Here is a 141,612-nt window from a genome sequence, read left to right on the forward strand (position 1 = left end):
ATGGGTAACAGCCTTGAAGCCTTATATATACACAAGTTGTGTGGGCAAATGTAAGAATCTCTAGTACAGCATTTTAAAAGTGAAAAATGGATTCACCTATAGGAAGATTCCAACACCTGTGGCCATTTGGTTGTTGGTTCCCCCGTTGTAGTGTCAGTGCAGAAGGTATCACCACAAACCTGTTTGCAAGGACTGCAGAAAGAATCCTTTTTCCATTTATTCACACAGCCACTGCTGGCCATGACAGTAAAATCCTATCCTGTCCTCCAGTTAGTCGGCATCTGGCCACTTACATATAACGATAACTGGTTTCTAGTCTACATTTTACTTCTATACAGGTATACCTACAAATAAATTTTGTTGTGATCATGTCAGATTGTATGAAGTGAACAACAGCAACTACAATTAAACAAAACTGCAAAATAAGCCAGAAAAAGGTTTGATTTTATTAGGAATGGTACATTTAAATACATGTAAGACTTTGGGATTAATTTACATATTTTTTCCAAAAATGCTTCCCTTCTTTGACAATACAGAAGTTAAAAAAAAAAAATCTAATTCCAAATTGTAAGAACAACAGTACTTGCAGTGGAAATTTCTATTAATCAAAACAACTGTGCATTCCGGAGATTTTGACTACACTTTTCCTGGGATTTTTTTTGCTGCTCTCGTTACTAAAATAACCTTCCTTTCCATCAAGACTATTGCTAGTCATACACATGTTATTCAGTATCACACTTTTGGGTATGAAAGCTATGTCACTTTTATAAACATCAAAAAACATGGACATGCATATTGACATTTCTGTGCAGTTTTATGAAGTCACCTGTCAAATAAGGCCTATACATACAATACCACATACTAGTGAATTACTGTAAAATTATTATAATGGATTCCCGATAATCCTGACATCTGGATGGTATGTCTCATTTTAACAGAAAATTCCAGCTTTCATTACTGCTTAACATTGTATTAATTCACTATCCAAGTGAGCAATATTCAACTAACCAATGTGTATTCCTGAAAGACTTTTGCAAATTAAGCATATTGTCAAGGTCATGTAAAGCTGGAACTTAAAACAGCCTGTTAAGCCAAGCAACGGGGAAAAAGGGGAACTCTAAACTAATTTCATCTGGTCCATTCATTCTCGCACAGAAAAGTAGCCACAGAACCTTAAAGGAATTAAATCTATACTTCCTGTTCTCGGACTTAATACCAAGGACAAAAGCTAACATAGTATTTTGGAAGTCAAAGGCCTTGGAGGTGGAGGGGAAAGTAGGGGCAAGAGAGGGAGAAAGCAGCGTATTGTCTCATCCCATTACCTCAGCATTATGTGTACATAATATATCTATGATAGAAATGTTTACTAATAGCAGGGAAAAAATAAAAAAGACTTCCCACTCCAGACTTCACTGAAAGAAGAAAGCTGACAGCCAGCCCCTCCTCACAGAGATGGCCTATTTGATGACAGGCACTTTGGCAATGTAAGAGGAGGTCACCCTTTCATCATGTTAACTCTTCCCCTCCCAGTTCTCATATATAACTTGTCTCAAGTCTTCAAGAAACTTGAATCAAATTAATTAACATCTCTCGGAGCAGGTTAACTACGGCTATGAGCAGAGCTCGACCTAGAACGAGATTTTCTTTTAGAAGAAGAAGGAGAGGGGGAAGAAGCTATCAAGCTGGAGCGGTGGCTTTTGTGGGAGTAACTCTTTTTAGGAGTACGACTGCGAGAACGAGAGCGGGATCGAGAGCGAGATCGGGATCGAGAGCGAGACCTGGACCTGGACCGGGACCTTGACCTGGACCGGGACCGGCTGTCCGATCTGGAAGATCCTGTAGACCTGGACCTGCTGCGAGATCTTGAGTAACTCCTTGATCGGGATCTGCTCCTAGAGAAACATAATTGAAAGCTGTAGTCTCACCTCTTACTGAATTTAAAACAATCACGTAAAATTCTCAACTACTCTCTATGCATAGCACATCCAGCTGAACACCTCAAAGTGCTACACACAGCATTCAGTTGTTCCACAGTGCTGCTAGATTTCTGCTATGCTCCATCATGACAGCATCTTCTTAGGTCGACACCATCAGGAACTGCTGGCCTTGACATTCTCTGCCAGTGTGGCTAAATATGAACTAATAAAAGATGCCGATTTTTAGGCACAGGAGTTAAGAAGAACTCTTTGCCTGCATACTCCTGCCTTGAAATATCATTTAATTTATCATGAAAAACACAGAATTAAAACTTTATACCTGCAGTTTTTATTCTCTCTAGAAATGCCATGCAAATTAGTAAGAGTTTCTTTCAATGGGCTAAGAAAGTCTCTAAAGGTGTGGATCACCAGCACATTTTACGCCTTAGAGTTTTAACACCTTCACTAGTAATGAATCCCTTTTTTCATGGGAAGAAATGGATTTAAGAGAGAAAATGAAAAGGTGCAGCCAACATCAGTTTTTTTAAATGACTGAAGAGCAGAACTGCTTAGGAATAATGCAAGCAAGCTAACTGATTTTCCTTCATTCTCATGAACAAGTTGGCTTTCACATCTATGTGAGAAACATTTCACAGGACTGTGAAACAGCTGTCCTTTAAATTAAACATTTTTAATACCAAAATTTGTGTTTTAAAAAAGTTCTTTCTTTACAATACCACACTTTGTCTTTTAAAAAAATCTTTAATCTCATCCGAAAGTGTTCTATTTACCCTGTTTCAGCAAGTTAGTTCTTATCTTAATCTGTTTACATTGCTAAAAAGTGGTTCTGTGCAGTGATATTTAGCTTGGGGCCAAAACCTAGATAATCAAACTTTGGCATCAGTACTACCCAAATCCATGCCCCTCAGCAGAATTTTATCATGTCAGGTGACATACCTATGCCTTCTGTGGTCTTCAGTCAGTTTAATTCTGCGTCCATTCAGCTCAGTGCCATCCAGTTTTTCCAGTGCACTCTTCATGTCACTGTAAGATGCAAACTCCACAACCCTGTATACCATAATGAAATTAAGGAAAAGTTTCAGAGAAACAAAAAAAAAAAGTAAGGAAATCAAGTCTGGCCCTTTTTAATCCATTGATTTACAGCTTTCTGTTTTATCTTCTGAAAGCTAGTTTTTAACATGGTTAATAGGAAAATATGACACCAACAGTCCTGGCCATCGATACCTCTCACATCTTCTTAAACAATACCAGAACTGCCATCTGCAAGGAGATGGAGAAAATGCAGGAAACTACACAAACGTGCATCAGCTGAGGTAATATCTTTCAGTCCTCTACTAAGCTGCATTCCAAAGCTGTCCATGAAACAAAGTAAGTTTGCAGACTCTTCTGCCATATTTAAGAATTTTAACAATGAATAAAAAAATCCAGTCTTCGTGGTTTTTTTAATTAGAGCTCAAAAAAAAAGGTCTAAGTTGCATTGGTTTGCAGTAGCCTAGAGTGGTTTGCCAGCACAGACACTCTATTCACACTTCTTTCTCTCCTGCTTTGTTGTGCAGGACCTTTGTAGTCTGCAGAACTGAGAAGGGAGAGTGGGCAGGTAGGAGTTCCCCATGGAAGTTGGTTGTGTTCACTTCCCATGACTTTGACTGCTGAACCAGTGTAAAGCAGCCACAGAGAGGAGGTGTTTTAGCCTCAGGACTCCGATCATAAATGATTAGATAAAAATAACAGAGCATGACTTAACATTTGAAAGGAATTCTCCTTTCCTCTTCTGCTTTCACATATTGTTTTCATGATAAGAGAATAGAGACTGAGTTCAATACTGAACTACTTAATGACAGTTTGTGTTTTGGATTGTTTTGGTTCTTGAACTGGAGAAATTTCAGCATCTAAGCCACACCATATGTTTATAGCTCATTTCTTCTGTATTACAAGAAAAATCATGCTCTTAATAGTTTCAGCTATCATATCACAAAAAACCACAAAATGAACTTACCCTTCATTCCTGTTGTTTCTGTGTGCATCCACATAGGTGACCTCCCCTGCCTTTCTCATGACATCTTTCAAGTCCTACAGCAAAAGTTAACATTTTAATTTGAACAGGACACAAAACAGTCAGGTGGCAGAATACTCCCTAAAACTTTCTCTGCTAAAACTGCTTAATGCTTTTTAATTTCTATATATAAAAATACACATATCATTTAGAAAAAAGTTTCTGAAACAGCTTATGTAATAGCAGCTGCACATAGAAAGGATTCATCATTTTACAGCTACAGCGAATAAAACACTGCTTTCAAGATAATACTACATCCCAAAACCAGCTGTTATAAAAACATAATGCCATACTTAAAATACCAACATGTCCCCTGAAATCAGAACAATAGGAGATGAGAAGTGCAGTAGTATTAAATGCAGATTTTCATAACTAACGCCCCAGTTAAATGAAATGCCAATAAATGTAAACAAATTCAATGTTTATGCTCACCTCCCCCAGCTTCAAAGCAAAATTAAAAGCAAAAAGGTGTAATTACAATGTAATTTAAAATTTTGCAAAGGAATTTTTTTTTTAAGTTTCATCTGAGTATCTGGCACGCTACAGTGTCACATCGATAGACATCCCTGTCATAAACTTAACAGAGGCTAAACGTGGGCAAGTAAAATTACTTGCTTAGCAATAGGAGAAAGGACAAACAAATAATGTAAGAGGTCACTAAAAAGCTAAACATTTGTCTAAGTTAAGGCAGCACTTTTACCCAACAGTATCTGGTATTTTATAATCCCAGACTACTTACCGCAGCACACCACAAGTGGCAGGTGATATAAGAAGGTACCTTAAGCAAAGAGTTGCTTGTCCAATACCTAGCTGGCCAAGAGGAACTCTCTTACATGAGAAAGGCAGTGATGGCTCATAGCAATATGCTTCACGGAGGTACCAGAGGCCCTGAAAGCACTGGACATAGTCTCCAGTCTCCAGAGGTGGCTAAAGAACCCGAGGATGATCTGTGCTAGCCAATCGAGATCAAACCCAGGCAAACCAAGATCTAGACTGCCAAAAAACAGGAGTGTCATAGGAACCAAAAGGAAAATTCAGAACAGGCCAAACCCTAGATTTTCAGCCACTAGAAAACCCCCAATCTTTGGTTCTTTTTCCTCCACACAAGAAAAATGAAGGTTAACCAAATCAAGGTTGTTAGAAGAGGTTCAAAATGTACTTGGTTAGAAATACATTTAAGGAACAGAAGACTACAAGACAAAAAGCCAAGAAAAAACTTTAGAACATTTGCCACAGAATATAAAAAAGTTTAGTTCTATCTAGTATTTTAATTCAATAGTTTCATGTTAAAAACTAGCATATGCAAAGTAGTAGATATTTTCCTTAGTTTCACAGGTTCTAATACAAAGAAACCCTAATAGCGAATGAAAACTGGTCTCTATTAGTACCATTAAAAATACTTCAAATTACCTCAATTTAGAGATAATGGACAAAATTTTGGGTCTGCTCAAGTCAATGAGAATTTAACCAGATAAGGACTGGTAAATCAAAAGAAGTTATAAATTTTTAATCTACATGATTTTTTTTCCCAAATCAGTAACTTTAGGCTCCCACCATCTTGCCAGGCTATATGCTGAATCCTAAGAAACATTAACATGAAATATCATTTGTCATCGCAATGTCAACATGATTAAGATGCCAACATTATTGCTTAAAAGAGAGGAAATGTCATGTGCTATAAAAGCTCAACATTCTGTTACTAGGGGAATGTTTTAAAGTTACCTGGTATTACCTAACCAGTGGAACAATCAAATTTTATCTTAATTTTACTGTTCTGGGTCACCTCAAACAGCACAAGAAATCCTGTTGTTCTTAGCAGCAAAGAGAAATAAGGTGTAGGACAACCATAAATAGGAAAAACACATATGAAACAAAACATCTTGATGTAACACAGACCTATTTTTCTCAGCTGCTTGAAAATTTGATACTGAAAAACTTATGAGGGTGGTTGGAAAGCTCTGAGCATGAAGAAATACATGTTTGCTAAAAAAAAAGGAGAGTTCTAACAGTTTGTCTACTACTTAGAAATGGGATTATCTATTAACAATATAGTCAACAATCTGAGGAAACTGATCCAAATACACATTTTTCTGGGTTTTTCTATGTTTAAATATCTCAACACAGTAACTTCTAAGGGAGATGGATGTTCTCAAAGTATGGGGATCTGCACACACCAAAGATTAAATTCTGTGCGTAAATTTAAAAGCAAGGTTCCATAATGAGTGTTTTTCCTAGCAGGGATTAGAAGGGAAGAATAATGGCACTAGTGTTAATCGATTAGCTATTTTAACGTGTTGTAAGTAGCACAGTTAGAAGTTAAAATACTGTGTCAGTACCAAAGCAGTACAGCTTCAAAATGCAGCTTGTATATGGCTGTTACCTTCAAATGATGTCTATCTAGGCAGGTATCGAAAAGTCCCTTATGCTAATTTATCATGTATTTAAGAGACATTGAAACATTTAATTAGAATACTAAAAGATTCATCTGTATGAAATCTGAACTGGGTGGGCTTCAGATTAAAGTGTAAGTACACATAAAGCCATTATAAATATTCACAAGTAAAAGAAGGCTACAAAAATGTTAATTTTTTTCAAGTTATGCATTGAACACTAAACAGCACTATAGGATTTATTTTCCCTAACATTCTACTATGGCTTACTTCTCTGGCCCTACTGTCGTTTCCAAGTGACAATCTCTCCATATATGTAGCTCTGTAGCATACCCAGAAGATATTTAGATTAAATCCAGTTCATCATCGCATCAACTCAGCTGGTTTTCTCTAGTTATTCAATAATTAACACAACTGTACTGTTACAAACCCTTTGAACCTGTCATGCAGAAGATAAACAAACTGAGTTCAACCGTTTATCTGCATGGATTGCACCCAACTCTTATGAAACACTCCAGCAAAGCTCCAGGCAAGCCAAGAAGCCTCCTCGTGGGGAAGTAGCTCCAAGACCGAGGCTTTGAACATTCAACATGTTCTACTGCATCTTTCAGGACACTGATTAAAGTCTCTTGATTCGAAGAATACAAAGGTTAATGAACAAGACTAAACTCCACTATTTCACTCACCTTTTGGAAATAGCATCTGTTGCTATGTCCTTAAAAAGCAAACCTTCTGTACATTGTATACTACACAGAACACGACTAAAAAAATCGATTACATGGCTATTCTGTTAAAAGCCAGCTAAATATTAGCAAGACACTAGCAAGAGGTGAAAAAACAACAACAAAAAAAAAGGGGGTAAGAAAGCTTCAAATGACACGTACTCCAAGTTTGGGATTAAAAAAAAAAAATCTACAATAAGCATACTCGACACAGTAGTGCTCTTAAAATTCCCTATATTAATGATGCATTACCAGAATTCTCTATCATTAACTGGGTCACAAAAATATTTTGCAGAACATAAGAAAAGACTATAAATTTCCATCAAAACAAAGGCATGTACTTCCAGGTGTAACAATACAAAAAGATGACATAGTTTGAATGAATGCAACGTTTCAATATTTAAGAAACAATCTAGAGTCTTCCAAAGTTTTATCAGTTGCCAAACAGAAGTGAGAATCCATTCTCAACTACAAAGTCTAGTTACAAAACTATTTGCATAGATTGAAACAGAAGAATTTTCTGTTTGAATTCGAAGTGCTTGAATGCTAATTTTTAGCAATCCCTGAAGCTTTTTTCGTATTTTTTGTTCCCATTCAATATTTATGATGGCTTTATTAAGAAACTAGGCTGAAAGCAATCTACTTATAGAGTAGTAAAATAAGGTGTAAAAAAGAGAAGATAAGATGCTAACTCACCTGCCAGCTGATACGGGAGGAAAGGTTTTCAACAATGATCCTGTGTTCAGTACGAACAGGAGGCCCATACCGGCTGGAAGAATTCAAAGGGAAAAAAAATAATAAAATTCTCCAGCCTAAGGAATAAAAAAACTTTTAAAATCTGACATTTTCTACAGTTTGCTGAAAGATTTAAGTGATTTCCTTGTTGCTGGACTGCAGACTTCATTTTTCTGAGTCAAGAGTATACTTACAACTCCCCTAGAAGAGTGTCCTGGTTTTTTTCAGAACACCCAGGTCTTCCCAGTATTTAAAGAAGAGGACCCAGAGTCACAAAACAGGTAAGGATGAGTCTCAATTTTCCATTATTGCAAACCAAGTCTCTTCCTGCCTAGCACTGGCAGTCTGACATCATGAACACAACTACAACATCAGATGCCCATGACCTTCAATCAAGCAAACTTGCTACTTTGAAAGTCCACTTTTAGCCTGGACCTCAGACCAATTACCACATGAAGGTTACTGCCAGTAAAGTTAAAAAAATCTAATTAGCACGCTTGCATATGCAAATTAGATGTTCCAGACATTGGTTGGTAACTGGCAGCAATTCTGACTTTGTAACAAATGTGAAAGTTTCTGTCCCTTGTACCTTTGTCTTTCTTCCAAACCCTACTCTGCATAGGCCACAGCTATGAATGTTTCTACAGAGTAAATTCTTCCACATCTACTTCCTTCATACAGGTAGATATGAAGTACAAAGAGGTAACGTGTAGCTGTCTGGCAGAACTTTCACTGCAAGTTGGCCAAGGTTCACCACCGGCTCTAATCACTGAAAGGGAACAACTCCACAAACACTGTGTGTCCTCTAGAGGTATTCTAGAGATGAGCTGTGTCCTGGTTTTCACATTCCATCAATGGAGAGACTCTCCTGCTTGGTCAGCAAACTCAGTCAACTGGTATTTACTAACACGTGCAGAAATGTTTATCTTGTGCCCTAGCAGTGCTCCTTTTCTAGGCTGTGCTGAAATAAGCATTTTGATAACCATACAGCTGGAAATATGAAAACTTGGTTAGACAGTAAATACCTTGAATTACTGCTCTACAATAATTCTACTTATTATGTAAGCTCAGGTTGGTGACAAAAGCCGCAACAGAGGAGCTCTGCATTTTTCCTGACTTAGTGTTAAAATCAGCCAATCCAACTGGATCAATACTCCTTAACATCATTTACATGACAGTAGGAAGCAAGACCAGTGTGGTGCCTACAGTATGGCAAAGGTACATTTCACAATGGGTTTGTCAGCCTCTCCAAGACAGTTAAACTGCTTTAAAATCCTTCACTCTCCTCAGCTTGAGAAGGCAAATAACAATAATGAACCTGCAAGGTTTGAGAACATACAACTCCTTTTGTGAAGCTACATAAGGAAACAGCTGGATCTCCCTAAATCACGAAAAGAAAACTCCAGTTCTTTCCTTACTGGAAGAGGAAAAGGACAGGGACCCCAGACCACCTACCTAGATCCACTCTGCGACTGGTAATAACTGAACCGTTGTGAGAATCTCCCCCTTCCTCTTCGGGCTCGAGCATGTTCAATTGTGACCCTTGTGACAGAAACAAAACAAGCACATAAAAAACCAACAAACTTTAAGTGTTTGATATTGACTTAAATCTTTCACAACTGGAAGCAAATGTACAAAAACAAGAATTACCTTGCCCTTGGAAACAATGATTTATAACACAACCACTGGCATTTCTTAAAGAGTCAGACCAGTGTTTTTTCTCGTTCGCCTCCCTCCGATTTTCATGAAATTTGTCATGAGTCTGTAGTTCAGACTGAAGCACTTGAATTTGCTTAACCAGAGCCCAGGAGTAATCACAGAGAGTAAAAGAGTTCTAAACTAACTAACAACAATGTAATGACCTAAAATACAGCTTCCATATTCACAATAAAAATTACTGCAACATACAATTACTATAGTACAAATTGCTGCAACTGGAGGGCAACAATCCAAATGATAGCAGACTATCATCAGCTTATTTTCTGGTCAATAGACATGTAAATACTATACAAGTATTTATATAACATGCCTACTAATATTCCTAATTACAAGATCCTGAGCTACCTTTGAAAGAGCTAAGTGCAAATAGAGAAAACAGTCAGCCCTGCTCCAAACCATTCCTCCTCCAGTCTCAAACTAATCTTTGTCGTAAACAAGACTGGATCACAATGAATGCATTTAAAGTTATGGAAGGTATATCCCACCACAGAACCACAGCAAATGGGTGCCAGAGCACAAGAGAATGCACTGCATTTTGATGCAAAGCACTTTTTCTATTCTTAAGGGAAATTATGGTATCACACTTACCTTTCATCACACAGCTCTTTACCATTTAGTTCATAAATTGCATCATCAGCATCCCTGTGGTCTTCAAATTCCTAAAAAGAAAATAGGAATTAAAAAGTATTTTTCCTCACAGTATATGCAAATACTAATAAAAATACTTTCTCTCTAAATTTTACATTTCTACAGTATCACCAAGAACTCTGAATAAGGAAGCTAATTCCTAGTACATTTATGACAGAAAAGCCGAAACGTTTCTATTCATGGAAATTTCTCCTCCCTCCATCCCACAAACTCCTTTTGTCTCCCCAGTTGTTTCAGTATAACTGCAGTATCTATATAAAATAAAATAAAATAAAATAAAATAAAATAAAATAAAATAAAATAAAATAAAATAAAATACCTGGTTTGCTACAGAAATATCTAAAATACTTTTGGGGAAAGGAGGGGAAAATTATTTAAAGGCATACAATTTAAAACACAGCTCCACATACTGGAAAATGGAATATAACAACATGAGCTGATCAAATGCAGGAGAGCTGTGCACTTCCAAAACTCTCTTAAGATTGAATTCTTACTGAACTGGCAAAGAAAGAGTAAACCAGAAAAAAAAAAAAACCACCTAATTTTTTTCTGAGTGAATTCAGTTCACTAGCTGGGCAAGAAGGTGCCCATGTAAGAAGAGAGCGAAACATAAGCCCTTCTTCAGCACCAGCCACCTGTGGGTCCAGATCAGCTGTAACAAGCATAATTCCATTTACTGTTGCAATGGAATCTGTCACTTTGCTTTTGGCAGAAATGCCGCTTTAGTCAGCCCAAGCAGCCTCGGCCCACTATCCAGCCCACTGGTTCTTGGCAAAGCTGCTTGTACAGCTCTGTAGGAAACTAGGTCAAGAAACCTACCCAGATGAAAAACAGCACCCTCTGTGCAGGAGGTGGGGTGAAAAAGTGTTATTTTTCAACCAGATCAGCTTCCCAGGTAGGTTCATTATATGTGGCTGGACAACTGGAGCAATACCACGAGAGGCAAGGGGACCAAGGGAAGAAATAAAGCAGAGAGAACAAGCCGCTGGGTAGGGACTGCTGGCAGCAACAGTGAAGATGGAGAGAAAAAATTGTGGAACTGCAGCTTGCAAGGAATTAACAACAGAGAAGAAGCTTCTCAAGTTGAAGAAAGTATTTGCATAATTATAAACTGCTTTTCAGAAGCAATACTGGCTTAAACAATCTTCCCTCTTCTGCACTGAATTTTGTTTCACTACCAAGTGAAACACCACAGGTCCTTGCATGAGGATGCAAGGATTATCTTAAAACACTAAATTTAGGTCCAGCATTTAAAAGTATCAGTAGTTGAGAACTACAGTTCCATCAAGTCAGGTACTTAACAAAATGAACATCTGCATGTCTATCTAGCTCTATGGTCTGAAGTTTGAAAACACTATGCCCTGAAATCTAGAAAATTTAAGTAAATATAATTACTTTCAAAGATTAAGCAATGATTTTAATCAAGCACAAAAAAACATGCTTTTAACACTGTAACTATGTTCACTTGGTTTTGTAATGTTTTACAAATACAGGTCTTAAATAACAGAAAAGAGATGAACTGACAGCACATGGCCAGTGAAGCGCCATGAAGGATAATGCCATTCCCTGTGTTCATAAATGACACAGATGACAAGGATCAAGCACAGCCTCATCAATTTTGTGTCTGACACCAAAGTGGGAGGAGAAATAGCTAAACCAGATGAAAAACCATCCCACATAAAGACCTTGACAAGCTGAAAGATTAAGCAAACAAGAATCACAAGTCTTAACGAAAGATAAAACATGAAGTGCTCGCTGTGGCACAAGACAATCCTAAGCAGCAGAACGTGCTGGGGGCCGAGTGGCTGGAGCGTAGCTCTGCTGAAAAGGACACAGAAATCCTCGTGGAGAGCCAGACAAGCATGAGTCAGCAGTGTGGCCTTGCTGCAAGGAAAGCAAAGCACATCCTGGGCTGCATCAGTAGGAGCACAATCAGCAGGCCAAGGGGTGCTATTATTCCACCCGATTTGGTGTTTGTTAGGCCACACCTGGAACACTGTGCCCAGTTTTGGTCCCTCCAACTCATAAAAGACATTGAAAAATCAGACTGAGACTAGCAGAGGGCCACCAAAACTCATCAGAAGATTGGATAACAAAAATGTTGAGGGAGCTGTGCTTGTTCAGCAGGAAGAAAAGGCAACTCCAAGGGAATCCAGAGTCTTCCAAAACCTAGAACACAGTTACACGAACAATGGAAGTGATTTCTGATATAGGTGCACTATAATGGGATGACAAGTATGGGAGAGAAAGTTGTTCAGCTGCAAAGAAAAAAAAATATCCTGAAAACAATTAAAAATTTTAGATGAATTTATGAGACAATTATTCAAGCTTATTAGTGACCTTTGAAAAGAAAATGGTTCCACCTAGGAACTAGAGAGGAGGAAGGATTGACTGACTGACTTACAAGAGCTGAACAGAAGTTGTTCCTCAATGAGTCAACAGCCCTGCCCAGGAAGAGAAGAGGAACACTCAAGGAAAGGGGACTGAGAAATAGCAGCAACTGGAAAGAGCATTCTAAATAAACTCAGGCTCGTGTCTACATCAGCCATTTACCTCCAGACTTTTAAGAGACAGGTATTTACCAACTGGCAGTCAACAAGAAGCAGCTCAGAATGCAGGAGAACCAGGAACCACCATGTTTAGGAGTTAAAGAGCAATATTCACATGAAACTAAAGTAGCCAAAGCCTGTCCTTTTGTTCTTTTCCAATAACTTCACTCAAGGGATTATCTTGGCAGAAAGAGTGGCATGTAAACCCACCATTGTGCAAGGGCAGTATCAGCCTTTCAAGTGTGAACAAAGCTAATTCTCAATTCTCATGAGATAAGAGTGAAAACACAGGCTGATCCTGAGTCAATCTGTGACACTGTAAAGCTGCAAAATTTGGACATTTAGGAGCAGGTAGATAGGAAACTGAGATACAATGAACTGTCTATTTCATCTTAATAGTCATATTAGACATATGTGCCCTATAAATATGTACTGATGATGAATTCATTGAACTTTAGCTGCACAAGATTTCAAAGCTGTGCTGCCTGAATACAGCAGCCAGCACCTATTACACCTGTTGTCTTAGCCAACTACTCTGCTTTTTTGTCAGGCCATTAAGAAATATGACCAAGCAGACTGCAAGGGGTGAGAGAGGAGCTCAAGTGGTTCTGTATAAATGTTACTTCCCAGTCAAGACTGCAAAATTTTGTACTGCCATAACAGGATACTTCTACAGTCTTCAGAAATGAGGGACAAATTTTAAATCCACAGAAGACTATGATCAAGCAATGTATTTAATGTAGCTAGAATATTATCAAGACTTTGAGCAAAACCTGGCCAAAACCGTAATCCAGAATTAAGAAAATCATTCTGAAACGTGTATCGATATTTTCCATTTCCCACTGCGACTACTATTATCTCAAACATCTTCCTTTCCTTGACATCATCCTAGCAAGGTTAGCACCTGCAGGCAAGAGCAAGGCAAACAAGGGTGTCCCTTACCACAAAGCCAAATCCATTTTTGAGATGGATTTCCCGTATGCGACCGTATCCCTTGAAGAACTTCTCCACGTCCCGTTCGCGAGCACGGGAGCTCAAGTGTCCAACGAAGACACGGCAGCCACTCATCTTAAGGGTGATGCTAAAAAAGAAAACAGCACCATTTAGCAGATTAACAAACTTAAAATAGGCTGATTAAGATCACTTTTACATCTCAGAAATCTTAGTTAAGTCGGATTTGATTTTTCCTGTCCTCTAGGTGTACATGTTAAATTTGTATTTATCGTTTTTCTGGCTGATTCTCTACAGCCAGAAAAGTTATAAAATCCTGTCTTGCTGTCTTTTAGTAGAACCTACAAAGAACTTCCAGTTTTGTACTTTTTAATCATGAAATTTAAAATCCCAAATCTGTAACTTCAAAGACTTTACTGGATTAGCAGCTGCTGAAAAAAACAAAACAAAACAAAACAAAATTAATGCTAATCGTTAGAGTAACAACGTAAAACATTTTCAAAACTTTTGCTTTCACCTAGAAAAATCTCTTCAGTAAAATTTTATTAGCACACAAAAGATAAATAATAGTCATCAAATTATTTCGATTTCCAGTAACCATAAATATAACTTATTTTAACAACCTATATGGTTTTGAAGAAGAATTTTGCATTATGAGATTTCAACAATAGCAAAAATAACAAAGGCCATTCAAGGCATCGAAATTTTTAAAGTTAGTCACTGATCCAGGATATATAATTTGAGATATTCTATGTAAAACTCCATCTTTTATCTTAAGGTGTCACTTTTTCAGTTTATGTGGTTTAAAAAAATTTAAGATTTTGTAACTGGAAAATATTAATTATTTGGCTCACTCAATGAGCTTGCTGTCATAGAAAAAAAACCAAAGAATTTGAACCCTAAGGAATGGAAATATGACGTGATCTTGCACTACAATACTGGACTCTAAAGCAGGCAGAGTAAACAGACAATATGTCACGTTAGCTGTGAAAATAATCCCAGCCAGTTTGGATTAAGCATTTTCAATCAGTGTAATTTACCTCCTCTGTTAACTTACACCCATTAGGTTTCTATTGAATACTTTCTTACAGCCTTACGTAACTGCACGCTTTAAAACACGGCAACAACAGCCGCTTCCACAACAGCGCTCATTTTGGGAACAACACAGATTTGAAAGATTAAAAGGACTGCGTAACTGCTGTTCGATATTTTTAGTTGTAGGAAAATAAAGTGGGAGGAAGAATCACAGAAGGAACTGTGTGTGGAACTGACCACCACTGAAACTGTCAAGTACACGGCGAGAGACGTAAGAACGACCCATCCGCGCCGTATTTACTCATAATCAGGGAGCACAATGGGTGAGAGATCTGTATTGACACCTGCGAGGCGCGGAGCTTCACACGTCGCTCCGAACACAATGAAACCGACTTCGCTCCCTGAAGATTCAGTAGGCGCAGAAAAGCCCTCGGGAAGCACGGACTCGCAGCAAAAGGCCATCTGCTCCTCCCTCCTTTCGAGAAGCCAAGCGGATCCGGGCTGCGCCAGGCCCGCGGCCTGCCCAGGGCAGCCGGGCGCTCTTCACGGCCCCGCCGCCATCACGGCGCCGGCCCACGCAGCGCCGCCGGCCCCTTCGGCTCTTCCGAGCTTTGCGTTCGCCTCCAATCCGCGACGGCTCCTCCGGGCGATCCTGCCGGGATCAGCCCTCCCCCGCCCGGGGCAGCGACGGATCGCGGCCCCCGCCCTCCCCTCCTCCCCCGGCCGCGGCCCCGCCGAGCGCCCGGGCCTGCAGCGCCGCGCGGCGCCAGCGAGGCCTCCGCCCGCGGCTCCCGGCCTCGGCCCGTTCCCGCCCCGCCGAGGGATACCGCCGCCACAACCCCGCCGCTGGCTCCCCGCGCCCGCCCCGGCTCCCCCTCCCCGCGCCGCAGAGGGGCGGCCACGCACCGTTTCGGAGCGGCGAGTCCTGCGGGCCGTGAGGGAACCGCTCTGCGGCCGCGGCGACAATGGCTGCCGGCTGCTCCACCACCGACCGACCGAGCGACCGCCGCGCCACCGCCGCGCCTGCGCGACACCGCCCCGCCCCGCCCCGCGCGGCACCACGGGAAATGTAGGCGCGGGGGACAATGGCGGCGGCCTCAGAGGCCGTTTCTCCCCAAACCTCAGAGGCCCGTCCGGCCTGCCTTTGAACACCGCCAGGAATGGGGTATACACAGCTTCCCCAGGCAGCCTGCTGAACCGCCTGTGGCTTTTTGAGTAAGGCATGGCAAAACAGATGGCTGACAATTTGCTTAACGAGTGGAGGAGACAAGTCAAACATCAGAGAATTCATCTGGATGAATTGTCAGCTCTGCCCACAGAAGGGTGCGGCGGCCGGCCCCTCACCATCTTCTCTTCGGCACACAGAATTACACTGCTCTGGATAAAGCTGCAATACTGTTATTCGCTGACACCAGGGGGAAACCTTGGCGGGGAAAAGCATCTAGTGAAGATCCAGGCCTGTGTGGCAGAAGCAGTTTTTCCATGAATAAACAGCACAGCACTTTCGTGCTTTATTAGTGTCAGATATACTGACATTATGGACTGCTTACAGTGTAATTAATGACACTTTACAGTATGATGACCGAGATAAAAATTACCTGTTTTGTCAATCTAGCATAACTTGTTAAGTCTTCACTCTCCAAATGGTTAAAATATAACTACAGTTTGGTTTGCCTGTTTTCCCCCCTTGTCTGACTGCATCATGTCTGGATTTCCTGTTTTAACTTGGAGTAAATATCTAGGTTGCATTTATGATATTGTATGTTAACTTCAGGCATCCTTCAAAAGTATTGCCTTCTCTAGGAGGGAGATAACCTATACATTAAACATCCATATAATAAACGGAATCTTTTAGGCTGGAAATGATCCTTTGAGATCATCTGGTTTAATCCCACAAGCTTGCCCAGGACCACATCCAGCCAGCTTTTTAATATCTCTCCACATGGAGGCTCCACAACCTCTCTGGACAAACTGCACAACCAAGACTAGAAAAAAAAGCATTTTCTTGTGTTCAGATGAAGTGCCATGGTTTTCAGTTGTCAGTGGATGCTACTGAGAAGAGTCTGGCACCCTCCATTCTCTCCCATTCAGATATCAATACTCATTTAGCCTTCTCCAGGCTGAACAATCCCACCCCTCTTGTCCTCTCTATGAGAGGTGTTCCAGTTTCACAGTCATCTTTGTGCTTGATTTGCTTCAGTAAGTCCATGTCTCTTTTGTGGACATAACACTCCAGATGTGGCCTCACCAGTGCTGTGTAGAGGGGCAGGATCACATCTCTTGACCCTCCAGTGACACCCTGGCTGATGCAGCCCAGGATGCTGCTGACTTTTGCCAAAAGGCAGCTGATGTGAACTCTTATTTGGTAAGAAAATGGAGAAACGTGACAACAGAACACAGCTAGCTGTGGTTAAAAAAGAAAATGTGGGTAGCTGTAGGTGGTGCAAGTATGTCTTACAACTCTGAATACAATCTTTAGTTGTAAGGCTGCTTTACTTCTTTATTTGATAAAACAGACCAGGACCCTCAAAATGGCAATGCTGTGATTTTTTTTTTTGTGCAAATTCTGTGTAGGTGGCAGAGCTGGGCTATTACAGGAGCAGCAGTAGAGTCTCTGTGTGCCTGTGTGCTTGAACTGCTGTGTTAAGAAGCTCAGAAGCAGAAAAAAGCTCCTTAGGTGGCAGTCTTGGAATGGTATGGATGTAATAGGGATTGGAGTTACTGGCAGTAATGAAGATAAGTCATGCTAGAAACCCAATTAAAGTTTTTGTGGTTTTATCCTGCTTCTCTTCAGCCTCTGGGATCATGTCAGGAGGGAAGAACGTGGCTGTGCATCTGGAATGCAGCTCCGGCTGCTCCGGTAGTGCCTGAGCCAGGCTGGAGTCCTGCTTTCCCTTTCTTGGTTGTGGACACTCTGCATGGGTGGTAAAAGGTATGAAATATATCAGTAGGAGAATCTGCAGCATTGCCTCTTGTGTGTGGGTAGTGTTTCTGGAAGCTATCATCACGTGCAAAATCATCTTTAGTAATAATGCTGTGTTTTAGTTCTCTCATTATTTTGCTTGCACAAAAAGATTGGTCTCTCAGAAGCACATCTGAAAGCCCACTGGGAACTGTTACTGTCCTGACTGCACATCTACAGATGTAAACAAGCACTTACCTGGAATCAGAACACTTAAAAACCACAATCTTGTTTATTGTTGGGGTAAATTAACTGCTTTCTCACTTCCCTGAAGAAGAAATTTTATTTTCTCTGTCCCAGACAGCAGGATGCTGTGGCTCAGCACCACAGTTTAAATATTGTCCTATTGATTAAGGAGAGAAAGTCTTCATTAAAGTGATGGTCATGACGCTGATGATGTTTGAATGTGCTTAATAATAAAGATATAAATTGCTTTCTTAACTCTGCAGATTAAAGTAGTCCTTATTTTTAGGCAAATCCATACAATGAAAGCCACGGTGTCATACAAAAAAGCCACAACGGCAATTAATGATCATGGGGATGGTCTGGGAAAATGTTTTAAGTAGTTGTAGGCTGACTGCAGCACTCAGACTGGAAGGTGACAGAGCTGGGCCAGTTCACTGCTCCACCATGAACCTTCCTGAGCAGCACAGACAAGCCGCCTCTGGCTGGAGACAATAACCACTCAGTTGCCTTCCCTGCAGCACCAAACAGGGGCTAGCCATCCAGAAAAAACCCAAGCCAAGATGTAAAGCTTGGTCTTGCACAGGACGTTTGGGGACCAAAAATGGTTGCAAATGAGTGAGGTGCTGCTAGGAAGCACTGGTGAGGTGTAGGTCTGACTATCCTGCCCCTGCTCAACATAAATGCACATGTCTGTAGCTGGGAAGCCAGAGCCTTCTTCCCCCTGGGATCCAAAGGATGGTCTTGTCTCCAAGAAGAGTGCCAACTTCTGTTTGTAACAAATACTAACTAGGGCTTGTTTTTTTACTTTGGCTGCCAAAAGATATGTTCAGACCAACAGCTACATTTAGCTTATCATTTAAAATACTCATTACTCTGGAATCTCAGGTCTGCTGTATTCCTCAGAGTAAAGAATCAGTCGCCCACCCATCAGTGTCCCAACCACAGTGTGAGCCTGTGGTGGTGGAGGAGGGAGGCTGGTCTCACCCAAATTCTGCCTCTGTGGAGCAGACAGCTGAGAGACAGCAAATGTAAGGAGAGGCCTAGTGGTTGGAGTGCTGAAAGAGGCGTGCTAGGGCCTATTTTCCATCCTAAGGGTCTTTATCCTGTGGCTGTTTAATGGAAAATACCTTAAAAATACCTGTCAGGGACAGAAATGCAGCATTCTTTCTGCAGACCCGTTGCTTAAACCATGAGAATATGGGCTCATGCTTTCTCTCCTATTGCTTGAGTGCTTAATTATTTCAGAGAGAGCAAGTGAGGGCTGAGGAGATGCTCCCTGGCCCGGCCTATTAGGTTTCCTGCTGGTTAGGGTGTAGGGCACAAACAGATGTGCAGAGAAGGTTTAGGTGCATCAGGGAAAAGACCAGTGAGCAAGATATCCAGACTTGAGCACCAGATGAACAGACAATGGATTGCAATCGTAAATAAAGGCTTCATATTTCTGCCTTCTAGTGACATCTAGCCCTTTTTCCCCCTATGACACCTTTATCTGCACCCTGAGAGTAACTAACTAGATGTTTCCCACAGCAGTAGGGAGAGATCGTGCTTTTGCAGACAGTCCAGAGGTCCTCAATATTTTGCTTGAATGCTGGCTAAGCCACCAGGATGTGAACTACTGACTAATAGAAACTGGGTGTAAAGAGACTTGGTGAGAAGAGGTAAGACAGTGATGGAGGTAGGGCAGTTTCTGCCAACATATTTTCATGTATGTATGTTCCAGAAGTCAAAGCAGAGAATAAAGCTGAGACCCTATTTCCTGGCTGTTGCATGGTATTCAAAGATGGGAAGAATCTATTTTAATATCTTATTGGTGAAATCTAGTCTATAGTAGCTCTGAGCCCTCAGAATATAGAAAATATTATTTTTCTCCTTTCATTTTCAGTGTGTTTAAATCGCTGAGATTTAAATCTATCTGAAATAGCCTTAGAGCATCTGTCCCTGTATACAAGATGCAATCATCCAAGTTCATCCTTCGCAATGGCTGACTTTTCTATTGACTGCAGCACTTAGGACATTTTGTCAGTGTCTGCTGGGAAATGTTCTGATTGCGTGTTTGCATCAGGATATGCCCTAGACTTTGTTAATCTATGTTTATTATGCTAAGACTTTCCCAGCAGCTTAGTGCTAATGCAGTGGATTTTAAGGGTTTGCACAGTAGCAATTCTTTCAGTAGCCAGAGTCACCTCAAGGGTTTAATTAATTCAACAGGATTAAGTTTTTTCGTACTTGGCTACCACAGGGGTGGAAAAAGTCTGTCCTACCTCAGTATCTGTAGTGCAAGTAATATTGTACAAATAATCTTCTTGTTATGGTATGAAAATTACATTTCCATTCTGTTTTCTTAACAAAGACATTTTAGTTCAAGCTGTTCCTTTCCACAGCCATTACAGCCCCCCACCCTCTCCTTCATTTCCCTGATAAAACCAGTCAGTCTGACTCGTCTGGATGGAATCTCCATGGATATATGAATACTTCTTTGAAACCAAGTTCATTCAAGGTTGCAGACTAGTTTCCTTTCATTGTCTTCTAAGACTCTTGGCTCTGCTCCTGCACTCTCCTCCAAACCAGATGCTGGCAGCACTGAAGACGTGCAATGGTCACAAGATAGATTTGAGAGGCTTTGGGAAATGTGGTTGACATTCTGGCAGGCAAGACAAGACTCATGTTGTTTGAGCACTGAAGTGTTTTCTGCCCCTGTACTATCAATCAGGCTGAATAAGGCAGGTCATTGAGATCTCAGCAGCCAAAGATATCAACAGTTATGGAAAGGACTTTCTTGATTAATTTCTTCAAAAAGTATTATTTCAATTTCCACAGTTGAAATAGTGAGTATGGGAGACTGACAGAAGTGGTTTACCCCTGAATGGAGGAAGTGAGCTTGAAGTGGGTTGTCCACTTCTTCTGCTCCTGGCAGACAGAAGGGCAGTCGCTGAGCTGCAAACAGCTGCTTCCAGAGATGAATTTTGTCAAGGCTGATGCAAGGCCTTGGATAAAGAATGGCATTTTAGCTGCAAAACCATGAGCCTAATACCACAAGCTGTTTTCACATTTCAGCATACTAACTGTCACAGACTGTTAGGCCACACAATTGCAAGACAAATCTTGTGCTGCAAATGAGGAAGGTGAATGTCTTGCAGCAGGTCATGTAAGCTCTAGCCAGTTTGCCAGAGGCTGTGCCACCCAAGAAACATGCCAGTATGTTCTAGACACACCTATTGCCAATATTTTTAATGCTATTCAAGTACTCAGCAGCACAGGCCAGACCTTTCTGTTGCTGTTGCCATCTCAGTTTCACCAAGGCAGTGCTGGGGTGTCAACTTTCACAAAGCTGGAGTCCACACATTGCTACCAATCTATGGGGTCAGCAGGGATGAGCCACCTGCTTTCTGTCATAAAACTAGGAATACTTACACCTACCTGGCTGGTGTTTTGTGTGAAACCTGGTCACACATAGCAACACTGCCACCTCAGAAAATATTTTTTATGAAGACTTCTAGAATCTCCAAGCATGGACTTGCAGAGTGCTGTCACCAGGACCATTCAACATAATTTGGCTTCATTCTCACAGTGGCAGCTGACCTGGGTCCAAAGTGATGACCCAAGGGGCAGCTATGCTCTTTTCTACCCCTTTTCCAAAATAACATGGTTCTTTTCTCCAGACAGTGGTCATTTAACAGCCCAACAGATATTCCCATTCTCTCCCACTCCAGTTTTACTGTTTAAGTATTTATTAAAATATCATTGCATCTTCTGGGAGTGAGTACCACCTACAGAGATCAAATTTCTTTTTTAATCAAATTTTTGACAGTGTGTCTTAGGTTGCAGTATGTAACCAAAAATGTGTATTCTATTTGCCATCTGTTGAAACTGGTTGGGGAGGTGTTTTCTTTCTCTTGTATAACCCATTCCTCATAACTCCATGGGGGAAAGGGCATGTGCCTTCTGTTAATGGGCCAGATGTTAAAACCAGGTGGAGCAATGTTCCTTATTCCATGACCCATCCTCCCCCCAGAGGGATATCTTCTGTTAATGGGCCATTAAGGCTCACTACATGACTGATAAAATTACATCTTTCCATTGTGAGATGCTCCACACAGTGGGAGGAGCCAAGCATTCCCACCTGGATAAAACCTGCAGCTCAGAACTGGAGGACAGCCTGTTTTCCACCGAATTTCCCAGAGGAAGACTAGACCCATCTTGCCACCACTAGACCCTTCTACAGGATCATTTCTACTCTGACAGAATCACATCTGTTACTCCAGGAGGATTTATTTAGACTGCTTCCAACACCCTGACCAACAGGGTGTCAGGTCGTAGTCTGTCTGTCAAGGTTTCTAGGATTTTTGTTTGTTTGCTTGTTATTTTTGTACCACTACATTCATATTTTTAATAATCCTAGTAAAGAACTGTTATTCCTATTCCCGTATCTTTGCCTGAAAGCCCCTAGTTGTAAAGTTATAATGGTTTGGAAGGAGGAGGCTTACATTCTCCGTTCCAAGGGAAGCTCCAGTTTTCCCTGGCAGACACCTGTCTTTCTAAACCAAGACAAGTGCAAATGTCCTTTTTCAGGTGCAGCAAACTAAGGACAGGGCAGCTACTGTGGAAGAGGAAAGAGGGCTGCCAAAGCAAGGGCAATAGATATTCAGAGGCAAACTTCAATATAAATTATCTGTTCAGGCCTCTAGTCATCCTCTCTGCTGTTTTAGCTTTCAAACAGATAACCTATGCTTTGTACTTTAAAACATGGCAATGGAAATCAGCATACCATAACTTTGAAGGGGACAGTTCCATTTGCAACAACATAATAGAGACATAGCTGAAAATGAGTTTGCAAGTGGATTAAATGCTGCTGTGGCTCCAAGTCCTACATTACTGACAATTCATATCAACCCTTCCAGGGTTCTCAGTATCACAGGTTTCAAAACAAGAGGCCTCAGCTCAATTCCAGCCCTCATTAACAACACAATTATAGTTAAGTTACACAAAGTATCACCTTTAAAGACAAACTGTGGTGAATGCAGCCTGGCCTCATCTATGTATGAAGCTAAACGGCACTTACTTGCACACCCCCTGTAAACTCATTATCCAGTCTACAGGAGAATGCAGATCTTGGTGTATGCTGGTGTATGCATTCCCTCTCCACATACAGTAGGCAGATACTGTCATGTTGGGATAAATCACATGCTGCTCTGGTTTTTATTGTGTCCTACTGAAGGTCAGGAATAAACCAGGAAGCTGTGCTGAACCTCAGCCCACCATATACAATACCTTCCTCTGGGCTCAGCCCTGCCCTGGGGAACTAGAGGACAAAGTTACCAAGGAGCTCTGCCCATGATTCCACCATTCCCACAGTAATTACTTCAAAATAAAATCTGCCTTTGGGAGTAGAGACAGAGGTTTGCACTTATACCTATAAAATACTTACCTGAAACATGTCATAAAGCAGTAATGTTGCTCCTAACCCTGTGTTTCCTAAAAAAGCTGTGCGAGGGCAGGAAATGCACCTGTAGCATGAGATGGCTGGAAGGGATTAGATGCTTCCCTTTGCCCATTTCTGGACACATGCCTGTGTGTGTTACTTTAAGACTCAATAAAAGTCCCACAGGAGTTGTCCTTAAGGCTGGTTTCGTTTTTATGGCCAATAGAAACATGATCCCTGGAGGAATCTATGATGTCAGAAGGTGTGGTATCAAAATCAGTTAGATGTTCAATATTGAGTATGGAACAGTAGATGGATTTTTCATGGATGTTTTAAGATATGGTGATTGTTTGCACAGCTCTAGTGACTAATTCTATGCTGGTCTTTAAGGAGTAACAAGAATATTGCTTCTAAACATAGGGGTGTATTGGGGATTTAAAGTGATCATTAAGCTGTGAAAATTTCAACATTATTCTGCAAGAACGAAAAGGCTATGGGGCTGAGAATATACCCTTAAATGTAGTCTAATTTCAATTGAAACCATTAATTTTGGATTCTCCTTATCATGTTTAACTAAGTAGGATTAAACTATTCTACTATACAAATGAATAAAGTCTAGAGTTGTTATCACAAGAAGTTTTTAATATGGTTTGTGACAAGCATATCAAAGTTACCAACTCTCAAGCTTCATGTTCTGAAACATGACAACTCTCAGCAACAAAAAAAAGTTGTGCACTGATAAAACATAGGAGCCATATTGTATTTTTTAATTAAATATGAAAACATGAGCTGTGTACATTATTTTTCCCTAGAAAACACAGCAATTTCAAAAGTTTATCATAAAATATTTTCATGAAATGAGTGAACCAGCAAACACATGCACTTGTGTGCCATCCCCCCTCCCAAGATAAACGTGATAAGAGAGACATACACAAATGTAATAGTTAACAGAACAAGTGGAATTTTGTCATAGTTTGGTTCTTTTTGGAAAGGATGGAATGTAACATTGTGCTTGACTTTGTATGTCACAACAAAAAATATTTGGTGCAATATTTTAACTTTTTTTTTTTAAGTTTCAATCTGGTGGAGAAAAATACCCTTTTCTATAATAAAATATGTCTGTTCTTTTTAAAACGTAACTTTTTTGCACAAAATAATTTTGTAAACTGTTTTTTCAAGGGCAAGGTAGGCAGTCCCATGTCAATGTCCTCCCCCCCACTTAAAAATGTGATCTGTTATCTGAAGCAAAACAGGAAAACACAAAAAAAGAGCTGAGCAGAGGTTGCTTTGCAAAGAGAAAATAGGGCGTGTTGGACGGGGGAGAGGGGAGGGAGCGTGTGGTGGGACAGAAAAAAGTTAAAGGTCACTTTCGCCATAGAGCGCTGTGGAGAAGGACATGTAGTCCAGGGCACCGGGTACAGCATCACGGCCAGTGTAGGGTGCCATCCGAGCAATGCAATATTCAGCCTGGTCAGGAGGCAGCTCCCGCCGCAGCTCATCCACAGTGATGTAGTTCTGCAAGAAGGACAAATCATAAGGCAATCATTACTTTCCGGAAACTGACTTTCCTCTGAGGGACAACCACGCCCTGTCCCACCAGGGCAGCAGGCAACACTCAGGGACAGGATCCCAACAACCACACCTGTGCTGTACACCCACAGTGTACAGGGAGTACACTTGCACTTACATCCTGGGAGGACATGCACTCCTTTCCTACTGTTTGGACAAGTAAATAGTTTTTACAATGAAGATTAATTTTGCCTGAGAGATGCTGGTGCAGCTAAAGAAAGACCTGGAGGTATGTCAGGCAAGTCATTAGTGTTAAGACTGTGCCTTCCTGTTGACTAAGGAGGTCCTGCTGAAAGAAAATGAGAGGAAGCAGAAATTTAATTTGGATGTTGTCACTCACCAGCAGGAGGTGACAGCTGCTTGTGCTGCTTGGGAGTTGCCATTCCTTCTCTTCAAAGAGAGGGAAGGAGCCATCCCCACTAGCTCTTGCTAGTGCACCAACGCAGGCAGCAGACAAGCAAACACTCTGTATTGCTTCCACAGTTCCAGCAACAGTCCTTTCACTGCGGACATTTTTAATAAGCAAGCAAAACTTATGTAAATTCAGCTTCTGGTGACTCGCTGGGCTAAGCTGACCTAGCTTGGCTTCTCTCCACGCAGTAGGTAACAGTAGCTGCCTGTTTGCTAGTCATAATCACTATGTTGTCTTAAGTGAACTGACTCACGGCCATTAGCAGTCTGTCTGAACAATAGCTCAAGTTTCACACCATTCCTCTCTCTCTTGTGACTTCTTATAATTTCTTTTTCCCTTTCACCTTAATGACTGGGGTATGAGGGATTTTTCTTCATAATGAAATATTAATTCATGTTATAGTCACTAGAGCATGTTAAACACTGACAAGTATATGTAATGCACTGTACAGAGTAAACAAGTTAAGTAATACTGCATCTCAAAGTACCTATTTATTCAGTTAGCTGATCTAAATAATAGAATTTTCAGGCCTCAAAAGACAATAGAACTGGCTTAGGTCAGGTATATGTCTAAAGGACAAGTATCACATGTTTCTAGATTACGATTACAAAAAGATTCTTAGTGAAAAATGGAAACCAGTACTGGATTTAAGGGTAACTCATTCCAATCTGAGAAATGGTATCCAATATTTCATGTGAGATAACTAAAATCATTAGCAAAATTTTTTTTGAGAGATATGTTAATATTACATGTACATATTATTTGCTTGATTACATGAAAGATTAGTGGACAGTGTTATAAAAGAAAAATAAGATGACATTTTTTTATCAACTGCTTCCCCTGATGATGTAAATTCCAAAAATTAATGCTTTTAACATTACCCTGAGTTTTCCTACATTCAACCAATTTCTGTGGTTAAAAGACGTTGCTCCTGCAGATACAGCATATCCTCAATGAAAATCTATTGATTGTATAAAAACTGGTAGTGACATGTAGATCTGAGAAAGGTCATCTCAAGTTTACAGCTGTCAGTAATGAACAGTTTTCAAGACTAATCAAAAACCATCTGTTGAACTTGTTAATTTTAAAATAACAAATTGCAACCAAGCTCTTAATTAAGATGTTGAAGCAAGAGTAGGCTGCAAAGTTCTGACTGACAGCTGAGCAGGACTTTTGAGTGCCTCAGCAGGCTGCTCATTAACCCACACTTTAACCTTGCACTCCTCCAGCACTACAGAATGTTCCTGTGAAAACACCCTCCCATGGCAGAGTGCTTCCCTTGACACTTTCTCTCAGAGACAAGAGAAAAAAGCAAGGAAGCTAAGCAGATACTGGAAACCAAGGTGTTGAACCTGACCTTATCTCCAGCCAGGATCTTGAAGGAAGCCATAACCTGGTCAGCAGTATCTGTATCTGCTGTCTCCCGGGACATGAAGTCGATGAAGGCCTGGAAGGTCACTACACCCAAACGGTTCGGGTCGACGATGCTCATGATGCGGGCAAACTCTGCCTCTCCCTGGAGAGCAAGAGAGTCCTGTAAGTCTGGGTATTTGGGCAGCAGTGCTACCAAAGTGAGGAGAAACCGTTCAGCAGCACATGTCACAGGCTAGAAGACAAAGCCAAATAGAAACCACCTCTGGGAGTTTTTTAATCAGGATGTTCTTTTTTAGCTTGCTGTTGTGTACAAATGCTTCCCGCTCATTTGTCCTCCGGAATAAAACATTGCCAGCTATGCCTGAGCATAACATCCAGCTCTAGGACAATGTTCCTATTGGGGAACAATACCAGGTGACTTCAGAGGAAGACCCAAATTTCTCTATACATGTGTTAGATGTCTGTAGGAGTATTTGAAGATTTGAACTCCTCAAATCCTTTTACTTTCATTTACTTAAAAAAGAACTTATACAATTTTCTTCAGCTGACAGATCAGAAGAAATGTCTCTGTGGTATTTCATAGTATTGTACTCATCCTTAATAGTCAGGCTTTGCAAAGAAGGACTTGCATATCTGGAGTGGCCCAGGGAAACAAGTCTCTACAGCGAAGATCCTACAGAGAAGTTTTGCTACAGAAACTGAAGCAGTTTTCCTCATTTCTTTCTGCATTTAAACCAAAGGTCATCTGTTCTCATTTCTGGGACTCCTTCCTCCCCAGATAAGGAGGAGGGGAGAGCAGAGCAGAGTCTTTTCCTGGGAACAGGCTTTCCTAACACATTTAGAAGAGTATACCTTCAAGAGTAATTAAGATATCTAATCAAATGTTACTGTCTTGGCACGCTACACCCAAGAGCCTATTTATACTGGGCTGATGAATAAGATGATTAAACACTGCTTTGCCTGATATCAGGAGCAAAGACACCAAGAGTGCAGATGAATATGCTTGCACTGTGCCCTTCTCCTGCCATTGGATGAGCATCAGTCTTTAGTGAAGCTCTTCCTATTAGCTGTCATGCCTCTCACGGTGCCACATGTTACTGCTCTGAATATTCAGGTATTCTGGTGATGGAAAAGCTATGGGGAGAATGACTGGAACTTGAACTTACATATACAGGAAAGGAGATGTGAAACAAATTGTAGGAATGAGAGGAGCAACATTCTGAGTGTATTCAGAAGTGAGTTCACTTGTACTTCCAAATGAATTCAGCTGATATTCAGGGCTGGGGGAGGTTGTGTGTGCTATGCAGAGAGCAGGCACCAATATGAGGAAGCTTACTGTTTCTTCCATTAGTAGCTAAACAGTTTGATAAACATAATTTTTGTTTGAACTATACAGGAATTAGACAATTATGTCCTTTACCTTTGGCTAGAGCTGCGAGACAAGAATTTTACATGTACAACTAAGACTAGATTTAACATTGCTGATAATATTGGAAAATAAGGCTATATTTACCTTGATTCACTACACATTTTCCCTGTATTTTTGAAGGTGCCTACAGAATCACTTTGAATAGAAGTGACAGAGGGCTCTACATTACCATATTGTAACCCATGGAGATAAGGCAGGCTCGGAAATCTTCACAATCCATCATACCAGTCTTCTTCTACAGAGAATGACGCAAAGATGGAAAAAACCAAGAGAGAAAAGGGATACCAGTCCAGGGAGAAATGAACCCACAGAAGACATTATGAAGAATGAGTTTCAGGAGGGATAGGATAGAAGGAGGATTTACAGGACAATGACAAACAACAGAGGAAAGGTAGTTCGTGAAACCATGAAGAAGCAAAGGTGGTTTTTGACATGGAATAGTTTATACACAAGAAACATATTAGTGATGAAAAAAGGGCAAGAAGATATTAAACAAGACAGATTGAGAAATGGACAATGAGAGGAGTTTTAAGTGACACATAAGCAAACAGAACAGTTTGAAGACATAAGAGGAATTCTCCCAAGACAATAAATTAAGGAATTAAAAAGGAATAGACACCAAAGTGCATTTAGAGAGGAAGTATTATAGAAAAGTGATGTTTATATAGTCAAACACAAGAAAAACAGCAGATGGATTAAGACAAACAAGAAAAGAAAGGGAAAAAACCTGTTATTTTTTCACAGTTTAATATCTGGCTGTGTTCACCACTAGCTTTCAGTACCTGTGCATCGTTTCCAATATCGTAACCCAAGCTGATGAGACAGGCTTTGAATTCCTCAGGGCCAAGTGTGCCGGAGTGGTCCTGGTTATGCGGTGTGCCAGGCAGCAGGACATGCAGTGCCAGTGCGGTGACCGTGTGGGGCAGCAGGACAGGAGACACAGAGGAGATCAAAGGGATGTGAAAGGACAACAAACAGGTGCACCATGCAGTGGGTGAGGAGAGAGGAACAAGAAGAATGACATGCAGATAGAAAAACAGGGAAGAAAAATAAAAAGTGCACAACATTAGATATCACAATGACATTTCAGGATGTGCTAAAAATGCTCTTGGAACAGTTCCTTCTCAGAGAGCTCATCCCATGTTGAGAGCATTTGAATGACAAAAACAGCTGATGCTCAGATCTCAATCTCCCAAGTGAATTACTTGCATCACTGCTTGTTATCCAGTGTCAGAAGCCCTGTGTTCCACTAGTAACCCAGAGTGCAGGTAAGCAGGCAGAGGCAGTGGGAAGCGTTGCCTTAATCTCATAGACAAAAGTTCCACTAAGTAAGTAGGTGAAGGCAGGTATGTTTGGCAATACACCCAAGGAAGCTTAGCTGTCAGGGCCTCCCAGGAACAGACAAAGAAAACCAGCTGAAGCTCAGGGGAGCAGCATTATGGCTGTATTTATGAGATCTGCACAGGAGCTTTGACTGGCAAAGCTATTTCAAGTGCTCAGCTCTGCAAACAGCACGGATGTACAGTGCAGCACAACATGGCCTGGCAACTGCTCTTCCCTTTGCTCACTGCCCGCTCCCCCAGTGTTTGGATGTACCCATCAAATAATACGAGCTACTACAGGAACTAAGAATCCCCATCCATCCTGCAGGATTTTAGCTCAGAACAGCCTCAAAGCACTGAAGAGCCCCTGCCTGCTGCCACCACCTCTGGCTAGATCAAGGAAGCTACAGACAGGATGATGGGGCCAATTTCAAGTGACTTTCTTGAAGAAAACACAGTTTTTGAAGTCAATGTTAAGCTTTCATAATCAAATAGTCGAAGGTGGGAAATCCCTGTTCTGTCTGCATTAACATTTAGACTGTTGTGATGGAAGGAGAAAATGATATGAAGGTCCAAATATAAAATCTACAGGGCTTTATGGGTCCCTCACCTAAGAAAAGATCCCATGGTTTATTTTTCTTAGACAGCTAGAGAAGGGCTGAAATAGCCAGTGTTCAGCAATTTAAAAGCATTGCAAATCTCTGAGGGCAGGCTGTCTGTCCTCAGATATAGCAGAGATGATATAAAAGAGTGGAGAACAGATGGTCCCAAGAATTTTATAAATCAAAATAATAATCTGCTCTCTGGAGAGGAATGGATAAAAGTCTAATTGCCTAAAAAAGCCTTCAAACCTTTCCATACTCTTGCTTTACCAGGAAATTTTGCAGTTTCCTGTGAAGACATACTTCTCCCAGGCTAACAATCACCTGGCAGTCTTCACAGAAATGAGTGCTCCACAGGAGTGGCATTTTTAAGAATGAAACATTTTCCATGATCCCACAGTGACTGCTTGTTTTTTATTGCACCATGCAGTCCACATGGAAGCTTGTAGCTGCAAGTCAGCACTGACTTACCCTGTCAAAGTGGTTGAAAGAAGCCCGGAACTCATTCATCTGTTCCTGGCTGATTCCTTTGGCATCACGGGTCAGAATCTGGTTTTCCACTTCATTGATGGTTCTAGCAATTGTTGTTAGTAACTGCTCCCAGCCCACGCGGATATGCTGGTGAAAGAGGTCAGGACAATATTGAAATTAAGAAGTTGCTCTTCTGCTTCTGAGGCCAGTGGACCAGATGCGCTACTTATTGCAAATTAAATGATTCTGATGTGCAAAGGCAGTCCCTGGTGTTCATTTTCTCAGAAAAGGTTCTTTCTACTCTGCAGGTATTTAAAATCTGAATTTTAACTGAAAAAACCCATACTGAAAAGGCCAGTTTCTGATCTTTCTCTTTCTTAATAAAAACTTGGTCCTATTGCGAAATTCCTTTGCCTGGTCAGAGCAACATATTGGAGACCTTTAACGTAAATGAGAAGGAACCCAGTGCTTCTAGGTCTTATTTAAGCAGAAAACTCTCCTTTACCAAGAAACTGCATAAAACACAGAGCTTGGAAGACACTGGTGCTCCCCTGCCTCTGCTGCTGCTTAACGGAAAGCTAGCTAGAAAACAAAAACAAGTTTCAAAACCTGTGTTCAGCTGGACTAACGTTGAACTCAGATTGCTTCATGAAACCTCATATTATCAACAGAAAACTAATCTCTGACTTAAAAAAACCTTAACTTTTGGATTTTTTTTATTCTGCCAGGTAGAGACAGCTCAAAATCATCAGCACATGCCTCTTTAATCCCACCAAAAACGATCAAGTGGCAAGAGAAACGAGACTTTTCAATTTTTCAAGCAACATTGTGGGAATCTCATTCAGGTTGTTTCTGTTGTCTATATTTGGAAGTACATTGGAATGGGTTGGCATAAAGTACAATAAGGCACAAATGAAATTCAGTGACATGTTGTTGCATGCTTGGCAATATTATCAAGCTCTCCATTTTCCTGAGAACCACACCACATTGCCAGAGCTGTATGCCGCTGATGCTAACTGGCCATCACTAGCAGATGAGGCTAATTGCTGCCAAAACATTTACCTCCATGGTGTAGTTGGTGTGCTTGTTGTCAAAGATAAGGGCTTCCTGGATCAGCTGGTGGTCTCCTTCCAGCTGGTCGATCTTTGGTTTGTAATTCACAATGCTTTTCTCGTACTGCCGCAAGTGGTTGAGCTGGTCCTCCAGGGTCCCATGCATCTCTATTGAAATGCGGCCAATCTCCTGCATTAGGAAAGCCAAAGTAGTTAACACTTCACTGAAAGGACAAGCCCCAACATGCCTGACATTTATTGCAGCAATTTCACTCTCACACAGGATGATGATTCAAAAAAAAATAAAAATCTCATGGAGCAATTACTTCACAGGAGCTGAGATAGATAGCGTCAGCAAAAAATTTAGCACAGCCCTGAACATTTTCCAAGTGAGGTGAATCACATAATGTGTCTAATACAAGGATACAAAAGAAAAGGAAACTGCAGTCCATAAGCTAGTAATCTATCAAGGCAGATCTTTTTTCTGGTGTACACTGTCTGCCACTAAGTTAGTTCCTCATAAAACACATATTTCTGTAATTGCTGTCTTCTTTCCAGCTCCTGCCATCAGTAATAGCTTTGTATTTCTACGTTTGATCAACTGCAATGACTTTAACTCAAAGCTTACCTAAAGAGAGATGTCCCTTAAAAATGTCTCCTCTGCAGATGTTTGGTATATTAATTATATTTATTTAGTCACGTGTATCAAGACTATTGCTGGGCAAGCAATTACACAAACTGTCTCTGATCTAGGATTTTGAATTTGTTGCATATAAGCACAAATCTTAAAATACCAGTGTTCCCCATCTTAAGTAATGCTTTTTTTCTGGTACTAGAGATGGAGGAAGAGAAGTATAAGTACTTCAGTAATCAATATCAATCCTGGGATTCTTCATATTTTCTATGATGTTTCTCTTGCTTTCACTTGAAGAACAAATGGCTGTGACAATGGTCAAGAGAGATTATGAATAAGAGAATCAGTGAAGATCACAGAGGAAAACAGTGTTTCAAAATTTGCAAGGCACTACCTCCATCTTGGTCTGGATCCAGGGTCCAATGACATTGGCCTGTGCACCAAACTGTTTACGAAGCCGTTCATTTTGCTGCTGGCGAGCGTGTTCTTCCATCAGGGCTTGATCCCTTCTGGGAACCAGCTGCCGCACCTACAATGAAGAGTAACTCAGTGTGCAGTTTAGACACACAAAGGCACATGTACAGGAAATGCAGAAATTGCCACAAGGGAGGGAGGAGTGGGTGTTTGCACTGAATACAAACAGTCATATAGTTTAAGTCACAGTGGGCAAGCTCACAGAATGTGAATCCTATCTACCACAGGATACACAAACTCATGTCAGGCCATGGAAGACCAGAAGCAGCTTCCCTTCCATTCATTATTTGGGTTTTTGGTGGCTCATGTTAACTGAGTTGCAGGATTCTATTCAGATCTCACATTGGTGATTTTGTTTGTTAATAAGAACCATAAGCACAATGGGTATGGACAGTAGCTGCTCTTTTAGGAATACTGCAACGAAACAAGGAATACAGCTACTTGGTCGCAGAGACAGAATATCTGAAGGGCTGAATGATGAAAAAGAATACTTACCTGCAGGTCAACTGAAGATAAACCTTAAACCTTTCAAATTTAGCAATTTTCATTTAAAATTAGCATGTAAAAGGAGGTCTGATGTGCCTTAGGCGTTTATATCAAAGATCTCTTCCACTTTCCAAGTACATGGCAACTAAGCCAAAACCAAATGACAAAACCCCACTAAACTCAGCAGTGTGAGAGGGTAACTGCAGTGTAAATAATCCATTTCCTGGGCCCACAGTGGTTGAGCAGTAACATTGTCCCCCACTACCCTGCAAGGCTGGAAAGAACTCACGTGTTCCCATTTGCCGTTGATCTCTAGTGGGGTGATTGTAGTGTAAGGATTCGTTCCTGCCATGTTGACATGATATGTCTGGACAATCTTTGACACTTCATTGTGGATTCCCAGGATGGCTTGTCGTTCCTTGTCGGCATCTGGCAATGTGGCTTTGAACTGCTCATGAGCTGTGGTCAGTCCCTGCAGAAGAAAGGCAGCAGCAAAGGGAGTGTGAGAACATTACTTATGAAATAGCTTCTTCAACAAACATATTCCTGAAATGACTGCAAAAGCTAACACATTGCCAGGACACGATGCAGGCTACTCTAATACACTTTACAGGTTCTCTCAGTATCACTAAATGGGATGTTTTAAATAGTTAAATGATGTGAAGTCTTGTTTTCCCTCTCCTTCTGTCCCATGTTGACAGTGACAGAGATCATATACCAGAAAAAGGTGGAATAATAATGGCTCATCATTTAGGGGGAACTATTTCTGAAACACTGCTCAGTGACTGCTTGTCAGCCTCTTTGGGGAAGAAGATCTGACTACTAGAATTACTATTTTTAAAAAGTCTCACTATTTTAAATGTGCTATGTTTTCTTCTCTGGTATAGGTATGCACTATTTCTATACCCAAAGTAACTCCAGATGAGTACTAAGAGTCAGATTCAATTTGTTCAGAGTCAGTTAGAACCAGGTGAAGGTCTTACAGCCAACTGCAAACTTGCCACAGGCATCACATGCTCCTGCTGCTGAAAACCAGCTCCTTCTCCCTGACCACAACAGGCCCTTCCTGCTCCCCGTCTTGCTGCGGTGCCCGGGCCGTGCTCCAAAGACTGATGGTTGGGGCATGCTTGCTGGTATTTTGTAGCCAGCTGACAAGCCAGCTGCTTCTGGCTCATCTCCCACTGCTTCTACAGGCCTTTAAGGAACTTCATCCCAGAAACCTAGAGGATCAAGCCTAGGGAAGCGAATGCAGGGAAAGAGGCGGGAAAACACATGGAAAACAGAGGTGTGTGCAGGGATAACCAAGGGAACAGTGTGGACAGAAGAAGGAATGAAAGTAAACCACATGATTGACTACTCTCTCTCACAACACACACTGTTAACTATTTTCTGTAAATTCCTTCCTTACACGGTGACTCATTGCTTTGCAGCTGCTGTAGTGGCCATAGAGATGTAATACAAGTCTGGGGGCTGGGAAAAACACTGCAAGCAGTCGCAAGGAGACAATGGAAATGTTTAAGTGCTGTTTAGATTATTTTGCATTATGAAAGACTTAATGAACCCCTTTGTTCAGGAGGGAAGGATGGAAGAAACAAGTAGCAGCTCAGTAATCGTCACTGCTCCGCCACCACCCTGGGTGTTCCTGTAGGTTTCCCATTTGCTGCCTCACCAATGCTCACACTCCTGTCAGCCATTCTGGCAAACAGCTGACTTGGATTCTTTTCACAAGCCCAACAAGCAGGTGAAATAGAAGTCCCCACTGCAATCAAAGGAAAGAGTAATTGCTGCTAAGGTCTCCAGCTTACCTGTATATACCTCAAGGCACTTTCCTAACACCCTTTCAAAAGGGGAAAAACTGAGATACTGTCTTTGTTGTCCTAGAGAAGGCAAGACAACTTTGATTTCAAATGATAATTCAGCACCAAAGTGGACAATTCTGATTTTTCTTGTGTTCAGCACCAAAAACCAGCTAGTAGCTCAGCTGTCCTCATGGTACATCCTATCACATAGGACCAGATGACCTGGACATGACATTCCATGTGAGAACTGACCTGCAGACACTGTAAGCAGCACTAAGCTTTGCTCATGTGGGTTAATAAAAATTCCACATGACCCTAAAAAGTTCTCTCAATTTTCAGGCTTCCATTAATATGCCTCTGGAGTTACTCTGAAAAATCTGTTTTCAGTTTTTGTGTCCAGCTAGGATGATGTATGCGTGCTTTATACCTATTCAGATCCAAGTTTTTGGAGAAAATCAAGGAAAAATATGCTCATTTTTGTTTCTCTTCATAAGGCTCACTCAATAGAGCAGAAACACTAAAATATAACCTATAAATTCATACCACTCTGAATTCATACAAGTCAGGAGATCCCAAACTTCCCACTGTCCCCAGCTAACTGGTGCAAATGGCTGCTCTGTACCTGGATCTCCTCAATGGTGTGAACGATGAATGTGTCCTGCAGATCCTCCATGGCCCCTTCCATCCAGTTATTGAAAGGGGCAGCTCGTTTGGCATACTCCAGGTACAACTGATCAATTGTTTCCAGTAGTTTCTCTGTCCTCTGTGCATGCACAAAAAAAAAAAAAAAAAAAAAAAAAGAAAATCAGGAGAGATGGTTGGAGAAGAATAATCACATAGATACATGGGTTGTCAGAGCTGCTACTTCCTTTCAGACCTCCTTGGTGCTCCCGTGATGGCATGTCAGTAAAAATCTCTCTGCTGTTAAGAGATTACACACTGGACAGATATTTTCCCTCTAAGGGAAAATAAAATAAATCCAAGGTCCTTTGAAATAAAACAAAACGAGGCAGAATTTCAGGCAGAATGAGTTTACAAAACACATGAAAGAAGAAAAAATAAATTGACAGCCTGAGCAAACAAATGGCACCATAACTGGGCTAGAAGAAAAGAACCCTAAGTATACTGAAATGTAGCCCTTGTTTACAGTAGTCCAGGATGTTCTAGGAATTCACAAGTGAGCTAATATTGCTTGTGCCCACTGCAGCTTGGCCCCCATGAATGAGTCTATTCAGAATGTCCAACTTGTAACATATCTCACCTCCAAGGCTTCTCTACGTTTCTGGGTTAGAGCACCCAGATTATCCCACTGATCACAGATCTTCTGGCACCTGGCATTGACACTGGGAGAGTCGTAATAGTCCAGCTCACTATAAAGGTGGGGGAAAAAATAACAAGAAGTCAAATAATGATCCTTTACAGAAATAACAGAAACCTATTAGAAATCTTGATCAGTCTTGGAAGACAGATTCAGACAAAGTGATCATGGTCGCTGCGTCAGGATGATATCAGGATCTAGTTTAGGAGACACTATGTTATGCTGAATCAAACATCAAACAGCACAGAAGAGGACCGCACAAGGCCTCAACAAATACTGAGGCTGGCTACCTGATGGGAATAACTTGCCAAAGGGGGAAGGGAGTATAGACTTTGGCTCAAACTAGAAATAAGCAGATTATGATCAGAGCAATCTGCTCCTGTATTCTGCTTAAGAACATTAGCAGTCTAACAAACTGTGTCTTATACATTAGAATGGAAGCCAAAGATTTTATTAGGAACACTAAGAAACTGCTTAAGATTGTCCTAAGAATTGCATAGTACAGGTGGCAAGGAATAGCTAAATTACATAACCCAGTAAATTTATTTAGGACAATCCCAGAATAGCCGTGTAGTTTTCTCTCGTATATGCCTGACAAGAAGTGCTTTGCTGACATGTCTACAGGCTGACACTCAAGGAATACAGGCTGGTAAAAGTATGACTAGGGAGAGCACAGGGACACACTACAGCTTGCAGCCTTGCATTGCTTTGTGCTCATGGTTCTGCATATGGTCAAAGAGGGAGAAATCTAGAGGCAGAGGGAGACCAGCCAAACTGGAGAGTGTCAGCCTTGAAAGAAAAACCCAAAATAAACCACTGGGAATAAATCACTGAGTGATCCTGAGCCATCTGATGGGCAATTCTTTAAGCATTTATGCAGGTTAGTCTTGCCTCCTGCAACTTTCTTTCTTCATGCCATTGTACTGCCCTCCTGGGGTGTGTGGGCTCAGCTGTTGGTGGAGTCCTTCAGCAAACTAGCCAGGAAACTGATTTGGGCTAAAAATAACTTCTTTGCTAGGTTTTTAATCCAGATCAGTTGCTTGATCTATTTTGGTAGAGAGCCAGCACTGCAGATGAAAGAACTCCTTGTGAAAGCCTGACTTGTAACACACCTGCACTGGACCACTATGGCTCAGGAGGGGAACATGTCACACCTCCAAACAATCCTGCCATGGGTAGCTGCAGTGGCTTCCTCCACACCCTCTGCATGTCTCTGGAGAAGAAAAGAGCTCTGCCATGGTTTTTCAGGGCATGGCCTCTTTGCTGAAATGGAAGATGGCTTTTTTAACAATAGCAGAGCCTGCTGTTCTCACACTTTCAAAGAAATACCCTCTCCCACAGCTTAGGCCTCAGTCTTCCCTGTTGCTCTTAGAGCTGCAGCTGCTTTGGCTGACAATGTAGTGTGTGCTTTAGAAGTGGCAGGTCAGGTAATGCTTGCTGACTAGACAGACTCAGTTTTAATCTTACTGACATGGAGGATTGCCTTGAGCCCTCCTCCTGTTCCAAGGTCAATCCTCCAGTGGACAAGAGAACAATTCTGCAAATCTCTGTTGTTAAAGAAGATAATGATCTTGATCCAATAAAATCCTAATTTTTTAGAGAAAAACAGCTCTTCAGCCCAAGAGGACTGATCTTGGCCCAGACATTAACCTCAGATAGGCCAGTGTGATAAATAAATCTTTTTAAAATAGGAAACAGAGTCAAAACAAGTAGTTCAGACTGGTTTTTGCCAAGAAACATGCAAGGTTTCAAAACCTCCCTGTGCTGCAGCTGCTAGCTCTTTGCCTGCCTGCTATCTCAAGCAATCCTGTTAAGCCCCCCATTTCTCTGGTAACCTGTATTACACCAGGAAAAGGAGCGGAGGTGAAGGTTTCCAAGCTGGAAACAGGGAAAGAGCTGATCTGCTGTGAAGATGCCCTGCAGCATGTGCTGAACAGAATGCACACAGTGCAGGTACTCCTGGGGAAAAGAATGAGGCTATGATGGGCTCAAGCAGCTTTTTGCCTGCTGGAATAAGGAGGACTTTTTTTTTTTTTAATAAAAGAGAGCAAACTGAGACCCTCCTACCCTCTCCTCTTTCCTTCTGTTCCTGGAAAAGTATGACAGTGTTACACCTCTGAAATACAGCATATGCCAGCAGCAGGTCAGACTCTTTAGGAAAGGGTTCATGGCAGCATAATGAACTAGAAGAGGATGGAAACTTGGCTTAGGAATATAATTCTGCCTCCTCCTCCTCAACAGCACCCACGGCTCATCCATTTTCTGGCCTGCTTTTCTGGTGTGTCCGGATACTGGATAGCTGTATCCTAGATACTGTTTGGAAACACTGGGAATTCCCAGCATTTTTGCATGGGGATCGATTTTTTGCTCTCCAGAGGGCAAAGCTCACTAAGCCTCCCTGGCCCCAAGGATGGGACGTGCTCTGGGGTGCCGTACTTGAGCTCTTGTGCAATAGCAGCAATCTGTTCCACGCGGTCCTGGTGGGCAGCCAGGTCACTCTCAAAGGCCTCGTGTTTCTTCAGCAGGGCCTTGATCTCCGAGAGGGTTGCAGTTTCGTAATCCTTCTGCTGCAGCATTGCTTCCTTACCTGGGGAGGGAGCCAAAGGACAGAAGAATGAAGGACAGGAGCCAGGGTGGCCAAAGCCAGCTCTCACCACCCAGACAGCCTCGAGGGCCCTCGAAAGGGCATCGGCCTCACTCCAGGTGCCCTGCCCGAGGCTTGTCCCCGTGCCTGCTGGCCTAGAGAAGCACAATGCTCGCTTTCAAACCACAAAGTGTAAATTTGCCATTAACAACACAGAAGGGCACATAATGTAGCTTAAGCAAGCACTGTCACAGTTTATACTGGACTCGTCTCAGTATGTGAAAAGTGGGTTATGCTGATCCTGTAAAAGCCAATAGTAGGTAGCATTTACTGCAGAGGAACTTTTCCCCTCTGTCTGTGACTGCTCTCTTCTAGCCAAAGTTCTCACTTTGCCACAGTTAGGAAACGCAGAAGTTGACTGCATGATGCAGAACAGAAATCAAGCTGGTTTCCATACACTGTCTTTTTATAAAATAAGAAATAAATCTAGCCTTCTCAAGAGGAAACTCTCATGGAAGGACCCATGCACAATCCATCTCCTCCTCCCTACATAAGGCAGCACTGTGTCAGGCAATAGAAAGCATGTAGGTTGGCATTACCATCTGTCCAGGACTCATGAATGGATGCCTTCTGCCGGAACTTCTCTGCCAGGTGATCCAGCCTCTCTAGCCTCCGGATCTCATTCAATAACCACTCCTCGTAGCCCTTCTCAGCCTGCTCTAGGCCACCCCAGGCATTGTTTATATCCTAGAGACAGAAATGTGAGATGGAAAGGCAAGTTAGAAGCTGGAGGGAAGATGTTCACCAGCATTAGTCTCAGTGAGGCTCCAACTGATTGGAGAGAGTGAGCATGGGCTTTTCATCTCACAGGGTTCTGCAGACAAGTCAGAGAGAGAAAGTGTCAGACTGAACACAAGCAGGACTAAAAGTGCCAGGATATAACTGTCTGCAGAAAAAAGCTTCTCCAAACACTTCTAGAGTTTTAAAGTTCCCCTATGTGAAACTTTAATAAAACTCAACTCTTTCTGAATCAGGAAGAATGAAAGCCACTGAGACATCTCCTCATAAAGACAGGCAACTTGTGAAGAGCCTCAGAGTCTGATTTAGACACAGGGAAGCAATGATCATTTGATCCTCTCCTATCGTGGCCTCCCTGATTTATATTTTGCAGGGCTCCTCCCACAGACTATCTCACTATGAAGGTGGGAATTCTCTGCCCATGCATGCGGGAAAAGGGGTCTCATTTTTCAGGTATCTTTGGGGTATATAGAAGCAGTCACCCCACTCACCGAGACCATTTTCCCTTCAGAGGGCATGAAGGCTGGCCTATTGCTGAGCCGCAGCTTGGTCTGCAAGGTGTTGAAATTGATCTCAAGTTGGCACTTTTCTTGGACCTTGGGGGGCTTGTGCAGGCGGCGGTAGTCCCGGAAATCCTCCAGTTTCTGCTGCATGGCCTGCATGGTGTTCTCTGGGGCCCGGTTCTCCAGCCAGGGGATGGTGCGACGAATCCACTCCAGCAGCTAGAAGGAGCAATGACAGAAAGCCTTGAATTGAAAATTGTGCTGAAACTGCAGGTGTTGCTCTGATAATAATGGACCATTTACTTTTATGCTTGCTGTCAGAAAGATTCTGCCACCAGCAGGGCTTGTAAAGAGAAGTTTGCCAGCTTTATTGGAAGTACTTTTTTTTTTTTTTTTTTTAATGAGCAACACATTCCTTACTACACTAAGTAGTACTGCTTGTTGCAGCAATGCCAATCCAACATGCTTAAGGCACAGGTTTTGCACAAGCAGGACCAAAACTATATCCTCAGATTATGTTAAAGCCTTAAGAATTTTGCTAGACTGTTGCATAACTAAAGGATGCTCTAAGTCATTATCTCCAGAAAAACATGACAGGAGAAATCAAGTTCTTGCCTTCAGTTCAGCCTTACACTTTTCCCACTCTAGCTTCCTCAAAGTCACTGTTGCTCTTTGAATATACCTCCATAACAAACCTAATTGGAGAGCTGACAAAATGCTAAATGCAATAGGCAGTCTACACTGTGAGTGGAGTAGTGCCCTATGCTTTTCAGATCAGGCTGAAACCAGGCTTATGAGTTTTGTTTGCCCTTCTGCTGTTCATCTTCTCCTCCCTACTTAACTACCACGAACATACTCCAGTCCACATCTGGTCTCTTGCAGTTTCCCTGTTGTCAGTCAGCCTCTCAGTTAACAAAAACAGCCTCCAGCTTGTATCTGACAAAGATTCTTTCCATTATCAGCAAATGCATATTTCTTTCCTCAAATATCTCTTTTATTCTCTGATCCAACTCCTGACTTCTACAGTAGATTAGCATACAAGCTGTATAGAAGATGTCATGAACTTGTACAGCCCTGATGAATTCAAGTTTACCCAACTTGATTTTTCCTTTGATTTTAGCATTTCTGGGTTGGCTTCTAATAAATTGAGAAATTCAAAGTCTCTCTCTGGAAGCTTTCTGTTCTAAGGTAGATTGTTCTTGTCTTTAAGGTAACTTTGGTCTTTAATTTGAAGAGGAAAAAATAGTTTTCCAGAGAAAATATCAGTGGGCCAATAGCATTCCCCAAGATTACTTATCAGCATTAAATGCAATTCTTTTCTGCATACCACCACTCAGAAACAAACACCTACATCACTGGCCAGTTTTTCGTAGTCTTCCATGAGCTGTTCATTTTCTTGGTTGACTGCCAGCACCTTGCAGATACGATTTGCTGCTGTCTCCGCCTGACAAAGAGAAGAAAAATGGAAGAAGGGAAAATATATGAAAAAAACAAACCAAACCAACAAAAAAACCCAAACCAAACCAAAAACAAACAAACAAAAAAACCCAAAAAACAAACCCAAACCAAAACTTGCAGCTTAGCTTCCTGCTACCTACCTGCAGGTAAAATGTCCTACCCTTAGCTCTAGCAACCTGTCTGCGCTTTGAGATGTCTGTCCTGACCTCTCTGCTTTCCATCTGGCCTTCTATAATGACTTGGTTTTTTTCCCTTCTTCATAGATTCTCAGCTGTATTGACTCTACCCTATATGTTGTGGGACAACCAATGTTTCTATGCTTTTTCTGGAGCTGCTTCTGTAAGAGGGCCTTGTTGTTTGCTTCCTACCAGAGGGACCCTGGCTACCCCTTCACAAAGACAGGGAGTTTCTGCTGCCATCTCCACTCCCCATATCAGCATTCTGAGCTGGAACAGCAGTAAGAGTGATGTCAGGCTGATGAGACTGTCTCTATGCTTTTACCCCAGGAAAGAACTACCCAAACAGAGTTAACACACAGACTGGACTTATGGGAAAATTCCTAATTTTGTTTGGCAGATTAAATGGTAGATACTTCTCTTAATCTTGAATTCTCCCCAGCAGAACTGTCTTCCAGTTTTTCCTGTATTTCTGGCACTGATTACAGGGCCATCTCCTTGGTGGAGCATACATACCATGTATTTAGAGTCTCACAATTCAGCTGAGAAGAGGATTTCTTTTACCCCCACTTTTCTGGGTAACCTTTCTGCTTACTGTTCCAAAACAAGTCTCACAAAAAAAAAAAAACAAAAAAAACAAAAAACAAAAAAAAAAAAAAACCTACTGTTACTGTTTAAGTTTGGAATTTTTTTTCTTTCTTTCCATTGCGAGACCAAAACCTGGTTCTCTGCAGGGAGCTCAACATGTTAGAACATGAATTTGGAAAGTAAGGATCAGAAAAATCCCAGCTATGAACTCAGAAGCAGTCAGTCTGGAGTGCCATGCGTGTGTTTGGCATGGGGGACATACAAGCACAGAATGATCCTTGCACAGAATGTATCTGTGAGTTATCAGCTCCCTTTATCATTACCATGGTGTGTGCCATGCCACAAAGCCTCAGGATATGCCCCTGTGATGCATCAGGGGATTGCTCAGATCCTTCTTATCACAGTACAGCTGTCACCCTGGTGCCTGGGGAAGGTGCTAGAGATACCCACAGGCCCCCTTGGGAGAAGTCCTCCTTACAGAGGCTAAGTGCAAATATGGAGAGGGTACATGCCAACACTACAACAAACCAACCGTGAACACTGTGTCCTGCCTCAAAACTACATTTAGGACTGATGCCAAAATAGGTTTTGCTGAGTTTATAGCTGGTAAGTTTCAACCTTTTTCTATTTTTAAAAGACCTTTTATTATCTGTTTATTCAATCTTCAAGGACATTTGAGAAAAAACCTCTAATTTTTGCAGCTGATGTGAAGCAGCAAGAATAGCAATAAAGTCATAGGCTGTACAGTGATGTATGGATTGCTAAGGTCCCAGGGGACACAGCAATCTTATTCATTTGTAGAATGAAATGAAGCTGTTAAAACATCTATTCAGTCATCTGCCCCTTCACTAAAGTGGACCAGCTATGAGATATACAGATTATCAGCTAATTTAAAACACATCAGAGAGATCTGTACAGTTAAAGGAGCAGTTTCATTTAAAAAGAAATCTGCAAAAAGTGCAAACAATGGCTACATTTAAGAAAGCTTGTATTTTGGCCTATTTTTAACTAAAGTTTGTGCTCTAATGAAGTGTTTTTTGATGTACAGAGAAAACTATAGACATAGGATCAAACAGAATGTCAAAAAGGCATTGCTAGAGCCTTACCACGCAGCCTAGTGACTGCAGGGAACTGGCGCTACCTAATGTTTATCTCAATCACTCCAGGAGAGGTGTTCATTTAAGTTTCTTATTTTTACACCCCATGAGCTCACTGCAGCAGCAGCCAGCTGTGCAGGCAGGACCCCATTCCACTGAGGCATATTTACATGTATCTGGTGATAGACTTTCTCCAGCTGCCCAAGTTTAAATGTGTATGTGTGTATATATGGGTGTTGAACAACTGTCCAAACAAAAAGACCCAAAGAATGTCAGCAGTTACGACATTATTTGTATTATCCTAATGGCAGGAGTACAGAGGCTTTCTTTCCCCCACCAGTACTTGCCTCCCAATGGTTCTTGCCTTGGAACTGCTACTGCTCTATGCAATAGTGTGTTGTCGCTGCAGCCACAGAAAAGGCTCTGTGGCCACAATGACCATTAATGTCACGAGCAACATATTACACTGTGCTCTGAGCAGGGTAGGACAAAAGGATGCCAGAGCTTTCAGGCAGCCTTCACAAATACCGTCCCCCCCCATCCACTACTGCTAATGAGCTGATCCATGGTGATGGCAACCTCAAACCTAAAATGAAACACTTTTAGGTAAATGAAGAGTGGCACACCAAGATGTTTACATGAGGCCAAGGCAGCTCCCCCTACACCTTCGTTAGTTCAGTGGAAAAAGCTGTTTTGGCTTCCCCACACTGCTAAAGGCAATGATCCATTTAGGATGTTCATGATGACTCCAAAAAGCCAAGATACCCAAAAGCACAGGGCAGCACTGAGAAGATGCAGAATCCTGGGGTCTGGAAGCTGCATACCTGTATTCTCAGAGAACCTCTGTGAGCCCATCAGCTTCAGTGCAGCATCGTGCTGACACATTGTAGTACTTGCACTCAGAGTCTTGGGGAAGGCAAGCCCAGGACACTCTGCATGATACCATGCTGCTGTGTCTACACACATGCTGTTTGGTGGAATCAAAATGAAAAACTGAATGGCAGCAATTTATCTGCCTTTTGTCTTTTCTGTACTTCTCAACCATAACTTGAACAGCTTAGGATAGAAGTAGAGTTTGCAGTCTCTCTAGTTCATGGATCCAAGTGTTTCTGCTGAGGAGGATCACGAAGGAAGGCATTCCCACAGTGCACTATGTAGGGATGCCTGCCTGTTGCTGTCCTCTAGCCTCAGGGGAAGATGCCTGCCTGCTGCTGTCCTCTGGCCTCAGAGGACCACTCCAAAATACCATACACCAAACACAATCTCTTAATAAAACAGTAAAACATCAGTTAGAAATTGCCACAAGCTTACAAAATATTAAGCCAACCAGTAGTTGCATGCATTTAGTGTGAAAGTCAGAAGCAGTTAGAAAACAAGCAAACCAACCAAAGCAAGTATACCTACAAATATATATATATATATAATGGCATAGAGAAAAAGCAGCCATCTACATACACATGTCAGGCTGGGGACCCTGTACCTTCAAAGGCTCAGGATAAGAGAATGAAAGAAGCAGAAAGCGGCTCATGGGACTCTCCCTTCAGGCCTGGTGGCAGTAATGAAAAATCTGGATGAAAAATTGAGTGATATCACAGTAAGTCACCTAACCCTGCATGAGGTGGCAACACAGTAACATCTAGGCAGGGGTTTGTACTCAACAATCACTTTGCATTTGCCTGCGGTTTGAATCTGTGTCACTTAGCAGCTGGCTAATATATGACTAGGGCAGCTCCAAAAAGGAGCTGTGTCCCTCCTGCCAGGGCACAGTTGAGTTGCTGGCCCATCAGGACTGCTAAAACATTAATAACATATTAAATTTTCCCTGTAAGCCAGCTGGACTACATGGGATTGAAATTTTAATAACTGAGAAACTTCATCTTTAGTTTTTGCCGTAGCTACTTGGTTCAGGTCCTGAGGCAAGCAGAAGACTGTTTTCAGTTATCCCAGGAGACTGAGCATCCACCTAAATTGCTGATCTGAGCATGGAACCTGCTGAGCAGGTTTGCAAATCATGGAATGGGTGCAAAGACAAAAGGAAGATTGGCGAGTGTCACGGCTGTTTCTGCAGTAGGCTACAACCCTCCTCAAATTATGATTTGATGTTTCCTCATCTGGAATTCCTCAGGTTAAGCAGACTGCATGGAGCAGTCCCTCAGGCGTACCTGGCAAACAGCAGGCCTTATCATGAGGCTGGCACGATTTCTGAAACTACAGTCTTCCTGGGCAAGTATCAGCTGGCTGGAGGTTGCAGCCTGGTCTTGAGTGTTTTGAACGAGAAACCACAGGATCCTAGCAGGAAAGTCATGACTACACAAATTATGCCAAATGGGCAAGTCTACTGCACTGCCATGGGACACATTCCCAGTTTCTTGGAAACAAGACAGTATCACGTAATTTATACGAAACTGGGCAGAGAACAAAAAGCTTGAACTAAAGAGCTGCTCCCTGGAAACTACTGCTTGCATTTGCCCTCTGAAAGCAAGCATCAGCATGGAAACTGAATCAATGTTGGGACCATCGGCATGGCTTTGCACAAAAGAGATGGAATCTTCCTGGAGTCAGATGAGCCCTCAAGCTGGGCAACACAAGGACTGTGTCTCAAATAGAAAAAGCATGTCTGTAACACGAAGAACGTAGTCTTGGATTTTGGATTTTACTGTTCTAAAGCCTCCTATTTAAAATTAGCAATAATCTTGTGGAAGGGCTGCAGCCCAGGCAGGTTATGACATGGGTGAAAAGAATCTACCTTTTTCCCTTATTCAAAGGACTGCTGGGAAATTGCTTGTCCAAAGGCGATCTGCAACTACTTAGTTCCAAACATCTTGATGTCAGGCAAAGAGACACTGGAGTAAAGAGGAAGCAGGAAGAAGGAAGGCCTGAAGCTATGGAAATGGGCAAGGCAGAGGAAAGATAAATAAAACATATAAGTGGTTTGGTAAACAGAGGAGAAGTACAAAGAAGAAACAAGGAATGGAAAAGCATGTGAGTTTGGGAAAGCTGAAGGCCTGGTAGAAATGAACTTCACGGCTGGAGCACAAAAGTGCTATGTAACCAGCTCACAGATGATTCAGCCTAGGAAAACACCACTGACCCGGTGGAGGCTGAGTGTGGAAGGCAGGATGGCAGCCCAAGCGGGACGGGCTGGGATTTCCTGGAGTGGGTGGATTTGACTGTGGTACTTCTGGAAGTGCACTGCCTGGCCAGGACAATGCCCACTAGTTACTGAAAGGGTACTGCCTCTGTCAAAGCAGACATCCATTCATCTTCCAATGCTAGCTTTAACAAATGCTTTCTTCTCTGCTGTGTGAGACTGGAGGGAAGGAGCAGCTCAATACTGTCCGAAAGGATATTTACATCACTTCTCCAGTAAGATTACAGATGGCATATCCAAATGCATCACTGGATGCACTGGGCTTCCCTGACAACGCCCTGGGGCGGATGGGGGTCTGGCATTCCTCACTGGAGAGGAGAGGTGGGCAGGGCAGGGTGAGGGGAGGGGTTGTTAGCAGTAAAGTCTCACCTTCTGTGCCCCTGAGAAGGCGTGGTAGTAACATGAGACATAGGTCATTATGGCCTTCTCATCCGGCCTTAGCGTGCCTATAATATCTGTGCAGAGAAGGAAAAGAGGTTGAAAGGATAAAGTAAGAAGCAGCACATAGGATAAAACAAAACAATCATGGGTGGCGTGAGAGAGGGGGAGAAAACTTCCCATCATGCATTGCAGGACAGGCCAAACAGATTTCCATGCGGAGAGCTGGGAATTCAGATCAGAAGGTGGCTAGCAGTGTTGGCTTGTGGCTCAAAGCGGCACCCCTCCCTACCCCCCAATCCAGGGGGATCCTGAGATGAGGAACTGGCCTCTGCACCTTCACAGCTGTGGTCTGGGGGCCTGGCCCAAGGATGCAAACGAGTTGTTTGGAGATCTGAAGGCCTGTGTTGGAGGCCCTTGGTACAGCGAGGAGCTGGAGATCAGAGCCTTCCCACGCAGTGCACTTCCTACACAGCATCTACTCTGCTGCAACGCGCACTGCCTGTTCCTAAAGCACTCAAGTACAGGAGGCTGCTTGGTTTTGGCAAGAGATGTGTACAAGGTTTCACCTGCAAAATGTTTTCCTTAAGTGACTCCATCACCAACAGGAAAAGGGCTAAGCCAGAAGTAGCAAGGACTTAACTGCCTGATTTCCAACATGGATGAGAAAAGAGAGGGGGAAAAAAGGAAACAAATGAACAAAAACAGGCATCTCTGTCATGATAAGCAATGCTCTGTTTGCAAAACCACCATGGATGTATTTGTTAGACATGCTTTGTAAGCCCCGGGTGAACTGGGACTGAATTTGTGGCACAACTTAAGAAAGCAGCAGGTTCAGATCTTAAAGCAGGGTACTGGAACCTGGAGCATACATAAGGCAAAAGATAAAACTTTGGCCATTCATTAAACCCTTCATAAAACCTTGGTCAGCTCTGTTTCTCCATCTTTGGAAAAGGCCAAAAAAAAAAAGTGAATAGGTATCTGTATTATTTCCCTTGGGGGGAGGTGCAGTTTCCTGCTGCGCAGAGAATCTATGTGGTTGCCTTTGCTTTTTGTAAGACCAAGCATCCCAGCTCAGATTTACCAGGATCAAGAAGTACAGATTCTTGGCCATCAGGGCAGCAGTTCATAAGGCAAATGGAGAAGGCAGAGCCCCCCATGCCCTTAAATTTGCATATGTGCCAAAGTGTGGCATACCTAAGTGCCACTGGAAGTACTGCTGACTATAGGGAAACGGAATTCCTGGCTCCCTTGCCCCACGTATTTTATCTGGGGCACCACTTTGAACCAACAGCCAACTCTACCAAGAACATAATAATAAAGATGCCCGTAGCTAGAGAGGAGAGAGAGAAAGAAAAAAAGGTTTGGACATTAGCAACGGCACCAGGTGTGCTCTGTGGAGGGAGCTTGGGATCCTGCGATACCTTCTGGGCTCCTGAGAAGGCGTGGTAGAAGCTAGAAACATAGGTCATGATGGCTTTCTCGTCAGGACGGGCAGTTCCAACAATGTCTGTCAAAAAAAACCTCACGTTAAGAGCACAATCAACGGATGGGAGGAAAGCAGAGGAGGGGCAGAACCACAACTGTCCAGGAGGCCTGCTGCAGTGTGTGTGTGTCATAGCGATTCCACAGGGCTTCCCAGCATTCCCCAGAAGATGTGTGTACCTCAGAACCCAGGATCACCCTTCTGGTTCCCCTCCCTCATCATCAAATTTCCTCCAGAGTTTGGCCAGGCTAAGGCAGCCATGTTGTCAGCATGTCTTGTGTCACAGCACTTCCCTGTCCTGAGAACATTACTGTGACTGGTGGATTGAATCAACCCAAATTGGAATCAGGCTGACATGACTTTTATAGATATATTATACTGTATTTCCTCCATGCAGCTCTGTTCTTCTCGACAGACTTTCTCCCTTCTTTTCCATGCCTCCCTCCTCTATTTCAACACAATGATGGCTTGAATTTCAAGAGGCCCTTTCATTAGTTTCAGGGGAAACTCAACACCTCCAGAGATCAGAATTAATGACATGGAGGAATGCACATTAGCTTGACTCCATGAGGGAGGAGAGAGATCAGTAAAGAGCAGTGAGAACTCCTGCCAGGAGCCCTCTTCATCACTGCTACTTTTGCTGAGATCTGAAGCTAGATCCACTTGTTTAGGAGGTGTCTGTATTTCCTACAGAATGGCAGGAAACATTTGAATCTGTTCTGGAAACCTCATGATTATTTTTTTAACCTCAGCATGATGAAAGCAAAAGTCATCTCTGAGGATGAGAAATACTACCTAGGAACATGAACATCCTAGTTACTGAAATAAAGGTTCGCTGTGTTTGGCTGTCCTATTCTCACCTTTCCTTTTTGCTCCTTTCACTCCTTTATTTAACAAAAATCTTTAACTGCTTCTCCTGTCTAACCCAAGTCAGAAATACAGCTTCTACCACTGAAACCAGCTGGCTTTAGGCAAGCAGCCAACAACCAGTGAACTCTTTCAGGCTGTTGTTTGTACTCCAGAGTTACAGTCATCAAAATCTATTGCCAAGCTGGTCCTGACAAGGCTCTGAAAAGTAATCCTTGCTGTCCCAGTGGCCTCAGGGATGCAGTCATAATCAGCAGCAAAAGCATCTCTGAACAACGCATAACCCTGCCTTGGTCTCCAGACCCAATCAGTGAAGGATCTTCATGCCAAACACTTCTGAGTAGTCAAGAAAAAGTAGTTTATAATAATAATAATAGTAATAATAATATCACGCCCTCAAAAGGAAGAACACCAGCAACATCAGAAAGACCACAGCAAAAAAATCCTGGAGCAAAATGAACACAGTCCTACACCATACACTAACTCAGTATTTGGCCTGATAATTAAAAGGGAACACTTCTGTCAGCAGATGATAGGTGTTACTTATCTCTGCCTTGTGTGTCAACCCCAAGTTAAGATCTCCACACTAGACTCAAAACACTGAAGGACAGAGGAGGAAGAGGGAAGCAGAACACGTGACTCATTATTCCATTTTAACTTTTCCTCTGTACATTTACTGCACAGTCATGCAGGGAACATTCAGAGACTACAGAAATCTTGTACAAAAGAAGTCCACCTAGAAGAAGTGGAACATTTCTAGAGAGAAAGCAAGTTAAAAGGTGTTGGCTTCTACTTTACCTTCTGCATCCAGCATCTTCGGAATATCTAGATATTTCTCAGCCACATCAAAAGCTGTGTTTAGATTAGTGAGAGGATCATCCTGGGAAAGAGAGAGGAAGAGCATTAGCATTAACTTTTAACAAGGTATACAGCATTTCTCTCAGAAAGAGCTTGGTTTGGTTCAGGTAACTGTGCTTGCCAGACAAAATTGTGTGACACTTCATGCAGCAGGATGAAATAATTAGCTTCCTTTTGAAAGAAGAGCCTGGGGACTCTTGGTATGATAGTTAACATATAGTCTACGCACTTGCAAAAAAAACCAGAATAATTTTGTCTTGAACCCAGTTATAAGTAAAATTAGCTCCATATCATATTGATAGTAAATGATGAGACCACATCTCACATTTACATCTCACGCTTATAATAGGTTTGCAACTTCGATTTTAAAGAACTGCAGAGCTGTGTATCTGTTAGAACATCTAAGCAACACTGAAATAGTAACATCTGCAATGTGTGCTGTCCTTAGCTAGCGTACAGTTTGTTGAACACCAGTTGAGTGGGAGTAAGAGAAATGTTTCAACAAATCTCTACAAAATAAATACATATAAAAGTACCAATTTTGCCTTGAGTATGGCTTTTCCTTCTGCACACATCTTGTAATTTCCTTAGTACATTTCTATTCCTCTCTGTATAAACTTTCTGTAGATTTTAGAGAGCCACACAAGCAAACATGAAATAAAAATGTTATTAAAAATGAAAGACTCTCTGAAAATTGTGTCCAGCATGCAAACATAATAATTGGCAACAAGACACTTGCCAACCTGCATAAGACTCTCATACCAGCTTGTTCCTATATTCCATGATATTTGATTATTCTGAAGGATCAATCTACTTCACGGGTGACAAATGATATTTGCATTATCACTTTCTACTGCTGAGACATGTAGCTTCTACTGGATGAAAGATTGTGCAGAAACTGCAAGCGTTTAGCCATCTTGTTTGGTGTCTTTTGGGAGGGAGGGAAGATGGAATCGTACACTCCATATTGTCATTTGTGCCACTCACGTTGACACCCACATAAAAACCAGGAAACAGGTAGTAAAATTATTTCACTTTCTTTCTAGAGCAGCATCCATGTTCTGTTTATTTTCTATTGAATCATGTGCCTTTGCTTATTGCACTGACTGTGAAGATTAAGCAGCGCCTGAACTCTAATCAACAGGCAGTTTCCTTTGAACCCACCCAGCAGGAAAGATGAAGCTAGGCAGGCTTGGGCAGACAGGGTATGGGCATGAATAAAACTTCCTTTATGGCACTATTCATTATGTAGCCCTCAGATTACAGCCTTCATGAACTAGGAAACTGAGCTGCTCTGAAAAGCAGTTTCCTGCAGCATTTCCCTAGGAGCCAAGCATGTATCAGGCTGGCATCCAATATCAGCAACATATTCCTTTGGGTCAATGTCTCTATCAGACAGCAACATTTCACCTATCAAAGTAAATCACACACAAAGGCCAATAAAACACACAGTGATCTGTATTAAATCCAGTGGAACAAGTCAATATTAAGCATGGCAATGTTGCACAGGCATGCTGTGCTGAAACCAGCAGCTGTTGCATACAGTATGACAGCGTCAAATCCCTATATAATACACTTTCAGCGGTGACTACATCAGATATATCTACATCCACCTCTTCAGAGTTGAGCAGGCAGTGGATTTTTACTATTCTCCAGCTACAAGGAACCATCTTATGCCATGGAATTAGAGGAACCACTTCAATTTCAACCTCCTTGTCTTCTGTGCCTGATACGGAGAAACCTCTAGGAACCCATAGCGTAACCAAACTTCTTATCTGAGGAGGTGAGACTAGCTGGCATATAACCTACTTTGTTCACTGAGTGTAGACACAGCCTAGCTCTATTTAGGAAGAAAAAAATAACAGATTTTCTTTCGCTCAAGTGCGGGAGCATCCAGAAATGCCAAGTGGCAGCTCCCTTGCCACTCTTCCCCTATGTGCCCATTTTCTCTTTCTGTAGAAATATCACCACTGTGCAGCAAATTTCACCCCATGCTGACCGGGACCATCATGATGGTTAACACTCTGACAGTGTTTAGTATTAACACAAACCGTTCCTCAGCACAGACCCATCTGAACAAGCTGCACGAAGATCTGCCAACCTCTCCTGGAGGAAAGGGAGGAGCAAATCTCCCACTGCAGATAGCTTTCCTATCAGTTTGCAAGTAACAACACCAGGAGCATTGTTGCCAAAGGTTAAAAAGAAATTTTTGGCTGAAAGCTGGGAGAGGTTTCCTGATGGGAAAACTTACTGGGCTTGGGCAGCCCCAAAGGAAGGGCTGGAAGTTTTAACATATGGAAACTGGAGACTCACCTAGATAAAGCTAGCAGATGTCTACTTCAAATGCAAGAAAGATGTGTGATCACAGTTTTCTTAGGGATTGAAACTATAGATAGCACTACTGAAAGCAAGCTACTTAAGTCCAAGAGTAGCTTGGAGATGAGCAGAGGGCTACACTTGAGCAAGACTGCTCTCTGTAGGAAAAACTTCACCCCTCAAGAACAGCATAGCAGCTCATCCCAAAAATGGTGCTTCTTTGTGCATGAGTCAGGGTTTCCCCTGGGGCTTTTCCAAGACTACAACAGGGTCTCAAGCCCTATGAAATTCCTCCCAAGTCCACCACATTCAGTTCCATTCCCACTGTACCCCAGCTAATCATTATTTTAAATCCCCTGTTTCAGTTGATGGCCATGAAAAGGGGCAATGTAATAAAGACTGGCCAGGCAGCTCCAGGACTTGCATTGCAGGACCATGGCTGCAAGCACACTTCAGACTTAGGCAGATCAAACAAAAAAGTCATCTGTCCCCTGATTCCTTCCACAGCTGAATCACAGCTGAAAAGAAGAGCAGTGACCCAGATGAGGCTGTGGAGGTGTCTTGGCTGCAATTCCAGTTACATGAACATAGCAATGGCAGAGGCATGAAAAGGAACAGTAACTTGCCAGACTCTAGCTAGGCTATCCACAAGGAAATCTATAGCTTTACCATGAAGGAGGTACTTTGTTTTAGTGGTGGCAGACAGCAAACCTGCCCTAGACAGATGCCAATCTGGCTCATTCTCTGCTTCTGCTGACTAAAGACTAACATGGCTCTTCATCTTTTGCCACAATCCTAATTCATGCAGGGACTCCTCTCCTCCTCCAGCTATTTCCAAGTCCTTGCAGCACACAAGGTTGCCATGGCAATTATTGCAATGTAACATAAAAAACCATCACCAATCAACTAGCAATCAGGAAAGGAGATGGAGGGGAAGGAAAATTGAGAGAGAGTAAGCACTTACTATATCTGCCAGAATTGAAGACACTAGGAAAGAAATTCAAAACTCATGTTTTCAGAAATATCTGCATATAACACAGCAGTACACAGACCACAGTTCTATGCATATTGTGGTATATGAGGGGGTGCTGGAGCCAGCAGTCAATCACTGTACTTGATGGAAGTATCTTAGATGTGGCTCCCAGTTGAGCTACAGTCAAGGGTAAAAGGAGGAAGGTAAACCCCCTCTTCTACATACCCCTCACTTGCAGATCACAAGCTGAATTCCGAGACCTTATCTACAGTGAGCTGAATAATAGCAGACAGATCTGCACTAAATAGAAACTATCTAACCAAGTAGGTGGGGTGTCAGGGAATCACCAACACCAAGCTGGACTTGTACCTGTTGTTTTGAGGCCTGGACTATACAAATAACTTTAGCTAGGCAGTGCCTGTATGCAGAGAAGAACTCTGCTTATTCCACTAATACAGCTAGACTAGGAAAAATAGCTAGGAACAAACTCAATATGAAACAGTGCTGACAAAAGAAATTGCTTAATTTTAGGAAGACACGCAGCTACTACACTGGCTACCTTTTGCAAGTATACACAACAGCCAACACAGGTCTGTAGCCTAGACACAGCCTCTGTGAAAGAGCAGAAAACACAAGCTGCAAAAGAATGTTGCCCAAACAAGAAGTACAGTACAGAACTCTTGGCAGCTTGGACTGATTTCACCTCTTTATTTCACAGATTTGTGTTTATGTGTAGACACAGAAACACACATAGCATTGCCAAAGGCACACACAACTGAGATGCCACTAATTGCTCCCTAGAGCTGGAAGAGAACTTGAGGTGGATCTCTAATCTACTATCCACTGTAATGGCTGCTTCTTAGCAGACTCCTCTGTGTTTATACATTCCACAAATGGTTTCAAATATCTAGCATAAAAAAGGTTAACTTCCCTCCAGCACATCAACTGCCAGAGCTAAAGACTAGGCTTTAAGTTCCTCCCAGCTATTTGCTCAAGATTTCGGCTGTTGTAGAGTTCTCTAACATACATTTAATCTCATCTCTTTAGAGTAACTGAGGCAGAACAAAATAAAATAAAAATGATACAAGTGTGAGAAGGCTTAAGGAGGACAGAGGGAACTAGATGAAGGATGGGATCAAAAGCAAGCAGAGATCTGAAGATGCTGGTTAACCTTACTCCAAATAGAAAAAATCCCTGGTCATGTACATTGAATCAATCATCCTATTTTTCACCCTAAAAAGCCTGCAGTCAATATCAACAAATAACTCACTCTGTTTTCACTTGTGTTCGGCTTAGGGCCTTGTTGATAACAGAGTGCACTGTAGCATTTACCTGCCTGGGTTTGTCAGGCACACATTGCTTAGCTGCATTATTTTCCCAAGATTAGGCATGGAAAATGTTACTCTAATAATTCCTTTTCTTCTTGCTGCTGTTTATGTAAACAGGTACAGTCTCCCCCCACTGTTTATTCATTATGTGCTAACTCCAGACACTAAAACTGATTAGAAAAACTGACTGCTCTGGAAGGCAGTAAAGATCTAAAAAGTTATTGAAAAACAGATCAGGCATTATACAGTTCATTACCTCTGGGATGCAGCTAATTTGATTAGGTTATTTACATTTTGTCCATTTGCATGGTGATCCAAGAGCCCAGGTCTGTGAGTGATGGGCTTTATGTTTTTTTCCCTAGGTAACATCGAGTGTGCATGCACTTAAAGCATCCAGTACAGGAGACCTGATGGACAAGCTTTTTGTCTTAGCCCCAGCAATGACACATGAATGATGCTCTTGGTGCCATGTGCAGATACTGGAAACTAGATCTCAGCAGACTGCAGGAATGCCAATAGGATAAGAGCCCAGTTTGACCCTCTATTGCACTGCTGGGTCAAGACATTGGGAGCAGCATAAACCACTAAGTAGTTATCATCATCATCCATTCTGCAACCTTGTCTCCAAACCACACACAAAGTAAACTTTGGAGCAGCTTGGTATCATGCCACCAGAACAAGTATTTAAGTAAAATAAAGTTTTCTGACAAATGCTTTTTTGGCACCTGATACTTACATGCTAGGAGAAGCCCAGAAGCACTGCAGATGACTAAGTGCTAAGCTGCAAGCATGTGACAAGTGTCCAGAGGGGGCACACAAACCTCTCAATGAGCTATTGCATTTTGAACACCAGATAACTGGTTTCTATCCAACTCTCCACAGAAATGTTAAGCCTGATTTGACTCACTAGTCTGTGACATTAACACAGAACTATTCCCACATTTAGTCTTACTGAGTTTGCCAGCTTTTGCTCATCATCTGGGATTGGGGCACGTGTGTCTCATACAAGGCAGTCTGAAAGCAGGGAAAGTCAAGCAGGAAGCTCATTAAGTTCACGCTTCACTAACAAGACTGAATGTACTGATTCATCCCTCCTTCCTTCCCCCTCCAGTCCTGCAACTGCTAGCTTGTGCTGAAGTTCTCCAATTATGTTTATCAAGCTAATTGTTTTCCCTCTTTACTTCTAAGGTGCCAAGCATCTGGCCTGTTAGATGGATTGGTACCTTTCGTAGCTTCCCGTAGTCGATGAGCTCTGGACGGTGTCTATGAATTAAAGCACAGAAACCAAGGCCATCCTTCCAACTACGAGAGAAACACAAGAGAGAACAATGAACATTGTTCAGCCATGGAGACACACAGTGGTAAGCAGGAAGGAAGGCACCAAGGCAATAAGACAACTAATTCTGGTTTAGTTTCCAACTACCGGTGCTTCTGTAAGTGCTGGGAATGAGGGTATCTTGTATGTGCATGAGTCTGCAATAAAGATTCCTTTCAACCTGTACAAAAATCCAATTTGATTAAGACTTGCCCATTGGGTTGGCACCCTGTTTTTGGCAGTTCTCTGTGCAGAACTCTCTGTACATGTCCTGTTGCAGAATGTGAGCTCAAGGTTGAATACAGGTGTAGACATAAGCCATAAAGGAGGAACAAGTACATTCCTCAGGGAAAAGACACTGTCCCCAGCTAGCTGCACTGAAGTTTTGGCAAGCAGGGATGGCAGTTAAGCTTAGAAGTGCTTTACATTATATGGTTCATACAAGGCTCCAAGATGTGCTGGAAAAAAGACTATTATGCAGAATCTTCACTGGAACATCTGCTAGTATGGAAATATGAAAAGCAGAGCAAGAGAACCTCTTATTCCTTTCCAGTTTTGCCATACCACAAAAGTTAGGAGGTAGTCCTTTTTTCATGGCTCCTGAAGCGTTCTGAGTTTTCAAAGAGCAAAAGCTCTCTTGCTTAGCCCATGCCTCAAATGCTGCTCTTGGAGGACCTAATGCCCTGAGGAACTTTATGAAAGCAGCAATTGTAACCTGAGTGAGGAATTAGGATGTAGGTACTTGGATGCTCTTAGAACCTATGCCTTCAGTTTCCTAGGCATCTCTCTGGACCACACTGTTACTTGTGTAATGTGCACGTGCATTGCCTTGGGAGGTCTGTCATGAATAATGCTGAACATACAGTATAAGCATGGCAAGCCCTCAAGACATAGGAAAGTAACACAGATTGTAAAGCTAAGTTCTTGCCCGTAACTCACCTGATATGGAAGTTCTGGATGTTTACATTTTTGTAGGGGGCTGTCTTCCTCTGGCACCATAACAAAAGTCCTTCTTTAGCAGATGTTTCTAGAGAAAGAATGAAAACACATCAATTAACTAATTTTCTTAGAAAACAGGAGTCTCTGGAGCATATGCTAGAAAACCATCACCAATTCCTCTTTGATAGAGACTGCACTAAATTGTGCTTTATGTAATTTCAGTTGTGAGAGAATTTCTTGTTTGGAAAAGTCTACTAGGATACTTTTGTTATTATTATATTCTTAATGAGGTTCAGTAATAAGGAGATAGCTTTTTGGGATTAGAGGGTCTTGTAGGACTCCTAAGTGATAAGAGTGCTAGCCCCAGAATCAAACTCCAACACTGAAGTTTATTTTCAGGCTTAGTCATCCTTTTGAGCTTGAAATCTCTTGTAAGAGAAGCACGTGAAAAACTCTTGTCAATATGTTTGAGCTTGGTCATAAATGTTCATGAGACGCCAGGGCAGCTTAGGAAGGGTAGCTCCTTAGGATCTTTCAGTGACTCACTTAAGAGCACATTTTGGGCTATTTAAGTGACAAAGCCATATAGTTACCCCAGTTGTCCATTACTGAACAGCGGCAAGAAAGAACTAAAATTTACCCTCAACTGAGATATCCTGAATGGCGAAACGAAGGATGATGGTCCAGATCATTCCAAGGGTCATTTTAACATTGCCATCCACGATTTCTATAGAAAGAGAAGAAAGAGAAGACATAAAAAGCTGCAACTGCAAATCTTTGTAAAACAGGAGCATTGGGGAACATTCCCTTTTGCAGATGGGAGAAATGGAATTCCTACTAAAAACTGTTTTTCGCTGCCTTCCCAGATGCTCTGCTGATAGATACAGTACACAACCCAGTAATCAGACTGGTTCTTTTGCTGTACAATACTGAGAGCAAAACAGACACAGACGATCCCAAAGATTGAGAATAAGCACTAATTTAGATCAGTGTAATTCCCCACAGAGGCCTAAAAGCACCTTCCTCAGGTATAATTACTATTACTTAAAATAGAGAAGCCAAATCGAGAAAAGGAAAACCCTTCCTTTCTTATCCCCTGTTTACTCCAGGTCATCTATATAACTGCCCCAGTATAAATATACCAGAAGGACCAGTGACAATTCCCAGAGCAGATGGGCTCTGACAGCTGGTTTTGTCCTGTGAATAAGATACCACCAAGAAAACCATATACCATAAACATTTTAATTTCAAACAAGCCTAAATACATCAGACTGTCTGTATAGGACTTCTTTTAGTCGTATATTTGCCAAAAGACACAACAGAGCATTTCTCAAAGTCCATGCATCCTGCTGGAAGAGGAAGCAAGGACTCATGCTGACCAGTCTGTGCAGAACATAACATAAACCATGACTGTGAGCAGACTGTGCCTTACTGCTCATTGGATTCCACAATATAAATCAGCAAGGGTCAAGAACTTGGAGGTTTTACAAGGTAACTGCTTGTGTGTGAGGTACGATCTGTTTATGATGGAGAATCAAGGTCCTGGGGAGAGGTGCTTGAGGCAATGCTGGCCCAGAAAGAAGCTTCCACCATGTATGGACTAGAGCCAAATAGTCCAAACAGTGAGCAGATGGTTGTCAAGTACTGATCCTCAACATCTACAAAAATTCCACAGATATATATACACACAGTTACAGAATTTACAGCCTTCACATTTTTGCATAGTGAAACCAGCTGAGCTGCTTTCTCCTACTCATTCTCTGACAGGTCCCTGTATGGCAGGATCTTTCACAAACGAATGACAAGTTACAAGAGCATTTTCAGTAATAAAATGGTTAGAATTAACCTACTGTTTGGAGGTAGAATAATTCAAGTCCCAAGAAGATTGTCAGAAACCATTTTTGTACTACTGTAGACACCTCCATGCCACTTCTTTCACAAAGCTGCCCAGCAGGAACACATAGTATTCAGGGGCAAGTACAATTTGTGGCATAGGCAAGGGATCTGTGTCAGTATCCACCTCTCTGGATACTGACACAAAAGTAACAGTATTTGAATTTTTCATTTTAAGCTGCTAAAAAAATGCTTTTCTTACAAAAAAAATTCAATTTATGAACTTTGTTGTATTCAAAAATCAACAGACCTGCAGCACACACCCCAAAACCAAATTTTCAGAATTCGTGTCCAAATTCCTGAAGACTTGTGATTTAAGAGACACATGTCACACAGCTTCCAGTGTAAATCAGAATTTTAAGATCTACTGTCCTTTGACATACATCTGATTTAGTGATTTACAGATGCAAAAGACAGAAAACAAGACATGCCACCTTGCTCTACTGCAGTAAAAGTCTGTCTCCGCTCCTTTTTAAGCTTCAGAGTACACTAAGATCTCTTAGTGGGTCATCAGATTGCCCAGAATTACACAGCCAATAACTTCTCAGTTCAATACAAAAAACCTACAGTTACTTTTGCTGGCATGAAAAGACTGTGTTTGTCTGTTGATGGTTTTCACATAAATTAATTTTTTACAGACATTTTGAGGTCAGGGGGTTGTCTGCTAGGCTGATGCAAGAAAATGTCATGTGTTGGCAAGTGTATTCAGTTCTGTACTTTTTGCATTCTTCACCCCTCCAATAAAGCACTGCAATCACCTTAAAGGAAAATCCTTACTATTTTTACAAATACCTGAGATACTGCAGCTAAAATATAAGAAACCATCTGCATTTTCAGCTTGTTTGTTTTGTTTATGTGATAGATACTCATCGGGATTTTCAAAAAGCAAAAAACTCAGTGCTTGTAAAACCCACAACAGTTGGCAGGACTCTTCTAGGATATCTTTAAGACCTGAAACTAAATCGAGCCTTTTCTTTTAGTTCAATGGGCTTGGTTAAAATCTGATGACAATACTTCAATTGAAATGCCTTATGAAAATTGAAAATGCCTCATGAGCAGTAATAAATCAACCACTGAGCTGAAACAGGTAATTAATATTATTGCTCCATGGATTTTAATTGGAAATAAAGGTCCAGACACTTACATAAAACCAACAGTGTTAAGTCGCTAATGTCACATAAGAACTCAGCACTATGTTCTGGTCACATCCTCAAATTCCAGTTTTACCAAGTCAGCTGGTGGAATTAAGGTGGAAGCATCCCTTCTTTCCCAGCCCTCTTCATACCCACTTAAAAAGGAAAACGTGCTCCCTGTTCCTATAACTGATTATTCCTTAACAGTGCACCAAAACAAAACTGCTGTGGAGGAAATCCAGAATATTTCTACCACTTCATCTCTACATGTCATTTCACTTCACACAGTACCACCATTTACCAAGCAGATACTGATGTCAGTGACATTAGTGAGTGATCCATCCCAGGATACACATTTAACAAACCACACAATCCTCTTTTTTTTTTTTTTTTTCCTGCTCTTTGAAACAATTGACAAAATGGTTATTATTTGTTAGAAGCAGGCAAGCATTTTTCATTTCTAGTGCTAAAAGTCAACCAGCCTGATCAGAAGACCCTATGCTCTCTGGCCCTCAGTCACTTGGTTTTCTGTCCCAGCATTCCCCACTACAAACCTCCTTTTCCTTCAGAATTCATGACCCTTCATCTGCTGCCAGTCTCTTTCTAGTATAGTAGAATAGGCCAAGAAACAAAAGAGAAAAACATGGTTGCAAAACAGGTTTGCATGAAGCTTTTTGCTTCCTGGTGATGAAAAGAAACTCCACAGGAATTGTTAAAAAGTTGAATGCAACACTACAAAGCTAGAACAATCTAATGTTTAATTAAAGACAATACGCTTGTTCCCTGCTGATATAAGGAAGACTCAGTAATGTGAGAGCAGTTCACGTATTAAAAGGCTTGTAATCAGACAGTATTTTCTAAAAGCCTGACTCTGCTTTCCAAGTGCTCTTTCTAGGCAGGGTCTCTGAAAGCACTGTGTGCACTTCACCACCAGCAGCTGTTGAAGGAACAGCAGCAAGCAAGCACACATAATCAATGTGATTTACATTCAACTTGAGAGTTGATCAGTTGCTGGCTAAAACTGGTGAGGCATCCGCATCCATTAGAAGGAAATTTTTTGCACCAGTGAATATGCTTCCACCCAGCTCCTATCATTGTACCAAGTAACAAGTATGCAGAAACTACAGTACTGGTTGGCCACAAAGACGTGCCTTTTAAAATGCCACCATCTCTTTTAAATGCATGAACTTATTTTGAAAAATGCAAAAATCATTAAGTTTTTTTTTCCTGCCGTGGATAGTTAGAAGCAGAATCAACATCACAGAAACTGTTATGCCCTCCTAGATACTTCTGATCTGCCCATGAAAGCACAGCCTCTGGTTACCCCATGGAGAGAAGTTGCAGGGCATGAACAATTGGCAGGATAGTTGATCCTATGATCTGGGAATTGGAGACATAGAACAACAATGGTAACGACATAAAGGCTGCTCTGCATTTTGTTTGTCAAACAAAAGCCAAATACAGCTGAACAACTATCCACGCCCCTGTCTTCAGAAAGCATGTTGCTCCTGATGGTCCTGTCAGATTTAGGACAGACAGAAGGCATTGTTAGTGAGGGTGTAACTCTCAAGTCCCTAACAGAGTGGACAGGACATAGAGACAAATAAAAGGCTATGCTTCACTCAGGGGAAACCCTATTTTCCCCCTTTTCATAGTGAAATAAATGAAAGTTTGCACTGCCTAGTCCTTCAGTAGGTGTTTTACTCAGATGGGACTTTTGCAATCACTGAAATCTCTAAACTTTATTTCTCCTTTTACTTGTGCAGGTGAGAATAGGGGTCTGTTCATCCAAAGTTATGTGTATGTTGAAGTAAAGCAAGATCTGTTTAAGAAAGCAGCAACCTTCTATGCAGATTTAAAGAAAAAAATAAAGCAGTCTTAGGGTGACATACTTGACCTATTCAATCTGTTAAATCCCAGGAGCATTTGACATGAGTATGGAATCTATTACAGCAAAAGAAGGCTCCTGAGGTGTCAGATGACACTGAGATTTAAAAGCAGATGAAAACCATTTGGCTAGAGTCTTCCTTGATCCAGATTTACACTGATCTGCTGTATGCCACAACACACTTTGATTCTATGGACTCCAGCTAACAAAATGTTTAGATTAAAACAAAGCAAACCCCCCCAAGAACCAGGACATTGATGGCCAATATGTTCAGAGAACTACAGCTGGACTGCAGACCCTTCAAACAGGACCCTGCTGCCCAGCAGACACCCAGAGATGGAACAAGCCTCTGAGGTAAGGAGTGCGCTCCCTCAGCCAGTACCACCACACTGTGGCTGCACTGTGGTTTTCTCCTGTGGGAGAAAAGCTCCCTAGAAAACTTTCTACATCAGTCCAACCTGACCCAGGCATCTACAGCTCATTTTTTTGGTACAGATTTATAACTGACTCATTGGTTTTGACCTTCTACCTTGGTGCTGCATGATGTCTTTAAAAAGTCTCAAAGCAAGTCCCTAAAATTCATGTTTCAGAAAGGGTCATAACCCCTTTCGTGGACAGAATAAGCTGCTGTGCTGTCCAAAGTGAAAGTCCATTTTATAGCTGATGTGCAGTTTACTGCCCACCAAGTACCTGCCAGGCTGGGCAGAAGTCCTTGCAGCAGGTTACACTCCTTGGGGACAAGCAGAGTGGCCTGGGCTTGGTTGGTGTGCACAGGCAGGCACCAGGGTGGGGGAGTCCATGCTGTGACCACACTTACATGGCCTAAGCTGGCATCATAGCACAGGCCCAAGCACTCTGTGTAAACAGCTAACCTTAGACTAAACTGCAGTGCCATGCCACCTATGGTAGTTTAAAGAAAGCCATATATATCATCCATGTAGCTGCACAGGCACCAGGAGAAAGGAAAGCCAGGAAACATTTGGCAGGGGAGCTCAGGATCACTACTCAGATTGATATGGATCATACTTCTGCCATTTTGTGACAGCCTATTTCTGAACAGAGTAACTGCTATGAGTCCATACTGAATAAGTGGGCCCTGGTGATCTTCGGTCACAGATCATTTGACTTGCAAATGATTTCTAAGTGCTGTGAGATGCAGTCACAGCTGACTTAGGAACAGAGATTAAAAAAAAAAAAAAAAGAAATCCCTTACAAGAAGAAAAGAAATTACTGCCAGGGAGAACAGAATCAGAAGGGAAAAAAAGGGGAATTTAGGAAGAAAGAAAGATAGGGCTTACACATACTCTGGAAAACAGGAGCTATTTTAAGGCAGACCATCTCTGGGTCCACTTCCAGCTTCCCACTTTCCAGTCGGAAAAGGCTCCTATACAGATACGGACTGTTGTAGAAGACACTGGATGTATCACCTTTTTTATAAGGGCACAAAATCACCTTTAGATACATATTTGTGCTCCTTAAACAGTACTCACAGCCAACAATAGCCTCAGGTTGCTACTGCTGAAAAAACTGAGAAATTTGAAGAAAAGTTTTGCATGCAAAATATCTGTATCATTCAGCCATTGACCTCTTGCATTTTGCTCTTCAACACCAAACACAGTGAAGAGGTGTCTGCAATGTCCCTGACATTAGTTCTAAATTATTCCAAAGTGTCCATGAAGTTAAAGCAGTATGTTGAGGTAAAGGTTTTGGCAAGGCAAACATAAGCACCTGAAGTAGCTGAGGTAATCTGCCTGATCTGACATGGAACAATCAAGCCATAGGATGGGTACAGGCGTTGAAGATGCCCCAAGAGAATGCTTGAAAATTCAGAATTTGGGAGAGCATGCCAAGGCTGCATTGACCTCATGAGCTGAGAACAGGCAGAGCACAGCCCTGCAGGCCCAGGACTCTCCCAAAGAAGGAATACTCATCCAGAACTGTATCATGGGCTCATTTCCTGGCTGTGTCAGGCTGTTTCCCTAGAGAAACCAAGTATTTCCATCTGCAAGGTGGAGATAACAAACCTCCCTCATTTTCCATGGTCACTGTAAAGACAAACCTAGAAATATCTCAGAAGCAGAGTGTCTCCACAGCAACAGTGACAACCTGAATCCATAGGAAGGACAAACAGATCAAATGTCATGAAAACCTGTAAGACCCTCTGGGACTTGGGTGACATATCTGCAAAATACCCACCACCTCTGCTAAAAAGAAAAAATCCTACACAGCTGCCTGCTTTCTGCATGATCTGAAAGGTCTTGATGGCATCCCAGACACTGCCCACACTGGTGGTCTCTACACAGTGATACAAGGCTTCCAGCCAGAGCACCCAGCTATGTAGGGTGCACAAGCAGAAGCCTGGAAGCCCTGAAAACTGGAGCCCCTGGGGTCCTTCTCCTGTGTTGGGGACTGCACTTGGCTTTGACCCATCCAATGTCCTCCAGCAACAGATCCTCTCCAGCAGCTCTGAAACAAGCCAAATACAAATAAGCTGCTATGCTTCAATTCAGAGCTTTCCTTATTTGAGAAAGAAATATCTCAATTAATTTGTTTCTGCTATTGCTCAGTTTCCCTTAACAAGAACCAAGAGAAAAGCAGGACGACCTGATCAATAATCCCAAATGGTAATCAGGTTTGGCAGCCTGGTGTGAAGACAGGATTTAAATCCAGGGTAAAGGCCTACTATATGCCATTTTAAACTCAATTGTTTATTCTAGAAGAACACAGTAGGGCTTGGGAGGTGTAAAGGGAAATGACATGCAGCTATGAAAGAAAGGCAAGGGCTAAGCACAGCTTGGGCTCAGAAAAATCAGATGGCTCCTTTACCTTCTGCTCCAATGGATACTAGCTTGACTCCTTTGCTGGCAATGAAATCCAAGGCCTTGTTCACATTGGATATTTTGTGCACTCGCATTTTGCCTCTTTCAGGCTTAGCCAGACGTTCACCTAATAAGAAAAAAGGCAAAAAAATATAAAAGTGTTAGAGAACTACTACAGTCAAATATGAGGGTGATCTTGTACCTTGCTTTTTCTTTCCCCCAGCCAAGACTCAGACCTCCTACCTCTCCAGTCTCTCCAGTGAATGGCCAAAACTGCCTGTAGCAGGAAATAAAATTACTTCTTTGGCAAAGTGGCTTTATAACTGTTGGGATTGTCACATTGACTCCTTTCCCCTAAGTCCGATGTAATTCTAACTCTATACTAGGTCTTTTACACAAGTGCATTTTCAATGTTTATACTGAGGCACAAAGAAGGAAGCAACCTAGCCCTGAGGTAAGAACAGAAATCAGGATAACACCCAGCTCCTGACTGTGACAAAGCTGGTAGATTTGGAAAAGCATTTTCCAACCATATTTATTTGAAAGAGGTACATTAAGTGCAGTCATGTCCTGCTTGATAGGCTGCTTCTAACTACACTCACAGTCTACTTATACTAACAATAACCCAAACACTCAGAGTAACCAAACTAAAGCTTGGACAGGTGGACTTTTCAAAGAAACTTCAAACAGACACACAATTAAACGGGATTTCAGGAACCACCTGCATATGACACAACACCAGAAGTGAAGAGAACATCCACTTCCAGATCACAAGCTCCAGAATATAAAAACAGTCTAAAGAAAACACAAGCCAGTTTTGTACTTAAAAAAAGTTGTAATTAAAAGGAGATCAAATGGGCAAGTCTAGGCAAGTGACTTGAACTATTTAGTTCCGAAAGTCTCCTATCTTGAACTGAATTTTTAAGCCAATATAAGCTGACTCAAACCCTTTATTTGATGTTTAAGTGTGAGAAAGAAAAGTACTCGACTTGTTTCCTAACACAGATGCAAGGAAAAGCTAAAACAGAGACGAGAATACTATCTCCATAACCATGTCCGCCAAAGGAAAAGTCTGGAAATTACAATCCTTCAGAAGTATTTAAGTGGTTACTGGAAACTGGTGTCATTACCTCTCACACTACAGGATAAAACCAGATTAATTTTTAAAAGCAAACACTGATGTCTGACAATTTAGGTAAAAAGATATATTTTATGGTACTACCTCCTTCCTAGGACTAAAAAAAAAAAATCCCAACTCTTTTGCTTTGGTGCAACCTCAAGTACAAGTCACAGTACACTGCTTTATTTTTCCACTTGGATAATGCTAGTCATTCTAAAGAAAAGTTGAAGCATTTTTTGTGACAGTTATTTGTGACAGTTTCACAATGACATTTTAACCTGTAATTTTACAATAGACTTAAGCAGTTTTATGCAGCCAAATGTCAGCAAATGGGTTGAGCCAACTAAAACCCAGCCATTTCCTTTAGTTCAATGTGACTGTAAACTAGCCTTGCAAAACGAAAAATAAAGACAAACTATTAGGTTTCAGCTGGAATAGCAAGCTGATCCAATTCACCTCGTGGCTACATGAGCAATGCCAGTGCAGTGAGAGCATCTGAGCTGCTCTCCCTGGAGCTGTTCCCCTGACAGCCGTGAGATCCTTGAGTAATTGATGGTGATTGCAAACCTCTCTCAGATTCAAATCCTTTCTCTGTGAACCTTTTAGCTTTTAAAATCTGATGACTATTTCCTTCAGTCTTGGACTTCATTACAGATTTAATTTGCAGAAGAAAGGATCGTAGGGTTCCATGCCATACATTATCAATGATGCGGACTCTTAAAAGGATGCCTGCTAGAAATACGTTCTACTTTGAGCTATTGGCATCATTGGCTTTATTTCTCAGTACTTCTCCTAGCTGATGAAAAAGGTCCACTACTCGCTTTCATCCCCTGGTTCTCATGAAGTAGCCCAAGGCTGTGCTTTAAAAGCCAAACAACACAAGGAGGATGTGCTGGCAAAGAAGTTGCTCACTGCAAATTTGTTTAGGAAAAATTTCAATTAGTGACTGTCTGTCTGAAGGGGAAAAAAAGTACCTTACAACTTTATTTTAAAAGTACTAAATATAAGTTTAGCCTTTTACAGTCTTGTATTATTTTTAAAATGGCTTTGTCAGGGGAAGGAAACACACCTGGTGCAAAATGAAAGTGTATCTTCTGGGGCAGTTTCTAAGGGGGGCTGTAGCTGCTACGTCCAACTAGAGAGGACCTGCGATGACGAAGTCCCAGGACAGTCCACGGAACGTCCCCTACTGTACAGTGACTGGGGAACCAAGGGGCTCTTGTGGGGCTGAAAGAGGACCTGTCAGCAGCACAGCTCACCTCCAGAAGGTACCAAGCAGACCATCATTACTTCCTATACTTTGGGAAACTGCACTGGATGGGAAAACTGCTTCCTACCTGCCCTAGCTGTCTGGCAGCATGTGTTCCCAAGGACACATGTGAGGGTCTCCCACCCTGAAACAGGTTTTCAGTGGCAGTCCCTCTTCCACAGTAGGGTGTCCAGCAGCTTCCCTGATGCAGGCTCCATCCTTCCTGCCATGGCAGAGGGAGACAGTGCTCCCTCATTCCCACACATCCCAGCCAGGTGGAGGGGGCACTCAGCTCCATATGGCTCTTAGCCAAGCTGACCCAGCACTCTCATGGCTGAAAGCTCTTATATTCTGGGTTAGAGGAGATCAGCCTGCCACAGAGTAACCCTGCTCATGCCAAATTCCTATTAGCAGTTCTGCAGTCCCCCAAAATATGTGAAGAGGAAAGTGTGAGCTAAGAGCTGAAAGAAAAGGCCAGAAGCTGGAACTAGAGGGCTAACAGCCATCCAGAGATTCACTGTTTTGGCAGATAGCATAAACATACAAGTGAGGCTTTGCCAAACATCAGGAGACTCCTGACCCTCACACACTGCTCCCATACGAGCTGCTGCTTCCCCAGCTATGGACCTAAGGGGTTGCTAGAGGAGCTGGCAGCTGGAAGGAGGTCTGTATGAGCAGTGGGGCTCACAATGGATAAGGGAACCGCAATGATGGAAGTGAAATGAGGAAAAAATGTGCTATGTTTCTCTTTTTTCGCCACTGTACTTAGGAGAGCTGCATAGATTCTGCTGTCTCTAGGGAAAGAATGTTCACTCTTAAGTGTGTGAAAGGACTGTGGTCTCTGGTGGGATGCAGCCCCCAGCTGTGCCCCAGCCATGCAGCAGCAGGCTGCAGGCACAGATCCGCTCAGCACTGGGACAGGGATGTGCCACCTCCCACGCCACTGCAACTGGAAGCTGCTGGCTTCTTCCCAAACAGAGGTGGATCTGACAGGCCTTGCCAGCAGGCTATCACAGGGACAACAGCAGAGGAAGAGTGGGAGATGATGCAAGGAAATTAAGCAGCGTGAGATACAAGATCCTCTGCTTTAGCACCAAGTCTCATCCGCCTTCTCCTAGACATCCTTCTCTCCCCTATCTTCCAATCCAACTATTATAAGCTAAGCCATCAAGGCCCATCTGCCCCAGTGTCCAGGCTGCAGACCTCTCTGAGGGAACATAAATGCAGAAAATACACTAACAAGACTCAGCTTTCTCATATCTTACAGGCACTGCAGAAACAATGTGCACGCCACAAGTTTTGATAGTGTTTCTAACTCGGATCCCTCCAAACCACCAGCATGGACAAACCCCCTGAGAGTTTATTCTATATTCATAACTTCTTGAAAAATACTGATGATAAACTGACAGAATTTTTGCATAAAATGGTAAAAGGGAAGGTAAGGAAGGAAAAGGGACATAGGAAAAGCAGTCTGAATGCTACTATCGTGGCCATTTTATTGGAAAACATACCAAGGTCAGGAATTCAAGTCACTGGATTCCTGTAACTGGCTCAAAAGCCAGCAAAAGAGTCTGTGAGCTGGTGATGAACAACCCCAGTTTGATAAATACAGTCTTGGCCTTTTTCAATCCCTCCTACAACATTTTACTGAGGTTTTTATTTCATGAACACATCAAAAGGGATTACTGTTCATATGAAATAATCCCTGGGAGATATCTGTCTAGTAGTGGGACATTTGTGACAGTAAAAACACATCTGACCTAACTTGCTCATGCCACTGCTTTTATTTCAGACTGAGTATTTCAGGATTTTGCTTTTCTTTTGGATTTTTTTTCCCCATGAAGGTTTGAGCATTAAGCTCAGATTGAAACTAGAATGGAAAAACTTCAGTCATGGCTGAAACTACATGACACAGAATATTTACTGGTTTGACTCTCTTCTTCCAGTAACTTCTCTCATACTCCCACTGTCATGTGGCTTTGGTACAATTTCCCAGTGCAGCATTCCTGCACTTCCCAGAGCTGCTTCATCAGCCCTGCCAAGCCCTAAGAGCCACTGCCTGGATCTTCACAGGAGGCTGTGTATTCCTGACAGGCAGAGAAAAGCCAAGAAGCCAGAGCAGGAATGCAAAAGGCAGCCTGCACAGGCCGTGAGCTTTGGAGTGCATTCCAAAATGGCCACTGCTGGAGACATGTATTTGTTAGAGAGAAATTTGTTCTGAATCAGGAAGCAGCTGTTCTTATATTCCAGCAAAAAATGCAGCATTATAGCCCTTGCAGTCAGTCTCCTGCCTGGGCAGCACCACACAGAAGCTCTCTCACCTGAAATGACTTCCAGAAGTAACATGAGTTTAAGACCATCCCTGAAATCTTCCTCTATGTTCTCAATCTGTGTCCCAGCCTTGCGGAGGTGAGAATTACACCATGCTGTAAATGTCTAAAACACAGGAAAGGAAAGAAAGAAAAAAAAAAAAAACAACAGTCAGCAATCTTCCCACAAACCAAACAACAGTTCCCAACCAAATCAGTGCTGCTAAGTACCACGACTAACGCTCATTACATTATTTCATGTCCATCGATGTCCTTGTGGAGCACAAGCATTTGCACCTCTAAATACTCAAAGAAATTGCAGGATATTTCTGTAGAAGAGGGAATCTGAGACAGTAATTTTACAGCTCCAGCACATCTAATGTTCTGGAGAGGCTTTTCATTTTCTGTTTGGCTTAGAATACCTTGAAAACTATTTTAAAGCATACCAAGTGCTCAGATTGCTAAGGACTTCTAGTAGTATTAGATAACATGTATTAATACAAAGGAGAACAGAGAACAGCATTCCAGATGATCTTGGCTCTAGAGAGGTGCTTGAGAAAAACAATTACTCTTCAACTGCCTCTGTCTGGTCTCCTCCATCCCTAGCAGCCCTTAGACATTGAAGGGCAACATGTTGAGCTCCTCAGCCACACAAATCACTAGGGTCTGTCCTGCTGCCTCCATTCTCACTGACAAACTGCTAAGCAGACCTCCCTTTCCTGTGATCATCCCACCTTTCCTCCCCCATCACGTGGAGGAGTTAATACTTTCTGAATAAGGATCAACCATCTCAGCAGAGTGCAGGTCCTAGAAAGGATATAGGTGACACTTAGTGACACTACTGTCTAGCACAGCCCCAAACTGCCAAACTACTTGAGAGCCTCTGGCAGAAGCACCACTGCAGCCATCTCAAAATTAAAATCACAGCCACTCTGTAATTAGTGATACCATGCACCACCACTGGAATAATAATACGAGTCTGAAGTGCAGGACAGACTGAGGCCTAAACTACAATAGAGTCAGTACTATGTAGGCTAAACAAAACTCTTTAAAAAGCATCTTCTGACCTCAACTAGTAAAGATAAAAGTATCTATTGGGAGAGAAATTAATTTCACCACAACAGATGACAATACATTTTTTGTGGTTGCAATCTGTAAGCCCATGCTCTAAACAATGGGCATGTGGGGCACTGACAGGGGACAGACCACCTCTTCCAAGAGATGTGACTGAAGGAGTGATCTCAAAAGACTACCATGTGAACTGGTCTGAAAGAGAAGAGTTTGATGTCAAAACACAAGCAGCGAATATATAACATCTCAAACACTTCTACCTGCACAGACCCTAACAAGTGAATCAAAGAGATGAAACTCATCTCAACATACAGAAGCTGTTTGACACAAAACTACTGTTTGAAGAGTAAATGGTAGCAACCAGAAGGACAAGTTTGTTCAAGTGCTAATGTATGTGTTTCACAGTGTTTGAATAGCAGACCAAGCAAACCCTTTACTTTGTACAACCTGATAACGCCTCTATCACTCTCTAAATAGAAGGAGGATGTTACTCAAAAATGAGTGTATCTAAAAGCTCAGGGCTACCACAGGGAAAGTCTTCCCTCCAACTCTCAGATCTGACCCTAGAGTCAATTCAATTCACTGACCCAGCAAAGAAAATTGTTTACTTTCTTAAGACTGGTCTGCTCAGTAGTGCATGGAGGCAGTTCAGCAGAATCTAACAAGCCTCTACAGAAGAAAATTGAGCACACAAGAACCAAGCAGGAGGGTGGAGTGGACCACAGCAGCCATGCCATTTTAAGCTGCTGGGGAACCACAAAAGGAGGAACTCATTTAATACTGAAGCACAGCATGCCAAAAACTTAGAAATGCTTCACTACTACTTACAGCATGCATGAGATTTCAAAAGAAAGATTACCCCAAATGGCAACAGGATTGTTCTTAGTTGCCTCAAAACTGGCCTTTCACTACTAACCTGCTCTCATTTGAGTTCACCAGGCCACAAATAGTGTGGCAGAATCTTTCCTTGGAAAAAAGCATTGCTCAACAGCTACCGAGCTTTTCCACTGCTGCACTCTGGCCTTGTTCCCTACTGGGACTGTGGAATGGAGCAGGATAAGAGCACAGCTGTAAATACTTTTATGGCAATGGCCCTTTGGACGGATGCATGCATTGTGAAAGTCTGGGATCTCTTTTTTCAAAATAGCCTGGTTTCCTTCCAGATTTGGAAGCTTGGAAAAAAGAAGAGTAAGTAATTAAGCACCTTTTATTGCTTTTTATTATTAATCTCCTGAGAAAAATAAGAGGTGGTGGGGTTTTTTTTACATAAGAGTGGTTTTATTTGGAAAAGGGCCCTGTATCTTGAAGCACATCCTTTTGGTGCTCTTTTCCTCATTCTACTGCTTGAGCTACATTACAAGAAGAGAGGTGAATTTATTTGGGTCCCTTCTGCAGCCAGGCTACTTCACTCTTCCAGAAAGGGCAAATGAGAGCAGAGATGCTTTCAAATGCTACATTATCATCACATATCAAAGTATAAGAGCAAGTTACTTCAGAAAGGTTGTGGATGCCCATAGACCTCCTTCTCATATCTGGAAAGCAGACAAAGCAAAATACCTTGAGCTAGTGTCTGGCCCTGGGTGACATTACAAAATTCATGCTGAATTTATGAGGAACCCTGAGATTTAACTCACAGGCCACAAGGCTGCACTTTTATTTCCTGTCCAACTTCTCTGAAGCCATTTCAGTTTTGTTCTCCATCGGCCCAGAACAGATCACGCATCTCTGCTTTAAATCATGGATAATTCTGAAAGAGCTCTACAGGGCATCCCTCTGCACAGCACCAACTTCTCAACTGGAACCATCTCCATCTCATCTTCAGGCCTCAGACGGGCTGAAGTGACACAATTCTGCCAAACACTGCCATTAGCCACGAGTGGCAGAATGGGCACTTTGGCTTCTCAAGAGCACAGACCATGAAAGTGAACAGAGCACAGGCAGTTTCCATGAGACAATTCCCAGATGCACAGACATTTTCTCAAGGCATCTTCAGGTCCTACACGAACTTCAACAAGCACAATACTATAAGAAGCACAATAACATATGTGAACAGCAACAACCAGTATCCCAGTGTGGATGCATTAGGCCATTTTACAAGAAAGCAGGATTATGAATGTTTTTAATAACTGCAGTGGGACTAGCAAACTGTATTCATTACAGATCAAGCCAGAGCAATATCTATCAAAACATAAACATCAGAAAACAGCTTTATATTGCATTTACTGTACATATTGCAGAGGGGTAAAATATCTTCTTACTTCAAAGCAGTAAACTGGAAAGAGATTCTGACAGATGGGAGAAGCCTGTAGAAATGTGTCAGAAGAGTAGAGGGAAGCAAAGGGGGAGCTGAAATTTTCACTGTCCACTGAGTCTTCCAATCCTGGCAGTCTCGTTTAGAGCCATTTTTACTGACTTGGCTTCATGCATCTACACAGGATCCTTTTTGTGATTCTAGAAAACCTACTAAAAGGAAACCCATTCACCCTAGCCACCTTCTGGGCAAAACAGCTGCTCCTCCTCATGCCTTGAGTCACAGCTACTAGTGGCAATTGGCTCAGGGTGGCTGCTAAGCCCCACTGTGTTGCCTGTCACCAGCAAACAAGTTTTCAAAAGTGGAAAGGGTTGTCAAAAGCAGCCAGCCACCTTTCTGGTGCAGGCCTGACCCTGGAAGCAGCCAGTCAAGGAAAAAAAACCACACAAAACCACCTGCATTTGTTGTGGTGAGGTGACTTGCACCCCAGTTCAGAGGGCAAAAATACACTGCCAGGCAGGAAGCTGCTCAGTAAGCAGATGTTCTTCCTTGCTGTCTGCAGACACAGGAGTCTGGAGATTATTCTCCTGCTTACTTCTAACTCCCTGTCCCAAAGAAAAGAAAACAAACAGTCTGTTAATCTTGAGGCTTATGGAAGTTTCAGAGCTGGAAAACTACTTACTGTTAAATAATAGCACAGAAACCTCACACCATAAATTTTCTGTGGCAACTGCACAAGAGGTGCAAACGGAGCTGTTTCTTGGCCCTTGGATCTTTCCATACATTGTACTCAGATTTTATTTTTGGACACAACAGATTGCCAGGACACCCCTGCAGGTCTGCCTCTTGTTCACTGTTCACTATGGAAGATGTCTGATGAAACGTGTGTTTGCATGTGCATGGATTCATTTCTCATCACTGCTCTCTGTACTCCCTGCTCCTATCTAGCTATGATTTGTAGGTTTTTTTTTTCTTTTTACATCCCAGCTTAATCAGCAAGATCTCTAACATCAAGTTCAGCTCTTGCTATTTGGCTGCTGCGTCCTACAGGAAGAATAGCACATTGGTATTCTACCACAATATAACATGTCAGATACTAAAAAGAAAAGCAGATATGATTAACTGTTCTGCTGCCCCAGCATATTTACTGGGGTATCCTCTACAAACCTCCCTGCACACCTATTTTAACAGTCAGGCACACCCTTTTTCTTGACACAACACGAGAATCCTTGCTTCTTCACTGTATTAACCTTTTTCAGTCACAAGCTAGTTAAAATAAACCAGCCAGGTGATAACTAGTCCTGCAACCAAAACTCTAATGAGATACCACCTTCAGCTAGGTCCTTCCAGGTATCTCTCAGCCCTGTCAACTGCAAACCTACCCATACCACTTGTGCATACACACATGCACTCTGTTATGCTTTGCACTTCCCCAGCATTTGCTTTTGCTCCTGAAAGCCAACAACCTTTCTCCCCCACACTGTCACTTCCAATCTGAGTACCTTTCTGGTACCAAAGTGGCTCAGGCAGAATTCCTGAAACCTAGGGAAGGAAGGACAGTAATTCAGCATTTTAAAGAATGTTTCTGCCTCAAAAGCAGCAGCACCGTGATACCACTCAGAGCAGATGTAGAGAGCTCTCTGCTGAAAGAAGGCAGTCATAAGGCACTTCAGCTGAGCAATTTTAGCAGTGTAAATGTTGAAGCTACCACAACCACAGAAATGACAGATATTTAAACAAAAAAGGTCAATTTCATCTCTGTGGCTGTGACAGTGACATTCCAGCTTTATCTGACCTTTCCAGATGCTCTTTACTTCTCTCCTTGCTAAATCACTCTTCCACACACCCCTGCTTTCCATGGGTGAATATAAACTTTCTGACATAGTCAAGAGACTGCTGTATTTGTGTAATAGCCCTGGAGAAGCTGTAAGTGAGCCAGAGCAGTGCTGATTGCCTCTTTTCTGACAGGAGAAAGGTCTGGCTTAAGCAAAAGAATTCACTGGAGCACTGCCTCTCCAGACCACCACCACCCTGCTGGAAGAGCAGCAGTGTTCACAGCCACCAAAGGCACTCTCATTCCTTGTGTTTATGCTGGGGGATGAATTTTAATCAAGCACTTCAACACAGCTCTGCTGTTGAGATTTGTCCACAAAGGTTTGGCTCCTGTTAAGAAGGGGATGGAGCTCCTAGCACACAAATCTCAGTCTAGTAGCACAGTTGGATGCTGTCTACACATGTGCCCTGCAAAGGGAGGTCGTGAGCGGGCTGAAGGATATGGGTGCTAGCCCCAGGCTTATTTCTAGTGTTGTAGGGGAAATGACAGCAAGACTCCAGTCATCAGAAAAGAAAGGAAGATGTTCAAACAATACTTCATAAATGGCTCAAACCCAAAATCCATTTACCCAGCTGCAAGTGCTGCACTTCTGCTAGTCATGTAGTTAGCAGTGCACCTGAGGTTCTGACAGCAGTGCCAGGCTGCATTCCCTGCACGGCCTGAACACAAACCCTCCGTGGCTCCTGCTGACTGCAGCACCATACATTCCTTACAGGACTGCTGGGACTAATCAGCTAATTCTTGCAACAACTTTTGCAGCCAAGTCCATGCTGCAAGGAATTTTATTTAACTAAAATTATCTGAAACAAGGACTGATGCAATCATCTAATAACAGCTAATAGTTAATTATAGCAGGCAGAAAACTGCTGCACACACAACTTTTTTTAAGAAACAGGACTGCTAATAAAGCAGTCCAGCTGCCCAACAATGGGATCCTTTCCACCTTGGTAGTCTGGAAGCTGAACACACTGTATCAATTAAGGAAGATACCAGCCCACGGCCACCACAAATATCTCTTGTTACTTGAACAGACAGACTAGGCCATCATCAACTTACTAACTGGAAGGATTTGGCTGGGGAAGCCATGAAAAATAAAGCTCAGCAATCCAGTTCCAGTTTCCCCTCATTCAGCAGTAACTCATTTACCAACATCACCTCTCGGGGTCTCATGTGATTTTCCCTTTCCTAATGCTACTGCTCTGAATCCTCCTTTCACATTTTAAAGCACTTGGAAGAAATGCTGGGGTCTCGTGGGTGGCTGCCTAACACCCTCCCCACACTCAACACAGACTCAGCTGCCAGGCTTGGTTGCAGCTTCTTTTTCTGCACAAGTCTGTGACATAAGCTGACAAGGAGGTGCTCATTTATTTGGGCAGTAATTACAAAGTAATCCTAGATCCTGTCAACACCCTGGCACAAGAAAGGTTATAGTTGGACATAACAAATCACACCAAGAGCCCTAGTGAAGAAAGCTGGGCATTAAAAAGGCTGTTCATGAGGTATAACTGGCCAATTGAATATTTTGTCTGCCTGCGTGCTGCAAGTGACAGCAGCTTTATACACATACATATTATTGGTTTTTAATAGTGGTAGAAGAAGTGCAGACGTACTACAGCTCTACTTCTATATACTACACCTCTTGGATTACTCCTTGGTGTGCTTGGATGTCTGCTAGAATGCCCAAAAATACTCAAAAATTATTGTCCTCTCCCCTCAGGGGAGCTCTAGGTGTTGCAGATCCTCTACACAAACCTCATCACAAGTACAGGGAGCCATCCAAAGTGCCTTTTATTTGAATTAGAATTAAGAGAAAAGTCACCAGTTGCCACACTCCCCAATCTCATCTTCTAACCTGAAATACCTTCACTGCATGTTGCTTTGCATGTGAAGCCACATTACAATTTTGAAAAGAAGAAAGGCATTTAATAAACCCTTTTGGTATTTATGTTCCAAGCCCAGTCTCCAGGACACAGGGCTAGTTCAAAGAGACTGGTTTGTGTTGACAAGTTATATTATCGGTAGCTGACCTCTAAAGAATTACAGGTATAATCCTCAGTGAGATGAAGGCTGCATAATGAAGAGCTTTGCTTTCCAATAGAGTTGGCCTTCTAGAAAGGCTGAAGGAATTAAATGGATATTCAGAAAGAATCATTACAAACACTCATAGCACAATGTCACCACCTCCACAAAAGGAGTTCAGTACTACTAGCATCAGTGCTAATGTCCTGTTCTGGCTTAATTGCAGCTGCTGAGTTCCAAGCTGAAAGACAAAATATAGCCTACACTACTTTCTAAGTGCTATGTCCTGAAAAGGGAGACATCATTACACTGTACTGTGCAGTACCAGCATCTGCTCAAACAACCATCTGGTGGCTGCATAAAGACATATTGAAGGTGAAAAGGCAAGCTGTAAGCCTACTTGCATTTACAAACCCCAGGGCCCGGCCCTCTGCAATTTGGAAACACAGAACTCAGTCACTATTTTTTAGCCACTTTCCAAAACCCATCTCTGCTGCTCATGATGAGAACAATACTACAGCAGTATGAGCTACATCCCTAAGTGTAACAACATAAGCCAGCTTGGATCCCACTGGTAGTGTGAAGTTCTCCACTGAAATATCTCTTTGTCTAGAGGAGCTAGGAACTGCTGCATAGAGAAAATAAACTTTTCTGACAGCCAATTCATCCTTTTGGACACTGGCAATGAATCAGTAGCACATCACTTGCAAGAAGCGCCAAGTAAATTCAGTGCAAGAGTTTTCATTTTTGCTCAGTGGAATACAGTTCTCAGTGTCTTGCACAATTTTTAATTCTCATATCCTGGAAAACAGGATGAAAAAAGAAAAAACCAAAGTCTGTTCCACACTGGCTTCCCATTGGCGTGGTGTTAACTGCTTTGGAGTGAGAACACGCCCTTTTATTGGCTAACAACGGGCTAAAGCAGCAAGGGCAGAAATCTCAATCCAGCACACTTCCTGTCCAACACAGAGTAAATATTTGTTCTTCTCTACATTTGTGCCTCTGGAGCCTTTAACTCCACTTCTGCTACAAAACCGCCCCATTTCACAAAGAATCTGCTTCTGGTATTTGAAAGCTACTGACTATTAAATCAGTGAGTTGGCTGGTATTTCAGATCAGTAAAGTGTAACGTCTCCTTATCCCCGAGTTACCAGAGAGCATTAATAGCTAGAAAAACACAAGAAGCCTTGAAACATGCAAAAACTGTTAAAAAAACCCCAAAACTATGCAAGGATATCAACTGGCTAGAAGTAAGGTCTTTTAGAGTGTATCATCAAGTTCAGACTAGCAAGACTCTTCGTTATACTCCTCTCTCCTATGAAATCAGCTCATAAATGTCAACTTGCTTCCAGCTTTCTCATAACGAAAATTAAACAGAGCTTGTCTCTGCATTTTATATGCTGAATTTCCTACATGCTTTATAGCATTTCAAGATATACTGGAAGAAATCACTTTACTGCACTGGGACACAACAATTTATAGACTGAGAAGTGGCAACAAACCACTGAAAGCCAGACTGGTTGATTCATGGAAGCTGAACTCCAACTGCTCTGCACAGGATAGGGCCAAGACACCAGAATGAAAACCTGCACAAGCAGCCTTATATTCCTGACAGCAGGCCTGCACTTTATACCTCACCACCCAGGTTTGTTCAGACCCAGTACTGATTTCATTGTGAAGGTGAGGTGTCACCCACCTGATCCCAAGAGAAGGCTGGGGGGGAAGGCAGAGAACACCTGGCACTGTAACACAAAGCAGGACATGCAGCTCTGCTCCAGCTTTGGCCTGCCTGAGAGCATGGGCCAAAGGTACCAGACCTCTTTCAACCTGAAGCAAGTCAGGGATGCACCTTCCCTCTGGTGGATTCACAGGCAGACACAAACACAACTGCTCCAATGAAGATTTGTGCTGCTCCTGCCATGAAGGTGTATGTGTGGGGCCTGTCAGTTTATACTAAGTCCACAGAGCCAGCAGTGCAGGAGCTGACCTGGCCAAAAGTCCTTCTGCAGTGTAGATTCACAGACATCTGGAGCTGCCCATAGCTTCCTGGGAGGATTCACAGGTGGTATTTTATCTGTGGCTCTTCTTTGGCTGTTTACTTTGCTGATGATGGGAAAGGGAGGAAGAGAAAATTACAGCTTCATTTATCCAAGTTTTTTAAATACAGAGCTATGTAAGCAGGTTGACTAATTGAAACAACTGAATGTATTGCCCACTGCTCTGTATGGATGCTGCAAACCTAGCACAAAGCACTGGCAGAAGTTTAGGGACTCTGCAGCTCTGGAACACAAAAAAACCCTTGAAATAATCTGGTTTTCTAAGGGACAGTGGCAAATGTTTTGGATAAAAAAATGACAGCTGCATTTCAAACAAGAAAGGGCCTCCAAAACAGTGTTTGGCATGAAGCCTTAGAGCTCCCTGTCAAAGAGCAAGGAATCAGAATAGACAGGTTATATGGCATAGATGTACTATGTATTTGGGCTTCACTCCCATCACCAGTAATACCAACTCTTGGATAAAACATACAGAAAAAAAAAGTAAGATTTTTTGGATACATTTGGCCCCTTGGCCATCATCACCGTCCCTGACACAATGTACTGTCAACATTCAGAGCTCTCACAGTCATTTGCAACTGTGAAATGCATCATTCCCAGCTCCAGAAGAGTCACCTTTTGAACAAGGTCTGCAATTGTTAAGGTCATTCATCTGAAATGGGGTTTTCCACAATTAAGAAAATTCCTCCTGGGAAATGATGACTCTGATTCACAAGTGCTGCTAAAGAAGTAAGGGCCCTAAAGATGCATAGGGATCTCACTGTGCTAGGAACTATCATACACAGGGTGAAAAGCTGCTCTGTGCTCCAAAGCACTTCAATGTGAGTCTGGAGATGAGAGTGAAACTAAGTAGGCAGTGTTAGTCAGGAGCTTGGCAGTGGTCTCAGCACACCCACAGGCTGCCTCTTGTCATTTTCTACATCAAGATCATAGTAAACTAGAGAGACTTGATCACAGACTGATCCTTGAAAAAGGAACAAACAGTTCACAACCCCTACAAGCCACATAAACGTCTCTGAACTGCAGGCTATGGAGCACCACAGGCCTGAATCCCCCCCACTCTCCAATGTTTGGAGACAAGACCTTATTCTCCAATAGCTACATCCTGCTGTCACAGCGCCATTCCACTCTAGCTTGCTCCATGCTGCTGGTGCTGCCAGCCTAATGTAAGGGAAACAATGTAACTGTGCCGGTCTATAGCACATCACACCTAAGCACCTGAGGCAGCACAAACAAAAGCAAGAAAGCAATTGAAAATGCAACGAGCAGACACAGCTGGCATCAGGGGCTGATACAAGTGCAGGCTGACATCTCGAAGCAGAGATAAGAATAAGGGAGAGGTTGAAATAGGGTCTTAAAACAAAGATAGGCACCTCATATTTAATAAGTGAAGAAAGAGATGCTACTGAAGAGACATGAACTGAAGGGCATGTTTAAAAGTGATGGATGACAAAAATTACTGCTGCAGCTGTTTGGGTGAGTGTGATTGGATTGCTTCATGGAGGTTAGGAAAAAAAGAACTGCCATTACTCAAACATAAGATAATTCAGAGTCTGTGTGAGACGTGCATGGAGATTCATCAGCCACTATGGAATAAATAAAATGTCAGGTCGGAGCAGGGAATGTCACATCTATTGTTGGATAACAGGATTTAACTGATCTGGGGAAGGTGAGATACTGAATGTTTACATAAAAGCACTGTAAAAAAGTCGCACTGTTAACCAATGTGAGCAGTAAATGTCTTCTAAAATGCAGAACTGAGCCTTGGGAACCCTGAAAAGCACCCCTTCTTCCTCCCACCTTCACCCCTGCAACATAGAGAGACTGAGAAGGTGGAACTACTCCTTCATCTACCCCCAAGCAGATATGCTCCTTTCATTCACACAAACAGAACAGCAGGAGTTGTCACCTTTTACTGCTGTTACCTCTGTAAAGCCAGAACAGACAATTGGGATGGGACTGAGATCTACATCTTCTCACTAGGGAAGAGAAGGTGAGTCTTTAGTGCAGCACAGTCTTTCCAGTGTGTCCACTCCCTGTCTAACTGAACCTGCAGGCCTTCAACAGTGCACAGACAAGCAGTGTCAGGATGATCAGATCCTCAGTGAATTGCTGGGAGTTGACCACAGGAATTTCGCCTCCCAGGCTTTAACTCTTAGGCGGCGGCCTCACATATTTGTACAGTTGTAGGTTCAACAGTTTTTTCATTTGTAGTTTAAATAAGTTATAGTTTAAATGAAACCACTAGTAACAACAAAAATTTATATAGATCAGTGTCTCTGTGTCGTGTGGTTGTGGGGACAAGTATTTGTTAAGGTAATGGCCATATTTAAAATTGAATTGCATCGTCACTTTTAATTAGATACCAAAAGTATAAAAGCTACTATAGGTGGTGATATTATGAAGATGGTTTTTTCCGGAATCTTAAGACATATTCTGTGCTTAGGTATGAATATGTAATCTAAGAATAGAACACAACAGGATTTAAACTCTCTACAATAGCACTGAATAGCAAGTTATTTCTCAGTGAACATCACTGCCTGAGGAGGGGTCTAATTAGTGAGCATCTTCATGGGCCTCAAAGCATCTGCATGCCACTGCAAGCTTCTAGCACTGACTTACCACCACATACACTGCAAGTGATGGGACCTCCTATCCTCATGCAGTAAATAAAGTCCTGACTAGTACTGAAGTGTGCTTTGAGTGACCTGTGCCAAGTCTGTGGGTACACCTGGACAGCACATTGAAAGGCAGTGTAGAGCATCTAAGCCAAGGCACCAGAAACACTGGTGGTAGCACAGCTTAGCAAGGGCTGTCTAACACAGGAGCTGTAACAGGCATCTAGGCCACAGCTCCCTGCAGAGATTAGGACCCAGCAAACATGGGAACTGAGGCTTGCTAGTACAATGGAGCAAAGACAGGAAGTTCACATCTTCACAGCACGTTGTATTCAGACCAGGATGCAGATCTTAAAACAAAGTAAGAAAAAAAAAAGGACCGTTGAAGATTAAAAATTATGATAGGCCATAATTACAGCTGAAGTTTTGCTCCAGACTGCTGTGGTTCAATGTTTCAGATATCTCAAGAGACCAGCAATTGCATTAAGAGAGATGGAGCCGATGCTGGCTCACCTAGCATAACATCTGGCTGAGGAGAGCACAGCACTCTCCTGATTTGATGTCTCTGCTCCAAACTCATGCTCCTTGGCTCTACCCACAGCCACCAAAAATTCAGGCTGGGAGTCTTAAGGACAATATACTTAACTTCAAGGGGATGCAATCTTTAAAGACTTTCTTGATCTCATGAGCAAAACCTCATATTTTTATCTATTTTTATCTTAATTATATTGTCTTGAGACTGTTTATGTATTTTATCAAAGAAAGAAACACTACCTAAATGAAGTCAGATGTGGGACTGATACCAAAGATTAAAAGCAAAAGAGAAACATTCCAGTTTGTTGGGTATTTTTGTTTTCTTCTTTCTTTGATCTTTTATTCGACCTGAACCTTAGCAAAGGCAGTTCCAGTTCTTAGTAACACAGTAGCTCTATGCCAATATCTATTAGTATTGTTTGCTGTTTTAAAAGGTTGTGCTATGGGTTTATAGCCTAATTTTCCAAGACTTTTACGAAAAGGAAAAAGGAAGCAAGACTTAAAGACACATGCACCAGAGATCGGCAATACTTTGGGAGGGTGCTGAGCTTGTTAGAATAGCAGTCCTAGGGTAAAGCCTGGGAAAGACAGCAAACTTTCTGGACTTAACCCAAAGGCTACCAAAGAGAATGTTTCCACTGACTGCTGGGAGTTGGGTTCAGGCCCTGCACTGTGAGGGAGAGTGGCAGAATGACAGAAAAAGTCTGATGACTCTAACCACTTCCAAAGGAGCCATGAGGAGCTGCTGCGTTATTTAAAAGCAGTCACATAGAACATTTTCCCAGATACTATTGGGGAAAAAACTGATCTCTTTTTAAACCTAGCAGCAAGGTTTTCACCCTCCTGATGACAGGAAAGCCTAAGGGAACATAGCAGGAAACACACTGCCGAAGGAACTGGGAGGAAAACACTGCTAACTAGCCAGTTCAGCCCATCAGGAAATGTTTACTCTTTTTTATTTTTCCATGTCAAAATGCTGGAGGCTTCAAACTATGGTCTTGGAGAGACAGAGAAGAAAGAGACATAGGGGACGGAAGTCCCACATCCATGCCCTGGGCAAGCAGACATTGCCATGGACTGGTGAGGACTTGGGGACCAGCCCAGGACTGCCTTCTGTTAAAGTCATGCTCGGCTCCCTCTGAAAAGATGTGACAAGCCCAAATGTCACCTATATTACTAACACCACTCTACTGTGTCTGGCTTGGGAAAACTGGCACACGGGGCAGTCAGGAAAGCACATGAAATATCTGAATGCAGGAGGTAGCAACTCCAGTGGCTGAGGACAGATTGTGATTTAAGCACTAGCCACAGACACATTCAAATCTTGCATTTTCTCATTTCTAGGAGATGAAGTCAAAGAGCTCACCACAAGAGAGCACATATGATGTAAACTGGATAGTGAGTGCCAGAACTATGCTGGGGTTTTTTTTCTTACTGTGCTCCACACATATCCAAAGCCTTTCCATTTATAGGAAAGGCCATTGGTATAAAAGGTGCACTCCTCATTAGGCCAGAGAAGGCATCATTCTGGGTATGAAAATGTTAGCTCAGTTAAGAAATAGGGGAAAAATCTCCAACGTTTTCCCTCACTAAGAGGAGCCTTCGAATGAGCAGAGGACTGAAAGAGAGAAGAAAAATCATGTATTTTCATAAAGGAAAATAAATACACCTCTGAGTTTATGGTGTTTTAGCAATTTCTAATAAAAAGCATTAGATAGCTTTTTTTTTTTCCTTAAGCCAGCTTTAGCGTGGAAAAAAGAGGATTGTAACAATTCTTATTTGCTATGACAAATGACCCAAGTTACTGTGCATTAATGCAAATATCTTAGAAAAAGCAAAGATAGAAGAAGAGTAAAATCCCAGGAGCATCAAAGTTAAAAGTAAACTTTTACAGGCAACTTTACATTATTTGGTAGTATTGTCCCTTCCTTACTGTAGCTCCATTTCAACCCTAACCACACTCCCATACACGTTCTCCTTAAACAGTGAGTGTTCCCAATCGATGGCTGCAAATTCCCCATTTTTAGAAATATGAGTTTCAGGATAGCTCTGACAATTTGGTTTTTTTTCTACTCTACAGAAAAGGGTCTGTTTATAGCAAAGGTGCATATAATAAAAATATTTTGTTACAAGTTGCAGAATTTTGCTCTAGCAGTGGAATTGTGATGTCTTTTGGGAACTGTAGTTCAGATGCTTTATGCTCCCACTTTCTTGTGTTCTCCTGGAGGGAGATGGATGACGAATAGTTAAGGTGACCAATTTTAATAGGGTCAGGCAAGGAATTATTATTTGCCTCTGCTACTGTTTAAAGAGAAGAGGTGATGAAAATTTCAAGAAAGTAACTGCCACTGACTTGCTCTGGAACAGGAGGAGGAAAATGGGTAGATGGGCTCTAGTTTTGTGCTTTCTTGCATGAGAGAAATTGCAAAAATAGCTGACTGGAGAGTGTTGTTTTACAAGTGTTAATCTCAGTTTGGCAGGGGTGACAACAGGCTTTGGTCCAGCAGCAGCTGGAGAGAATGACCATATGAAAAATCTTTACTATACATGAACATAAATATAGAATTTTCCATTTCTCTTCCTTCTGCCTGGAAGCATATGGCATCTATTCCCAAAAGTTTCAAATAGCAGACACTGAAATGATCATTCTTTTTCAAGGAATTATTTTTCCACCTAAAAAAATTTGTATTTTGGCCTTGAACATAATGAAATCCTGCAATACAAGATATATTATCAGGTGGTATGTAAATCAAATTAATTTTTAACCTCTCTATCTGTCAAACAGAGCACAGGAGCCTACTGTGAGTCCAGCTGTACATTTACAGCATTCATGACCACAGGTGCAGTCAGTCCTTAGGGAAATACATTATCGAATGTACAAGGTACTGGTGGAGGTGAGTATTTGCACAGGTTGCATCCACAGGTCTCTGTAAAGCACTTCCCATGCAAAGCTCACCCCACTATTGCTGCTAGTTCAGGTTTCCTTTTGGCACTGGGCTCTGCTCAAACTGTTCAGACCGCAAACCACACTTTAATAAACAAAACACATACACACAAAATAAAAATTCCACCACAACTAAAACCCAGCCATCCTTCTGCTCTTTCTACCTCCCACACAGCTTCAAACTTGCATTTACAACAACCCAAAGTGACCAGCTCTGTTCAAAGCATTAAAACAGCTGGAAAACAGACACATCAGCAGTTCTAGTCTTTGTACGTACCCACTGGTAGTATGTCTGCATAAACTCATTATAAGAGTTTTTATATTTGCTTCCATTTCTAGGCTGAGCAAAACGGGAAGAAGCCACAGTAAGAAGCAATATTAGAGAGCCCTAAAAGCTGTGCTCAGACACCTCAGCCCCGAGAGGGAGGGCACCCCTCCGCTCTGCCCAACAGCTGAGATGGGATTAGTTAAAGAGGCCAAAGGGAGGACGTGGAGATGGCTGCAAGGCATACCCTCAGATCACAGTTCCCCAGAAACAAACTGTTTGAGCACCCCCCTTGTTATGCACGGGAGAGCTTCACTGTAAACACACCCTCTACTGAGGCAGAGCGCAGTAATATAAACCAGATGCTGTAGGGAATTTTTTCCCTCTTCGTCTGCACTAAATTTAAATACTGAGCTCTTCTTTTGCCAATTTATTCTTAAAGGGTCTGTATGCTACTCTTCATCTCTATCCCACTTGCTTGAATTCAACAGAGAAATCAGTAACCCTCCATGCACCCCGACCACCCTGAGAAACATTCTTCACAAAGTCTTGAAGGCTGAGACCTGGCTTTCCAACTACTGGGCCAGGAGCCCATACAACTTCTCCAGCCTTTCGCCATGGGAACAAATGGAATCTTGCAGGTGAAATCACAGCCCTAGAAAACCTCCCTCCTCCTTCAGATAAATTGTACTTCAGGTCTTTATCTTCTATGAGTGATGTGGTAGAATCAATACAGGAGCTTAATTCCCACTTAGACGAAGTGTTTTATACTTGCTTTCAAAAACAGTGCCAGACCCAATGAACACAAAGAAAGCCCCACCAAGAAGCTAGTTTAACTACAGTGCCAGGGGCAATCCAACCTTCTAGCCAGGTGACCAAAATTATGGTACCCAACAACAGGCCTTATCTCCCAGCAAAGGAATGGAAATCCATTGCTTCAGAACATACTGTCTCATGGCCAAAGGCAGGAGAGGACAACACCCAAAGAGTAGTGCCCCTCCAGACAATGGGCTCCATCTGCACTCCCACCATGGCACTCCAGTGTGCCAGCTACCACAGTACACCTTAAGTGACTGTGCCTGCCACGGGCACAAAGTCAACACCATCCTCCTAGTGAAGGCTTTAAGTGATCATGGCTAATCATTAAACTGAAGCATCATGGAAGCTGTGGCCCTGGCTCCTCTCCCCTTTGCTAGGCTATCAAAACTCACAGCTGCTTTGGTTATCAGTAGGGCCTTTTTTTTCCAGGAAGCTGCCTTAGCCACTGACCACCTCTAAACATCAGCTGTCCTTGGCAACTCCAACAAATCTAACGATCAAGCAGTTATGAAACAGACAGTAATGAAACCAATCAGTAACAAAACAGACAACATGCCATTCTTGAAAGGTGCAAAATAATGCTATAGTGCACATTTTCCTACATACTGCTGTATTCAATTCATGGTTGGTTTCAGCTCTTCTTGGAAAGTAATGCCTCATCCTCCAAGTCAAATATTAACCTGCTTATTCTTTGATAACGGGCCATTCACGAAGCAGCAGTACTAAAAATTCCTGGTTCTCTATGCTGCCCCTGGCGTCTAGGTAAGGAGCAAACACCTTTGGTTCATCACATCCTGCCACACCTCCAGAAACGAGATGCAGTTTGCACCTTTCCTCTTTGTTACCCAACTTTTGACTTATTTTCCCCATTGACATAATTGACTTTTCACAGAGAAACAGCTCTTCTGGAATATAAACTAGTTAGAGGATGGAAAATGAAAGCATAAAGTGGCCCATCTCCATTGTGGAGAGAATTAAGTTGAGAGTTACACAAAATCTCATATGACTGCAAATATCACCTGATGTAATTACCAGTGACAAAGAAAAACAAGATGATCAGTAAGATGCAAACATACTTTGGTTTATAAAGCCTAGCTGTGGAGAACTAGATTTAATCAAAGACAGGTGAGTAACATAACGAAGTAACAATGACAAAAGTCACGGGTGATAATTCCCCAAGGACTCAGCTGTATTTGTGTGTAACCACACAAACATCGCACTGGATCCTAAACTAACTCAAAATAAACTGGGACAAAACAGGGAAGAGCCAAAGACTCATTCCCTTAACAAACAGCAATACCCAACATGTGAGACTGCAAGTACAGGTGAGGAAAGAACAGTATGAACAAGAATTATGGACATGACAGTAAGGTCACTCTGCTCATGCTGAGCCTGCATGTAGAGCACAGTGAGGTCCTGAACCCGCACAACAAGACAGCAGGAACAAAACATTTTTGTAAGCAAACTCCTTAAATCATCTGAGGTGTTCAATGTACTTCTGTTTTACAGCTCAGTAGGAAAGAGCAGAATAGAATTATGCAGCAATTGTTCTATATATTTGCAGCAGATTTTATGTAGAGTTTGACTTAGGTGAAGGTCAGATCAATATTCTCCGGCTTACAGTTAGTTTGCTTTGTTGTTTTAAGGCAATACAAAGGAAATCTCTCCTTTCCTGCCCCTCCCTTGCCACTCTTGGAAAAGACATTGTCAAGGTACAGAAATAATTGTGGAAACCTAGACTTTCTGTGGACATTATGGTTGCATATTAACTACCTGTGACAATAGAAACTCTGAGGGTAGCAGGGGGAGGTGCCCTTCTCTCATACACAGAAGTTAAACCATTCAAAGGATGGGGTACTTTTTAGCCTTGTGTATTTCAAGTTCTGAAATAGTCTTAGAAAGATACAAATTATGGGTGGCTATCAGAACCGGGCTGCTTCAAAAAGTAGTGCTTTAGCATCCCCCACGAAAGAGGGCATCAAAAGCAGTGTGAACCACCACAATACACTATTTCCCTAAACTGAGTATGCGTGCAATTGTATCTCTAACTCACACCTCTCCTCAGTTGGTTTTTTTTTCCTCTTTCTAGTAAGATCTGATCTCATCTGAAATGTATGCTTTTAGCTGCAAGGTCCCCAACCAGCATACATTGCCTTTGAAATTCTCAGATGTGGCTCCTGACCACAGGAAGTCATTTGCATCTGACTTATCAAGAAGAACAAAGTACAAGGAGGCCCACTGCTTTATACTTGCAAGTGAGTAGCTGGAAACACTGCTTTTACCTAGGACAACAAGCACACCTTGTCTTCTGTGATGCACAGAATCACAGAATAGCTCGGGTTGGAATGGACCTTTAATCTCATCCATCCTCCCTGCAATGAGTAGGGACATCCTCAACTACATCAGGTTGCTCAGAGCCCCATCCAATCTGACTTTAAATGTTTCCAGGTGAATGTTTCCACCCAACCCCTCTGTGAGGAACCTGTTCCAGTGTTTTATCACCTTCATTGTAAAAACTTTCTCTCTTTACTTTAATTTAAACCAATCCTCTTGCCTGCACTGTGAAGGCCCTGGAAGCTATGCAGGGTACACACCCCCATTCACTTGTTTTGACACCATTTGCTTTCCACCAGCTGCACAGCCTTTGGAAAAGCAGGTGCATCCGAGTAGCACTTTCTTTTTTAGAAGTCTTTTTTATTAATTGCAAGGAAAAGAGAGTCAGCAACAACAGCACAAGCTTCTCCAGTGTTTGCCAGCAGCACCTGCCTCCTCCAGTAGCCTTTGAGAATCCCCAGGGTCTGTTCCACACTACGCTTATATGCATGGTGATAAAGGAGACACAGGAGGGATCAACCACAGCACTACTTCTGCAACAGAGCAACACACACCCCTCACTACGACTACTGAAACCCCACAGGTACAGCAGGGAATGAGGCTGGAGATGTTCCCACTTCTGATGTGAAGGATAAACATGAGGTCTGCTAAGGAAAAAGGCAAATTATTTACACAAGACATTTTGTTTGAGAGTAGGATAAGGCAGCAGGGATTCTGCCTTTATTTGTAAGCTTGCAACAAAGAGTATTCCTGATAAGAGGACACAAAACCACATGGGGCAGACAGAACAACATAACTGCAAGTCCAAAGCACAGCAAGTGGCACACCAGTGCTCATACCAGATCTGCTGGGACACCACAGTTATGGGTCCTCTCTCCACATTGTCTCTCGTATCCTTCCATCAGAAGAAACAGGACTTGCAGAAATATCCTGGCCTCAGGTAGGAAGCAAATTTCAGAAAAAGGTACCACCTTGCTGAGGACAGTTTCCTGCATGACCTGGTTCAAACATGGAAGCTCTCATATTGGAGAGCTGCTGCTTGAACTGCGCTGTCACCAAAGAAAAACAGCAATTCCCCCTGCCATATGATACACATTTTAGACAGGTGAGGAAGAAAAGGCAGGTAATGAGGAGAGCATGCTCTGGTTCAAACTGAGCCCTGGCCTTTAATGGCAATGGAAGCACTGTAAAACCTCACTGCAACAGCAGTGGGAAAAAAAACTGGGAAAAACAAAACCTCTACTTCAAGACTGGGCAAGCAGTCTGGGCACACTATTACTAAGCTGTATCTTGACTCTTCCTTACATAACTTTTTAATATATTTTTTTTTTTTTTGCATAGAATTTAATATTCAAGTAAAAACTAGTCTGTAAGACACATGCCAAGCACCCTCTTACATATAACCCAGTAGAAGGGCTCCCACACACTGAGGCACATCCCATGTGCCAGTTTAAGGTAGGTTTCTTTTGCCTCTAATAATTTCTCCCATGAATAAGTAACACCTAATGAAAGTGCTCTTACCCTGACAGTATTTGTATTCTGATACCCAACTGCTACTCATATGCCTCTCCTAAGACAGCCTCTTGTTAAGATTACAGCAGCAGGGCCAGGAGATGTGAACACTGACACTGCTTAACATAAATGCTTAAAGCATTGGTTTAGCTTAGTACCGATTTCTTATTTCAGACTTCATGCCCAAAGACTGCTGGATTAGCCCCCTTCATGGAGACTTTAAACACAGTGTTCTCTATAATACGTGCACACCTATACATGACAAAATTAAAGCCTACTTAATTGTAGATTCACCCTCCAGCTCCAGTAAATTGAACAAGGAGTTCTGCAGACATCATACGGGCTCACTCATCATTTTGCCCTGTCTTGCTCTGTATTTAAGAGTGGACACAGCTGTACCTCATTCACACTTGTTCTTACAACATCATCAAGCTTGGCATAATCCCACAGAAGAGAAATCTCAAATACAGTATTGGTCATTAGGAGAAAAGGTATGGTTTCATGATGGAGAATGACTAAGCCAACCAGTTTTCTTCAGTTGCCGTAGTTGGATGGCCACTCAAATTCTTCACTGCTGCCCAAGGATTGGTAGCAGAAGTTACCACCACATCAAGCTCTTCAACCCTGCTGCCCTTTATTGGTAAACTGCCTGCAAATATCTACTATACACAGAAAGCCAGGCTAGCAAGAGCATTGGCAGACCTAGGGGATCAGACTGAACTTGCTTTGATTCCTGCTTATAAACGCTCATATTCTTACATGTTTGTGTAAGAAAATGCCAAATCACTTAGTCACAGATAACACGTCAGAGTACAGCTCATCTCTCACAAAGAGTGCCTTCCATACTCACCATTCCTAATTTTGCTGTTGCCTGACAATTTTCCTTTGCAACAGTTGCTAAGCAAAACATTTGCCGTTCAGCTTAGTATCACAACTGACACTTGATGACTGTCCTAATGGTTACACAGAAAAAAAAAAATGCAAGGCTGTTCAGTCTGGTTCAAACCACTAACAAGAAATAGGTAACTCAAATGGAGGACATGCAGTTCATGTGCAGTCCTGATCACTGCCTTTATGTTTGCTGTCTGTTTTCTAAAATAAAGAATCTTCTGAGCAAGGCAAGGTACATGCAGATAACAGACAGCAGTGTAAATTACCATGTGGAAGTCAAATTACCTTGATAAACTCAAGGAACAATTACTGTCACTTGTTTCAGTGACCTAAAAACCTTATTCCAGAAATGTCCATACAAAGTCTGTCAATATCTACTGAAAATAGGTATCTTGCTAGCACCCTTAAGACATCTACCAGAAGTCTTCTAATTAGAGGAATTTGACAGTATTTCTGGAAGTCCAAGTAGCTTTCTCTTACAATAGTGCAGTTCAGTGTAAGACCGAAATAAAAAAGATAATTCAAGATAGACTCAATGTGCTATATTTTTAGTATCTGTGGCTGAGAAACTGTACCATACATTTGCAGCCACAACCAGCACTCAACAGAATAGAAAGCAGGAATTCACCTCATTTCCTCCTGAAGTACAAAGGAGAAAAAAGTCACTGAGGTTGAGAAAAGAAAAGGAGGGTCCTTCTGATACTACCAGTAGACATATAGAGAGGTTTATTTCAAGTTTATGCTGAGATCAGGAAACCTCTCCTAATTCTCTTCAGCCCAAGAGTTTTCTAAGGAGGTAGACCCCAAAAACAAACAAGATGGTTAAGAGAAATTCTTTTTTCACTAGCACTGGATTCATCACAGGGAAGGGGGAAAAGATACACCTCTTCACGCTTCCTCTCCCACCTTTAATTCATGTAAACTTTACCCATGGATGATGATGTGACTTTTCAGGTAAGACAGAAAGAAAGGGGATGGAAAAAGATCTTTAGAAGCATGGGGAAAAACAGACTTCTGCAATCTGTCTTCAGAAACGGCTGCAATGCAGGTTGCTGCCAAGTGTTAAAGCTGTAAGGAGGACAAAGCAGGTCTTTACAAATTAACTGCTACTACACCAGAGAAGAGAAAAGCCATGTGTTATGTATGGGCAGAGATGAGTTTGTTAGGAGAGAGAAAGAGACAGAGAGAACTGCCTCGTGCAGGAGGAATAGTAGAAAGTGGCCTTGGGCCCCACAGAAGTTTGCTACAGTAATGCTCATGCTGATAGCAAGAATAAGGTATAGACTGTGCTATGAAATTACATCTTTCCTCTTATCCAAAACCACACCTCAAAAACTAATGTGAATTTTATACTTTGCTCTCCACAGCTTGTACTCAGCACTGAACAATACCCATCCAAACCCTTAATCCAAGAGGCACAGTCCCATTTCCCTGACTGTAACAGTTGAGCTGCTGCTCTAGTCTCAGACCAGCGTAAGGCAAGAACCACCTTTGGTAGAGATCAAGTTATTATGGTATAAGTCAATTCCTGGCAAAATTCCCCTGGCTTCAAGCTTAGATTAAGATAAATGTAGTTAAGTCCAACCCAGTCTTCATCATAAAACTGTTCATTTTCTGTTCTCCCCATAGCTCCCTTTGAAGGCTGCAGCGAGAATCATGTCTCTGCAAGAGAAATGATGGCAGACTGCATAGCTTCAGAGGAATACAAACATGACACACATTGTTTCAGGGTCTTTGGTTAAGTGCTAATCATCTGGATTTGGATGCCAGTCCCGATTATGAGAAATATGTAGTAAACAGAATCATGCCATGTGATATGCAGGCTTAACCCTCTTCCTGCTGGCAACTGCACGTCAGCACAAAGCTGCAGTGGGAACAGCAAAACAGTCTCTGCAAACTTACTGGCCTTTTGCCCTCAGCTTGGTGCTTGCTGCTGTCTCCTCTGAAGAGCCACATCCACACAACAGAAGGTTGGAGAAGGATGTATGCAATTTTGGCCATAATCAGCCCCCTGGACATCTGATGTTTGGTGATCTCCCCTGCTCTAACCGGAGCATATGGCTGGACAATACTACATGTAGATTCACAGGGAAAAGGGTAGGGGTAATTAAGATGCTGCAGTGAGAGGCTCAAGCTGATCTTGTCTGTGGGCCAGGACGACATAATCCCTCTCCCAACATGCTGAATAAGCAGTGGGTGGGCTTGAAGGGCACGGGTATAGCTGTCCCAAGCCTTTCCTCAGCAAGCAATCACACCATTGTTGCACACTGCACGAGGTACCGGCCGTCACCCAGGGACGCCCCGGCTGCCACACAAGCATCCAGCACAGGGCATCGCTCACCGCTCCTGCTCCAACTGCTGCCACACCTCACAGTTATGACCATACAACCCTACACCAGCACCCACCACAGCCTGGGAAGAGTTAGTGGCCAGAACCAGCAGGCTAGAAGACTGTAAGTAAAGAATTTCAGTCCTCTGCTCCTGTGGTATTCTCTTCCCTTCAATGGGATCACAAATGCTATTATCAAGGCATGCAGGACCTAACCTTTGCAAGATTCTCACTTCCTCTTATGCAGTCAGAGAGCCACACACCATTATGCTTATAAGGGAAATATTTTCTTCCTGCAGAAATCAGACAATCCAAATCAGAAAGTAGAGTTTTTACAGATTAAATTTAACTTGATACTTAACAAGCCTTAACAAGCCATTTTTTAGTGGCCCAGGACCTCCTCACATCCTACCTCCTACATCCTATGCAGCATACTGGTACTGCCAGAGGAAGTTAGTCATTTCCACATTAGACAGCCTCCCATGCCATGAGCCAGTCAGCTCATTTCTGCACATAGGTAAGGTATTGTTAAGTGAATTAGAATTTATTTCTTCCCTTCTCAGCTGCCAAAACTGCTAAGCCACTTGCATTGCTTAGCAGGCTACTCTAGCACTTTTTTCTTCCTCATTTCCTGATGCTTAAGAACCCAACCCTGATAATTTAGAGTCTGTCTCCAGCTCTCTGTGTGGTTTCTCTGTATTTAGGACTGCTGTAGGCTGAGGTTTATCCAGGAAAACTCAGAACAGAGCCCTGACATGTTCATGCTGCTGACTCTGAACTACGTTTGAAGCAACAGTTAGCAGAACAATAGACGTTCATATGAACAGTGACAGGGTAGTAAAATCAGATCAGAGCACTATGCATTGGATAGGGGATAAAGAGCCAGGCACCCAAGAGTGAATCCACTACAGCAAAGCATCTCTCTGCTGACAGGGAAATCCCGCTGTAGCAGCAACCAGCCCTGTTGTATTAACCCAAAACGGAAGCACCAGCTCCCAGGCATGAGGGGCCAACCATACCAAACCCCCGTGTTCCCCAAGCTCCCTACAGCAGCCTGGCTCCTCTTTAAAGACAGGGGATCAGACTACTGGTACCTGTTCATGGAAGAAGTCTGGTATTCTGAAAAGCAACTTGGCGAAGTCTTTGAGTTTTGAGCTTTAAGACTTGGAGGGCTGAAGACTGCACTTGCTGAGCAGCTTTGTCGCCTCAAAGCTTCAGCAACTGGGTTCATGAGCACTGCATTGAGCTCTGGCAATCTCTGCAGGGCCCGAGAGGAGGCAGTTAATGTTCCTACACAGGCAACAGCAGCAGCTTCTTTCCCAGCTGAGTAGCTGCTGTGCAGCAGTTCTTTGACCAGCCATCAAGCACTCACTTCCAGAAGGCAGGAAACTGCACTGGACTTGAAAGTGAGACAGAAGCCAAATCCCAGTCCAGGGCCAGTGTTCGGGGAACCAGGCAACGTGATGTTCAGAACACAGATGTGCTGGTATTTATTTCCACATCAAAAAAAGTCAAGATTGTTTTTTTCTTAAGACTCTTTCCAGTTCTTTCCTATTCTCTGGCTGCTCCTTCACTGTGAAGAGCTATCTAGGTTTAACTCTTCTTCCTCTTATTGCTTTGGTAAAATAATTTTAACACCAATTAAGATTTTTCATCTGGCTTACAGTTCATGTCCAGAACTGGTAAATGTAGCAATGTACAGGCTGTGCCTTGCAAGGGAGGGAACAAACAGCTATTTCTCAGGCAGCTATGGCTAGTTTAGCCCGCTTACTCTGTCAAGCAGTAAGCACAGTCTCACTGCTTCCAACATGACTTACTTGTGTCAGGGAGATTTCCATTCCTTACTTCAAAACCCTTTCTCAATCTCAGATATCTTGCATGGCTAGAGGCAGGCAGGTTTTAAGCTGCATTCCTACCTATGGAGAATTGGCGGACACTTCACTCTTTTCTCATGCAAACTAGAACTATCACCTGGACCAAGCTGCAAAAATTCGAGGAATTTGGGCAGGGCTTAAATAAAGTGGGAAAGCATTACTTTGCTTTCTAACACAGCAAAAGATATTCAGAAGCTTGGAACAAAGCACAAACCTCCAGCTCCTCTGGCTGTCAGGAGCCAGGTCCCCTCTCCATTTGCTGCAGCTCCAAAGGGATTGGTTTCATGGCTGACACTGACCACCTTATTGACAAGCCACCATTTAAGTGGGCAGTCCCACTCTAAATTTACCCTTCACTTCCCTCACCCTGCTACCTTATCTTTACCTTAGGCTCAGCAGTGATCAACTCTGATGTGGCTGAAAACTCACTTTTCCATAGCACATTTAGGTACTGATCATGACTGCATCCAACTGAGAAAAAGCGACAGACAAGCACAGTCAGACTGGACTAAAGACTGTGAAACTGCATCCGGAGTGAGTCTTGTCCCAAGTAAATGGATTAAGGGAGAACATTCAGCACTTGCACATGCCAAAGTTAAAAGAATTAGGTGCGAAACGAGATTTTGGCGGGTATTTGGACTCATCAGCGACTGTAAATTTGAATATACTTTAGATTACCCTCTGGCAAATTCTCTAGAATTCACTTTACAGACAGCAATTACACAATACATTTATTCACCCCTTTCGTAAGGCTGCAGAAGTAGCAAAGTTTACAAGCCAAAAAGCAGATAAGAACTATATAAACTACATTAAGACCTCTGGAGTGCATTATCCTGAATATATATATGTGAAATATTTCGCCCACTAATATCTTCTTGGGAAAGTAAAGCAAGCAGCAAATGGGGGGTAAATTAGATCCCAGTTAGCTTGATAGAAACAAGCATGTCTAGTTAATACTTTTTACACTATTCTCTTCGACTAAGATCAGAAGGGTGGTAGTTGTTCTGGGCACTGCAGCTTCATGACAAATAAGTACCCTTAAAAAACCGTGTTAAGGGCTCACATGAGAAGAGGTAACAGGAGTACATGACCTACCAATCCACCACACAGGAAGGTCAGAGGGGAACAGAAACCTGTGTGAGCTTTGCAGATGCCTCACCCTCCATGACAGCATGAGGGCAACACTCATTCCCAGAGGCACGCTTACCCAAAGGACACCTCTTACTGTGTACTTGTGTACTGAGTGCAGCACTGATGAAGAACTCTGCTCTTTGTCTAGAGAGCTGCTCCTTTGGATGGGCTTCACGCCCTGAATACACATCTTCAATTCCCACAGCCTGACTGTGCCCAGTACAAGCACTCCACCTGAAGTCTTCCTGCTGCTGCCCCACTCAGAAGCAGAGCAATGCTTGCTCATTGGCTGCTGGAGCCCACTCCCAGTGGGGGGCAGCTTCCAAATAACCTCTGAAGGACACTGACACCACCAAAATAGCTTCTAGATGAAAGAGATAAAGGTAATTATTAAAATCTTACTAACAGAAAGTTTCAAGAGCTCTCTCCACCAGCACATAATTTTGTTAATGTATCAGACCATGAAAGCCAGCAACTCACCTAAGCAGAACAGCAATCTTCAATCCAAAGCACATGAGATCACTGAACACAATGGTAGAATAAAATGGGAACACATTTCCCTTCCCAGCACCTGTTAACGAAGGTGAGGCAAGAAAAAAAAGGAAGAAGAGGAGGTAGAATTTGGGATAGGGATATATAGGTAGAAAAAGATATCAAGGAGTACTATAAGATTTGCTTTAAACTCAAAGCAAAATTTAACAAAAAATAGTATGCTGTGATTTTATTCTCTGGTTACACCCACATCGGAAACACACTACCAAATATTGCTGTACTACACTAGAAGAGTTGAAAGAGTGTGAAGAAAGGGATATATAACTGCAAATTTGTAGCGACATAATGAAAGCGAATATCTGAAGCTAAACATCATAGAAATACAGAAGAACCCCTTTGAAATGGCCCATCACTAGACGTGGTCCTGAAGAGACACCTGGGAGCACTTAATCAGGATGTGCTGACAGCAGCTGTGCCAGCACCTAAAACCAACACCAAGTCAAACACATGGTGATACTGCAGAAGAACGTGGAATTGAAAATCATTTTTTGAATCAAGTGCATTACATGCAAGTATCACGAACAGGAGGTACTGAAATCAGCACAAGTGGTCTTTAAGTAACATGTAAAAGCAACAAAAATTAAGGTCAATTTAAAATCAGTTACCACCTTTTCCGTGGTTGTCTTGCATCATCTGGGAATCACGCTCACAGATCAAACACAGCAGAAACACAGTCCCTTTCCCCAGTTACCCTGCAGGATACAAACCCAGCAAGAGAGTGCAAGGAGATGCAGGCAGCTGCACAGGCAGAGTGCAAGGCAACAGGCAGACTCTGCTCAGGCAGCAGGCAGAGATCTTGGCACATCACAATGCCCACCACAGACATCTCTGGCTACTGGCACTTTAGGACTTCCTCCCCATCTTACTGACCACTCTGACTTGCATGGCAAGAAGTACATTCTTAACCTTTCACACAGCTCTAGGACAGGTTAAATATACAGACAGCAGTGGTGGAGGCTGACAACAGGCACAGCGTCCAAAGTGGTAAGAACATCTCTTCCCTCTTAGGCTAAATCCAGAGCACATGGAAGAAATTCATTCTCATCAGAAGTTCTTTTTCTCCATTTCACATGCCAGAGGCCAAAGTGCAGACCTGCCTCTATTGCCCAGCACCACACAGGAAAAAAAGCCTGGAGACTGCACAATAATTGCTCAAGAGCAAAATGTAAAAACCCTTCAAGAGGAGTGAGTTTTGGGTGGATATGTTTTGTATTATTTTGGGGGGGTTTGAGAGTGGTGGCAGTAGCCATGTTTGTTTGGTTTGGGTTTTGCTGTTGGTGGTGTTTTTTTAAAAACCTCCTCCTTAGGCCAGAAAGACTTTTCATTTTTCTCACCCCATCACAGGCCAAATACTGCCAACAAATACCCTCCTCAGCTGCCGAGTACAGCATGCCTGCCAGCTGGGGAACAAGGTATTTTACCACTGCACAGCCTTTGCTTGCTGTACTTGCACGCAGTCACCCGCCCTCACTCCTCCTCATCCAGCAGGGCCCTCCATTTCAAAAGCTGCCCACACTTGATCCTCACCATGGCCCTCCTCCTCCCCAAGAGGGAAGAGCTCAAGTTACAACAGGCTTCATCTCAGGAGGTAAACATGAGGAAACAGTGCAAAGGCCAGAGACAAACACGCTGACACTGCCCTCCTGCCAGGATATAAAGAGGAGAGTAGGTGAAGCCCTCAGGAAAGCTGTCTCATTGCTCCCAAGAGGAGAAGTGGCTGAAGAATGCAATGAGAACGTGTCTGCCTGGAAACCCTGCAGGAATGAATTTGCAGGGCCAGAAGCTAAAGTCCATTGGCTTTGCCTACGAAGTTAGGGCTTTTGGAGGTGGAGAGACAGCACAGGCACCACACATTGGGACAAGAGGGTACCCTGACAGCAAGAAGACATTGAGCCTGCTGTGAGAATGATTTCTACCCTGTACTAACCAAACGTTAAGTACTAATACATCACACCTTCAAAGCCACCAGCTGCCCTGAGAGTTTCACGCAACACCACCATCCATCTTCTGCCGCAGCTTGCAAAAAGAAGGCTCCTTTTTGCCAGCAGATCACCACCCTGAGCTAGGCACACCAGCTCACATCCATGGGGCTCTGAGGCATCCCCCTGCTGTGGAAAGGCCACATGGGGCTTGGCACAAGAGGCAATATGGCAGCAGTGCCAGACCTGCCCTGTGTCCCCTGTACCCACCTCTGGGACATCAGCAGTCACTACCTCTCATAGGACTGCAGGCAGAAGTTGTTCCAAGCTCTGCAATCAGAGGATATTCTGCTTCAAGTGCTTTAATTACTGTAAGCAGTTCACTAATTACAGTAGTAATGATTGGATTATGGCCAGTTAACAGCTTTAAAGAAACAAGCCACTATAGGAGGGGGAGGGAAATACTCCTTTGGGTTTAGGATAGAAACAGATTTCAGCAGTCCACCCTGTAGGAGGCTGTTAGTAGCTGGCTGGGTCAGCCTATTTGCTACAAGCTGCAACAGCAAGGAGGTGTGTAATGTGTCACTAAATGATATGTTGGCACATGAAAATTATCAGCGTTGGAGGAGGTGTGCTTGCGGGAACAGAAAGTCTTCTGTTAATGTGCTGATCCCATGTGCTCCAACACCTCTCCATGACTGGACCCAAAAGACACGATGCAGGCAGGTGTGTGCATGCTCAGTTACTGACACGGTATCATGCCTGAGATGCTTTGTTTCAGCGTGCAAGTCATGAATACAGGCCTTTTAAAAAGTCTTAAGAGACACCTGCTATCTTGAACCAAACAGCTAAATGGAATCACTCACAGGACCAAAAGCCAAAGGGACTCACCAAAAAGAACAAAAATTTCCTTTCACTAGCAACTGTTGCCAACACTGGGAGGACCAGAAATCCATACAATAATGGGCAGGGAGGCTCCCTCACACGTGACACATTACACCTCCTCACTCTTTCACAGTCTCACTACAGAGCAGTCTGCAGAAAAGCAACTGGACCAATGGATCCCTGCAAGAAGCCCCATCCCAATGGAAACACTGTAACAAGAAGGACTGCCAGCTCTGGAATATGAAGTTTTTTGTGGCCATGCCTTTTCTGAGAAAGGGAAGATAGGAGGAAGGCAAGATTACCAGATAAACAGCCTCCCCACCTTGAAGGGCACCTTCCACAAAAGAGAAAAGCAATATCCTACTTTACAGAAGAAATCTCCAGTCTGTTGAGATTACCATAAAGGCAACAGTATTCATTCACAGGTGACTACCCTGATGGTACTGCCAGCCAGCAGTATGCCACACCCTGCAGGTCAGGCAGCTCTGCCTAACCAAGAAAAGCCAACCCTTTGCATCACCACCAGCCACTTTTACATGCCTACTCACCCTAGGAAAGGCAAGTCTCTACACATCTTGCTATCCCTCACCCACAACAGCCAGCTCTCAGTGGTAGCACATCACCATTGTACCCCCTTCACAAGCTCTTCAGTTATTCCCCTTGCCACCCCTCAGCAATATCTTGCTCTGCTTGGTCTCCTTGTTCTCTTTTCCCTTCAGAGGTCTTCAGCTGAGGACTGGCAGAAACTGAGCTTGGTATCACTGGCTGGAGGGCGAGAATTTCTGGCAAGAGAAAACCAGTGGATCTGGGCATCTTGCCCAGAGTGAGTTCACACTTGGCTCACCACAGCTGGAAATAGTCTCATCTCTGGCCAGATTTCCCCAACGGCCCAACAAAACCCTTGGGAAACAGCATGTGGAAACTTGGTGGAAACCATTTTGAAACAGACTGAAACACTGATGTTCATGACTGTGCTGCACCCAGCCAGCCTTCCCTGCACAGCGCAGCCGCCTGCAAGTGCCCTCCCGAGGGCTGCTGATGAGTGAGCACTGACAGAGCACAGGGTCCTCACTTTGCCTGCAGAACCAGGTGGGGCCAAGACCAACGCTCCCTCTGGAGATGCTCCTCTTGTACACCAATACTGCAAGCAGGGCTAGAGGGAAGGCAGAGGCTTGAACAAACAAATCCCCACACTCCTCTTACCACCACATGCTTGCACCTGGGCTACTGCTCTCCCCTACTTCATAAGTGGGAGATGTCCACATCTCTCACACCAGATAAGACGTGTAGGAAACTCACCCGGAAGCATAAGTATGCTTAAAATTTTGGAACCGATTTTGGCTGCAGTCAAAGTTTTCCTTAGGAAATTAAGTATTTTCCGCTGCAATAAAGCCTGGCATAGATATGGTCTAAACAGCTTTGAATGGCCTCCTTTTTTTGGCACTGTTTAGCAGTTAAGAAATTAGCTTGGTTTTTTTTCAACCATGGAGTCACTTTTTACAGTTTTCTTGGGGATAATACATTTAAGTAGCAGAACTAACTTACCATGTACTGAAGGGTAGATTTAAATAAGGTGAATGAAGGGGATTACAGGTAAGTACTTGGGTAGCAAGAGAAACTTTGGCTGCTGTACAGCCAAAGAATCTGGCCAGGAAACAGGGCTCTAAGAGGTACACATCATTTTCCATGATGAAGAAAAGAGCACTCAGCTGGGATGCAGAGACCATACATGGTTCTCTCACTCTCTCACATCTCTCAGAGGCCTTTATGGGCTAGCTCCTGCAGGGAAGATGTAACAGCACAACTTCCATTTACAGCAGCAGTGAAGTTCAAATGCTTAGCATCGTCATATGCTGCAGTGAGGAGTAGCAAGTGCCCTGGCTGCCTGATCCAAAAGACATGGAAAGAAGTCCTTCCTCTACTGCCAACTGGCCTTGGTTCAGCACCTCTGTAGGACATGAGGGTTATCCTCAGCATTATAAAAGGAAACATCAGTATTCTGTTGAAATTTCTCCAGCCATCCAGCACAGTGTTCATGGAAGGGGCAGAGCAAACCAGTTGCCCGTTCACACTATGCTGCGTGACACACGCAAGATTTCACAAGAGTCTCTCTGAAAAATGAGGCCCTACACTGCAGCATGCACAGTAACTGCCAAGTCAAGCAGACTGAAAAAGAAGCAATCAGCTGATCCATCAAGTCATCCTTCCCACTGACCACATAAGCTATCTAGAAGGATGAGGAAAAAACTGCTGCTTAAAAAGCCTGCCCTGCAGCCTCACCTGCCTATGAACTATCCACACTGGTGTTCCCAGTAGTGCTGGATTGCTGGTATTCAGAGACCTACTTGAAACCACTCCAATCTGACAGACAGGTGATACAGACACACACAGTGGTGTATGCTATAGTGAGTATAGCCAAGACAGGGTCTTTTCACTTGCCAACACTTACTATCTTGGCTCTAATACAATAGAAAAATGACAGGTTTGCTGTCATTTCTCACACCACAGGGTTGAATACGTTTCCAGTCTACATAGATAGAATGACAACTCAAAGACTCACTTGGATGAAAGACCAAAATCCTCTCTATTTATGCATGCATACCCCAGCCCTGCCAATGGGAGCTGTTTGAGAACACTGAGGCCAGAGAATGTCTCTGCACAGTCCCATTCATGTTGCAGTGCTTCAAAGTAGCCATGGATTTGGAAGCAGAGTAAGAGGGGACAATCACAGGTAAGAGCATGAAGACAGCAAGCTGCAGTACATATGAGAGTTGGCTTTCAAAGGCCTGACCCAGCCCTTACCACTACGATACACTCACTGCCAGCTGAACAGCAAAGACACAACGACAGGAAACCAGCATGGGGAAAAAATGGTTCTGCTTTAGTGCCTAATAGGAAGCCAAGAGGTTAAACCGGCACCAGGCTACACCACATCCTATGACCAAGTCCTGCTGTCATACAGTAGGGGAACAAGAGCAGGGAAGGCAATGGCAGGAAGGGAACTGGGAGTAATTTAATTAAACATATCATTAATTCTTTTAATTGATCATATTAATGCTAGTGCCTTTGGTCACCTAAGCATTTTTTGGATTGGCCCAAGAAGTGCCCAGTTCTGTCTCAGAGATCTGAGTGACTATCGGGAACTTGTATGTCAGTCTCATGCAGTGAGGTCAAAAAGAAGTGATGGGTGGTTCTACAGACTTCAAGGAAAGCTTTTCTGGCATGACTAACACCAGACAGACAGTGCTGCTGCTGACAAGTCTATCTCATCACTCTTCACCAACTCATCCCCACAGACTCAATCTCTGAGTAACAATGCTTCAGCCCCAAAATGACAGAGTTAGTGCACATCCTATGCCTCTATGAAGAAAAAGTGACTGCCCTTCTTGCTGAGGTTATGTTTTTCCCACCCAAGCAGTTATCAAGCATATTACACCTGCTTTTTATCTCTTCAGGCACAGTTCACATATTGCTTTGATAGGATAACAGGGTTTTACATTGATATAGAAGATTTGTAGAAGTCATACTAAGCATATTCCTTATAACCATCATGCTTCCAACAGTCACACATAGCAGGAAATCAGTTTGATATTCTCATACAGAAGAAGAGCCAACTGTTGCACCATCTTCCGTCCTCCTCAAACACCGTTTCTTAGACTGTACAAAATACCTCTAAAAATCACAGCAATATATCCAGCAAGCCTCTGGGACTGACACAACACATTAAAGTGAGACCAGTCCATTGTATGTCATTTTTTTGCAGCTTCCCAATGTTTCCCCAGACAGTCCTCCCGCCTCTTTTCTACACTGACTGCTTTCTGCACCTCATTGTCAGAAAGAGCACAGCCATTCTCCAATAGCATAAGCGCACCCCAGAGAACAGCCTAAGTGTCAGGCACAACAGTGATAATCCACAGCCAGATGGAAAATACTCTCAGTCCTTCACCAGCACAGCCATGCAAGTTTTCACCATCTCTGTCACCGCTGTTTGTGCTAGCCTGAAGAACTCCAGGTCAATGTCTTTACTGGATTCCAGTGAGTCGCCACAGAAAAGCACACAGGCTCACACACTGGCTGGGGAGGCCAACTGAACCCTGCTCCTCCTCCACTTGACAGTGTATGAGAGCTGCACCTCTCACACAGCACACATGAGAAGAGCAAAGTGCCTACACCAGGAGCAGCTGGGACCTCAGGGCTAGGAAGAACAGGTACCATTCACTGGGTGGCCACTGTAACATGGACAGTCTCTAGAAGTGTGATTCCAATGTTCATGAACACCTTTACCAAACAGGTTTACTGTCCCACACCCTCAGCTACCACCCAGTTACACCTGAATTATATACAGACAATACCATCTCATACAAAAGCATGAGGGGACAAGAGGGGACAAGTTCTCCCCAACACACAATAAAACTGGTCTCCAAACAGCTTCTACTTAAGGATGTCCTAAGTAGCATGCCACATGCCCCAAGCTATGAGCACTGCAAGCAGTCAGGGCAGAAAACAATGTTATCCTCTCTAGCCTTTGCACTAAATGCACTGAAAAAATGTCATTACTAAATCACACGCACAAGAATTTAAACTGGTTGCCTGAAGCAGTCAGCAAGAAATTCCCCAGACAGACATACTTTACATCACTGGGCTGGTAGCTGGATGCCTTTGAGGTGTTTCACGCTTCCCTAGGGGACTGGAAGGATAAGTTCAGTACAGATTGGTGAGTACCATGTTCTCATAAACTAATCCTTGGAATCTGTTATAGACTCCCCCTGAAAGAATCTGCAGTCTCCTTTTTAACCCATGCCTGCTTTCTCCTTAAGAACTTCCCCCTTCCACAGGATTCTGAATAGGAGGGTAAGTCACAGCAAAACGCACATGCCTCATTCATCATCCACCATGAGGTTACAATGAATAATAATGCTCTTGTTAAAAAAAATCAAACACGCACATCCTGATGAAACCTGATCACAGAAAGTATGAGGCAGCTCCCACACTCAAGGACAAATAACTGATCTACAAAGCCAGATATTTCCAGAGTTCCCTACAGCAACTTTTGAGCTTAACACTTTGAAAAGCAAGTATCTGGCAACAACTACCTATGTTAAACAACAAAAGCTTGATCTAAAAGATAGGAGATATCTGGTGACCTATACTGCCTGCCTGCAAAAGAGCAGCTGAGCAAGCATCCTTACAAATTTCACCATTCTGCTTCTGTATCAATACTGGTCAGAGTGAAATAAAGCACATAGGATACTCAGGTGCACCAGGGCCACCTTCCCTTGCTACAGCCCACAGAGTACTATGCAGTGTCACAGCAGGAGCAAAGCAACCCAATGCAGTGTATTCATCAATGGTGCACATTTATTTACCTCATGGCTGAATCTGTGATGGCACTGGAAGAAATTTTAGCAAACTTCAGTTTAGGAGTGGTATCACACAGTTTTGTGGTTCTATAGCAGCTACCACAACAGCAGCTTTCTGGAAGTCTAGATATGTTTCTCAAAAGAGACCCTATCTGGACAAGAGGATACTCAATCCAAGTGAAAAGGAAGCTATGATTGTGGATTTTACATTTTGCCAGAGATAACAGTCACACTCATACCACCTGACTGGAGCATGCTTATCAGCAGGCTTGGAGGTAGGGTGTGTCCATGATGGCCCTATTTAATGGGTACTTTCTATCATTAAGAACCCCACCTCAGAGAGGCGATTAGAACAGCAAAATTCAAATCATAAGAGCAGTAAGGCCTGCGGGATGCAGACACAGTAGGGCCATGAGACCCGTGGGCGTTTTTTTACCCTTGTACTTATGTATATCTTTACATACACTGCATGGCACAGAGTAGTGAGAGAGGTTTAAGGAGACTTAGGTTTCTAACAGGAAATTTCTGTAAGTTCACGAAGAACTTAGTAAGCACTTCTTTGGTGCAGAAAAGGTACTATCAAAGTCTGTGCTATCACTGCTTCTGCAGCACCATAAATCTGACCAGTCCAGTTCTCTAAGCCAGAGATATCATTTACTGCCACATTGTCAGAGGTGTCAACGTGGCAAGGCAGCAGTGGATAAAGCACAGAATACATTAATTTCATCCATCTGATTTTTTTCATCATTTTTGTGGGTTTTTTAAATAAAATCAAGCATTATTATCATTCCTTCCAGTATTAAAGTTGCACATGGCTATCTTCTACACACTGCAAAAGAACGCTGCTTCCTACTCCTAAGAAACCAGTTGTCAGGTCAAAAAGCAATTTGGCATTTAAAGTTTCCCTGCCAGTTCTACAGCTGAGATAAGTTGCTTCAGGACAGATTTTAAAATAAGCCTGAATGAGCTGTACCTTGAGCAACAAGCTCATTAAATGAGAATGGCCCACATGAGAGCCTGCTGTATGCAGAACCTGAAGGCTGACCCCTACCAGTACCCCTAAACAAACCCAGCTTCACCCCAGTGTTATTCCTGACACTAAGGAGACAGTGGCCTGAGATTGTCCTTCTCACCACGGCCCTCCACCTCATCTGTGAAGATGAGCCAGGCATGCTGAACACCAACTGGCTCACCTAGTCCCTCACACCAAACCCAGGTGGCTTCACCAGCCCACCAGGAAAAAGTCTGAATGCTACAGCTGGTAACATGTCATCAGGAGGTAGAAATGTCCTTGTGGCCAAAAGCAACAATCTCTTGGCCACTAAATACCTACATATGTACTTTTTACTAGGCAAGCTTGTCTATCTTGACAGCTAGCTGAGTCCACTGCAATGCAAGTTTTCAGCAAGTTCTGCTTTGCAATTCTGGAAAACTGCAGGATCAATCTTGTTATGCCTTGGCTAGTGCTACTTTGAGACTTGACTCCAGACAGGAAAGAAGAGAAGACAGAGGAAAAAAAAATGCTGTTAGAAGAAACTGCTGAGATGAGTTCAACAGTTCAAACTACTGTTTGAGATGTAGTTCAAAGGAGAAAGTATTTTAATCCCTAGAACAGATCCTCTGCTCCTGCACAAAAGATTGTGCAGAGGCTTATATCAGGTGAAAAGTAGCTGAATTTGTTCTGCATGAGATATTTTTTTAAATTTTTTTTTTCTGCTTAAGAATAGCAATGCTGTGATGAGCTCTTTAAAACCTCTCAGAGAGTCACTTCTGATAGACATGAAAAATTTGCTTCACATGGAAAGCTGCTTTCCTCCCAGGAACTGTCACTTTATCCCTACATTGTAAAACAGCTGCTTCCCAGGAAGGGGAAGGTATGAAGAGGTATGAAACAAGTGCTTCTCCTCTGTATCATATTCAAGAGGCCAACTTTCACCCTCCAAATATGAAATTCATTCTGCAGTTTGCTTATTTACCCATTTCAAAGCACCAATCCAGACAGCAAAGGTGGTAACATCTGTCTCAGTACAGGTAGGAAACCTGCAAAGCAGCTCCCAAAAGCTCAGCAAATTTGCCCTTATAATGCTCCTGTAGAAGATGTTACTAAAATTCAGTAGATCTTCCCAGTCCTGATGTCTGCCGTGAGTTCTCCTGAGCCCACGCAGCCAGAAGAAGGGGAACTGGACTCAAATTCATATTTGAGTAACATTACTAGACTGCTTGCTTCCCAAGCTTCAATTAGTCCCAGCTGCACAAAGCCTGGCAGGACAGCAATGTGGCACAGCTATCCACAGCCTACAGAGCCTTCCTGAGCCAGGACATGAGGGGCTGGGTTGGAAATAGCCAGCAAGACAAGGACACTTCTTGCATAGACATTTGCTCGCTGCATTACTGGCCGTGCCCCCACTTTAGACACGCTGTCTTTGCTCCCAGAGAGCGCCCAAGAAGCAAAAGTTTCATGTCTGCCTCATCAGCTGGCCTCCGTGTTATAAATAATAATAATGATGATAATTCAATAGTACTTGAATCAGACTTAGGTGAAGGAAAACCTAAAACATGTAAGTCAACAAGAAAAGACTAAGCCTGAAAAGAATCTACAGGAACATTTGGTAGGCATGAATCTCTCCTATTCATCTCAGTAGCTATTAACTAACACATACTGTACCGAACATTTAACTTTAATTACTGCAGTGATTTCATTTCCCAAGTAAGAAGGAGTGACAGTTTTACCTCACCACACTTTGCAGATTTTTGCTTGGCAGATACTGTTACCTCCTTACATCTGAAGGAAGCAATCTCCAAGACCCCAGCAGGGCTTTTGGTCACATTGGGACCCCCAGAAGAAGAGCAAGGTTGTCCCTCAACATATGCACAGTCTGCCCAGGCTGGGTTCCAATCACCAGTCCCTCTGAGGGGATATCAGCCTGATGCAACTGGGAAGAGCCATCACTTCCAGACCTGATTCTCCCAACTACAGGCACCAGAGAGGTGGGTCACCAAAAAAACATTGAGCTTGCATCCACTGAACAAGGGAACAGCTTCAGCTGTCCATCAGCAGAAACAACAAAGTGATGCCGCCACCAGCAACAGACATTTACCCATATAGAGTCCTCCAGTCCAGCAAGCTGGAGAGTGATTCGCAGCACACCAAATTCAACTGGCAGCTGTTGACCAGCTCCAGAAGTTGGCTTTCATTACTTTAAACTCCCTCTTGGCTTCTTCCCTCTGCACAAGTAACCCACGTTAACAGAACAGCTCTCTGTCACCCTCTTGTGATTGGATGAAGAGAACTTAAAATCTCCTGGAAGGAGGTAATACTAAAAGAGCATGACATTTACAGCATGTACAACAATCTTGGGTTTCAGACTTCTTTTGGATCCAAAGGCTCCACTCCTGCTTCTGACAATCAAGTCAGTGTCCCCCTACATATAAAATATTTTACTTCACCCTGCACCATAAAAGGCAAAAAAAACCCACAGCATGACAATTAATTCCCATTACAGCCTGCCAGCAAGGCTGGTGATCTCGCTCTGGGCCCCAATAGCTGTTTCTAGATGTATTGGCCAGATACAGGCATACGACTGGAAACAGAGATTGCAGCCAGGCAGATCTTTTGAAAAGGAAGAAACTTCCCTCCTCAAAGGAATAGAGCTCTGACTTCCGATAAGCCATCCAGCACTCAGAGCCCAGACCAAGACTGCATTCCTTGCTTTTCCTTTGCCGAAATATAACCTCACACACTATCGACTCTTTCTCCAGTAAATGTCCTTGTTTGTATGCTTTAGTTCTCATGCTGTCTACTCTCAGCACGCAAGTCCCTGAGCAAGGAAACCACTGACAGCAGCTCTATAGAGCTATTAACTCATCAGACTCCAGGGGAAAAACTTCTCAGTGGCACCATTTCAGACAGCTCTGTACAGGAAAACCTGAAACACTTTGATCTGGAAGTGGAGGAGGGGAAGAGGAGAAGAGAAGAGTTAAAGAGGAATAATCATCTTCTCACTGCCCTGCTCTCCTTCCCAATTTGTTCCCAGCTTTCTACAGAATACCCCGCACCTCAGGCTACATTATATATGTTAATATATCATTTGTGCATAAAAAAGCAGTATCATCCCCCCCTCTCACGGATGGTCTGGGATTGTTCTGCCTGCTCACAGCGAGGGGAGAGCAAGGCAGGACCCCATAGAGAATGAGTGACTGGCTGGGAAGGCAGTGGGAGCTGCTGCACCCCCAAGTGCCCCTGCCATGCCAGCATGAGTGGTGCTCCAAATTCTGCTTTACTGTTCTCAGATAGAGTGACTAAAACGGAAATGTTTCGGGGATTAGGATTCCTGAGTGATCTAATACAGGATGCTTTTGGTTTAAAGGCGGAGGGGGGGGGGGGGGGAAATATATATAACTAGCAATCGGCGAGGCTGAAGCTCCTCCTGAGCTCCCCTCCCCACCGCCACCCTTTCGGTTTAAAAAAGGGCCGAATGTTACCATTTTTGGACATGAGCTCGGCACAAGCCCTGCCCTAAACCACACCATTCAAACCAGAAGGCAGCGCCTGTCCCGCCGGCGGGGCCGGGGCCCGGGGGGGATGCGGGGGGGATGCGGCGGGGTTCCTCCACCGCCCTCAGCGCCCTCGCCCCGCCCGGGCGCACCTGCGGGCCCGGAGCCGATGACCCGGCCGGCATCTGTTGCTGCGGGGGGACCCGCGGTGGCGGCACCTCCCTCCCCGCCATCACCTGCCCTGCCCTGCCCTGCCCGCCCCCGCCTGGCCCCGCCACAGCGCAGCGCCAGCCCCCGGCCCGGCGGTGCAGGGGCGGCGGGGCCGGGCCCGGCAGCCCCGCGGGATGCTCGCCAGGGGAGAGGACGGCGGCGCGCCCACCTTCCTCTGCTGCTTCTCCCAGGCCGGGTCGAGGAGCAGGTCCCGGTCCCAGTCCTCCTCCGGCTGCATGTAGTCGTTGGTCTGCTGTGGGTCGTAGTGATCCATGGCTGCGGCCGCTGCTTTGGGTTCCCTTCCCGTCCCGTCCCGTCCCGTCCCGTCCCGCCGGTGCCGCTGCCCGCTCCGCCCGTCCCGGCCCCGCGGCCGCTCAGCCCGAGCGCGCGGCGGCGGCGCCCGCTCCCACCTCGGCCGCGCGCAGCTCCGCGGGGGCAGGACGCCCCGCCCACCGCCAGCCTCCGCGCCTCTCATTGGCTCAAATACGCGCGGCCGAACCCCGCCCCCCGAGAGCACTGGTCGTCACACACGTCCGTCACAGGATCTCTGTGCCGTGATAGGCTGTTTTTCTGAAGGCCGCCCTACCAGCGGCCCCGCCCGACAGGTCCCCGGCGTGGGGCGGACGCTGCGGGTGAGGCGCTGGGCCGGGCCCGTGCGGTGCCGGGCGGTCTGGGGGAGGCTCCACGCGTCTCTGGAGGCATTTGTCTTCCCAGGGCTCCGCGGCACGATGGGGCGCGGGAACCTGTACTGGGCGCGTCCTCACGGGCGGATCCGGGTGGCGTTTTGTCACAGAATCCTCTTGAGTTGGAAGAGACTCACAAAGATCATCAAGTCCTACTCCTGGCCTTGCACAGGACACCCCAAGAGTCACACCCTGTGCCTGAGAGCATTGACCAAACGCTGCTTGAACTCTGCCAGATTTAGCGCTTTGGCCACTTTTCCTAGGGAGCCTGTTCGAGTGCTCAACCACCCTCTGGGTGAAGAACCTTTTCCTAACATTGAACCTAAACTTTGCCTCATACAATTTCAGGTGCATCAAACCCTGTGGCTATGAGGATGTTTTCGTGTGGCACAGCTGGGCCCATCCTGCCGGCCCCGACGGCCCCACAGTCCTGCTGCTCAGCTCCAAACACAGCTTGTGGCACTGTGCAGGCGTGCCTACATCTGGGACGCAAACAGAAAGGGCTGTGTGTCCTGTTCCTGGCTGGTAACGCTGGTCAGGGTTGGGATTGCCAGCACTGGCAGCCAGACTCCGAGTCCTCACACCCGCGGGCAGCAGGTGCAGCTCTGGGGCATCCAGTGCTGCACCAGGGCCTGCCTCACTCGCCTGCTGCTCTCTGCCCACAGATATCCTGTTTGACAGGAAAACGCTGAACTAAAGTGCGTTTGGCTCATCTAGCAGCTTCCTAGAAGGGAAACACAACACGTTGAGGAGTGTACCAACATGCAAACGCTCAACACGGGCTTCTGTCAGTTAAGCAAGTAGAGGGGGGGAAAGGACAGCAGCAGGGTTTGTTCCCCCTGGTAGTCTCGCTGAGAAGCACTATGGCATCTCTCACAAAATCTAGAGGAGGAAACACAGATTTGAAACATGGTTCTACAGCAGCATGCAGGGCAGAGTGAGCTTGTGTCCCAATTCGTCCAATATAGAAGAAGCAGAGAATTTGGGGCCCAGGGATGTGTGAGAGGGGTAGCTGAGAGTGAACTGGAAAGATGCTGCAAAGCACCAGGTTGAATTGATCTGAAATGTTCTACATCAAGCTGAATTTAGCCCTAAATTACACCAATGAGCTCCACTGGCAAAAAAGGGGATTTTTTTTCCTGCTTCTTAACAAACATTGGAGGTGAAATTGGATACATTCTTTACTTCTTGGCATAAATAACTATGCAGACTATAATGGACAGATGTATGGTATAATGGTACTCTGTACTGTACTCAGTCTTCATGTGGTCTTCGTATGATGCTCCTTTATCTACACTTGCAGATATCAAAAACACAAATACAATTATCAGAATAATAACAGTTCTGCACCATTCAGAGACTTGTATTCACTCTACCATGCATTGCTCAAGATGAAGAAAGATTATTTAAATACGTAAATACAGTAAAAATAATAATTTAAAAGAGGAAGGGGCAATTTTTATTTATGACAATTCAATGAAGCCCCAGTAACAAAAATTGTGGACCAACAGCTACAGCCTGATCACATGATAGAGAAACAATAAAGATGTCTAAAAGCTTTGTACCTTTTTGTTTTTATTATTTATGAAGACACTTTCCACCTGCAAAATCTGGAAGAATATGAGAATTGGTAGAGATCTGGGGGGAAAATGGAGGAGGGAAACAAACCCATTCCTTGAGAGAAGTTTTAGGCTTTGTATTTTAAGGCAGGGGGTCCTGCTTGCTTCACTGCCCCTATATTTTAAGAGCCCATTATTGAAAGCCACTTTTCAGATGTTCACAAATGAAGTGAGAGGTCTCAACTGCCTTCTGGTTAGTGGGGATTCTCAGCATTTCCCAGGAGATGCTCAGCACCATGGAGATTCAAGCCCTGAGACACACAGTGGGTTTCTGTGAGGCTGAATCTCCTAGATGCTGCCTCTTTGGCTACTTGGAGTTGAGTTGCAAAGCAACTGTCCCCATACTCATAAAGGTACTATTCTTACCTGTGTGAAATACACCCAGTGATCTCTTATAGTCTGGTGATAGTATAAATAGAAAAATGGTTTTAGTTGCCAGTATCCTGTTCATGCACCTATTTCTTCTTGCACAGGGCAAAGGAAGGCTTAGACAATTTAATAGACAACACAAGTACAATAAACTGTTAGAAAATCAAGAACTAGTGTGAGGTTTTTAGTGTATTAGAGCCTCTCTCCTAATTGTCCCTGATATTTGTATTTCTAACTTCATCATCCTTGCTTCTCAAAATTCTTTCTTGGATTTCTGGAATATATCTTACTTCTTCACTCCTAAGCCCATCCCAACTACTACGTTTTTACAAACTCCTTAACAAAAGGAAGTGAATGTACTTGGCCAGAGTTTTGTGAACTTACAAGCAGTAGTGAGGTGAGGGGAAAGGACTATTTCCAAACTTGCGATAGTTCCCAGATCCACTTGACCTTTGGCCTTGCAAAGAGTTGTATCAGCACCACGATGGGGAAGAGACAAGCTTGCAATGGGAGGGGGAAACACAGCGGCAACAGGAGCTACAGAGCCCAGTGCTGCTGATGGGAGAGGTGCCTGTAACCCCAGCAGTACTCTGGTCTTCCTTTCTTCCTTTCATTACTCCTAGAGTTCTCTTCTCTGTACAAGATTGCTGCTGACTTCTGTGGGCATTATTCCAACCCTGCTGGACCAAGTGGGTCTCCAGTAAAGTCTAACTGATCCAGCGAAAGGAGAGGGGGCTTTCTGCAGGGCAGGGGACAGAGTCACCATGGGAACAGTTGGACATACATCCTACTTCAGCCTGCAAGAGATGAAAAGAGGAACAAGCCCAAAGACATTAGGGTATTTCTGGTTACTGTTTGCTGCTCCTTCTCTTTGTGCTTTGCATATTAGCTACAGGTCACAAGCTTCCCTGGGGACATATCTGGTTTTTTGCCAAGAACATCCATAAGCTGCTCTAATGAGCTCAGTCACCATACAACAGTGAACAAGGCTGTGTTGGAATGGCCCTTGACTTTTTGTTTTGGGAAGTCTCACAGCCAAGTTTCAGCACTTATATTCTGCAGATGTACAAAAACTTTGTTGCTCAGAGATTTGGCACTTAAATTTGAACTGCATGTTGGGCCATCACAGTAGAGAATTCTACAAGTTAAATTCTTTTTCTTAATTTCTATGTCACCAGTGCAGGACACACTACTAGTAAGAACTCATGCCCTGGGAAATGCAGGCATTAATTTGGTTGAGCTCTGTGAGGTATACCATGCTTCATGGGGTCTAGGGAGGAAGGGGTTTGGGCCCAGGCATTGGGTAGAACTTACGTTTTAAGAAATGTCATGGAATAACTGCCATGGTCATCGAGGGATGGATGGAAAAAAGAAAGAACAACCAAGGTAGAAACAGTGTGTTTGGACAAAAGAAAAAAGAGGCCCAAATGAAACTCCCAAGTACAAAACATTTTCTTTCCTTCAGGGCCTCTTCACCCAAGTTGCATTTCTTCTTCTACTAGGACCCTACCATCCTAAAGTCCTCTTTCCCTTTACTTCCCCACTCAATTACCTGATTTCCAAAATTGGCTCCCCAGTCCTTCACCCTAAACTGTGGGATTGCACAAGTGGCTGAAGAGGATGTTAAGTCCTCCTTCTGCTGACTGGAGGCCAACCATACTTGTTCAGAGCATGAGCTTTGAAACCAAAGTGATTTACAGAGTGGTCTTCACATATATTAGCTAATATTGTTTGATGAGGGTCTTTTTTGGAAAATTATTTTTTTTCCCCTGTAAAAATCCTAATTTTACTTTTCTAGCAGAGTATAACCTAGATTGTTCCCTTTGCTTTCATAGTGTCACTTAAACAACAATAGGATCAGGAATTACAACTCTAGTCCTATATTCCTGTTATCACATACACCTATCTACTTTCATCCTTCAAAGAGTACTGGACCAACATTGCCCATATAATGCCCCCTTTGCTCCCTCACTTTATCCCTGAAGGGAAAGGTGCTTGCTGCTCAGAAGAGCACAGGAGCATCATGCAACCAAAGCAACTTGGGCAGCTGCTGATCTGGTTCTGCAGAGGGACATAAGGAGTAAAACCATCCAGTGACATGTTAGATGTCCATGAAACACATTGTATGGTGAAATGACCACCTCATTGGAGTTACCATCCTTATTCTATGACATGGGCATAGAGACCTTCAGTCACTCAGGGTTAGTACTTCTCATGTTTTGCCTGCAAGTTGCCCTTTATTGAGGGGCAAGTCTTTGCAGGCTTTTTTTGCTAGTCTTTTTGGTTTTCCATGTCAGTCTTTAAAGGACATTCCATTTCACAGTGCTGACACTGTACCTTTGTCTGGCCCAAATAATAAACAGACTCAGGGACCAGAGAAGATAAAGATAATAGCATTTTCCATACTCCTATAAGAGACAGGGAATGGATTAAAGTGTAGAAGACAGCACACTTCAAACTCACCATAAGCACACAAATCTTTAACAACTGGTGTATCCACGTACAAACCAAAGGCTTGATCCAGGCCATGCTCAGTGCCATCTCTCCTGGTGGAAGCAGAGGAAGATGCTGCCCTGAGGCACAGGGTGCAGCAGCTGCTGCAGAAGCTACACCTCCATGAACAGAGCTCTAAAAGGCAAAGCCAACCAGTGCCTTCCACATGGTAGCAAGGAAGCAGGAGAACGTGCTTACCTCTGGAGACTGGAAATATAGGATAGCTCATTCCTGCTGCCACCAAGAAGGACACTCAGGTCTGAATCTCTTGTTCTCACTCTCTGATTGTGCAGAGCTTGCCTGATGATGTGCCTGTGGCTTAAAGAGACAAGAGGCAGAATTTATTGTTTCTCTCACTTCCTAGGCACCAAAACTGACCATGGAACAAGTGTGCCAAGCTTTGGAGGTAAATGTGAAAATTTTCTGGAAAGGGGACAGCTGCAACACAGTAGGAGAATAGCAAGGACAGGGATTAGTCTCTTTCTGGCCTCCACCCTTGCCTTCACAGAAAATCCTTTTTTATGTGAGTCACTGAGCTCTCAGATCTATCATTATTTAGCTCCAGCTTAAAACTTCACTTAAAATCCATTCACTTTGATGTTCTCCATAATTGCAAGTCTGCTATTTTGTAGTACAGTGTTTGGAAAAAAAAAAAAAAAAGACAGCCCTCCCCCATCTTCAAGGATATCACTTTTACAGTGGTATCCTCAGGCTGTTTTCAAGCAGAACCTCTTTCTGGCCATGGCTTGGAATCACTTTCCAGAAAGAAAGCCAACAAAAAATTCACTTCTTCTGAGCAAGGCAGCTGCCTTTTCATACTTCAGCTAAAACACACTGCACTGGCTTCATTCTCACACGGCTGTGTCACTAACCTGTGAGTCTAACACTGACCAGAGCAATAGTCATTCCTATGTCATCCATCACTGATCTGGGATGTGCTGGGTCCCTTACAGATACAGCCAGTGTGGGTAGGGCATGCAGCTGTAGGTCACAGTTGTTTTAATAGGGTGTCAGCAATCCCTGACTGCACAAACCCACAACTGCACTCAGATATGTTGACAGCAAAGCACTTTGAGAGTGCTTGCTCAAGATTTTGCATGCTGCTGCAGTGGTCTGTAGCTTCTGCAAACCCCAGGCTCCATCCATCCATCCATGGGACAGTTTTGCACAAAAGAAGCATTCCTGGGGGAAGATCTGCAGGATACTGCTGCAGAAATGTATTGTCAGAGAGCTCAGTGCTGTGGTCACATAGCTCCATCATCCTTGACAGGTTGCAGAGCTGGTGTAAGACCTGACCATGCATGAGGTTCACTTGCTCATAATTTTTGCACCATGAATGATGCAGGCCTGGGATAATCCTGTAGGGGAAACCATGATGGGTGATGGATGCTAGAGATTTGATAAAATGCAAACTGTGATACAAGCAGGCCAGGCATGTACTGCAGTCTTTAGTTCTTTGTGGAGAAGTGCATGGTGTGAGAGTTGAGGCTATGTGAGTTATATATGCAGAGCAAACACAGAAGAGCACAAATCAACAGATCTGGAGCAGACTGTACTGTCAGCAGCCAGGGAATGCTGTGCAATTGCAGTGGCATGGCAAAGCATGAATGCTATGCAGGCAGATGGTGATGCCAGAGCTCTCGCAGGCCTTTCCACAGGAAATCCATAGCCAGAAGTGTGTGCATAAAGCAGTGTCATTTGTAGAACACGAGAAGCAAACCTTCTATCCCCCTCAGCATTTGTAAAGCTGTGGATGGAGTCCTGTGTCTAGCTCTGGGTGCCAGTTTTTAAGACAGATACACATCAGTTGGAGAGAGTCCAAAGGAGAAGTAACAATAAGGCTCAGAGGTCTTCAAAACCTGAACTTTGAGAGGAGACTGGAAGAAGCAGGCTTTGTTTAGTCTAGGGAAGAAAAAAAATTTAAGTGAGACACAGTACCAGTCCTCAAATACAGTAAAAGTTTACTGCAAAGAGTAACACATTACATCATTTGCCATGGCCACTGGAGAATCTGCAAATGGTCAGGATAGCAAAGAACTTGAGGAGGCCACTAAAGGAAGCTGCTGAATTTCCACTGCTGGAGATTGTAAAGAACAAATAGGACAGTTATAAGAAAGGCCAAACTTTAGGGACAATCAATCCCACCATGAGCTTGGAAGGTGAACCCTGTGTCACCTTTTGTGATCCCCTCCAGCTTGGTTTCATACTGTTTCATACCATCAGCTTCAGAGGGTAAGACAGTACCATGAAGCAACATGATTGTAAAGAGACTAATGACTGAAGAAAAGTATTTACAACTGTAGGGAAATAAAAATGTAAAATCAGACATATGGAACCCGGCCTAGACAGCCTCATCAGACACCCATGTGTAAAGCACATTGCAGCACAACTGCTGCAGGATCTTGACTCAGCTGAGCGAGGTGAGTGAGGTGAAAGGGGCTGTGGGAAAAATATATATTTATATGTGCTTACATGGACAACAACTGTTTTAAATCCACTTCCAGCTGCCTCATAAAGGAAGTGGCAGTTCTTTGCTACAGCTACCAGCAAAACTTACCATCACTCCAAATCCTGACTAGAGATGCTTCACTCCTGGTTTTGGCTTTTAAGTGTACCTCTCATGGTCCCTCCATCTCCTCATGCTTGTAGCATCAGTTTTTTATTTCAATAATGAAATGGGTCACAGTGTCATCAAACTGCAAATTATATTCATAATCTGTGCTTGGGTATGGAGCCACAATGACAGATAGTTCATAAAGAGCTAAGAAAATGCAGTTCCATGTGACTCTAGAAAGGCCCACCCTCATCATAGTGCACGAACAGGACATGAATGCTCTAAACTAAAACTAAGTGCAGAGGGAGTTGGTTGATTCTTACCTGTTATCTGTGGTCTTCAGGATGCTAATCAAGGCTGCTTTAGTATCATCTAGTGCTCCTAAGGCTGCGCTGGGAGATCTGGGAGAAACACCTGAGATTTTCAGTTTCTTCTGTAGGATGCCAAGCCACCTGCCTCCACCAGCAGCAGAGGTGGCACAGCTTAGCACAACATGGTGTGGAGGAAGAGCTCACTCCCTTTAGAAAAGTAGTTGGTACAGCTGAAAAACATACCCACAGCCTTCCAGGCATGTCAGCTTGTTCTCAGCACACAGTGGTCCAGCAGTGAGTGGGGAACATGATACTGAGTCAGTGAGGCTGGGATCCAGATTCAAACTTTTCTCAGAATTGGAGCAGGACCCACTCACTGAGCCTAAAGTCACTGCTCCATTAGCTTGCCTTCTCAAAATAGACTTCCTGGAGCCTAAAGCAAGCCATTCATAGCTACAGGCTTTGCTTGAAGAAATCCCTTCACCCCACTTCTCTGGAGGGTTCAGGGAGCACCTGGGTGGGTGGCAGCCTGCCTGTCTCTGCAAAACAGGTTAAGCTTCTGTGCTCCGCAAGCAAAAACTGCAGCATAGAAGCAGCTCTGGGTTATGCATGCCTTTGTACAGAAAATCCTCTTGCGTTCATTATCCTTGTCTCCTAACTAGCTCATGGCTGTTTCTTCTCTGTACAGTGGCAGCAACTGCACAGCTACTGGAAATCAAACTGCACAGTCCAAAGTTACCTTTTGTATCAGAGAGCTTCTTATTTGGAAAGCTGCAGAGAACCTCATACCTTTACATTTGCAGTGACTCCACTGTGAGGAAGGTGGCACTTGTGGAGCAGTATGTCCAGTGCTGTAAGACAAATGCGAATGATGCTGCTGTGCAGCACCTACAGCATAGGCAGCCACTCAGCAGGCAAACTAGGTAAGCTGCTTCCCTAGCTTCCTTTAATCTCTTCTCTGTTAGGAGGCTCCAAACCAGCTGTGCAAGCCCTGCACTCCCCTGTAATGCTTTGACTCTCTGAGCCATGACTACCTGCTTGTGCATTCCTTGCAAGCCTCTCATAAAATTAGCTTTGATACACAGCAGGTAAAGAGGGATTTGAGAAATGCAGACAGTGGCACTTTCAGACCAAGGCAAGGAGGCTCTCAGGGCAGCCCAGCCATCACCTCATTCAGGCTGGCCTGCTGCCTGTGTGCATGTTCCACCTGTGCTCTCTGTGGCTGTAGCCCAGCAGTCAGGGCCAGAGGTCATCTTTACCATTTAGAGTTTGTTCCGCAAACAGGTCTTCTCCCATCCCTAGAGGCCCTTCCCAGGGTTTCGTGCTCTCCATTTATATATGGTGCTTTTTAATTTATTTTTTTCTCCCTGTGAGAAAGCCTAAGCTATTTCTTCAATAGCAGAGAGGGAGATGAAATGGTGGAGGAGTAATAAATAATATAGAGTGGTGAAGCAGACCTCACATTAAGCCTGAAGTCCACATGTCAAGACATCAGTCTCTCATGTCTTCAGTTGTACCAACAAATTAACCTCAGTGAATTGGTACATGTTTCTTTCCTGACTCTTTAAAATTATTATTTATTTATTAAATACTTTTTGCAGGGCAGGCATCAAGCAGAGGCCTTCCCTGTAGTTGTGCTCCTGTCCCATGAAGGACAGATGCACTTCCATGTGGGATGCCTGGGAATCAAACTGTAGGCTTTTTACATGCCCGCTTCTAGCAGGGTTTAGTATGGCTGCTGTCCAGCCCAGCAGTGACCCTGACTGGGCTCCCTGGATGAGTGAAGCACACAACCCGGATCACGGCAGCACTGCTGGACTGGACTGTCCTTTGATCACTCTGTCTCTCCCCGACCCCAGTGGTGGCTGGTGCTTGGTGCAGGGACAAAAGCCGAGAGTGCCTGGTGGCCCCTTGGGACCTGAGCTGTGAAATGGAGGGCCAGACCCCCACTGGGTGCAAGAGGGAGAAATACCAAATGGGGAATTTGCGGCTGGACCCAATGCTTCAGACGTGAGCTGTTTAAATGCCTGTCCACGTAAAGGTGTGCTGCTGTATATTGTCCTCCAGGACACAGGCAGAAAGCAGTGGTGCTCTTCTCTCTGAAAGAAAAAGCTGCTCTAACAGCTTCCCTGGGTTGTCCCCTGCTAAAAAAGGAGAGCCACTTATTAACGTAAAAGAAGATGTGGGTGTTTTCCTTGTGTTCTGGCCAACAGCAAACTCACCATCACTGTTCTGTCCAAAAATACCCTGAACATCCCTACCCCATTCTCTTCACAGGGCAGTAATAGAGGTGGTTTCAGCACTGTCAACTGGAGAGGAGGCAGCCTCCATAGCAACAGCTGCTTGGCCTCTGACCCTATATATTTAGTGAAAGCAGTGCTGTAGGAGAGCTTGACAGCTTTGGGGATGAAGTAGGACCCTCATCACAGATGGTTCTGGCATTGGGGCTGACACAGTGGAGGCTTCTTCCACTTGGACCCACTTGGGAAGAGGTTGTTTCAGTCCTGGCATGTGCCTAGTATGTCTCCTCTGACACTGAATCACTGGCCCCATCTCATCTGTCCCACACAAGCCGTGGCTCAAAACACACTGGATGGCAAACAGCTGCTCTTCTTCAATCTGCAAAGAAGAGTTGGAATCCATTTTCATGCAAATTGCCAGAGAAGGGCTGCAGGCTGAAGTGTTATCTCCCCATCCCAAACAGCAATATGCTACCTCATGGCAGTCATATCTTCCAGAAGAATGAACCTTACAAAGAGAGGTGGCAGCTGGCTGCCATTTGGAAGAACAGAGCCAGTCTCACCCACAGAAACAGCCCTGTGGCTGTTGTGCATCCAGCATTTTTCCACTCAGTGAAGGCTATTTCTCTAGCTAAGATGCTTGTTACCATGGTCTCCTTCTCCATCTTAGTATTTTGGTGATATGCAGCCTGGTATATCTTGCTTATAGCCACAGCTCTGAGAAGCTGATCCCAAGCAGCCACCACTGCCTCAAAGTTGTTGGACAAGAAGTAAGGACATCCCCATCTGGGGAGAAGAGAGATGACGAGAATGAGCCACAAGGTCAGTGTGCTGGACTCTTTATCTCCATTACTTCATCTCAGACTTTTTAAAAACAAAATCTTCAACTCAGAGGGTGTTTTTAACTGCAGTCATTCCTGTGATATCTGAGGTTGCAGGTATTGGGAAATAGTCAGCGACAGCAGAAGGCCTCCCACTGTTGCTGGTAGTGCACAGACCATGGGGCAGAAAAAAATCATCAAGGATTTTTCTCTTGCCATAATGACTATGCAGGTTATGCACACTGTACCCAAATAGTTATGGCTGAAGAAGCTGAGCTAATGAAGCATGAGCCTCATAAAACTTCCTTGTACTGCTGTGGTAAAGAAACACAGGTGCTCTTTACTCTCTCTTGTAAGGTTGAGCTGAAAAAAACATCTTTCAGATACTGCATCAGCCAGGACTTTGAAGAGTAGTGATGAAAATAAAAGCCTGGGAAGAAAAAGTGACATGATCTTACTATAAGACTTGGCAACTCTGGGGCTGACTTTTTGGCACTGTCCTGTTCCTCTGAACACCTGACATCTCTGGGCCACACTGTTCACAGCACTGCAGTCTAGCAGACTAGGAATTGAAAATGCCAAGATCTTGAGATTTTGTGAAATATCCTGGTTATTTCTTATAAAGTCCCATTCCATATCCTCCGCTTGTATGAGTGAACTTAGACAATTCTCAAAATAACCCACAGGCAAGAGCCCTAGATTATAATCTTTCTTTATAGCAACACCCACATAAAAGAAAAACCCTTGTGGCATAGTCTACCTGTCTGTGTATAAAGGTGGCTTGCTCCTTTTAGAATGGTAAGTATTTTCTGAAGGGGAAAATGTGAAAAAATTAAGAGAGCTGTGAATTGTGTGAAATGAACTGACAATGTTTGTATGGGAAATACAGTGAAATATATTATTTTCTACTGCAAATCATTACAATATGCACAGTACTAATGGTCATAGCCATCTCAGGTTCAGAGCCAGAAACATGCTCTACGAGAAACATTTCTAGTTCCCTGCTGATAGACCTCTACCCACAGCTAATGAAGCATATTTTAATCCCTGTTTCTTTCAGACCCAAGTGTACCTATGTGCACCTCAGGTACCTCAAGTATGTGGTACCCTAAAGAATAATGGAAATCAAAACCAAAAAGGTATGAATATTTGGCTAAGAACACAAGGGAACTTACATGCAAATTACACTTTTGCAAACCTTTGCCAAAGCAGTGCCAAATTCAGCCCTAGCACAACACAAGCATATATCAACTTGGTTGATGAGGGGGTTTGTTGAAAAGTTATGGTTAAGTCCTGTCCTGACAGTACCTTGTTGTGGTATCCTGTGACAGGACAGAAGCTAAAATTTGGAAATAATTTTCATCATATGTGTGCATAGACTCTGTTCCATATACTCATAATTTCTGGAACATACTGCTTTGGCATTAATAATGTTTCTGGGATCTTTATTCAAGGATGATTTTCTGCTAAGGCAAAAAAAGTAACCAAACATCCCCTTCATCCCCCTGAATCTCTAAACTGTCATTCTTTGAAGGACAGACAATGCAAAAAGTACAGAATTGATACAGTAGAAATTAAATATAAGTACTTCTTCATCACCTGACTCAAGTAAGGCTCCATTTTGGACTTTGAAAGTACCCAGATCTCCCTTATGCTGTCTTCAGTTTAGCATCATAGCACTCTCACTTCAGTGAGAGGAAAGCAGAGAGTGTAGGAGCCTAAGGTTATGGGAACACCACTTTATAACATGCTCACAAAGTGTCTGCTAATAGTAAGGCTGAGCAGAGCTCACAGCACTGTGTCATCTCTGTGCCCATACCTTCTGCCCAGGGGCTTAGGCTGGGGCTGTAGACCTGGAACAGGCTGTGTGGGTCTTGCTGACAGACATAAATAACTTCACAATTTTCTGATTCTGTTTTATTAAACCATCACATTAGCCACAAATTACATTGCCTTAGCTAAAAATAAATGTAAATATCAGGGGTTGTCTACAGACATCTGGTTTCTTTGTGACTGGCACCTGAGATCCCTACACATGAAAAGCAAAGTGGAGAGCAGAAGGCTTCCTATTTTCTCCATGCTTTTGTGGTTTATAGTCTCTGGACATTTGTCAGCACTGTGCAATTGCTGAGTTTCCTGTCCAGGGGCAGTTTCCTTGTTTGTCCAGGACTTTCAAAGGGCTCTGGGGAGAAAAAGTCCAACCCCTCCTGTATGACCACAACAGAGGAGAGTCCCAGCTCAGCTGCACAGATTTTTTTTTTTTTTTTTTTTTTTTTTTTTTTGCATGACCAAGGTTCAGGACTCTGGCACTTCTTTTGGAGCACAGCAATGGCACAATATGTTCACCAATGGCATCTGGTTTGGAATGAATCCCCTGACCTTTATTATTTTGCATAACCCATCTCAGGGCAGTTGCATCCCAGCCCTTGGGCACTCTCTGGGAGTGACTCCCATTTGCATCATAGCTTTTGCACTCAAGGGAGAAAAAACTAACTATATACAACAATAGTAGTAATTATGGCAACAGCAATTAAAAAAGGAGGGAGGAAGATGGTCTGGGCCCAGTCCAAACTGTGTATGCCCAATACCAAAAACTACCATTACCTTGAACGGGACTGAATGCTGGTTTCTTCCTGATTCTCAAATAAAGCTACAAAGAAGGCACATTTTGGATTTACAGCAATATTTTCTCTTGTACCTGTTTATCTGCTTTGTTTATTTATCCGTGACTTAACATTCATATTTCCAAAATCCAGCCCACCCAACAGGTTTCTGGAAATATAGTCACAGTGTTTGCATCTAAAACACCCTGAGAGAAAATACCAGCTCCAAGGTTTTAAACATCAATAGACTTCAGTTCTGCTAGAGCGTTGGTGGAAGAAATTAGAGATGGGTGCAAATGAATGAAAATTCCTGCCACTGTTCTCCAGTCTGGTTCAGCAGAAGTACCAGTTTGCTCTCCTTGGAGCAAACTCATCCTTCCTGACGGCAGCTCTGTTTCTCCCTGGTCTCTGCCTGCACAAGCCAGAGACCTCCAGCCCTTCATGGCCACTACTGATCCGGGTGTTTCCCCTGAGCACAGCCCACAGCTGCATGTGTGAGCACCCCTTCACATTGGTACCATCCTCTTTTATTAGGCACATTCAGACTAGCCTGGCTCCAGTTAGGTCTCTGTTTTCAGATAAGCCTGGGACGGATGCTCTGAAGAAGGAAAAGGACCAGTATCTGCCTTCCAGCTTCCCTGTAAGAGCAGAAGCATTCACTCTACATGGAGTCCTACTGAGAAAAATTCAGGCCTTGCATTTTAATGTATAACTACAGACACATCTCTTACTCCTTCCAGCTCTGATGGGCATCTTGGAAAGAGCTACTACTGCAGGGTGTAGCCTTAAGGGAGAACATGCACATGCATGGACTGCTGAGTGGGAGGCACTGGCTGAACCTCTAGGCCAGGGGGTTGGCTGCTGGGGAGCTCCACGCCAGGGCTTGATGAAAAACAAAACCAGAAAATCACATAAAGTCCTGGGCTTGTAATTCAAAATGGAATTACTATCTTGAATCTCACTCTGGTTTACTGTCTGTGGAAGTTCAAGTGAAATTTTTGTGCAGGCCAATAGAAGTCTGTCATTCTTTAGCACCATCAGGAAATCCAGTTTGGAAGGGGCCCTGGGAGGACAGCTGGCCTAGCCAGCAGCTCAGAGCCGGGCCAGTTTTCATGATGCTACTCAGGCCAAAAAAAAGCAGGATTCCACTAACACTCTCTTTTTCATCCTATCTGCTGGCTTGAGAGACTGGATTGTGTTTTTTACCACATTTTAGTTACACTAGCAATAGAGAAACCACTGCAGCTCTGCCCAGCTGAGGAGTCAGCAGAGTCAGGTTCTGTTTTGCTTTTTGCCCTAGTTTATATGAAAATGGCAATTGGTAAGCCCAAACCGTTCTCAGCTCCACCAGAACAACGGCCATTGTCCTGGAAAAACATAAATCATGCTGATCCCTGTTATGCTTCTTCTAGTGGCCACATTGATAAAAATAACCCAGGGCTATTCTTTAAAACAACATAGTCTGAGCTCCTCATGAAGGATGAGGCTTCTCCATAAAAAACTGTGCCTGAATAGCATGGCCTCACTGCACTGCAACTACAGTTCTGCTGGTGACCTCTTCTTGTCTACTTCAGTTTTGCTTTGGAGATATCCTGGCCAAACAGAGAGTGTGTTGGGTCTGTGCTTCCTGGGGACCAGATGAGCATGTGGCCCTTCCCTCACAGCCCCCTGAGGGAAGGGTTTCACTGAGAGTCCTATGCCTTGTAACTGCTTTTTCTGGAGTCAGACATCAATCAAGGAATGATTGATGTCTGACTTTCCATCACACTGTGCTGAAAAACAGCATTTCAGCCAAGCACCGAGACCAGGCAAAAGGAAACGTGGGGAAGGAGAGTCTGTAAAGAGGTAAAACACAAAATAGGCAGGAACAGCAGCATGAGGGATGGAAGACAGAGAGTTTTGATGGTGAGATTAACTGGGGAGCATGCAGAGAGACATCACCTAAACTGACATGTCAAGAGAAGCTGAGGACCACACAGGCTTCTTACAATGGGACAAGATGTTTCTAGCCAGGCTTTGGAAAGAGTATGGAGGAAATAGATGGAATTTAACACCTTGCATGCTTATATTCTACACCAAGAAGTAGCATTTTTCTCTTTGCTTTTAAAGGAGACAAGGCATCTAAAAACAAAGGTTTAAATGATTGAAAAATCTCTTCTGGGCAAACTTTCTGGGTGTTGGGTAAGAGGCAAATGAACTGTTTTGATAGCACAGAATCTTCCCCCACTTTCAGAGGCATAGAGGTTGCTACTTTCAGAAAAAAAAAATTGTATGAGGGAAATGACAACTGATAGATTGAAAGGCTTATCTCAAAATCTTTCCTTGCTTTCTCCCAGTTCATTGTCAAAGAGAGGTCAAAAATAGAGATGGCACACTTGAGGGTCCTAAGGACTTTGGATTTTGTTGTTTTGTCATACAGCTGACAGATTCAAGCTTTCAGTCAATGATTTTTAAAATTGATATTGTATTGATGTCAGTATAATCCTCCAAGGCACAAAATAGGACACAAGCAAGCAGGCAGATTTCCAAACTGTCTGGCTCCTTTACATCATTTCCTCCTCATAACTCGTCCTGTGTATTGTACCTCTGACTTCACATCTCCGGCTTCCTTTAGATAAGAGAGAAATTCTTCTTGTGTCACGTGAACTTCTTCAGTTTTATCTCCAATTTCTCAGATAAAGGGCTCACGTGAAGCAGTCCTTGTTGAGCTCACATTCCTATCTTCTAACAGAACATGAAGCTTTCCCACCTTATAAGGATGGGTTCCACTGCATGCTTGAAAGGTGCTGCAACTGCTTTAAAAGATTTCGCAGCCTGAGTATTGCAGAAGGAAACATACCTGGTACCTGCCCCTCTGGATTAGCCAGCAACCTGGCATTCCTGTGATGCTGTTCTGTGCACCAAAGCAAAAAAACATTTCGAAGGTTGTATTCCATACTTTTTTGTGGACAGCTTTTTGTCTGTCTCCCAGCACAAGCCAATGCTGGCTGCATTTAATGGAACAAGTCAGAAAATTTCTTCATTGATTCAGGAACTGCTTTCATAGATGGGAATTCAATTCCCCGAAGTCTGTTCTCCTCACTCCATGGTTGAATCCAGGCTCTGACTACCTCTGCTACTGGTGCCTAAAAATCAAGCACATTAAAGCACTTCTTTGTAGAAGAATCTCGAAGCATTTCCTTTTTACTGCATGTGAAGAAAATTGGAATGTAAATGTATTAACAAAATAAGCACTGGCATTTAAAATGAAGCAGAGAAACCAGATGCTCTGTCTCTTTCATTATGCAAAGCAAGAAGGAAATGTCCCAAGAGACACCAAATGGCACCTGTTGTATGGAGACCAGTCTGCCTATTCAGACTTCTATGCAATAAAATGGACACTTTAAGATTTACCAAATACGCATTTTGGCCTTTTAATTTTCTTTCATTTTTGTTTCCAGTTTTCAGGCTACAAGTTCTTGTTCCACTCATTGTAAAAAAATATCTGTTTTGGAAGCCAAGGACTGGGGAGGAGGGGAGAGGCTCCCTCTTTGGCAGCTCATTTAAAATCCAGGCTGTGATGATGAGTGATGCACTACAGGCCATTTCATCACAGGCCATGCTGTTCTCACAAGGCTTCCTATTTATCACAAGCTTCCTTGCTCTTGGAAAAGAAAGCTCAAGAGCAGAACTGCACAGGGTATCGTGCTCCTCTTCACTCCTGGGCAGATGTGGGACTGTGTGGTGCTGTTCTGCAAGAGGTCAGTTGCTCTCTCCTTTCATCCTCTCTGTGTTTTCCTTGTAGCTCCACTCACATGAGATTTCTCAGTAGGACAGGTCAGAAGCAGTAGGAAAGTCCTCAAGGGTTACACTGAGTGGCAGGGAGGCAGAAAGGTCATCTCTGGGTGGGAGCAAGGGCGGATCAGAGAAGTTGGATGTCAGCGTCCAACTCCAACTTACTCAGCCAAAACTGATGCCAGGAGAAGAGTAGGTTATTTTTAATTTAAAAAAAACCCAACAAAACCAAACAAAAAAAAAAACCAAAAAACCCAGAGAAGGACCCATGATATTGTTCTTGAATAGAAACTATTTAGAGGAATAAATCATCACCATGGAAACGGAGAGCTTTGCCAGAGCAAGGCAGGAAACAAAGCACAGAAAGATACCCATGGAATTTTCAGTCATGGTAACTGCAGCAACTGGTTTTTTTGGGGTTGCACCTTTGGTCTAGGGGACCCCAAGTTGCCTTCCTAAGCTCATGGGGCACAGGGGAGTCAATCAACCTAGAAGCTTGTGGTGGGATGCAGCACCTCTGCAAAGCTACCCACCAGCACCACATATGCCTTAGGTGGGATATGAAGAAGAACAAAGCCTGCAACAAGAGCCTGCAAAACATCTTAGGGAAGTAAAATTAACTACACAGGGATTAAACCAAAATGAATCCAGAGGGCTTGCAGCCTTGAAATGTTATCAGCTTGTCTGTTTCTCTAAGTCCTGATTAGATCCAAATGCCAGTTCTTTATCTTGAAGTCCTAAAAGGCAAGGACAAGAGCTTAGCTGAAAGACAACACAGCCTTCATCACATTTAAGAATTTCTTATGTCCCTCACATTCATGCTACCACTACAGAGAAAACATGGACACTCCATTCTTGGCTTTTTGTGGTGTCAGAGAGGCTGACCCCTGAGTAGATCTTTTAATTCAATAGGATGTTGTCAATTTTTTGGGCCATTTCCACACTCAGGAGTCTAGCCTGGGCAGCTGGCATCTCCTCCACTACATTTGAAACTGAGCAGGATATATGGACAGCTGCTTCACCTCGTTCTCTGTTGTGTGCCTCTTCAATTCAATTCCAACCATGAGTGTGTAGGCAGAACCAAAATTAAAGGCACAGAAACCCAGAAAACAAAAATCCATTTGTATAAAACAATCTGAAGAAGTGACAGAATCCAGGTAACACTATTGTAGCCAGAAGGCTTAGGGAAGCCTAAAGGAGCAGCACCACCACCAGCTCAAGAAGAACAAGCAGCCCTCATCCTTGCTTGATTTCAAGTGAAATAATTATCCAGCCTCCTTGACACTTACCCTAATATTTCATGTTGTGACAAGAAACTCCATCACTTGTGCATGAAAACCAACATGCAATGAGGGCACTGGCAACCTCAGAAGTGACCCCAGTTTACATGGCAGTCACCTGCCAGCGAGTCAGCCTGGAGACTTGTTGCCATGAACATGTGTCTGTAGGTACTTCAAAATCTATCATGAGCAGCAGCTCTCGGGTATGATGGAAAAATGCTCTCTGCATTCAACACATAGGATTTAATGCCAGTTCCAGGTCCCAGGAACTCGGTAGCTTAGCCCTCCAGGTGGACTGAAGAAGAGCTGGGGAACCTGCTGTATCTGAGGAGCAGAGGGTTTGTTATGTGCCTTAGTACTGGAGGGTCCTTGAGTTGTGTCCTCGTTGTGCATCTCCTCTCCTTGGATGGGAGTACCACGTTGGATGGGAGTACCACGTTGGATGGGAGCAGCCTGGAGACACCGGAGCCTGCACTGGGCCTCGGGCAGAGGGGCTGCACATCAAGCCAAGGCAGCAGCACACCAGATGGAGGCTAATATTACTCTTCCCAGAGGTTCAGTAGGTCACTGCTTCATCCTGTGAGCAACTCCAGATTTCAGGGCAGTGAGAGAATTGTTTATATTGGCTACTTGTATGAATGCTAAAAAAAGAGAGGGTATTATGGGACTTCTGTTCTTTAATTCCAAAAAGAAATCAAACATGTCTAGACTGCTGCATGCATGTGGCTTTCCTCCAGGCTTCTCCCACCTGGAGCAATAAGCAGGCTGGAAATTCTCCATAAAAGAGTTTTCAACACCCATTTTAAAATGCTGTCACCCCAGGCACACTAGCCAGTATTGACCACTCAAATGCTATTAGGAGGAAACGTCAGATAGAGGAAAAAGTTTTCAGGCACAGGCCACAGAGATCCTCTGTGATTTCCTCCCAGGCTTTCAGCTGTGGGAGACTGCAGAACCAGCTGGCAGCTCGCCCCTGCCAGAGGCAGTGCAGGGGGATGTGCCTGCCTGCATTCCTGCAGGAGACTGTGGGAGCAGCAGCCACCCCACACTGCCCTCCTTCAGCCACAGCTCCATCCCCAGCTTCTCCCTGCACCAGACCATGTGAAACAGTTTAGGTGTGGGCTTTTGTTATTGGTGTTACCTGGTGAATTTGAAATCGCTGCTGACAAGAGGTGTCAGAGCTGGTTGTGGAGGCAGACATTTTCCCTTTAGGCAGGAATCTGCCCAAGTTCAGACTTCATTGATACCAGCTCACTGAGGAGCCAGGATGGCAGAGGTAGGGGAGGACCAGCAGTCAGAGAATGGGTGTTCAGTCCATGCAGCTCTACCCTGTCTTCCCTGACAAGGCTGATAGCCAGGGAGGCAGGAGCACTGTGGAAAATTATTAGCAGAAGGGACAAGAGGATTGCCATGTTGATTGAAGCCTGAGGTCTACCTTGTCTGGCAGCAGCCCAAGCACAGCCCCAGCACAGAGGGAAGTGAAGAACCATGTAGTGAGGCAGATGTGAAACCATCACATACTGTAAGTCACTCGTTCTTTCGTGAGGTTACCTGAATCTCATAAACTCTCAAGCTACCATGACCTGTATTGTATTCAATCTTCTTGCCTAAGTTACCAGTCCCAGATTTTCATTCTTTCCTCTCCTACTGAAGGCAAGATTCTTAGCCCAGTATTGTAGACATTTGTCCAGACTGAGGTCAGACACCAAAGTACCTACATAAACAGTCCAAGATGGGAACAACAACAGCAGCTGGCTTAGGAATGCTGCAGGACTTCAATCTCTCCCTTTTCTTAGCAAATCTATAGAACTACCTTTAACTGTTTGCCCTGCATGTCATTGTTTACAAAGCTGTAACTCTTTGCCATCATCACCATTATCCAGACTTTCCACAGCTCCCAGGGATATGGATAGAGAGTTTAGCTGCATGTGGAGAAGAGGCCCAGGGAAATGGGCAGTGTTTTTCAAAGTTCTCTAGTCCAAAAAGAGGTCCAGATTGTAATTTTCTGGACATGATGCAATAGATAAATATTTGAGAGAGATTTTGAGAGATCTGCTCCCACAACGATGAAGAGCTTCTGAACTCAGACAGCAAATTTAGTCCCTGAATGAAATATTGCTTAGCACTGGTGGAATGTTACTACACAGCAGTGGGGTGTAAATAGATCTAGATCATCAGACAGGAATTTATCTAAAGCTATAAAACTTGAAATAAACAGAGAACTGGGGGCAGGCTGGGTCAGTTCCCCAGGGCTGGGGACTAGGAAGGAAGAGCCTCCTGCTTGGGAAGGGGGTGCTGAGCCTGTCTGCTGGCAACGTGCTCTGTCTGAGCACACATGGAGCTGGAGTCAGTCTGCACAGCTGAGGCACCAGCCCTGCAGGTAAGTTGGGCAGCCCCAGTCCTGCACATACTTCACAGACTTGCAGGCAGCTTTTCACTCAAAGTAAAAGTAGAGATCTCTAGGAGATCTAGGAGATTTGATGGGTTTTGACAGTGTCTGCTGCAGACAGGTGAGGAGAGGAGCTTGGACTGTGACCACATTTGTTGACAGAGTCCACTTCCATGAGTGCAACCCTGCATTCCTTCTCCATGCACCCACTTCTAAAGACACCAGACCCAACTCTCAGCCAGTGATGATTTGTTTCCCAAGAGTCTATGTGCTCCAGCCTGAGCACAGAGCCCACTGCTCCCAGCTGGCTGTGGCAGATGGCACTGTGGCACACAGGCTGCAGAGTGCCTGAGGTGAAAGGGTCACACTTGCCTGAATGCCAGTGCAGGTGTTGGGGATGGGAGTCCTGATCCTGCCTGCCCAAGGGACAGAGGGGACCATCACTGCTCACCCAGCACCGAGCACAGGCTATGCACCCACCCTGCTACCAATCCACCATGCTGGCGGTCCAGCCCTCTCCCCCTTCTACTACCACAGCTGCATAAAAACACCAGCAGGAGCTTCTCAGCAGGCCTCAGCCAGGTCCCACAATGGGGGAGTCAGGAACCATCCTTGCCAGCTACCTGTGACCACTGTGGTCCAAGACCTACCATGCTGCAGTTCCCTGATGCTCTGGGGGTGCCACCTGTCCCCCAGGCCAGTGTGGTACTAAACGCCAGGGGAAGCTGGCAAGGGCTGGATGGAGAGATGGAAATACTTTTATCCCAGTGGGATGCTCATACCTGAGTTTTCCCCCTTCCATAGCACCTCTGCTGGGATGGAGGCCACCCCAGTGTGGGATGTCTGACAGAGGAGGAAGACAGAGCGCAGCTGGGCTGTGCAGGAGCAGACGTTTCCCATCTGGCGGAGCCGGCAGCCCGTAGGCGGGTGGATAACACCGCGGTTACACAGATACGCCACGTCCAATCAGCGGTTCATACATAATTCAAGACGTATGTGATGACATGCTTTAAGCCCTGTAGAAGAATCCAAGATATGTGTGAGACTACCAAGCACTTGCTTTGATGAGTTATCCCAGCTGGCTGCCTTGGTGGCATCCTAGTACTCAGCACTAGCCATATCCCCTCCGTCCAGCATTGCTCCTCTGCTGTGGTGATTTTCCATGGCTAGGAACAACCTAGATGGAACAAGGTAAGGAAATTATAATCATCAACATCCTCTAAAAATTATTTCTTTGAGAAGCTGAGTAATTTGATCAGATGCTTCTATCTTCTACCAACTGCCCAGGGCCAAGAACACTGCTTTCTTCACAAGCAGGACATTGTCTTGCTAATATTACAGGAGTTATAAAAAGATGAATGAGTGATACCTATAATTTGATTCCATTTCCTGCATGGAAAAAGCATAATTAGATTTATTTAAGCAAAGAACAACAACTGAGATATTATTCATTACAGAACAGTCCACTAGAAACTCTTACAGAGGAAAAGAGAAAAAGCCAAGCCCCAGAGTCAACTCTCTGAGTTAAAGTAATAACATTTCCCCAGGAACATTCATAGATCTTTCACTAATGCTAATTCAGCCTCTTCCTTTGTTTATGCAATGATGAATTCTCTGACTGAATAAATCAGCTCCCCCATCATACTTTTCATGAGAAGGGAACTTAAATCACTTCAGTTTGTTGAAGGTAATCAAGAACCACCTTAAGCAAAATCCAAGTGTTTGGAGCAAAATCCTTCAGCTGCTACTGCTTTTCTTAGATGAGCTGATAACAAACCTAGTGAACAACAGCATGACTGTTTAGTGAATTAGTTTATTAATTCTCAAAGAGTTCAAATGCCACCAGGGAAGTATATGGGAACAGATTGTGAAGCCAAAATATCTCTATATCCCATTCTTCCTTACTCTTGCCGTACAGAACCAGATGCCCCCATGCCTATTTTCCAAAGAGCTCTTTGTGTTTGTAAACTTGAAAACATTAAAGGTGAGACTAACAAGAAACAGTCTCAGCACAGTGCTCTGAGCTCTCAGCTCCTCAGAGGACGCAATGATGTTATGATCACATTTGCCCTAATACCGGGCTCTTTCCCATCTCCTTGTCTGGTCATCATTTAGCATTGGTAAGGCTCCTGCTGCTGCCTGGCAGGGTGCTGGATGGCTCCAGCTGCCTGCTCTGCAGAGCATGGGCTGAGCAGCACAAGGGGTAGGCAACAGTGAAGAGAAACCGCAAAGAGAAGAATCACAACCTGCCTTAGCAAAGAGCTAAGGGCTGACAAAGGTTTTTGTCTTTCTATGCAAGGCAAATATGGCTTTCACTTTAATTAAAAAGCAGGCAACTGGGCCAGTCAGCTGCAGAACTTTAGGAATGGCATATGTGGGCTTAATGTAGCTTCTGAAGCATAGTAGTTATCTGAAAAAAAACGTTTGAAATCCTTTTTCAGGAGTTTCTCTCTCAGCTTGCCTCTCCAGTACATCAGGTAGGTGCAGGTTTACCTCTGCAGAGCATTATGCACTGCACCATTAACTTCCAGCAGGAAGTGGGGCTGTCCAGTACAAGATTACAAGGACAAGTGTCTGCACTGCTCACGTGTCAGCAGAACACCTGCAGAAGTGTTGGCATCATGCAGCCACCCAGACATGGTGCTGTGAGAAAACTCCTTCTGTGAGAAAGAGAAACCCAGCTCTGATTTGCACTGCACCAGACAAGGTGATCAACAGATAGCAATGAAACACATGAAGGGTTGAAACTGCTTGGTCTGGTTTCCCATAATTATCCTAAAAGATGTTAGGAAAAGGTAACAACAAGAGTACTTGTTTTTTCTATATCCCTCAACCATACAAATGGCTGCGTTTCTGGCTGTTTTCTTCCCATATCCAAGTAGTATGGCAGGTTCCTAACAAACCTAGATTCCTGATAAATCCAGGTTTATTTGGGCCTGATCTGGGACACTGCTTGGCATGACACTGGCTTGCTGCTTGGCTGCTGAGTTCTATCTTTTCTGCTTGTAATACTGGCTGCAAAGGCCGTAGTTACCCTTGTGCATGTTGCCCAGCCAATAATAGGTGTATCAGTACCCATTTGAGGCCCTTTGTCCACTAAAAGTGTCACTAATGATTTGCTGCTTGGGGTTAATGTTGATTAATGATGAATGCACTGAATGTGGATTGCTCTGGTTTAATAGACAATGCTTGGGCCCTAGGACACTGAAAACACCTCTCCAGTGGCCCAAGTATTATTGCAACTTCTACATTTATCTGCTGAGCTTGAAAATATGCTTAGTCAACACAATCCATTTTCTACACCATTCCCTATCAGTTTGCAGTATTTAATTAGCCATGATGATATTTTCTTGCATCTTTTTTAGCACTTGCCTCATATCAAATCTTCATTCTGTTGGCACTGAAAGCAAGCCAGTGGGACTGGAATTAGGTCATCCTGTTTCCACGGCTGCTTCCCAGACCCCCAGAGCTTTCCTGAGCAGCAAGGCTTATTAATACCCCCCACACTATATTAGCAGTTCAGAGATCTCTCTGTGTGGTTAGCTGAAAACCCCCAAGTGCAAATTATGCATTCCTTTTAGTCTGAAGGAACAGGAGCCACAGCTCCTCACTGGCTTTTCTAGAGCAGGGCAGCTCACTCAGGGTCCTGCCCACCCTGTGCTACTGTAGACAAACTGCACTTTCAGCTCTTGGGAAAATAGCAGGTTCCTTCTGATCTGGATTTGACCAAATACTCTTACTTGCCTTGTACTCCTTTTTTTTTTTTCTCCTTAGGACCTTTGTTTCCCTCATTGCTTGCCCATATTTCCTCATTTCTAATTCATATTTATTGCCATGATCTTCCCCTTGTCACTGTTTGCCAATTGTAAATATGTACTTGATTAGTGCATTTACTGCCCCTGAACCCAAGTTCATTTGCAAATCACCGGTACCCAGCTGTCTCAGTGTGGTATTTGGACTTTCCAGGGTAACATCCTAAAACCATTTTAAGTCAGGGTTGGATGGAAGGAAGCCACAGCTACCCAGGCAGCTCCACTATAGGCTGCTATCAGCACTAGTGTAATGGGCTCCTCACATCCTGATATCACAAGCAAAGATGCCATAACAAGTGGAATTGGCGAGGGAGGGAACTGAAGTAACTCCCTGCCCCTCCTTTTCCAGTGAATCACTCCTCCATAGGGCAATGCTTTTATGGAAGAATTACCAGGTACTGTGGCCAGCAGGGTGAGAGAGGGGATTCTCCCCCTCTACCCTGCTCTGCTCTGGTGAGACCCCACCTGTAGCGCTGCATCCAGCTCTGGGGTTCTGAGCATAAGGACATCAACCTGCTGGAGTGAGTCCAGAGGAGTGCCACAAAGATGATGAGAGGTGTGGAGAACCTCTCCTATGAGGAAAGGCTGAAACTCTCAGAGTTGAGGTTGTTCAGTCTGGAGAAGTGTCTAGGGAGACCTTATTGCAGCTTTCCAGAAACTAAAAGGGGCTACAGGAAATGTGGAGGGGGACTTTTTGCAAGGGTATGTAGTGATAAGACAAGGGGTAATGGCTTTAAACTGTAAGAAGGTAGGTTGGGATTAGATATTAGGAAGAAATTCTTTACTGTGAGGGTGGTGAGGTGCTGGAACAGTTTTCCCAGAGAGACTGTGGATGCCCATCCCTGGAAGTGTTCAAGGCCAGGCTGGCCAGGGCTTTGAGCAGCCTGGTCTGGTGGAAGGTGACCCTGGCCATGGCAGAGGGTTGGAACGACATGATCTTTAAGGTCCCTTCCAGCCCAAACCATGCTGTGATTCTAAGAGCTCCCTCACTTACCACTTTCACAGCAGCACCCCTCTTTGAGCCTGACTAACACCAAACGCTCCTGCTGCTCCTTCTGGGGCTTTCCGTGTGAGTCAACATGCACACTAATCCAGGAGAAACCTGTCAGCTTTCCAAGGCCTTTGGAATTTGAACTGGTTCCCATAGGAAGCCTAGCAGCTCAGGACTGCCTGCCTCCCTTCTGGAGAAGAGGTTTCCCCTCTGCAGCAGTTTCATAGTAGCTGATCTCAGCTGCTCATGCAACTTTTAGCTTCCTTTTTACTGAGTTTAAAATGTTTGGGGATTTTTTGTTTGGTTGTTTTGTTTGGTTTTTTCCTTTCCCAGCTGTAGACAAATTAAATCATTCCCTTTAGGCAGTATAATTGTATAGTATGATCAGCTGAGTATTTAATTTGGTTTAAACTTCAGAAATGTAATCAGCAAAGCAATACACTGACTAAGTTCTGAAATAATTTTCATCTGGCAAGAGTAAGACTAGAGTAGGCTTACCCTTGGGCTGGAAACAAACACTGGCTTCGGAGACTATAGCATAAAATTGGAGAAACTTCAAAGGTATTTCAGGCCCAGCTGTAGGAGACCTCAAGATGTGTCACTCAGACTGAAACCTTCCCATGTTTTTGCAGATTTTCAACTTCAGAGCACAGATTAATGAGCCATTTCTCCTGCTGTCTGCTGCAATTTGTGTGTCTCTAGCAAGATGGTCAACTGTCCCAGCATGTTCATTAACTGTTGGGAAGATAGGCCACAAATTATCTGTACCTTTTGTATCTGTACCATTAGTTAAGGTTATTAGTGGACTGAAGGAGAAAGTCACCCTTCCTTGGAAAAAAGAGAGGAGATGAAAGGTGAAGAGCCCTTGTGTTGAATGATGAACTGTAAAAGTTTTGACTTTAAAAGTATGTGTAAGTAAATAAAAATCTCCATCTAAGGCTGTAAATTGCTTCCAGTGTTCCTCAGCTAGACTATCAGTCAGTCAGCCACTCAGGAATTCAAAACATTGCTACAGACTTTCCCAGATCAAAAATAAATCTTCCACATCATCAGAAACATGTATGAGCTAAAAAAAGCTTCTTTATGAAAAGACTTAGAGATCTGCCTTGTCAGACAAACTGAAGCACTCTCAGTCCCTGAATTAAAGGAGATGCAGGACTTCTGCCGTTGTCATCCCTGCATGCAGATAAGTGCACAGCACTGCAGTGTTGGAGTGTGTGTGTGTGTAATACAGGGGAATAAGGGGCTTATAACCAACATGTACATCCTTTCATTCCAAGATTGTTGGAGCTTAGACCATTTTTCCTTTCTCTCCCTCCAAAGCTTAGATAGGTGGGAAGAGGACTTTGCTCATGCTTTGGAGAAAATTCTATTCAAGGATATAATTCCAAGCCAGGAAATGCCAGGTCTGGCCATAATATACTGGAAGTGTCACTGAAGCAGAGCTATGAACTTTCATCTTTGCTTTGTAGCCACCCAACACTGGAAGTTTCTGTAGGTCCTAGGGACATGAAAAATGTACAAGACTCCTTGAGGAGACATGGAAACCTCAGGAAGGGGAACAGTAAGTGAGAGGAGGCTCATGTCTTGTACTCCTCTGTTCCTCCTGCAAGAATGCATTTATTTTCTTCATTTTAACAGGCTGCATAAAGATCACTCTGAAATATAGCCCCAGACCTTCCCTCCAAGATCCAAAGGTAGACATGAACTAAGGTCCTTAAAGGAAAGCACTTTGGGTTTTCTTCAGCACATCCCAGGCAATATTAATCTAAACCAGACAGCTGCAGAAAAAAACATGACAGAATCAGCTGGTCAGAGCCAGGGGCAGCCTTGCTGCTGACAGCCACGTTGGCTGCTCATGGAAGAGTGACCCCAGCTGGGTAACAACATGTGGCAGGCCCATCAAGAGAGCAATGTGAGGCCTGGCTGTGGCTTCTTGGCTTCTTCACATCAGTGGGTTAGACCCATCAAGATCAGGAGTGAGAAGTCAATTCTGTAAACTTATTGCTGAGGCTTTTAGAAGTGACTCTTTGAAGCAGGCAATGAACTTCTATTCAAAACCTAATTGGATATGAGGGGCTGGCTTGTTTGTTTTTGAATACATTTCAATTCCTTTCCTATTTCCTGACAGAATTCAGTTCTGAAGCTCATGCTGTTTCCTTTTCTGCCACACAGCCACATTTTAAAGAGTATGCATCTCATGAGTACTTAAATGCTGAACTAAAGCCAAAGCTCTTTGAAGATATACATTAGGCTTTCCCTGAAGCAACTTTTGTTTCAGTCTTTGTTCTCGAAGCAGGACACTGACACATAAGAGTTTCCCAAAGATCAGGTGGTTTGACCATTTAGGAATGGCTAGAAGGTGAGCCCTGGAAGTACCTAGGAACTGGTGCTTTCTGCTGTTAATGCTGCAAATAAGAAGCTGTGGTTTGTGAAATAAAATATACAGTCTGGGACCACATTACACCTAGAAACCTGCAACTCCTGTAAGCATCCAATCTTGAAAGTGCTAGACATAGCCAGAGGCATCGTCTGCCTGTGAGGAACCCGAGCCCCCCTTCAAAAGTTCAAATAGAGGCATTTTTTTGTGTGCTTATAGGAGCATTTTTACTCATTTGCCACATAGCTCCAAGCAGCCAGAGTGCTAATGGCAGCTTCAGCAAAGGCACAAATCTGATCAGCTCTGAAAGCTGCAGCAGTGCCAAACTAGATCTGTAAAGCAACGCCAGAACTGCTGTGAGACCATGCAAGACTAGAACTTAATGGGAAGATATCCCTGAGACACAGGAGCTGTGCTTGCCAGCTTCCCAAAACAAACAGCTGACTTTGCCAGTCATCTCAGGAGGTATTACGTGTCTACAACAAAATAATAATATAAAAAAAATATCATACCCACCCCACCCAATTTGGAAGGACCATTCTCCCACATTCAAGACAATGGTAAATATTCAGAGCTGCATCAGCATCTCGTCTTGCTCTCTGGAACAGAGATCACAGAAGGTGGAGAAGGGAGAAAGGGTCCTCCAGCATTTTCTCACCAAGCCATAAACCAGCTGGGCTGGGCTCAAGGCTCTGCTCCAGGTATTTGTGGAAGGAACTGTTTCTATTTCCTTTTCCCTTTGCATTTCAGACAAATGATGAACAAAGCCCATCCTGAATAATGTGATACGCTGATGCTTAGGATGCTCAAGTGAAAGGCAAGAGGCCCAAGTTCAAGTTCTTGACTTCAATCAGGTGAAGTAGAAACATCAAATTAAAATTATTTCCTCTAATCACAGAACACACTGACTTCTGGAATTTCTCTGCTTTTGATCTGCATAACCACTGAAGAAAACTTTGGCAAACTTGGAGCCTCCCATAACCAGTGGGATGTTGGCTTGGGCTTTTTTATTGGTGGGGAGGGAGGGGTGGTTTGGTTTTTTTGTCTTTCTCTCCCTCTAGAGAACTGCCATTTTCTCAGATGTTTGAAACAGAGTTCTTGTTCTTAAGAGCAGAGCATTAGCTGGGCTAATTAGTGCATCCTGACACAGCTGCAGGAGTGTGCAGATGTGTTTTATAAATTATGTATGTGCTAGGATTAGTTTGTTGAAGAATTCCTGAAGAACCATGTGCATGTGCACATAGTAATTCAGCTGTTGCAGCCATTTGCATTTCTCTGGTACTCTGAAGATCCTGCAGCACAGCCCTGAGCTTCCCAGGTCTGACAAAGACACACAGATAATCTGAATGGCTGAAAATGAGGGAGAAAACATCAGGTGTAAAGGGTACCTCTGCCAGTACCAGTGCCTGTAAAAAAGGAGATGAAAACTCACTAACACAGAGCATTTTAACTCAATGAGGTATTAACAACAATCTTGTCTTACAAAATAAATTAACTGCAAATGAAAGCAACCCAAGACTTCAGTAGTATCAGGCCACATCAGCTTGTGATGGCCACAATGAGCAAGAGACCTCTATGTATTCACGAGGATGTGACAATGCAGACAAGTTCAAGACCTCAGAAGTGGACTCATCTTTTTTAAATGTTTGAGGAATAGTGATTTCCCAGCTACCAAGTGACATAGGTTATATGCAGAGATTAGGATTGGGTTTCAATCACTTACTCTATTATGAAACTTAGCACCAAAAAATCCATTGCAAATTTTGGAAGAAAAGTTCTGAAATCGGTTGTCCTTCCCATTTATTACTCCAGTTGAGACAGGCTCGATTTCAGAATTTTCTGCAAGCAACTGGTAAAAACCTGGGCTCTTGCCTTCTTGAGGCAACTGTGTCTTTCTGCTCATGCTTGGTCTGTGAGAGCTGCTTCTAAACAGCGAAGTATCATCTCCATTGAGCCACTTACCTTGGAGAAAACTCACCAGATTCAGTAAAATGTTCACTGGAGAGCTGGAAAAACCTGAGATGAACTTTGGTTGATAGATCTCATATCCTCCTGCATCTCTACAAGCAGTTAATACACTGGGCCAGACAAGCCTCCTGCTTGCTCTTCAGAGGAAGAGTCAGCTTTGACTCTCTCTTTAAACAGAGAAAGCTGAAATAAGCAAATAGAGTCTGTGACCTTGTAGAAATATAAGAAAAAACTTCATTAAAAATGAGTATTTCTCTGTCTAACATGTTCTGGGGAGATGTAAGGGAGAGTTTTTCTTTCCCACTGATAAGGTTCTCTGGACATGAACTGTACAAGGTGGCCTAGCAAATTTCCTGCCATAACAAGCTATATGGTGAGCAAATAGTGACTAACAGGGTAGTTCAATATTTACACAACCTTTTCAGTTTTAAGTACATGGAAGATTATTAATAAAGGTAAAATCTCTTCCGATAAATTAGTAAGATTTTCCACCTATCAGTTTACTCTTTTCCCAGAAGTAGGGAGTGACAATTCCAAGCACACAGCAAAACTCACATGGAAACTGTGGGCACACAGCAGGACAAGCAATCCAGTGTAGGGGGGAGAGCAAATACACAGATCAATGACAGAGTGAAGCAACCTGCAGAGCAGCTCTTCTCAGTGCTGGCAACCTGAAGGGGACATGCTGCTGCTTGCTGGCTTGCTTTTTTGGGATTCTACCACATAATGGAGCTGCCTACTGCTGATAACATTTATGTGAGGAGGTGAATGTACTGCTTCATTCTTGTGTGCACTGAAGTTTTCTGTGAACAAAAGGTGAAGACTGCAGCTTGCCTTCCTCCTCCTGCCTGACAGAAACTAGAAATAACAGGAATGGAGACAGCATAGGAGGTTGTCTTTGGGGAAACCACAGCAACCCTTATGCCCAGAGCCTGTACAGAAGCAGGAAGGTTGGATTTGATGACCTCCAGTGGTCTCTTCCAACCTTACCCATTCTGTGATTCTGTAACACCAAGCCGGGGAGCTTTTATTCTGCTTTTCAAAACAAACAAACAAAACCAGAAAGTGAGACCACAAGGCATGTGGGAAAACACCAGGAAAAGATGACCATGTCAAAGAAGAGTAGAGATGCTCATTCACCAGAAAGTGAGGGATGAGAAAATTTTCCAATGTTTTATGTTTTTAAAACATAAAAAGTTTTGACTCGGCAACCTCGAGATTTTGGCTAAAACTCAGAATTTACAGTAAGATGTTTAAACAACTGAGGAAAACACTCCTATGGTGATCTTGATTGCAGGGATGTACAATGTAGTAAGTACAGAACATTTTTTTTTTTCAAATAAAGTAACAATGTATCAGAGGTTGCTCTTATTGCCACTTCTGCTTGTGTTTGCAAACACCGCTTTGCCTTTCTCACTTAGAAAAGCAGACCCAGTGTGGGCAGACAGCCTATGACAGACTACTTACAGTAGTTGTAACACAATGTTTCAGGTCACGTTCTTCACTCTCCCTACCATACCCTTTCCCTCACAGCACCCTTCTGAAGTACTCCTTCACTTTCATCCTGTTTTAACAGGGCTTTTTCCTACTTTCCCAAGGAACCAGAGAGTTGTGGATCTGAAATAATTATTCTGAGGCCAGTGCTCTACAGCAATGTACTGCTACAGCTGTATTGAAAGCAAAAATTTCCAATTCCTTACTAACCCTTCCTCAGTTTTGGGCTTTAAAGCCCTTGAAAATTACTGGGGTCCTAAGAAACCTCTTTTTCTGTTGCACATACATGTAGTTTTTGTGTCCTTTATAGATGGTTTGTTTTCCGTTCACACACTGACTTTTCTTACCTTGTTGCTAGGGAAGCGAGTGCAATTTCATCAATTCCAGCATGCCAGAACTGAGATGACTCACCAGATACTCCACTCAAAACAGTGCTCAGGCAACAACAACTTTGTGC

The 141,612-nt window shown here is 43.4% G+C and overlaps 2 protein-coding genes across 5 annotated transcripts; both read right to left on the reverse strand.

Moving 5' to 3' along the window:
• Window positions 1-423: 423 nt before the first annotated feature.
• Window positions 424-15,749, reverse strand: LOC310910578 (serine/arginine-rich splicing factor 5-like). Of its 2 annotated transcripts, none has more exons than XM_083863399.1 (8): window positions 15,646-15,749; window positions 13,696-13,834; window positions 10,145-10,215; window positions 9,293-9,379; window positions 7,799-7,871; window positions 3,934-4,007; window positions 2,874-2,984; window positions 424-1,892 (listed from the first exon to the last, which is right to left on the reverse strand). In XM_083863399.1, the coding sequence occupies exons 2-8, from the start codon at window positions 13,819-13,821 to the stop codon at window positions 1,601-1,603; spliced, it is 834 nt and encodes a 277-aa protein (XP_083719525.1). In that variant the 5' UTR covers window positions 13,822-13,834; window positions 15,646-15,749; the 3' UTR covers window positions 424-1,600. The 2 variants fall into 2 exon arrangements, with proteins under 2 accessions (XP_083719525.1, XP_083719526.1); XM_083863400.1 differs by lacking the exon at window positions 15,646-15,749 and adding an exon at window positions 15,084-15,276.
• Window positions 15,750-23,927: 8,178 nt separating this feature from the next.
• Window positions 23,928-109,684, reverse strand: ACTN1 (actinin alpha 1). Of its 3 annotated transcripts, XM_083864066.1 has the most exons (22): window positions 109,544-109,684; window positions 69,487-69,601; window positions 64,804-64,923; window positions 57,704-57,790; window positions 57,064-57,151; window positions 56,033-56,111; window positions 50,133-50,214; window positions 48,406-48,491; window positions 41,485-41,577; window positions 40,122-40,352; window positions 39,432-39,579; window positions 38,685-38,835; window positions 36,192-36,300; window positions 35,553-35,693; window positions 33,421-33,603; window positions 32,566-32,700; window positions 31,548-31,727; window positions 30,486-30,632; window positions 28,873-28,953; window positions 28,260-28,325; window positions 26,645-26,803; window positions 23,928-24,821 (listed from the first exon to the last, which is right to left on the reverse strand). In XM_083864066.1, exons 1-22 carry the CDS (start codon window positions 109,646-109,648, stop codon window positions 24,663-24,665), a joined length of 2,745 nt encoding a protein of 914 aa, XP_083720192.1. In that variant the 5' UTR covers window positions 109,649-109,684; the 3' UTR covers window positions 23,928-24,662. The 3 variants fall into 3 exon arrangements, with proteins under 3 accessions (XP_083720192.1, XP_083720191.1, XP_083720190.1); XM_083864065.1 differs by lacking the exon at window positions 28,873-28,953; XM_083864064.1 differs by lacking the exon at window positions 28,260-28,325.
• Window positions 109,685-141,612: the final 31,928 nt, after the last annotated feature.

This window comes from Zosterops lateralis (genome assembly GCF_965231275.1).
Source record: "Zosterops lateralis genome assembly, chromosome: 6".
NCBI classification, from domain to species: Eukaryota; Metazoa; Chordata; class Aves; order Passeriformes; family Zosteropidae; genus Zosterops; species Zosterops lateralis.

Coding starts and splice junctions, on each gene's coding strand:
- LOC310910578 (XM_083863399.1), bottom strand. CDS start 13,821: ATGAGTGGCTGCCGTGTCTTCGTTGGACACTTGAGCTCCCGTGCTCGC. Junction 9,380..10,144: donor AAAGAGCTGTGTGATGAAAG/GTAAGTGTGATA, acceptor TTCTGTCACAAG/GGTCACAATTGAACATGCTC. Junction 1,893..2,873: donor GAAGACCACAGAAGGCATAG/GTATGTCACCTG, acceptor ATGTTTCTCTAG/GAGCAGATCCCGATCAAGGA.
- ACTN1 (XM_083864066.1), bottom strand. CDS start 109,648: ATGGATCACTACGACCCACAGCAGACCAACGACTACATGCAGCCGGAG. Junction 36,301..38,684: donor GCTATTGCACAAGAGCTCAA/GTACGGCACCCC, acceptor CCACCTTTATAG/TGAGCTGGACTATTACGACT. Junction 31,728..32,565: donor GGATCCAGACCAAGATGGAG/GTAGTGCCTTGC, acceptor TTCCTAATGCAG/GAGATTGGCCGCATTTCAAT.